The following is a 144,179-nucleotide window of genomic DNA, read 5'->3' on the forward strand; positions in this document are numbered from 1 at the left end:
TTTGTTGAAAATCCATTAACCATTTAGGTATGAGTTTATTTCTGATATTTTATTTTATTCTATTGACCTTTTTAAATGTCTCTTGCCAATACTAAACTCTATTGATTACTAGAGCTCCATAAAAATGTCTTGAAATCAGACAATATAAGTTCTCTATTGTTTTTTCATGCTGTTTTGGATATTCTGAATTTATTTGAAATTCCATATAAATTCAAAATCAGTTTGTTAATTTCTACAATAAAGCCTTCTGGGATTTTGGTTGAAATTAGTCTGAATTTATCTACCGATTTTGTGAGAATCAATGTTGTAACAATATTATAGTTTCCGGTCCAGGGATATACTATAACTCTCCAACAATTTTGGTTTTCTTTATTCCGCCTTAGTAATGTTTTCTGGGCTTCAGTGTATAGGACTTGAATATATTTTGCAGTTTATCTCTAAATATTTCTTTTTTGTTGCTATACAAATGGCATTAAAAATTTTAATTTCTAATTGTTGGTAGTGTATGAAAATACAATAGATATTTGTATATTAACCTTATAACTTGCAACATGACTAAACATACTTATTAGTTCCAGTAATCTGTTGATTCCATAAATTTTCAACATCAATGATTAAATTATCTACTAATAAAGAGATTTTTACATTTTCCATTCTAATGTGAATGCCTTTTATTTCTTATCCTAACTGATCATACTGTTAGAAACTTTAGCACAATATTTAATGCAACTGGTGAAAGACAACATTTTTTCCTATTCCTAAACCCATGGAAAAATCACTTAGTTTTTCACCATTAAGTGTGATATTAGAAATAATCTGGGGTTTTGTTTGTCTTATGTGCTTGTTTTGTTTTTATTTTGCTTTTCTAGCTATAATTTATCAGCTTTAAGAGTTCCCTTCTTTCTTAGTTCTCTGCGACTTTAAAATTAGGAATGTAGATGAATTTTCTCAAATTATGGAATAATTCCTTTTATTTCTAAAAATGTTCTTTGCTTTGTTCTGAGATCTAAGGGGCGCCTGGGTGGCGCAGTCGGTTAAGCGTCCGACTTCAACCAGGTCACGATCTCACGGTCCGTGAGTTTGAGCCCCGCGTCGGGCTCTGGGCTGATGGCTCAGAGCCTGGAGCCTGTTTCCGATTCTGTGTCTCCCTCTCTCTCTCTGCCCCTCGCCTGTTCATGCTCTGTCTCTCTCTGTCCCAAAAATAAATAAACGTTGTTCTGAGATCTAATTTCTCTGATTTTAATATAGCTTTCCTTTACTTAGTGATAATATGCTATATCTTTACTAGTTTCCTTTTTTTAAACCAATTTTATTTTCACATTTAAAATAGGTCGTTCATAGGTAGCATTGAGTTTGGTCTCCCTTATTTATCCAGTCGGACAATATTTACCTTTTAATTCAAGTATTAAGACATATTATATTTTATGTGGTAATTGATATAGCTGATTTTAAAATACTGTCTTACTATTTATTTTCTATTGGTTCTGGGTTTTTTTTTTTTTTCCTTTTTTTGTATTTTATCATCCATATTTTGGATTCATTAAATATTTTTTATGATTTTATTTTCTTCTTTGTTAGGTTACTAGCTGTAACTTTTTGTTGTTACTTTAGGGTTGCTCTGGGTTTTGCATCTTTAACTTCTCATTGTCTACTTTTAAGTTATATTATACTATTTCATGGACAGTATAAGAACCTAAGAATTGTATACTTGTATTTCTTCTCTCCTAAACTTTGTGCTATTGTTACCATATAATTTATTTCTGTATATGTTATAAACTCCAAAATATATTTATATAAATTTCATTTAAATTGCCCATTCTTTTAAAGGCACTTATATAATTAAAAAGAAAAAAAAAGAAAGTCTTTTGTTTACTCACATAACTACCATTGACAGTGCTCTTAAGTCCCTTTTGTAGGCCCAGATTTCCATCTAATACCAATTTTCTACTCCGTGAAGTATTTTCTTTAATATTATCTTGTTATAAAAGCCTGCCAGTAATGAATTATTTAATTCACTGATTAATTAAAAATAAATAAAATATAAGCTTTCATATTTCTGTATGTCTTTATTAATCTTGGTTTTAGAAAGATATTTTCATTGGGTATAGAATTTCAGGTTGACAGTGACTTCTCCCCCACACACGTCTGTTTGAATATTAAACATATTGTTCCACTGTTTCTTGGCTAGTGTTTTCTCCCAAAGGAAATTTGCCTCCATTCTCATCTTTGTCTTCTGTATAGAATGAGTCTTTTTCTCCAGCTCTTTTTAAGACCTTCTTTTGATCACTGATTTTAAACAATTTGAATATGATGTAACTTCATGTCATTCCTTGTCCTTTGAGTTTGTTGAGCTCCTTGGATATGAAAGTTCTTAATTTTTGTTTAATTTGAAACTTTTTATGCAATTTTTAAATATATTTTTCTTTTTTTTAATGTTTGTTTATTTTTGAGAGAGACAGAGACAGAGTGTGAATGGGGGAGGGGCAGAGAGAGGGAGACACAGAAGGTGAATCAGGCTCCAGACTCTGAGCTGTCAGCACAGAGCTCAACATGGGATTTAACTCACCAACTGAAAGATCGTGACCAGAGCTGAAGTCGGATGCTTAACTGACTGAGCCACTCAGGCCCTCTAGAGACTACATTTTTTCTATCTCAACTACCCCTCCAGTTGTGCACTCCAATTACACATACAGTTGGCTGCTTGAACTTATTGCACAGTTCATGGCAGCTTTTATCTTTCTTTCTTGCCTGCTTGCTTTCTTGTTTTCTTGCTTTCTATCTCTTCTATGTCTCTGCTTACCATGCTCAATTTTTCTTCTGATTCTTGAATATATGAAACCCCTTTCTAACAGCTGTTTTAATGTTCTGGTGTACTAATTTTATTACCTCTGTTATTTTCTCATTATAGGTATTATTTTCTTGCTGCTTTACATGCCTTTATATTTATTTATATTTTTCCACATATGTTTTCTTTCCTTCCCTCTCTCTCTTTCTGTCTCTCTCTGTTTCTTTGTCTTACTCTCCCTATACATATAAGTGATATCTTGGCCTGTGGTTTTCTAACCTATTCATTTTTAATAGCACCCAATCCTAACTTAAGCCAAGAATTGCATATACGTTCCCTCAAATGTTTTATTTAAAGCAGAAAAAAAATTCCTTATTGTGTTACTTTTCTGTTTTGTTTGTTTATTTTACTGGTAGATTTTTTTTGAATTACACTTTTTACTGAAAATATAGGGGTTTAAGGATTACAGATATATGTAGGATCTCATTTCTGTTGGCCAAGCCCTTTTCTCCTCTCCCTACATGATGATCAATACTCACAGTCTTAGGTTCCTGGTATTATCATATGTCTATAAGATAGCTGTGGTTTATTTTTTGTATATCACCTTGATTTCAACTTTATTTTCATCTTTGCTTTCTTTGAATCTTACTTTAGCCTATGAGAGCTCTTATACATTTAAAGATATGTTTGTCAAAATTTATTCTGCACTTGTAGATGTTTAATAGTACATACTTTTCTAACATCGAGGATACCATATTGCCAGAACAATTCTAAATAACAGTTTCAAAGTTAACATTTTCAATTATTCCTTCAAATATAATTTGAATTATTTTCTTTCATGAATCTAGAGAATAAAAATTAGCAAGAACTTATCATTCTTATTGTTAGAGACTCTTCTTCCCAAAGCACTGATGAAACCAATGTATCTCAATTTTTGTAATATGAAATAATTGATTTTATTGCTCTTCTTTTCCACTGCTTAAATTGACTATTTCCTCTGAAATTTTGAAAACAAATCCTATGTTGGGTATGCAGATATTTTGTTGTTTTCTTAACATTCAAATACATTACCACATTTTTTAAATGTTTCTTGTGATGTCATGACATTTTTTAGACAAAACAAATGACAAATAATAAATGTTTGAACAACATATTAAAGAAAATGAGTGTTTAAGTGACATTTGATACTAACTGAGAAATAGGGAAGTGAGTTGATCAGAATAATATTGGTAAGCCTAGAAATGAGTTTTTAACAGAAAGCAAATTTAGCAGTGCCAATTCCGAATATGATATGATTTGACATTGTAATTATTCACCTTATGTTCTTTGTACTAATTCTTTATATTTAGTAAGTAAGCTTGTCTTTATGTTTTGGCTTCCTATGCGGCTTCCTGCAAGAAAATAAGTTGGTCAAAGAAACCATAAATCTTGTCTGCTTAGCAGTTACATTTCTTTTTGTAAGTTATTAAATTAGCATTCAGTTTTGCATTAGTTTTTATGAGCTTGGCTAATATGAGATCATCTGGGAAAGATTGAAAAACCTAAAAATGAAACCTGAAATATTGTGAACACATAGACTGGAATGCTATATATATTACCTGTTAGTCAACCATCCCTAAATTACTCCTGTGCCTTAGTTATCTATGTAATAATTTATTTCTCCCATTATCTGTTTAATAATACAACTATCCATTCATCCATGCATCCATCCATCCATGCATCCATCCATCTGCCCCTTTGTCTATTCATTAAATGAACACTTATTAAGTATCCTCCCTATGTGCAGCTCTGTCCTATTTGCTAGTAATAAAGGACAAATAATTATCTCCTACTATCCTTCTTTATGAGAAAGATTTTTAGAACATGTAAGCATAATCATGTGTTATAAGAAAAAATATAGAAAAATTGTTGTATTCAATGGAATTACAAAGTAGAGAATGATCAATTCTACTTAGCGTACCTTGTAGTACAAAAAAAAAAAAAAAAGAGGAAACAAATCTTTGTATTCTTTCAAAATCATTACTTCTTTTCAGTCTCTCTGAAATTATACCTGTGGTTATGAGAAGGTATGAACTGATCCTGTAAATATTTTTAAAAATGGGAAATATTTAAACAAGTAAAAATTAAATGAATAAAAGTAAGTAAAATTTAAAATGTTGCACCACAATAGCAATACATTTTGAAACGGTTCTTCATTTCATAAGTATATGTTGAATACCAATGATGTACAAGACACACTGTTAGTCACTGAATTTTGTGACTAAAAATGAGGCATTCATAGTTTTGAACTGGACTATTTTTTCAATATGTTGTAGGTTATTATTTATAAGGCTTTGAATTTCTCATGTTAAATTTTAAATTATTGGAATAAAAAATTTTAAATTTGATAGGCTTATCCTCTATGAGTCAATTTAGAAACAACTGTAGTTTATCATATAGATCAAGAACTTTAAAACTGTTTCATAGTACTTTCACCAAAAAAGGCACATCTGTGTTTAACAATTGAGTTTTAATATTTAAAACATATATATGTGTGTGTGTACATATATATATATATATATATATATATATCATACAGATCTATTTATCTCTGTATCTATCTACCTATCTATTCATCTATATTTCTCTATCCATCAAAAAATTTACTTTTAAAAATGTGAAGGAAAAATATTTGTTTTTGACCATTTAAGATTACTGAGAAAATATATTATGTCATCCAATTACAGTACAGAAATGTACTTACCACTCTTGCAGTTTTGACTGTAGTGGCTGATACTTAACAGTCAAACAGTAGTTGATTGTTTAAAAGTATTTACTAAGTTGAGTAGCCCAAATCCTATGCACATTCTCAAATAAGTTTATTAAGTTATATAGAACAAAGGTGTATGTTTAAAGTGTGGCCATCCAAAAATCACAAAGTTCAAGGATTTAAAATTCATTTACACTTATTGAAGATTCCTTATGCGTAAGGCATGGTGTTAGGTAATGTATATAAGGACATATTATAAACCTTGTTTCATGGAGAATCAAATATGATAAGCCTGATAAATACAAATGACAGAACCAAGAGGTATGAGACAAAGGGATAGTACAGATGAGGGAGCGATTAACTGTTCTTGAGACCAGACAGTTTTTGCAGAAGAAGACTTGCTTGAAATGGGCTTTTGATTATAAGTAGAAATTTTTCAGGTAAATGGGGATGGTGAAAAACAGGTGTTGACAACAGAAAAATGTAGAATAGCCATTCAGGAAACCATATGTAGTTCAATAACCTGGAGTACAAAATGCAGATTTACAGCAGGAGGGGGTAGATGAGTCTGGAATGTAGACATGATCTGATTCTACAGGATTCTGTGACCCATGCTAATACTTTCTTTCATCCTGTGGATATCGGCAAGCCACTGAGAAATAGTTAAAGCTAGAAATTGAGGTAAAAACAGTCACACAAGTACACACCTCACACACACTACTTGTCACCTTAAAAAATATATTATTTAAGGGGCGCTTGGGTGGCTCAGTTGGTTAAACGTATGACTCTTGATTTCAGCTCAGGTCATGATCTCAGAGTTTGTGAGTTTGAGCCCCGTGATAGTATGGAGCCTGCTTGGGATTCTCTCTCTTTCTCTCTCTCTCTGCCCTTCCCCAACTTGTGCTCGTTCTCTCTCTCTCTCTTTCTCTCTCTCTCTCAAAATAAATAAATAAATAAAAATCTAAAAAATACATTATTTAATTTGTATTTCCAAAAGAAAAAAATAAAACAACTGAATCTTCTCAAAGACATAAATTTTATTTTTAGAAATCACCATCGGAATTTTCTAGACCAATTTCCACATTGTGCAGAGAAAGAAATTGTGCTTCTTCAAAACTAAATGAGATTTTTAAGGTCTTAGCACTGACCAGATAAAGATCTGGACTAGAATACAGGTTTCCCCAATTAATTGTCCAGAGTTATTTTGGAATTCAAAATCATTGTGATTTGGAAAGATTTTTGCAAAATACCAACCCTGGGTACTGATTGGTCCCAACCATCATTGCCCTCCAATAGCTCTTATCTTAGGTTTTATTAATATAGGCTTTTAGGCTTTTTGTCTTTCAGATGAAAACATAGAAAATGTTTTGTTAATAGGAGTAGCATTTGGTTTTTTATATGGCTTTCTAAAGTCTGGATCTGATTGAAAACAAAATGAATGTCTCTGAGTATCTATCCCTCAAACCCAGCACGGAAGTCCACATACAGAATAACTGTTGGCAAAGGCCCAAGATTGGAACAGAAGGAGATGCCAAAGGTCTGATGACAGAGTCAAGGTTTTTGGCTTATCTGTGAAGGAAAATTAACACATGGGCTTTAAATGAAAAATACCTCATCTCCATGCAAAATGCAGCAACATTAATTATAAGAGTAAGGTCTATTCATATCTTATTTCTGAAGAAGGTGGGTTATTTTTCATTCTGGATGCACTGATTGTTATTCAATAACCTTGTTGGATTTTGCCCTTAACTGCATTTATCAACTATGAGAGTTGCTCAGAAAATTAGTTTATAAGGTTAATTATCAACACATTATGCAGAATGCAGAAAATTTGGTGATGGTTTTATATTATGCTGGCATGTAAAAGAATATTTCAAAGGGCTTAGCGCTGATTGTGACATGATATTTCCTTAATTATGAATGGCTGTTCTACATGTATGCTCCCCACACAAGGTATATGCCAAGATTTAATTTGTTTTAAGTCAAAATTTTTCAACTGCAAAAAATCAAGATCAAATTTGTTTATTTGATAGGGGAAAACACTAATATTTAATATTTTAAGTTACCATTTTTAAAGCTTATTTTTATTTATTTTGAGAGAAAGAGAGTGAGCGGGGTTGGGACAGAGAGAGAGAGAGAGAGGGAGAGGGAGATAGAATCCCAAGCAGGCTCTGTGATGGCAATACAGAGCCTGATGCATGACTCAAACTCACAAACCATGAGGTCATGTCCTGAGCTGAAATCAAGAGTCAGACACACAGAGCCCCTGGGTGGCTCAGTCAGTTAAGCATCCAACTCTTGATTTCAGGCTCAGGTCATGATTTCAGGGTGCATAAGTTCGAGCCCCACATCAGGTTCTGTGCTGGTAGTGTGGAGCCTGCTTGAAATTCTCTTTCTCTGCCCCTCCCCACTTGTTTGTTCTCATTCTCTCTCTTAAAATAAATAAATAAACTTTACAAACATAAAAGAAATAGGGGCATCTGAATGACTCAGTCAGTTAAGTTGCTGACTAGGGTTCAGGTCATGTTCTCGCCCTTTCTGAGCCCCACATCAGGCTCTGCGCTGACAGCTCAGAGCCTGGAGCCTAGTTTGGATTCTGTGTCTCCCTCTCAGCTCACACTCTGTCCCTACCCAGCTCCACTCTGTCTTTCTCTCCCTCAAAAATAAATATTTAAAATTTTTTTTTAAATAAAATAAATTTTAGCATACAATTGGGTTCTATTTTTTAATTGTGTATAGTTGTGTCATTATTGCCAAAATCAAGATATGGAGTAATTCTATCACTGTAAAAAGTTCCCTTAAACATATTTGCATTTGTCCCTCTCTTTCAATACAAAGTCCTAGATGACCACTACCCTGTTTTCTGTTGCTATAATTATGCCTTTTAGAGAATTTCATACAAATTTAATAATATGGTATATTGTTTACTATGTTTGACTTTATCCATTTAGCATAATGAGTTTAAAATTTATCCATATTGTATATATCAACATTTTGTTCTTCTTACAGTTGAGCAGTATTGTATATATGGATATAAAACAATTTGCTTATATATTTGCCAGCCTGTGGATATCCGGGTAGTTTACAGTTTGGGGCTATTAAGCATAATGATACTGAGCATTTACCTGCACGTCTTTCAGGAAATAAATCTTTGGGCGAACATACATTATCAATTCTGTTGGGAAAATTCCTGAGAAAGGGGTTGTGAAGTCCTGTAATGGATGTGTGTTTAACTGTGTAAGATCCTGGTATTACTGATTTCTAAAGAGAATGGGCCTCTTTGCATTCACTCCAACAGTACCTAAGAATTTCGGTTACTATACATCCTCAACAACACTTGGTGTTATTAAATTTAGCCAATTATGATAGAGGTGTAATCCTTTTTATTGTGCTTTAATTTGCATTTCTCTAGTGAAAAGTGGTGTTTAACTAGTTATTTTAATTCCATTTGTTATTCATATATCTTCTTTGTGAAATGTCTGCTCATCTTTTGCCTGTTTTTTCCTTTTTTTTTTTAAATTTCACTGGGTTATTTTTTTAACATTACAAAAGTTCTTTATATATTTCGGATTGGATACAGGCCCATCACTTACTTATATGCAGTGTACACATTTTCGATAAGTCTGTCTCTTCTCATTTTTTTTAACTGTGTCTTTTAAAGGGTTTTAATCTGGATAGATACCATGACTATAATTTTATTATTTTTTTTCTTTCATATTTTGTACTTTGTGGGTCCTGCTCAATTTCTTTTTCCTAATTTACCACCACAAGTATTTTCTTCTATGCTTTCTTCTAGGTGTATAATGGTTTTAGCTCTTTTCTTTAAGCTTATGATCAACTTCATGTAATTTTTATGTATGATTTGAGGTATAGGTCAAGGTTCATTATTTTTTGTCTCTCCTTACAGATATTTAGCACTCTTTATTGAAAAGAATATACATTCCCCATTGTATTGCTTTGTCAACTTTGTCAAAATACATTTGATTGTGTTAAGTGTGAGTCTATTTCTGTGGACTCCATTTTGTTCCATTGGTATTGATGTCTATCATTATGTGAATATAGTAATGTATCTTCACAGTAAATTTTGGAATCAGGTAGTAAAGTCCTCCAATCCTGTTCTTCATTTTCAAGAATGACTAGGTTTATATATTATTTAATTTTAATCCTAACAACATACTCTGCTGTAACGTTATTGCTATTCCATTTTACACACAAGGAAACTAAAGCAGAGAAATTATATACTTAGATGTCTGAACCAAATTTGAACATTGACAGGATGACTCCAAAATCCATACTTTTAACCATTATGCAGCTCTGTCTCCCTGCATGTGAACAATATGATATTGGAGCTTATGTATGAACACAAGAGACCAAAAGGCAGTGAAGGCCAAGGTCTGTATCTGTAGAGTGCGCATGTGTGTGTTTACATATGTGTATACACACACACACATATACAAATTCAGAACAAGAACTTTTCCTATTATTGAGAAAGAGAGCATTGCCTCATTAGCCTCCTTGATTAAACTTCACAATCTGTGCTCAATTTCAATGTTCTCATTGTCCTTCTTGATAAAGATGGGCCTAAATCCTTAATTTTATTTCCACATAGGCAGTGTTTTAAACTTTTATTCAGTGCTTATGACCTCTTTAAAGTGCCTGAATAGCTACAAATTTATACCATAATATCGGTTTGCATATTTACTTAATACAATGAGCAAAATTTTATTATGAAACAACTGTGTGCCTGACCCAATATGAGAGTCATAAGGTAACATTCATAGGCTGTGGTGGAGGATAGTAACAAACTTTAATTTTAAAAATTCAGAGGGTTTATCTTTTTATTATAATTATGGTATGAAAAAAAATACCTTATGTGCCTAAAATAAAAGGTAACTAACTCTGCCTGGGCTCTTAGACAATATATCCAAGAGTAGTTTTACCAGGTACATGAGGGGAGGGGATGGTATTGCAGAACATGGTGCCACCCAAGAATGTGGTTTTGTATGTACCTAAAGCAGAGATGCATGTGTTCAATCACTTGATAAGGGTATAGGTATTAGAAATATTTTCTCTAGATCCAGGAATTAGTATATAGTTACATTATTTGAGTACTTACCAAAATCACAACATGGAATAGGAAAAAATCATTTTCTGGGGCCAAATGCTAAAATGGAGTTGGTAATATGTATGCTCCTATAGATAAAATCTTATGAATTTGCTTCCCAATATTCGAGCTGTTTCCTAAAGAATTAATAGAAACATTCCCAACTGGAAAAGGGAAAGTGAACATTTTAGTCATATACAAAATCTGAACCCAGGAAAGAGGTTGTCCCAGGCATGGAGCCCACTTCAGTGACACACCTTGACATCCATGCGCAGAGGCAAAGCGAGGAGGGAAACGGAAGTGCACCTTTGCAGTAATCCATGCAGGAAGTGTTGAGGGTCTGTCTATACTAGCAGTGCAATTGGAAAGACATTTCTGAGGTATAATCAGTGGGATATAGTAATAATTTGAAGAGAACAGATGTTTGAATTTTTCAAATCATAATTCTCCTTGCAGCATAAACATGTTTAAAAAAGAAAAAAAAAACTTCATCAAATGGGCTTTTAAGGACAGCACTTCTTTATTTTTAGCACTTAGTTTAATGTTAGGGAAACGCTCATGAGAACCATAGGATGGGAGAGAGAGTGGATGGTTTTCCCAGTCCTGTGTTTCATGATGAATAAAGGCCCATCTGGTCCCAGCACCCTCATCTCTACCTCCAAAGGAATGTCCAACAATGTATTCATGAGTTCTAACTTTAGTGTGTGAGGAACCTGTCACCTTCAAACTGGCAGGCAGACCACCATGAGATGAGTTGGTCATGTATTTTAAAAAACACAGCATCTTTCAATCTTGAGAAAAAAGTGATAGTGTGAATAAGACCATATGCTTGTTCTCTGAATGCAGTTATTACAGGCTCTAGTTAATATCCCCTAGTCCTAGATATAAACTAATAAAGATCTATAGCCTCAGCATGTGCTGAGAAACTTCCTAAAGGTGTAACTAACTATCTGAATCAGGAAGCAGGAAACAGCCTTAGCCCTCTCTGCTCAGTATGATGAAATTAAACAATTGTCCTATGTGTGAAATGATCTTTTAGGGTGTACATGTGTTTCTGAATGATGAGTTGAAAAATAAAGGAAAGGAAAAACAGTCATTCAACTGGTTAATGTCTCTACATGATACCAGGCTATTATTTTGATGTCACTGGCACTCGATTACCTGGGCTGACTAGTTGTTATGGTATTGCCTAGACATATCTTAAAGATGGTTATTGAGTCTAAAAATAGAAATATACATAATAGAAAAAATCCACCAAAGATTGCATGTCCAAATATTGGGATAAGATGATTTGCATTTTGAAAACGAGCCATTTTCAGCCACATGGTATCAACAGAGAAGTTTAGAATTGTAAAAAAGAAAAAAAATCAGCAACATCTGGCTATTTAGCACTGTTATAGTCATTCAGCTTTCTTGTGATCTTGAAAATGTTCTTAAATTTTCTGTACTTCAATTTCCTCATTTGGTACCTGAATATTATACTTCAAAATGTCTTACTAAGATAAAATACATTTATTTGGATTGTGCTGATCCTTTAGCAAGAAAAAAAAAGTGAATTGATTTTTTTCCCTAGTTCTTCCTTTTGTAACTAATAGAAGTTAGATATATAATTTTCTGGGAAGAGAGGGAAATCCCCGCTTGGTTTATTCAGCACTGATTCTGGCCACAATTGTTCTGACTGATGCTTTTGGGGAGAAGGAAAGATGCACGAAAGTGCTGTTTTGGAAAAAATAGAGCTGTCTGGTATATAAGAAGAGAAAGCTGAAATGTGAATGGTGATTAAAAAGTAGCTTAGCCAGAATGCAGCTCTCAGCTTCACTTGATGACTGAGAAGCCACCATTAGGGATATTCCCACAAATTAGAGGACAGAATCATAAAAGTAGCCTTCATCAAATAAAAAAGGTCACCCAATATAGGTCATCATTGATATCCTTGAACATCAACACAAACTAACTCATAAGAACTAGAACACATTTGGCAGAGAACACAAATTCTTTCCAACCCTCTTACCTTTCTCCGTCCTCAGAAGCTCCTTTCATATACTCAGGGTTTGTTTGTGTTAGAAAAAAAAAAAAAAAAAAGAATCTTTGCTTGCAACCTCTTCATATCTCAAGCTATTGCACTCTCATCCCTCTGCCTTTTTCTACCTTTCTAATCACACCTTCATTTCTTACCAACTTTTATTTTTTTTAATGTTTACTTTTGAGAAAAAGAGAGAGAGAGGAGGGGAGGGGCAGAGAGAGGGGGACAGTGGATCTGAAGTGGGGTCTGTGCTGGCAGCAGAGACCTGGATCTTGCAAACCAGGAGATCATGACCTGAGCTGAAGTCCCACACTTAATGACTGAATCACCCAGGTGCCCCGTTATAACTTTTGTTTGTTTATTTATTTTGAGAGAGAGAGAGAGAGACAGAGAGACAGAGAGTGAGAGAGAGAGAATCCCAAGCAAGCTCCACACTGTCAGTGCAGAGCCTGACCCAGGGCTTGATCTCACAAACCATGAGATCATGCCCTGAGCCAAAATCAAAATCAAGAGTTCGATTAAACCAACTGAGCCACCCAGGTACCCCTTAACAACTTTTAATCTGGTTTCTGATTGTACAAGTCTACTGAAATATAGCCACTAATATCCTCCTTTCTAAGTCTTACATCTTTCATTTATATTTCATTTTCTCTACCAGCTTGGTAGCACTTAGCATTTTAAATATTCCTCTTTACTTGAAATTAATCTCTTTTTGCCTCCATGGCTCTCAACATGGCCATTCTCCTTCTACTTCTCTGGATCATCTTTCTGTCTCTTTGAGTAGTTTTGCCTTCTCCTGACCCCTAAACTAAGCATTTCCCGAATCAGATATCTGTCCGTTTGACATTTGAAGATTAGGGTTAACTTTTACAAGATAGATTCTCTCTACACTGGCGGCTGCAAGTTTCATAGAAACTGGAGACACTGAATACTTAAGGGCAATCAATCCTGGAAGAGGGCTGCGAGGTAAGTTCAGGGCAACGACTCCGCCAAGGTGCATAGTTAGAACCATATACATGCTCACTGGCTTGAACTTCTGTCCCTAGTAATACCAGTGGAGCGGTTAAAATCCCCACAAACACAAATATTGGAGTGATGGAACAGAATTCTACTAGACTTACAACTGTATCCTCAAGACTCAGACCTCTGTTTTGTGATCACCCCAGAGGGAGGGAGCCCAGGTATTTCCTCAGCCAATGAGTGCTCAGATGCTAGATTAGGCTTGGAGCCAAGGTTCCACCATATCACACTGTGTTTGGACCTCAGTCCCTGATCATGCCACAGAAATGCTGGCATCTCCCCAGTCAAGGAGCTTAGAAGCACCCACAAACAACAGCCAGGGTCCCTCTCCAGGAGTCTACTGCCCAGCCTGTTCAGACTTCTGTGTGCTGCCACAGAATGCAAGAAGCCCCAGAGCCCTGCACACCTGTTTCTACTCTCATTTCAGTGAGTTTTCTCCTCTGATGCTGTTCCAGAAGGCTGCTGTGTTTGCTTCCTGATAATTCACATTTGCTTGATCCGTAGTGTTTTTTCCTCAAGGAACTCATCCACTCTCATGGACTTCCTCTACTTACACTGACTTCAAGGGCAGAAAATGATTTATGAAATCTTGTGTCTCCACTCTTTAGCATGACAGCTGATACAGGTAACAGTTTATCCCTAAATGCAATAAGCAGGCAGCAGAAGTCATGGGAATTTTTTGAGTAGATGAGTGAGAAACACTGTTTGAGGAGTTTTATTAGAAATTCATTTTCCCGTCAAAAATACCTCCTTTGTTTACTTCCTCTTTGTAAAGAATGCAATAATTGTCTCTCATCCAAACCCAATACCTTGGGGTCATTTCTGAATCTTCTGTTTCCATGTTGGCAACAGAGGGATTAGGCTATATAATGCTAGCTATAAATTTTGATTGTTTTACATTGTCCTTTCTCACTGGACATCATCCAGACTTTGGTCAAGAGCCCAGCTGCCACACAGCTACCTGACAGTATTATTAAACCTCCTGTTGTTATTATACTTTTCTTTCCTATATGTCTTGTCTCCTCATCTAAACTAACAGCTCTTTAAGGGAAATGACCTTATTTTACCACAGTAACTAGAGCAGTTTTGTGCATAACTGCTGCTTAAATACTGGTTGATTTTGATTAGATGATAGCACGAGGGCAAGCACCCTTCAGTTATGTAAGAGAATAAAAACATGAGGGGGAGGGGAGGGTATGGAGGAGTGAAAAGAAATCAGGAGGTGTTCAAAGATGTGTCATCTATTTCGCAGTTTTTTATTGGAATGAGATCTTCTTAAAGAGCCTACATACCGCTCTGACCAATTGTCCTGAAAGCATATCAATAGCTCTCCCGCAGACAGCTGACACCTTCTAGCCAAATGACAATCTGCTCTCTAACCAAACCTAGGAAACGTTCTGCTTTTTCAGTTGCAGAGAGTTACAGAAGATTTAGACATGGGTATATTTACCACATTCCCTGATACATATAAAATTGCTTTAAAGAACTCTCTGGACAGAATAAAAAAGGAGAGCACCCCAGACAGGATAAAGAGGTGCATGTTTTCCTGGAGGGTTACACCTCTTACAAATGTCTGCCCTTGTTTGCAGAGTTCAGGACAGCATTACTGGATTTCCCCATCTGAAACCAATGCCATCCATCTACATACTGGCAAGTGTCTAGAGAGGCAGAGCCCAAGGAGTCAGCTTGCAGGTTAAATGGGAATTGAATACCCAAGTTACCTGGGTCTTGGGAGCAAGATATTTTCACATGTATTCATCAAGTGGACGCTTGTTCTCTAAGCAATTTTGGTTTGTAAACTTGCTGGGAAATTTATTGGAATTATACAAAAAATTTATCCAAAAAAGGCCTGGAGCCACTTGTGAAGATTGCAGTGTTATCACACGTGTATGAGCCTCTGCTCCCAAATCTGTATGTATGGAAATAAAGTTCAGTACATAGAAATAGCATTGCATCATTTTAGCTTCTTTGGTCTTACCTCAAAATTCCAAGGCGCTGTTTTGTTTGTCTCTCCAGATGTATGTATGGTTGTTTAATGTGAGTTTATAGCTCACACACACACACACACACACATGCTTTTAATGGTGATTTCCAGAACTCTCCTTTCTAAAACCTTTGAGCGGATTTATATCATCTACAGACAAATCTAAGAAGATTAGAACCCCATAAAAGGAACCCATGAACTAAACCTCCTCCCCACCTCTCTGGCTTCATCGGCAACTACACTTTTTTGGTACCATTTATTCTAGAAATCGAATTTTATAGTTTTCTCAAATGCTCGGCCATCACACACAGACATGCCTTTGCACTTACTCTTGCCTCTGCCTGGAATGCTTCATACTTTTTGTGTGAATAATAAAATGGCAAAATCAAAGATACTTAGGAAGATTCCTGGTCTTTATTCTGAAAGGCAGAAAGAGAAAGAGAAAAGGTACAGACTCGGGCTCCCCCTACGTTATGGAGGAAACTTTTACTTCACCACTTTCCTTCGTGCAAGTTCTTAAGCTTCTTGAATCTAGTTTTTCATCTGTAAAAAAACAGATAATAATATATATGTCATATGGTTGTTACAAGGGTAAGATAAGGTCATATGAAATGTTATAAGCAAAGTAACTGCTAGTTTTTGTTTTCATTTCAGACCATCAGTTATATGGCTTTCCAACTTTCTTCCCAGCTAAGGCTTTTATAATTCTGTCAGTGTTATTTTTTTCTTTAAGATTGTCAGAGAGCTGTCCCCAGGAGGCATCAATCTTCTATATATTTACTTTTGGAATTTTTCATGAGGAGGTTTGTCTAAATTAAGATTATTCATCATTAAAATAAAATGTCATCCAGTTTAGCTGAAGAGCTTTAGCAAACATGTAAAGAGTAGGGGTAGAGGTATTTTAAGAATTTAGAGACCTCAGTACAATTCTATTTTGGAGGAAGGAGAAAATCATTGGACAGCCCCTTTCTCCACCTTTTCTTCCAAGATAACAAGATCCCTTCTCCTTACTTTTCTATGGTCTCTTCTTTATTGTTTTCTTGATAGATAAATTTCTTCCACCAAGTTTGTAATTTCTGCTGTACCATGACTTTAGCTCCTCAGCATCTCTACTTGGTGTAACTTACAAATCTGGTTTCTAACGACATAGAATGTGGTCCCTTAGTTCCAATACTTATTAGCTGGATAAAGTATTCTTGTTCCAGCCTATTCTGTTCAGGGATTAAGGTTAACTGGTACGATATGGTCTCCGATGAACACTGCACATCACAGAAGCAGGATTGTAGATGATGATTAAGGGTGAAGCTAATATCCCTCCCTACTAAAGAGGGATGTTCAAACCTTACTAAGATCGAGACTGCCTGAAACCCTAATGAAGCTTCAAGATCTATCGGACTCTGGCTGGCCAAGGGACAGGGTAGAGAATAGATCCCAGGATTGACCTCAGCTTTCAGATTCCAAAAACTTTTCCTATCCTATTTGGCTTCCAGTCCACTATCCAGAAAGCTTCTTTCTATATACAATCATCCCCCTTTATCCCATTTAAGTTTATCTGAGTTGCCTGAAGCTTTTGGTCAGAGCAAGGAGAATAAAGATATAGAGCAAGTGTGGGTGTCCAGTTTGCCCCCCAGATTTTATCTACAGCTCTCAAAGAGGTAAGTGAAACTGTAAGTGACATATTCACCTGGTTGTGAGGAGCACTGTGGTTGTCTTTCCAACACTTCTTTCACCTTCCTCCCACCTCATTATGTATACCCATGTAAGGAAGGTACACTGATCCACTCCAGCAACTGGGTGGATGAGATCAGATTTTTTTTTAAAACCACAAAACCACAGTTAGTGCTTTAGGAAATCTATTTCTAAGCCTACCAGCATTGGTATTCCTTTAGCTACAGGGGTTGTCTGAGAATAAGTATTGCACAAAACTTGGTCAATGGGACTAAAATGTGGAATTTTATTTTTAAAAAATGCTTTTCTGGGGCGCCTGGGTGGCGCAGTCGGTTGAGCGTCCGACTTCAGCCAGGTCACGATCTCGCGGTCCGGGAGTTCGAGCCCCGCGTCAGGCTCTGGGCTGATGGCTCAGAGCGTGGAGCCTGTTTCCGATTCTGTGTCTCCCTCTCTCTCTGCCCCTCCCCCGTTCATGCTCTGTCTCTCTCTGTCCCCAAAATAAATAAACGTTGAAAAAATTTTTTTTAAAAAAATAAAAAATGCTTTTCTGACAGATTTACTAGAAATATAGATCACTTTTGCCTTGGACAAGAAAACATATAAATCAAATTTCACTGTCCATCTTATTATTTTAAGGAAGAGAGTGTTTGTATGAACCTGTTATTATGGAAAAGAGATAAGATACATCAACAGAAAGTGGGTTTTGACACCACTGACCACCAAAATGAAACAAACCTAAAACTCTTCCTACCTTTATACTTTTAAAGTAAATGAGTCAATAGGTTGTATCTATTATTTAAATTATTTGCAGCAATAGTTTTTTTACTCCCATTGAAAAACATCCAAACTGATACCCTGGCTTCAGCATAAAAAACAGTTGTTGGCTTACACAACTGAGATTTTCCAAAGTATTCTATCTTCAAGCATGACGGGACATAGGAACTCAAATGATTACATCAGGATTTATTTTGTCTCCGTTGAGTCTCTCTTTTGCTTAGCTGGGTTCATTTTCTGGTTTCATGAATAGACCCTGGAAACTCTGTAGATTGCTATTGATTTTATAAGTTCTTAGTCTCAAGTCCCATGGAAAAGACAATGTCATGGGACATTGCCCAGAATTCCTAGGCAATGCCTCATTATTTCCTGTTTACTCTGATTGCATCTTGTACCTCTCACTGTACAATCAGAGCAAATAGGAAGATATGCTGCTCAGTCAAATGGCTGCTTCTGAAGCAAAGTGTAGAGTGAACTTCCTCAACCGAACATGGTAAGTGTAAAGTAAGGGGAAGGAGAAGTTCTCCAGAGGAAAACTGGATATGGTGATCAGAAGAAGAGTGGATGAACTCTGGAAAGGAAAAAAAAAATCTACTAAAGCTATTATCACGTCGAATTAAGCTACATTAAAATATAAATAAACCTTGAAGGTTGATAATGGTAGCTTCAACATTGAAAATCAAGGTTCATATTCATATTAGTGAATTACAGCTCAACTTGTACTAGAACTCAGGCCCTTAAATGTAAGAAAGAGGTGATATGTCAGGAAAAAAAGTAGTTTAAGTATTTCAGTCAGTTTCTTATACAGAGTCACTCTGGGACTATTACCTCACTGAAAGGAGGGTAACATTTTGCTCCTTGGATTCTTGAAGGAGAAAAGAAAAACATGTTTATGTTTAACAAACAATAAAAAACCACACACACACACAACATAATAATCTAGGGAGAAAGTCTATTCAAATGCATCTCTGTGTATCTCTGTGAAGGCCCTTTCTCTGTTTCTGGGCATATCTACATTCTAATTAATTTAACTGTTAACATTTTTTTTATATTTATTCAGTTTTGAGAGAGAGATAGAGTACGAGTAGGGGAGGGGCAGAGAGAGAGGGAGACACAGAATCCAAAGCAGTCTCCAGTCTCCGAGCTGTCCCCACAGAGCCCGATGCGGGGCTCAAACCCACAAACTATGAGATCATGACCTGAGCTGAAGTCGTACACTTAACCAACTGAGCCACCCAGGCTCCCCATAATTCATTTAATTGTTAGATTATTATTTGGATTTCTGCTGCTGCCTGATAGTCATCAGAAATGAAGGAAGTTGCCTTGATCCTACAAGAACATTTTCTTCACAGGAAGAGTTAAATAAGTCAACGACTTACACCTGGCTTGTAGAGCATCTGAAATTCTGACTCTCATCTTTATTAAAAAGGCACAAAGAGGAAGAGGAATGTGTATATGGCTTATTCTTTTCCATGGTAAACAGTCACATTTCATTGAAACTCCTTCCAATGAAAAGTAACTGGTCTTTTAATAACAACAGGCAAAGGAAAGAAGGAAAGTAGTTGTACAATGACTGCGGGTTCAATAGCTTAGATTCAGAGAGGAACAAGGAGCAAAAATGAAATATTTCTCAGAGTTCAAAGGCTTCAAGAGCCAGAGAGACAGATTTTGAAACCATGGGGCTTGGCCTTTGGCTTACAGAGACACTACTTAGTGTTTCTTTTCTTCATCTGACACTGTCAGAAAGCATTCTAAGTGTTTTGCAAGCTACTCACACGTTGGAGTCCCACAGAAGTTTGGGAAGTATCATAAAAATGGTGATAATGCACACTTTTTTCTTATAGAATAGGTCAGAGGTTCTATTTTAAATATTCTTTAATATGAAATGAACATAAGAAATTCTCAGATAGGAACTCTAGGCAGAACAGAGAAAATCTAACATATGACATAGGATTTTGTCCCAACAGAGGAGTCATATAGCTTTGATGTATTATTATTTCCAAAGCAGTAATTTTTTGTCACTAATTTTCCATTAGTGGAACTATTCAGAGATCTGTGGTTACAAGCAGAAAGAAAACATTTCTCAGATTATTGACTTTATCTGTAAATTATGTGAAAAAAAAAGAGTCATGCATCAATACAGGTAGATGTGGAAGGTGACAGAGGAAAAAAAATATATAAGATGGTATGAATTTCTGACCAGTCATTGTGAACAAAATCTTTTCTTTCTATATCCATTCATTAATTATTCCTGAAATATTTCTGAATATTTCCTATGAGCCAAATGCAACATTACTCATTTACTTATTTTAGGAGTGTTCTTGTAGGACACTAACTACATTTATTGAAAGAAATAATCAGAAAAGTGTAAGAAAACACCCAAGTAATTATGTGTGTGTGTATATATATATATACATACATGTAATTTGACATAACTTTAACTTTTTATTTTGAAATAATTTTAGGTTTATCCAAAGTGTTGCATAATGTATAGAGAGAATTGCTTCTAGGTATGTATGGCAAAGAAATAATCAGGCACATGTACACAGTTTCATAAATAAGGATGTTCATTTCAGTACTATTTATGAGAATAATTATGAAAATGATTTAAGAGAACATCAGTTGAAGAACAGTTAAATAAATTAATATATACTCATGTTATCAAATATTGATAGCCATAAAATGGTAAAAATATTCATGTCTATATCATAACCTCAATTTTATCATATCCTTTTATAGACACCTATAAAATTTGAAGGAAGTGCATACCTAAATAGTAGTTACTTTCAGGGGATGCCTATGGGTGTTTCCTATGTGGTATTTTCCAAAGTAATTGAGTTTTGCCACACTAAAATCAGGATTTGAGGAATAAATATCAGCTAAACAACAAATCAGAACTGTAGGGCCATGATCCTCTGTTTTTTAATAGTATTGTCTCAACTAATTTTAGGTTTACATATTGGCAGAGACTATGACTCTTTGGGCACTATGATATCTTCAGTGGAGTAGAAAGGTGCTCACCGCATAGAAATCCCATCCACCTTCTTGCAGATGACTTAAAGTCCACAGATGGGGATGGGGTTTAAATATTTACACACTATGAAGAAGGAGCATAATGACTTAAATTCACATTGTGTGTCAATACTAATATCCCTTTTTAAGAGGGGAATTTGGAAAAAGGCAGAGAGAAGTGGATGATGAACCTGCCTCTAAGGGGAGAAAAAGCAGGAAGAGAAGTTGCTGGACACTAAGACAGCTATCGCTGATTTCTGACTTTACAGCTTTCCTGAGGGTTGACTTACATACACTTAGACATGCAAAAGGCCTTGATTTTTGATCTCATGTCTGCTTTTCCTTTTATTCCAAAATACAAGAATATATTTTGAATTTATTCTATTCCTCTTGTTGATTGATTGTTTTTCCTAGTAGGTTGGAAATTCCTTCAGGGTAGAGGTTCCATTTTCTATGCCATTACAATCCCAGTTTCCAGAATCTTTGAAAATAATATATACCTAAAATTATATATTGAGTCAATGTACATCTTTGAAAAAAAAAAAAAAAAAAAAAACAAGAGAAAAAGCTTTGAAAACAGATCTGGTTGGTACACTGGCTCTGCTACCTTCTACTTCTGTCATCCTTCCTTCCTTTTTTCCATGCTTCCTTGCTTCCCTTTGTTTTCCATTCAGAAATATTTACTTCACAGAATAATAACAGTATGTGAGGCCCTGTAATAAGATTCACACAAGCAAATAAAAAATCTCTATTTTTATTGGTGACACAATGAAGATAAAATAGTTCTCATCTTGTAAGGTGGTTGAAAATATTCAATTCCATGAAGAATAATGGATTTCAGGCTTCTTGCCCCATTTTCACAGTTTGTTAGCTTAGTAAATAATAAATGATAGGGGCGCCTGGGTGGTTCAGTCGGTTAAGCGTCCGACTTCAGCTCACGTCACGATCTCGCGGTCCGTGAGTTCGAGCCCCGCGTCGGGCTCTGAGCTGATGGCTCAGAGCCTGGAGCCTGCTTCAAATTCTGTGTCTCCCTCTCTCTCTGCCCCTCCCCCATTCATGCTCTGTCTCTCTCTGTCTCAAAAATAAATAAACTTAAAAAAAAAAAGCTGCTGAGGATTCAACTCAGTTTAAAAAAATAATAATAATAAATGATAAATATTGATGGTATTATAGTAATGTATAATAATGTATTCTTTTTGAATTCATTCATTTATCCATTATTTATATCATAGGCATTTATTAAATACTCACTGTAGTCCAGAAAGTGTTTTATAGTTTGTGACTATAAATGAGTAAGACAGTCTTTGTTCTCTGGGATCTCATTCATCACAGTGAAAAATATTTCATGGGGGAACTAAGTTACCAGTATGTGTCCTTTGTCTGACCATGTTAGATGACCCTCCCCCAAATATTCTATTTTTCCAAAGTACAGTGAAAACTCCTTAAAGCTAACTTTGTCCAAGTCACACAGAGGTTGCAAGATTATCCTGAGTAATTCACTGCTTGGCTGACCTTAATGTGACACAATGAAGACCAAATGAATGAAAGCAAGTGAGGTTTTTTTTCTTCAAGACCTCAACTTTTTAAGGAATGATATTATCTAGTCTTGCTTTCAGTTGACATAACTAGGCTACTGGTCAAATACCATGTGGATTGGTGCTAGGGTGTGTTTCTCAGAGTCTAGAATAAGTATGGCTTCCCCAAGGCTTCTAGGAAGTGAAAACCAGAGGTAAATAGACCTCAATTCCAGCAGGAGTCATGGAAACAAACAATATTCAGGGGATAAGAAGACAAACAAAAATTTGAAATAAAATTAAACTTTACAGTGAACAAAATCAGACTGAACTAGGTAGAATATTAGAGACAGTTTTGGGCGGATCTTTTTCCTCCTTACTGGTCATCTCTCACATAATGTATAGATGGGTCTTTCTAGTTCAAAGATAGAGCATTGAGGCAGACTCTCAATTTCTATAGAGTCTTGAGGTCCCTGGAATAAGAACATAGAGAGTATAGATTGGAGAATGGAACAAGGAAAAGCTGCCTCAAATCTTCAGATGGGGATTCACGGCAACCGCTTCTAGATAAGTCCTGCAAATTTCAGAAAATTCCTGCTAGCTGTAGTGAGGGACATGTCATCTACCATTCTAGTGTGAACCCAACTGACTCGAAATTAAAAATTCAGTCAAAATGTTTGAGGACCTCTATAATACACAAATTGGAAGGAGAAATGTATGAGGGGTTTTACTGGTTATAGAGAAACTTGTTGGGTATAAATAAAGACAATTTGGTCTCAATGACAGGTGCTTCTAATTATGTTTCAAAGAAAATTGGGATTTTAGGAGGCAAATCTATGTATGATTTTAAGTACAGGATTCCTGGATGAAAAGCTTTCCTTTATGCATAAGTAGTTCAGAAAGTGGGAGCCAAAGAGAAGCAGCTATTTGCTTCCCCTGTTTCCTAGCTACAACAGTGAAGTAAGCTTTCACATAGGCAGCCAGAAATGAGTTCTGACTGAGGCAATTATATAAATGTCATTGTAAGCTGTTATCTTATCAGATTTTTTTTTCTTTCAGAGTCCCAGCATCATCTTTCAGGGGTACTGGATTACTTAAGATAAAGAGAGGACTCAGATATATTGCCTCAATAAAAACAAAGATGTCTCAGACACTGGCTTTATAACATTAGCTACAGATGGAGACTGCTCAAAAGGATATGTGAAAATAAAAACAAACTTAGCTCACTCATTGCTCAGGAAATAATGAGAGTCACACTTTCCAAAGCCCCTGGACACTTACTGATTTACCCATTACACTCTTTGCATCTTACTTGAGTCAATTCTTTAAATACATGGCCACTACAATGCATGCCACAATGCATTCTAAAATATATTAAGTGAAGCATCTAGAATTTACCAATAAATCTGGATTCTGTGAAGCCCACTCAACTTTCTGAACAATAATATGCATATCCAAGATGCAATCTCAGGGAATGAGCACATGCCTGCCCCCTTGTCTGACTGAAAGATGGACTAGGAATGGACATTAGCCTCTGATGTGCCCCATAGAAGGGCAAGCAGGTAAGAAAGGTAATTGCAATTTTGTACATCTGTGAAATAAAGGTGGCCTGAGCAAAGTACAAATAGCATGTTGGCTTTTGGCTATCTATTTTCCACTTCAGAATGGGGGCAAAATAATTGTAGGTTAATTCTTAAAGAACCTTAATTTAGAAATTTGTGGTCTGTCTAGATTGCATTTTTGGTCCTGATTGTTCATTTTCTTCTTTGTAGGAGGATCATACTTCACGCTCCATTGACTTGAAGTGTCCCCTTGTGGCAGAAGTGTATGTTCCTGCTCCACATGACTTTCTTTGGCCTGTGCAATGTAGGCAGAAGTGCCCAAAACACCCCTGTTAGTAGAACATGAAGGGCAATTGTATTGAATGGCCTTAACTCTTTGCCTTTCTGCCACCAGACTGCTTCCACAACTTGGGCCCCAGATTTAGAACACAAATAAAGTGAACTGAAATCAAACTGCAATGGATAGATATGAGTGGGAAATAAATACTATTGTAAGTCTAGAGATTTGTCACCGCAGCATGGTTTAGCAAAGCTAATTAATACGTGATCTCAAAATAAAAAGAAATGTATACTGAACCAATGTATGCCTTTAATATATCAAACACTCTTACTGAATTCACCTATCTATTCATTCAACAACCCATAATCAATCGCCACTTATATTTTTTCTTCTCTGTCTTTATCAATTTTTTGGCTGGATTGATCTGTTGGTCTGGCATTATGCTGGCATCACCACAAACAGCTCAAGTGAATTCAACAGATAAGAAACTAAGGATTCAAAATTAGGTAGAAAAATTGAGAAACTTAGATTCCATTGGCAACTCCACAAAGACATGAGCATCAGTTTAGGCAGGTCATATTGGGTCTCTATAATGCAAAAGAAAATGTCTTCTCCTCACTATAGCTCACTGTCTCAAGTGATGATTCTTCTTCTTGAGCCAGTCTAGCTTCTGTACTCTTCTCTAAGTATGATATGCTTGTTACCACTGTCATGTCTTTCCTTCTATGTTTGCCTCCTCCTGAATTGAACAAAGCATTGAGTACCTGATATGTGCCAGGCACAGCACTAGCCTCTTCTGTATGCATCATCTTGTTAAATACTCTCAATTATTTTGTGAGGTAGTTATCTTTTCTTCTTTTGATAAATGAGAACATTGAATATCAAATAGTTTTAAATGACTTTTCTGTATAGCTAGCAAATGGAAGAGTTGTTTTCAAACCAGTGTTTACCTCAATGTCAGTATAGTTTTCATCATCTCACAATGGCCTCTACTCTCACCTCAGAAAATTCTACCAAGAATGAAAAACACAGACTAAGGCCTGTTCTTTCATGAAGTCTTCCCCCATTTATTGAGCTCAGACTTGTCCCTTTTTTACAATTTTACCTTGCAAATAAATTTCCTCGTTATGGAATTTAAGCAAATATTGTATGACAACTTGTACAAATTTCATATGTGCATGCTGTAATGTTTAACTCAATTAAAATTCATTAGAATAAAGTAAGAGCCTCACTCATTTGTGCTTAACCCTTTGTGGCTGAATAAATCACTTCCCTTTTCAGGAAAATTCCTGTGTGGAGAGAGACTGGGCAGGATGGATGCTTATACCTTCTTAGGGTAAAAAGAGGAAACAAGCTGAGAAAAAGATGACACGTCTATGAAGTGGTACAGTCAGCATTCTAGGATTTTAGGCTACGTCTTCAAACTCAAGAGTTTAAGACACTTTCCACTATACCATGCTGCCCATGTGGTTGGGTTCTATAACATGTATTTTATTTTCTAAAGCAGGAAAAGTTCTATGGTTTGTCCTCAGTCCCCAAATTGCCCAACAAAAATATGTATTGAAAAGAAAACTTCTAGATTTGCTATACATCACTTGTGAAAAATCGTTCAAGAAATAATTCCTCAACTCATTCAGTCTCATTAGTTTTTTCCTTTGAGGGATGGAAAAATGGATCTTTCTAGCAAAAATCAAATTTGTGCATGACAGCCAGTTGAGCTCAGAGGTCAAAGGATGAATTTGGACTGCTTCAGTGCATTCCCATCCGTTCAATCTTTTGTCATGCTTGCACAGCAGGTAGGATTTGAAAGAGAATCTGCCCTTGCCTAGAAGAATTTTTTTTTAATGACTGAAAATAATCAGATCTATACTTGAGAGCAGTCACAGCCAATGCCACTTTTCAGGGCTCAAGTAAACCTCTGCTAATACTCAGGAATCGTGAAAATGTTTCAAAAGTCATTTTCATGGTCAAGGATAGGTCTAATATGGTGGAGTTTTGTGTTTATACTTGGGGATGGGATAAGTGAATAGGGGAAGCAGGAGAGAGTTTTTCAAGGAAAAGCCTCAAAAAAGATTGAGCACTTCCAAAAATGAATAAAAGGGAACAGAGACAGATAAGTCCAAAGTCAATGTCACTAAATGCCAATATCCCTTTCAAGCTCTAAGGTCCAAGTGACTTTACTAGTGCAATTTCAATTTTAACTCCCACGCTCATTTTTCCCTAAAGGTAAGTAAAAAGTAAAGAACAAGGGTCAGAAATAGGAATAAGCATTTGAAATAAAAATCAAAAGCAGAAACCTCTAATTGACTCTTGTCCTAACTTCACTTTTAAAAAACTGTTTCAATGTATATATGATGCACCTACCTTTAGGAAGAAACTGCTTGGCAGATTCAGAAAAGAAGGTGGTAGTATCAAATGACTGCACATTTTCCAAGTTCCAGACTTCAAAGTCAGAGCAGTGCTTGCTGCTGAGACTGTGAAGTGCAGATGTTACATAAGCATAGGGAGTATCTCATCTTCCTGAAGCACACACACTTTTATGGTTTGGTACATATTAATAATGTTTGATTTTGAAGAAATAAAAGACATGGTCAGATTTAGTTTTGAGATTGTGGTCTTCCATTTCTGGGTGGGCCACACTGTCTCCCTCTCTTTATGTCAGATAAGATACTGCCCTAAAGGGTTTTCAACTACTACTTCTTTCAAAACAATTCTTTGGGACACCTGACTGGCTCAGTCAAACATCTGACTTGATTTCAGCTCAGGTCATGATCTCAAGTTTCATGAGTTTGGGCCCCTTATTGGGGCAGGCTAATGGTGCGGAGCCTGCTTGGAGTTCCCTCTCTCCCTCTCTCTCTGCCCATCCCCATGCTTGTGTGTTCTCGCTTTCTCTTTCTCTCAAAATAAATAAATAAACTTTAAAAATAAAATAATTCTTTGTTCAGGAAAGCAGTCTTCACAAGACTTAATCTTAGTTTGTATGTCTTATTTCCTTCCTTCACAGAACCCAGGGCTTGGTCTCTCTGCTGAAGGATGTGTCATCTACCCTAAGACTGAAGCCACTAAAACAACTCCAACCATCTCTGCAGCAAGAGTAGGAGACGTCTTAGAGTCTTCAGCACTGGGGAGTGACACAAATGAAAGCAGTTTTTCTACCTGAAGAACTTTAATCCAGTATCTGCTGCCAATGAGGGGAGAGGGTTTTAAGTTGCCAGTAGACTAGAAAAATAATTAAAAATACCAAGACAATGCTTATGTGGTAAGTATTGAGAGAGAGTTGAGAACGGTGGTATTGTCAATAGTCACAAATACTAGAAGGCTATGAAAATATTCTTTAAAGATTACATTAAAAGAAACCTAAATGGAACTGTAAATCTGTAATGAGATTTTTTTTAAAGAGAAAAGTTGAAACATTTCTTTTATATTCCATTAAATGCTTTTTTCCTATTCGAATTATAAACATTTAATTTGGAGAAACAGTCTTACTTTGATGCGAGCCTCTAAATGTTTAATATTTCATATCTCCAAAGAGACAAAACCCAATATCTAATCAGATCATTTGTACATCTCAGTGCTCAGACTCTCTGGACTGTCTCTGGACTAGCTCTGGACTAGATGTCCATTTCTCTTTAGATTTCATGATACTATCTCAAATTTTGTAACCTATTTTCTGGCTACATTGTAGAAATAATCATCAATACACCTGATATAAGACCATGGGAAACAAGGGGAAAAGTGCATTGAAAATAAAATGAAAGTGGGTAGTGGCTGAAGTCATTATTTCCACAACTGATCTTGAGGGTCTGTCCATGTCTTGACTTCACCACATCCTTTTCCATGCATCTGTTCCCTTCTCTTCAGTTAGCATCTCAGTGGGGTGGGGGCTCTTCTTGGTGAGTGACTCAAACTTTAATTGATGAGGGTTGCAGACATTGAACAGTCTTGACTCTGTAGGTGAGTGTGGCACAATAAGGTACACTGAAGATCACTTTGGCTCACATCTTATTTCTCTTCTCTGTCTCACTGTACAATTTTTTGATGATCATAGTCAATCACCTCCACCCGCGGTGATCTCCTTTCTGACTATTCATGCTGTCTCTGGAAGATCCCAAACTGGCCAGAAAGCAGACTGAACTTCCCATTAAGAGGAATCATTGGTGGTCCTCTGGTGGAAGTACTCTCCTTTTGGTAATCAAAAACAAAGAGTCACATATAGACTGCCTAATGGGAAACAGAAGTCTTGTGAATTATAAGACTAGATCAACCTGGGTCACAAAGTCACTTTTGAATTAATGTGTCTGTTGCCTTTTTTGAGAGATACACATTTAGCATTCTTGTATATATACTCTTCAGAGCTGCTTCCACATCCCCTTCCCATCTTCCTCCCTCTCTCTCTTCTTGTATGTGTTAGTCAAGGTCACTTTTGGAACATAGTCAATATGAGTGAAATAAGACAGGGAGAACGTTATGGAGTTAAAGTTCCATAATGGGAGGTAATAAATTCATTACCTGTTTGTAGTAGGTTCACAAACAAATGTCTGTTATCAGAAGACCTAGAAGAAAAGCAGAGGAGAATGAGGACAAACTGGAAATGGCCAAGCAATCTGTGCCTGCCCATCACTGCATATGACCTCAAAAAAGAATTTCAGAGCAGAATGACTGCTGCTTCATTTCTGCTTTCCAAATTTGCTTAAATTCCTCTTTGTCAAATACTAAACTAGAACCACATAGTTCCCAGTTAAGCCAAATTGTCACAGCACAGTCCACCACACTGGGTATCTATATTTGTGGGTATGTGTAAAATTATTATAAAATTAGATTAGTATAGTAATTATAGCTTTGGATATTTTTTTTATTTTAACACTTAAATTATGAGCATGTGCCCATGGCATCAAGTTCTATATGAATCTACAAAAAAAAAAAAAAAAAAATACAAGAAAAGGCACAGTGGAGCCAAGAAGTGGAAGTAACATTTTAATTGTCCCTTGATGGATGAGGGGAAAATGTAAAACAGAAGGTGGCATTCAGGCAGAGGAAATAACATAAACAAAGAATGAGGAGAATGCATAATGTATTTAGGGAACAGCTAATAGCTTGCACTAGACCAAATAGAGGGTAAATATAATATTTAGAGACATAATAGAAAAAGAGATTCAACTAGATTGAGACTGACCTTAGATTTCATGTCAGAGAGTTTAGACTTAATGCTATAGACAATGGGGAACCAATTAATATTTTTAAGCTTGGGGGTGGCGATGAGGTTTATTTTTTAGATAAATCACTCATGAGGAAATGTAGGAACTGGATTAGAGATGTCCTGGGAGTAGAGCAGAGAGAACTGTTAAGAAATAATTGGAAGAGTTTTGGAAAGGCACAAATCAGAATTAACTAGGGCAGGGGCTATGAGAAATGAGATAAAAGGAGAATTTGAAATTCATGATGGTGGCCAAATCAATGGCTTCATGACTAAATATGGAGACTGGGGCATAAAAATGTGTTAAAGTTGTTTTTGAGTAGTCTATCTTGGGTAGATGTATGGAGATCAAAGCTAATTTAAATTCATACTAGAGGCATTTTAGGCTTGAAATAGAGTGAGCATTACACAATATAGCCAGAATTGTTACAGTGATCTTCTAGGGAGTCCCCATAAAGCTGACCATCAGCCGCTTAAAGTAGAGGTTTCCAGACACAGTGGGTCATCAAAATCATGAGATGGGGATGGAGAGATTGAAAGGATAGAGGGAAGGGGGCATGGCTTTAAAATACATCACGTATCAGGTTATATTCCAGATATACCAAATCATATTTTTAAGAGATGGGGTCAAGAGATCTGTAACTTGAAGTTCTCCTGGTGATTCTGATAGTCTGCTAAGTTAGTAAGCTTAAATGTTGATTTGTACAACTTCAAGAGTGCCAATCACAACACAGTCTTTGTGAATGTAAAGTGCACAATGTACACAGCAATAAACAGTGGCCCTGTTTATGAAGAACCAAGAGGCTTCTCTTTTTTTTCTTAATATTTATTTTTGAGAGAGAGAGAGAGAGAGAGAGAGAGAGAGGCAGAACACAAGCAGGGGAGGGGCAGAAAGAGGGAGACACAAAATCCGAAGCAGGCTCCAGTCTCTGAGCTGTCAGCACAGAGTCCAATGCAGCACTCGAACCCACCAACCATGAGATCATCACCTGAGCTGAAGTCAGATGCTTAACCAACTTAGCCACTCAGGAGCCCTGAACCAAAAGGCTTATCAATGAGACAATAACCATAGGAAGATCACAAATGGAGTAGCATGTAAATAAGCAAAACCAATCCTACATTAAAGTAATAAAAACATAAATTTTTCAAGGGGTGATCTAGGGCAGTTTACAAGATACTGAAAGAGAAGCAGTAGCAAAGCTTCTGTTTTGCAAATTTGCAAACTTCCCACTTTATTCTTTAAAAACTGGAGTGTTAATACCCATGAGGGCATGAACTTTGTTTTTCTTTACTGTTGTATCCCTAGAACCTAATACAGAGACTGCCATATAATGAATGCTCAATAAATATTCACATATGACTTGTCATTTATTCAACATAAAACATTAAGCTCTGTGTATTTTTAAGACTTTTTCTAAGTGTCATAATCACATAAACAAACAAGATATTGTCTTTGCCTAAAAAGAGTGAAAAGCTTAAGAGTAGAAAATAGATTCATATGTGAACAAATAAGATGAAGAGTGTTGCAGGTGTGTGGAGTACAGAGGAAGCAATGAAGTCTCACAAGGTCAACCACAAGTACAGAAGCCTAGCTGTGATCAGTCATCTGAAGACCAAAATGACATTACACTAGAGATGTGAAAGTGCACAATAATAAAAAAGTATATAATTCAATTAAGAATGCACACTCAAAGCTAAGTCATTTTTATATTAGCCTTTACTACATGGCTTTTATTAATGTGAATATGCTCAGTTGTTGATACAAATCTGGAAGGGCCACAGAGATGTTCTGTTAGTGTACTCTCTGCACACTGTGTACTTGGCTTTGGTACGCATTAAGGAGAGCTTTTCTGGTACCTAAATGAGTGATTCTCTTGGTAATCAAGACATGCCATGATTCTGCTTTTTCCTACTATAACTGCATGATTTCATGTCATAAACTTAATTCTATAAATATCTTTGGAATGGTGTTTTGTCCTGAAACATGGTGCCACAATAGAGGAAAGTTCATAATACTAGAGAAACATAGAAGATGGAGTTATCCATTCTACTAATCTGAGAGCTCCGTGATTCTTCCACCACTTTTTTTTTTTTGCAACTTATCAGCCCTTTTTTATTTTCTGGAGAAGGTATTAGTTAATCCAAGTCTTAGAATATAATTAGAGGTTGAGTAGGTAGATGGATCTGTGAATGAGAAAAATATCACATGAAGAAGAAGCATGTGACCACAGACATTTTGCAGATCATGTTGCTTTTCAGGGATAGCAGAGATTTCAGCATGGCTGGAGCGAAAAATGCAGGAAAAGGAAGTCTAGAGATGTAAGTAACGGTCAGATTCATGATTTGTTCATTTCTATGTCCCCAGAATCTAGGACAGTGCCTAAACATAGAAAATGTCTGCTTTATTAAAAATAAATTAATAAGCCAAGGCATTATAGAAACAGTTTGAAATTTATCCAATAGAAAACAGGAAATCACTGAAGGATTTAAAATAGATGAATAACATGAGATGGTTTTTATTTAGTAAAGATCAACTTAGCAGCACTGTGGTATCTTCAGCCATTAAGAGCAAGAAGACCAGTTAGGTGAATATTGCAATGGTCCAAACAAAAGTAAATTAGAGTCTCAAAAAAGAATAACATTTGAAATATAGAAGTGCCTAAGGAAATCTATTTTAAGCCTCGGGTATGAGTGAATGTGAAGCCTTAGAGTTGAAAATGACTGTTAGGAGGAATTAACCAAATTAAGAAATGGAGGAGAAATGGAGGTTTGGGGAAAGACCATGAGTAGAGTTTTGTGCATAGTCCTTTTTGAAATGTCTGTGGGATATTCCTGTAAAGATATGTGGAAAATACTAAGGATTTAGATATCAAAAAGCGATCTGGGGTGCCTGGGTGGCTCAGTCGGTTAAGCGTCTGACTTCAGCTCAGTTCATGATCTCACAGTCCGTGAGTTCGAGCCCCATGTCAGGCTCTGTGCTGACAGCTCAGAGCCTGGAGCCTGCTTCAGATTCTGTGTCTCCCTCTCTCTCCCCCTCCCCTGCCCATGCTCTGTCTCTCTCTGTCTCAAAAATAAATTTAAAAAAATTTTTTTAATTTAAAGAAAAGAGATCTAGTCTGGAGATGTAGTTTTGAGAGTGATTAGTGTACATGTTCTGTCATTAACACATATGTGATAAGCAAAACATGTGAGTGGATGAATCTCTCAAGAATACTGAGAGAGAAAAAAGAAACTGGTAAAATATTTAATATTGCAGGGTGATAGAAGAGAAGGAAGAGCCTTCAAAGGAAGTTAAGAATCTCTGAGAATAACAATAAACTCAAAAGAGAAAAATAAAACCTTGAATTGCAAGTAACTTGTTATGCAAGTGTTCCCAAGATGAGCAAACATTTCTAATAAATTTTAACATGATAAACGAGCGATGTCTTGCAATACAAGTAGTTGATGATGCTGAATGTTACATGACCACAATTGAGTCAATGGTTCTTGAAATTCACTGTGGTATATGAGTGCTTTGGATTATTAACATGTTTCCAGAACAAATTATTCTCGCAAACTAAGGTTTTACTCTAATCAGAAAATAGCAGTTCATGCTCTAGGTTAACCAAGTACGTAACTCTGTGAACGCATGACTGAAGAATAGCCAATATTTTGAAAAGCAGAACTGTTAACTGAAGAAAGCAAGCCTGTTTATCAGGTTAGTGTCATCAATTAATATGATTATGAAACAAGTTGTCAGTTAAGCAAGTTTATATGTAATTTTCCTTAAAATTGTTTTATCTTCTCAAATAATTCTTTTTTTACTGGAATTTTCCTAAATTATTGAGTTAAAAAACTTCTTGAAATATTCTAAGCTAAAATTCCCTAAAATTTCTCAGATCCAAATAACTGAAGTTTACAAAATAAGTAATTGCCTCAGGACTGTTATACACCTGGATATCTTTCATAATTATTTGGATAAATAAACATTTTTATATCCCAGGATTACTGTTTATGGTTTGAGTATTACAAGTACAAATTCTATAAACACAGGGACTTACATATAATAGCTACTCTGTAAATATCATGGTAAAGACAGAACTGTACTAGCACAGAATTTCAGATCTTGAGATGCTGAGTTATAATATGAGTAAAAACAAGAGTTCTGACATTAATTATAAAAAGAACTGTAAGATCAGACGATTTAAACAAGCATTTTGAACCCCTCCCCCTCCAATACACATGTACACGGCCTTTAAAGAAAGGTGACTCTTAATGGGTATATCTGCATAATGGCTTTTCTATGTTACTTTCACTTAGAGCTACTTGAATATGGATTGAGAAAGATTAAAAACGGATTATTATGACCTGGGTGCCAGGGAATCTGACCATCATTTTATGGAATATCAAATTTCCCAGGTAATGTTTCCAAAAGCAAGTTACCTACTAAAATATTTTACCACCCACCCACCTTTATGTTGTTCTAATTATCGTGGTGAGATGGAAAAAGCAATGGGACTTTATTATAAACTGGAAATTTATAAAAAAAATTGTAAAGTCAGGAATAGATAAGAATATTACCTATTTCCCAAGACCTAAGGTCTTCGATATCACAGACAAATTTCCCCAGTGTTTGACTAGCCTTAGAACCTGATAATCTTTTAAATTATAGCAGGCTCCTGGGGTAATGAGTTCTGGTAGTTTTAATAAGTAACGTAGAAAATAAATGGGAAATATCAAATAATGTAACTAGAGACACTTAATTCATTGGGAATATATGTGGGACTAGAATTTAAAACTCCAACCTCCACAAATGATGCGTGTCTATTTGTATGTTATTTATTTTAACTAATCTTTACTGTTCTTGATAGCCAACCCAGGTAATCAAAGGTGCCAGAGGACACTGATCCCATGAAATAGTTCTGTTGTACTATGAGCAATGTGGTTGAAAATTGACCTTCCTAAACCAAATCAAAGAGTTTTTTTTATACGAACTCAGATTGTGATAAAATGAAGTTAAAAAGAGACATAATTGGTTGCACACATACTAATACATCACTGAGCTCCCACTAATCTTTTAATCTATTTAATTCAGAAACCTTAAATTAGATGTAGAAGAAACTCATGCTATTAACCACTGCAGTGGAACAACCCATTAGCGATGGACCATGAAGTAACATCTCTTTCCCCTCTTGTAATAAAGAGCAATCAAGTGCTTTGATTGATTGGAACATCTTCTGTGTTTTCTAATTGCACAAAGAAGTTGAATCCCATTTACCTTACTTTATGGAAATCATATTAAAATTATGTGAAGATAAAAGCAAATCATATAGATCACACCAGCTTATGGTATGTTCCATGATTAACATGAATGATTATCTTGAATTGTTTTAAATGACTTAGAGTGGAAATAGAAAAAATATCCCCTTATTTCAAGCCCTTTACTGATCATGGTCTATAACATACACACACACACACACACACACAAACACATATATATATGTATATATATATACACATATATACACACACACGCAAATATTATCCTATCCAAGAGTCCTTCTGTGGCTAACTGAAAAAGTAATCCCAAAGGTTATTACACAAATTTATTTTATTAATTGCACTAAGCCTTTATAAGAAAGCTTTATGTATCCATTTGTTTTTTTTTTTCTTTAATCATTCTGCATAATTAAAATGGAAGCTCTATCAGTCCTGTAGCCTTGACTCTTTGTCACTTCCAAATTCTCTTTGCCAAGAATGTTACCTGCTAAAAGGGAGGAATTTAATAAATATTCACTATACTACCTAGTTGAATAAATGAACAAACTTTTTATTATGATGATATTGCCAAAATGTTCTAAAATTCATGGCTTATAGCCATATCATTACAAAAGTCAGATTTCCAAACACAAAACATTATTTCTAAAATCAATCAAAAGTCTTTTGACAGATGAATAAGCAGAAACTCAAAAACTAAAACTAAATAAACATGAATACATTAACAAGTATGAACATCAACAAAATCAGGAAAATGTGGCAAGTAGTTTACCTTTCACTGAAATGTCCATTCATTGCATCACTGGGCACAAAGACTAAATTGATAGTTAACTGATAAAGGTAAGTACTATCCCTGTCCTCCTTTCCAAGTCTATGCATAGATTCAACTAAACATATAGTCTTTAAATGCCTATCACCTATCATCTAGTTATCTGTCCCTAATTCTTACCTATATCTAACTAAGTAACCTAGGAAAAAAATGTTCTTAGATGGACAAATACTAATAATAATTCCCAAACACATTTCTATTTTTTCAGTTGATTTATTTTGAGAGAGAGAGAGAGAGGAACAGGGGAAGGGCAGAGAGAGAGGGAGAGAGAGAATCCCAAGCAGGCTCTGTGGTCTCGAATTCATGAACCATGAGATCATGACTTGAGTAAAAACTAAGAGTTGGACAATTGACCAGCTGAGCCATCCAGGCGCCCCCCAATCACATTTCTTAAGTTAAGAGCACAAGTAACAAAAACAACACATAAGTCCTTCAGAGAAAGTAACTTAAAGACACTTGAAAGCCATTTGTGGGAATGAAAAAAATCAAGGGTTTTGGGAGGTTTTCTGGTTTCCTCTCAGGGATCTAGAAAGTAAGAAAGAATATCACTTCCACCCATACAAAGAAACAAAAAAAGCTGGACATATGCAAGCCATGAATTTTCTTGAACCCGAGTCTAGGTTATTGGCAGCTAGCTCGTCCAAAATCTAGAGGCAGGAACCCAATGTAGGGGCATATGAGACACATGTTGACTTATTTGGGGTACACACAACAAGATGAAGATAACAAGAGTTAAGCTAGAGAGGTTGGAAAATTTGGTAGAGGCCCTCCATGTACCGGCAAGAGGGTGGGAACCCTGGGGGCCACATAACTTGGGGAATCTGAGCCTTTTTCAGGGTTTTTCTTCACAAACCCCAGTGAGTACTCAGAGAAAGGATTGGAGAAAGTTGTAAGAAAATGTGCTGTTGTGGTACTGTCCTGGGAGAGGGAAATGGCAGCCATGCAGCAGTGAAGGAGGGACACAGGAAGTGCCAAGACCACTTTCTTTTCTTTATTTAAAAAAAAAAAAAGTTTATTTGTTTATTTATTGAGAGAGAGAGAAAGAGAGAGAGAGAGCATGAGCTGGGAGGGGTAGAGAGAGAGGGAGAGAGAGAATCCCAAGCAGGCTCTGCAGTGTCAGTGCAGAGCCCCACACAGGGCTTGATCTCAGGAGCCATGAGATCATGACCTGAGCCAAAATCAAGAGTCTGATGCTTAACCAACTAAGCCACCCAGGTGTCCCAAGACCTTTCTCCTCTGTCTCTTTTATGGGGCAAATTTTACAACTCTGTGGGTGGGGGGAGGAGGACAGGTAACAAACATTCATCCTAAAAACCCACTGCAGCTGGGAAGAGGGAAAAACAGGAGGAGGGAGGAGGAGTTTACCCCCTCTGAGTGGGAAAGAAATAGGTGTGAGCCCAGAGAAATCACATGCAGAGAGGCAGGAGAAGTGACCAGGCCGCACCCATGACCTATGGAGGTGGTGCCTACCTACTCAACCACACACACACCACTTCAGGTTAATAAGCATGAAAGTAACAAATGACTATGGGATAGCACTGAGAAACGGCAAGGAGGACAGGAGCATGGGAAGGGACCCACTCTGAATTATAGTCCCTAAAGCTGAAGGTGAAGCAGATGTTAAGAAAGAACTCTAACAAACTAGCCATCAGTCTAAATACTAGGTAACGTCAGAAAAACTTGAAGTTTCTGGTGAATTGAGGATAAACAAGCAACAATAAATCTCAAACAGAGCACAACTCCTAACTAATTCCACAGGCTATACTTAAGGCTTAGAAGAAAGAAGATCACGCCCATGTTCAGGAATAAAAATTGTTTAGCTCAGTCTTCTGTTCTGCACAAGATGTTTGGCTTTTAGAAATTATATATATATACATTATATAAGTGTGTGTGTGTGTGTGTGTGTATACACACACACACACACACACACACACACACACACACAAACCAAATCCACAAACTACTCCCTAGTGACAAAGTAATCATTAGAACAAGATTTAACAAGATTTAGATATGACATATATATTGGACATTTCTAACATGGAACTTAAAGTAACTATAAATAATGTATTAAAAGCTCTAGTGGAAAATCTATAAGATCAAACAGGTAATTTCAACAGCGAGATGGAAACTATAAGAAAGAATCAGATGAAAATGCTAGAAATTAAGAACAGTGTTATAGGGGCACCTGAGTGGCTCAGTTGGTTATGCATCTGACTTGGTTTTGGCTCAGGTCATGATCTCACGGTTTGTGCTTTTGAGCCTTTGTGAGACTCCACACTCACAGTGTGGAGCCTGCTTGGGATTCCCTCTTTCTGCTCTTTCCTGGCTACTGCTCCCTCTTTCAAAATAAATAAATAAGCTTTAAAAATTAAAAAAAACCAATGTTTGAAGCGAAGAAAGCTTTTGATGCATTCATCAGTAAACTCAATACAATTGAGAATAGAAACAGTATACTTGAATATAGGTCACTAGACATTACCCAAGCTAAATACCAAGAAAAAAGATAAGGCAGGGGGGTGGAGAACAAAGTAAGACCTGTTAAACAATATTCAGAGTTTAATATATGCATATTTAGAATCTGAAAAGAAGAGTAAAAGAAAAGAAAAACTATTTGAAGACACAATGGCCAAGAATTGTCCAAAATTGTATAATTATTTTTTTTTTAATTTTTTTTTCAACGTTTATTTATTTTTGGGACAGAGAGAGACAGAGCATGAACAGGGGAGGGGCAGAGAGAGAGGGAGACACAGAATCGGAAACAGGCTCCAGGCTCTGAGCCATCAGCCCAGAGCCCGACGCGGGGCTCGAACTCACGGACCGCGAGATCGTGACCTGGCTGAAGTCGGACGCTTAACCGACTGCGCCACCCAGGCGCCCCAAAAAATTGTATAATTATTTTTATGCAACATTCTGGAAAAGGTATAACCAGAGGGAAGGAAAAATCATCTGTGATTGTGAGGAATTTGAGTAGAGGTGGGACTAGGATTTGACTAAAAAAGGGAAGCATGCAGGAATGTTAGTGGCAATGGAACGATAACATGAATAAAGTTGCAGTGCAGAAAACAGGCAGATACTACTCTATGTGATCAGGTGAATGTCATCAGTAATAAGACATAATGCAATCATGTACCTCCAGGTACGACACTAAGAAAGCATGGTATTCACCTTGGTGGTATGCATCCCAGAAACACAAAATTTGAATTTCATCATGAGAAGACATCAGACAAACCCATATTGAGGTACATTCTACAAAATGGCCGACCAGTACTCTTCAAAAGTATGAAATAGGAAACACAAGGGGAGATTGAGAAGTTGTCAGATTGATTTAATTATTTCATTATTTTAATGTTAATTTCACAGTTTTGGTAATTATGCTATGCTTATATAAGATTTCAGTTAGGGGATTCTTGATGAAAGTCATATAGGACATCTCTAGAATATTTTGCAAGCCTTTTGTAAGTCTAAAATTACCTTAAAATGTTTTAATGTCTGATATCAATATAGCAAAGATATACAGTATACAGGATGATTTTGCAAAATTGTGGTGAACTGAGAGTAAATTTTGGAAAATTGTGGTGAACTGAAGGTAAACTTTGCAAAATTCTCCTGTATACTGTGTTTAAGAAGCATACATATAATAATACATGTATTATTATATGTAAATATAAAATAAAACATAAATAGAAAAATATGTCCCAAAATAAAGTTAATTTAGCTATATTACTATCAGACAAAAGAGACATTAAAACAGAAGCAATACTAGAGATAATGTGGTCACTACATAGTAATATAAATGTAACTGACCAAGATGATTTAAAAATTTAATAAGATGTCATCCATGTATGGCTATCTGAAAGAAGATATGGGAAAAGTATGAGAACATTTTTTTTAGTTTTCAAAGTCATAGTTAAATACATTTTCTTCTGCTACATTAAGCACCATAAAACTCAATGGGCTACAAATCAGACAGGAGAGATCTAGAACAAAGTTTGGAAAACATAAGACAACTTATATCAGACAATTAGAACCAAAGTGATACATGGATGGAAATCTAATGTACTTTATTTGTGTATGCTAAAATTTAGAAAATAGTGTTACACACACTAACACATACACACACACACACACACACACACACACACACACACAGAGTAATGTGGGAAAATAATATGGGCAAAATTTTCCAACCTTACAAACTGGAGAGGAGAAAAAAAGTTATATGAGAGTTTCAAATATCTATAATCTTATTCTATTAAAAATTAGAGGTCTAAAAAAGTGATCAACTCTTTGAGACATAAGCCTGTGGACTCTGAAGTCAGGCTAAGTCACCTTGGTCTTAGCAGCACCATTTATTTGATTATGACTTTAGGTATATAATTTAAACTTGCTAAGTCTCAGACTGAAAGATAACTAACTGAGGTACACTTCAGAGAGGTAGGGTTTTTGGGGGGGAAGATGTGCAGAAATATATGTTAAATGCTTAAAATATCTATGGCACAAATGAAACATTCCTATAACTATTATTTCTATAACTATTATTATTATTATTAATTATTACCCTTATCTTACAGTATGTTAATGAAGGAATACATTTATATATGGATACTTGACTATTTTTCTTGTTGAAGTATAATTAACATACAGTGTTATATTAGTTTCAAGTATAGTATATGTGCTGCCGAAGCGAGCACTAGTTTCAAGTATAAAGTGTATACGTGGATACTTTGAACAAATGAACTCATTGATACAGTTAAAGTCAAGGGAATGTTGGTTTAAAAAAAAACAATGCCATTTGAGAATTCTTAATATCCAAGGAAGGGAATACTACTCCTATTCAGGGGCAGTATCTGTGAGTTTAGAAAAACAAATGTCGTTTCTTGGAGAAAAAAAAAAAAAAAAGGTGTAATCCCTTAGGTAGAGACTTTATAAGGGACTAAGACTCAGGGGAAATGTATTGCATTCTAAGGAAAAAAAAAAAAAAAAAGCAGGTGATGTAATCACTAGTGATCAGAGTATGAAAAGTTAGAGCTACAGGCATCATTTTACCCATTAAAAGAAGAAGAAGAAGAAAGCTTTCCAGTGAGCTTTGAGTTCAAAAAGAAGGGATATCAAGCAGGTAGTAAAAAATACAAAATCATGTTGTAGAACTGTAACACTAGGCAAAGAGGGTTCCAAATCCAAGAATGGGCTAAGACAAAACACTAAGAAAAATAGAAAGATTTAGGAGGCTGTGTTCAGATTAAAATGAACAAGAAAGGAATAAATCTGGAGATTGAAGTTAAGGTTAATAGCCAATAGATATCAAGCGGAGGGACCGAGCTTCTATTTTGCTTTCATTTTCCTTTGGAAGGAGAATAACCTTTAATCTGAAAGTTCTTACTAACTGCAGAAGTTATGAAGTAGAATGTCTGAAGTCTCTAGAAAGAAACCAGGAAAAGAAACCAGGAAACTACAGATGGAAACTTTTTAGAAGCTCCTTGGTTTCTAAAAAGGTAAACACTAAGGATGGCCAAAATTATGGCACCTAATGTAAACTCCCGAAAATGTCTAGTCCAGATTACAAAACAGATGGTCTGTGAACACTTGCAAAAGGAAGCACATAACATTTGGGCTCAGCGTGATCTCAGTAAATGAAACATGACAAACTAAATTTATTTTCTTTTTTGATACAGCTACCAGACTGCTAGATGAGAAAAATGCCCTAGGCATAATGCATCTGGATTTTAGAAAGCCATTTGACAACTTTCTCAGCTGTCTTTGAGGACGAGCCAGAGCAATGTGGGCCAGCTGATAGTGCACTGGATGGACGTGAGCCTACTTATGTGTCTATACCCAGGGTGGTGATTTATAGATCAGTGTCGGGCAGGTGGAAACCATCTAGTGCCATGTTCCAATGCTCTGTGATTGGCCTTGTTTTGTTCAACCTATTTATCAAGATCTGCTTGAGGTCTCACTGCAGCTGTTTGTAAGCACATTGAAGCAGAAGAAAAATTTACTAACATTTATTCAGCATATGATTGTCATAATAAATATCTTATCTAAATTTATTTTTAGAACAGCTCTATAAGCTATGGGGTATTATCCCCATTTTACTGGAAAGGAAATTAAATTCAGTTAAAGTACTTGCCCTACAGTTTGTGCATAGCAGAATGACAAGATAGGTTTGCATAATTCCAAAGTTTATGGCCTTACCACTGTATTATGCTATCTCAAAATAAAGATCAATTGCAGAATGTGATCATCATAAAAACTATTGCTGGCTTCTGCTACATTAATAGGCATTTAGTGACCAGATTAATGGAGGCAACTATTCTACTGTGCTCTGCAGTGATCTGGCTATACCTCGGGTTATGTGTGAGGTCTATGATACATGTTAAGAGAGACAGATAAAAAATGTAGACTGTTAAAAGAACAATCAAGGTTTGAAAACCAGTTACATATGACTAGTTGTCTAATGAGGGTAAGACATTTAAAATTATGATAGTTGTTAAAAAACAAACAAACAAACAAACAAATAGAGGGACTATGAAACAGAAGAAACATCCCATACTAAGTGGTCAGATGTAGAACCAACAGGGGCTTACAAGGAAGGTCACTACGTAAAAATGTTTTGTAGGGGCACCTGGGTGGCTCTGTCAGTTAAGCATCTGACTCTTGATTTCAGCTCAGGTCATGATCTAGGGGTTGTGAGATTGACCCCCGCATCAGGCTCTGCACTCTGTGGAGGCTGCTTACAATTCTCTTTCCCCCTCTCTCTGCCCCTCCCCCACTTGTTCTTTTTGTTTTTTCTCTCTCTCTTTCTAAAAAACAAAACAAAAACAAAAACAAAAAAAGTGCTTTGTAAATAATGGGACATCGCAAAGACACGAATAGTCTACCTTGTGAGGTAGCAAACCCCCTACTGTCAGACAAAGAATAAGGAGGACCCATTTTCTGGTGCGTTGTGGTGGGGATTTTTTGCACTGAATGTGAAGTTGAACCAAATGACTCCAAGAAACTCCAAATTTCTATGTATTTTTGTGTCTGTTTTCTGTACTATCTTGTCCTCTTAGACAGTTACATTATTTTGGACTACACTACCAAGAGCAGTATTTATTTTTAGAAGTATTTTTATATTATATAATATGCTAAAATAGGATAGGCAGGCCACTCATTTTATTCACTCAGATGAGGCCAGCATTTTCCTATTACTATGCCCAATCTACCTCCTCACCCTGTCCCCAATCTTACTCATCACAACCCACACTGAACTCCCTCCTTCTGTCTTTTTTAGTTTCCCATTCATACTTTTCTATAGAAAGTCCACTCAATGTTTTTCGTTTCTTTTGAAACCACTTCAACCTACAATGACCTCATCAGGCTGAAAACCAACCCTTATATCTGGTTTATATTCTCTATCATATATTCTCTATCACTTAGCTACCATGTTATATGATGTCTTGTACTTTCTTGATGTGTCTTTTTACTTCTTAAGGATCAGGATAGTGACCTAAACTCTTGTATCACACAAAAAGTCTATTCTATCCATTAATCATAGAGGTAGGACCTAAATTCTTCCAAAGGCTTACAAATAATGAGTTGGGAAAAATTGTCTCCAACTTACCAAAAGAAAATTTGCATATTAAAAATTAATAAATGTTTAATGAGTTATTTTAAAGTATATTAGAAAATAAATTTCACTCTATGTAATTATTTAGAAATTTTATTTAACATAATATATGGATGTTTGTGTGTTACATGTTGTGAGTTGAGACAAGTATTTAAAAAGAGAGGGTTAAGTGACCTTATTTTCCATAATACCTCATTCTAGGTTAGCATTCAGCTAACCTTGAGCATTCAGCTGAGTACAGATTAGCCTGTGTTTGAGAAAATTTAATCAAGTTCAGGGAAAGAACCAGAAATAGAGATAATAGTGCTCAGAGCTCAATAAGGGAGCTGGGAATAGTACTTGTTTCCATCACCCAAACTGGCTATCCTCCTGACTTATGGGGCACTAAGGAGAGGAAGCAGGAGAGATTTGCCTCCGGAATAAAGAATAATTGATTCTAGTGGGAACAATGCTCCAGTCCTACCTAACAAACCTTAAAAGCAAAATCTAACAGGATTAAACTGTTTCCAAGTACATTAACTGTGCATCAGAACAAAACTTAAAGTATTTATGGGAATACACAAATACTCAGTACCTCGCAAGGTAAAATCACAACATCAAAGGTTACCAGACATACACAGAGGCAGGAAAATATGACTCATAATGAGGAGAAAAATCAAACAATTGAAACTAACCCATAACTGCCACAGATGGTAGAATTAATAGATGAGAACATTAAAACAATTATCATTGATTCTACGCACTCATAAAATTAAATAACACATAGAAAATATTTTTTTAAAAATCCAACTTCTGCAAATGAAAACCAAAAACTGTGAGATGAAAATAACTTGGATGGGATTAACAGTAGATTCAATATTAAAAAAAGAAAAGATTATTGAACTTGAAGACATAGCAAGAGAAACTGTCTAAAACCAAACACAGTACAAAAGTAAAATTAAGAAAATAATAATAATAATAATAATAATAATAATAAATAGAGCATCAGTGAATAGTGATATAAGTGACCTAACAGACATGTAAGGAATGCCCTCAAAGAATGGAGGGAGACAAAAATTATGTGAAGAAATAGTTTCCTATTTGAAGAAATTTGAATAAAACTATAAGTCCACATACCCATAAACTCAAGAAACTCCAAACACAAGAAATACAAGGAAAATTCCAATAAGGCATATCATAATCAGATTTTTCAAAACCATTGATAAAGAGAAATGGTTTTATTTTTATTTACTTTTAAATGCTTATCCATTTATTTTGAGAGACAGAGAGAGAGAAAAAAAGAGAGAGAGGGAGAGAGAGAGAGAGATAAAGTGCAAGCAAGTCCAGGAGGGATAAAGAGAGAGGGAGAGAGAGAATCCCTAGCAGGCTCCGCTCTGTCAGCAAGGAGCCTGGCATGGGATTCAAACTCACAAACCTGAAAGATCATGAGCTGAGCTGAAATTAAGAGTCATATGCCTAAATGACTGAGCCACCCAGACACCCATAAAGAGAAATGATTTTAGAACAGCCAGATAAAAGATACCCAGAAAATCAAATATGACATCAGATTTCTTGTGGAAAACAATGCAAGTGAGAAAGCAATGAGCAAGATTTTAGCACAAATGAAAACTGTCAACCTATAATTCCTAACCCAGCAAAAATATCTTTAAAAAGAAAAGAAAAATGACATTTCTAGACATAAAAGCTGGAAGGAAGGACTCATTCATCAACAACAGACCCATACAACAAAAACTATTAAAGGAAGTCCTTCAGGCAGAAGAGAAATGTCATTACATGGAACTATGGATATACATAAAGGAAGGAAGAGTGTAAGTTGCTGCTTATGGAATATGCCCAGAGCACGCCAGCCTCTAGGCCTTTGCCCTTGCCATTCCCCCTGCTTGAGACTGTCTTACTCCAGATTTAAGAATGAATTGCAGGTATCCTTTGTTCCATCATCATTTCCTTAGAGAGACTTTCCCTATCTGAATGAAAATAGCACCCCCATCATTGTCAAATCTTTATTCTTTTTTACTGACATCACTTATCACTTCAACAAATTATCTTTTATTTATTTATTTTTATTTTTTTTTATGTTTATTTATTTCTGAGACAGAGAGAGACACAGCATGAGTCGGGGAGGGGCAGAGAGAGGGAGACACAGAATCAGAAGCAGGCTCCAGGCTGTGAGCTGTCAGCACAGAGCCGAACACGGGGCTTGAACTCACAAATCGTGAGATCATGACCTGAGCCAAAGTCGGTCGCTCAACCAACTGAGCCACCCAGGCGCCCCACTTCAACAAATTATCTTATATGTACCCTAACATAATCCACTTTTTTGACCTGGCTGGTCAATGGTTATATTATATGTTCACCTTATGAAAATTAATCCCACTGTGTACTTAACACTTTTACATTTTCAATATGTATGTTATACAGTGATAAAATGTTTTAAAAAATAAAAGAAAAACACAGTGAGATACCACCATATACTCATTAGAAGGGTTAAAATGATAAAAACTGAGTATGCCAAGCATTGATGTAGATATAGAACAATTATAATTCTCATTCAATACTGGAACCAATTTAAAACTGTCAAAAGCTGGGGCGCCTGGGTGGCGCAGTCGGTTAAGCATCCGACTTCAGCCAGGTCACGATCTCGCGGTCCCTGAGTTCGAGCCCTGCGTCAGGCTCTGGGCTGATGGCTCGGAGCCTGGAGCCTGTTTCCGATTCTGTGTCTCCCTCTCTCTCTGCCCCTCCCCTGTTCATGCTCTGTCTCTCTCTGTCCCAAAAACAAAAATAAAACGTTGAAATAAATAAATAAATAAATAAATAAATAAATAAATAAAAGCTGGTTTACTGCTTCTCTGGCACACCGGCTTCGTTTAAAAAAAAAAAAAAAAACTGTCAAAAGCTTTAGAAAATTAACTGGAAGTTTCTTAAAATTGAAATCTATTTAATATGTAGGCATTTCCCCCAATAAATTAAAACATATATTCACGTGAAGATTTGTATATAAATGTTCCTCAAAGCTTTGTTCATATAGCTAAGAAGTAGAAATAATTTATCAAATGGCGAATGTCTATTAAGAGTTAAATGGAAAAATACATAATATCTACATGATTGAATTCTACTCAACAATAAAAAAGCAACAACCCCCCACTGATACAACAATGTGAATAAATTTAGAATTTATTATGCTAAAGGAAAGAGGCCAGACACAAGAGAATGAATACTCCACTTATTTAAAATCATAAAAAACCATAATGTAATCTATACTGACAGAAGCAGATTGACAGGTTGCGTGTGCATGTGTGTGTGTTGTGTGTGTGTGTGTCTGAGAGCAGACAGAAGGATGTAGTGTAAAAGAGTATAAGGAGACTTTTGGGATAATATAAACTATTATATATCTTGACTTTTCTGTGAGTAAATACATGTTTTAGAACTCATTAAACTGTGCACTTTAATTTTTTTATGTCTATTTACTGAGAGAGAGAGAGAGAGAGAGAGAGAGTGGGTGAAGGACAGAGAGAGAGGGAGACACAGAATCCAAAGCAGGCTTCAGGCTCTGAGCTGTCAGCACAGGGTCCACCATTGGGCTGGAACTCACAGACCATGAGATGATGACCTGAGCCTAAGTTGGACACCTAACCAACTGAGCCACCCAGGTGCCCCCAAACTGTGCACTTTATTTTTTTTTAATTTTTTTCAACGTTTTTTATTTATTTTTGGGACAGAGAGAGACAGAGCATGAACGGGGGAGGGGCAGAGAGAGGAGACACAGAATCGGAAACAGGCTCCAGGCTCCGAGCCATCAGCCCAGTGCCTGACGCGGGGCTCGAACTCACGGACCGCGAGATCGTGACCTGGCTGAAGTCGGACGCTTAACCGACTGCGCCACCCAGGCGCCCCCCACACTGTGCACTTTAAATGAATGGAGTACATTGTACAGGAATCATACCTTGTTGAAGTTCACGCAAAATTTAGTTTTTCGTGCTCCTTTTTTATAGAGGGTTTCTATCTCTTGCACTTTTACTTGTCTTTCCATGCTTTTACCCTGTCTTGGCACTAGAAAGACACAATAAATTATGCAAAGAACTTTCTCACATCTGGTCTCGAATTATGTACTAACCCAGGTTAAAAGCTTGAATGTGCAGTAGTCAAGTTATTTTCCCTCCAAACTTCTACTATATTAAGAAATGTATTTCTGTAGCTTCCAATATGTGACACTGCCTAGGTTTAGCTTTCCCACTTTACTGGGGAAATGAAAGCAATATGCTAGTAATGGATATTCATTGACTATGTGCAATTACCATTCAGAGCCACACAGATAGGACTGAATTCCATCACCTTCCCTCTGCTATGTATGTGAAAGCCATAAAATGGTAATTTAAAAAAGGCAGAATTTAGTAAGTTTTGAGGAAGGGCCTGCTGTGGGAGAATTATTATGTAATGAGAGTTTGTTCTCCAAAAGTAAGGCCTTTTAACTAGGAGTTTCATTTGCCAAATATGGACTCCCACTGGAATGCTTGGTTAAGACGTTGCAGTGCAATCATAGTTTTGGGGATGATGAAAGGTGTTGCAGAGGCAGTTCCGTAAGCAGCCAAACAATTTGGTACTTCCTCTTTTAATCTACTGGTAGTTTCCTTGTGACTGAAAGCATCTTTTATTTGTAAAACACAAACAAAAAACATGTAGAGATGTGTTTCATTTTATCGGAGCCTCACCACAGTCTTGTCTATTAAATGAAATGGACATTATTTTTATTTTGGTGGATAAAAAATAAAACCGAGTCACAGAAAGAACTGCATGAAGGGCAGTGAATGCAAGTTTAGAGCATTCAAGCTTGGATTTGGATGCTAGTTCTGCCAGTTTGCAAAGCAATTCTGAGTAAAGCACCATCTATTATGTTACAATTTTTAACCTTGTTAGTTAAAAAAGGTTTATTAAGTTTCCATAGGCAAAAACAGTATCCTACTGAAAAGATCAGGAGATAATCTACTGTTTTGAAAAAAAAAAACCTTTCTAATCCTATGCATACTGCCAAAGGCTGTGTGTGGGCAAAGCCAAACACATGTCAGGTAGGATGATAAAGCACTACATTTTTAAGACAAATGTAAATGTAACACCACCTGAAAAATTCAGATACCTTAGACTCACTTAAAGCACTTGTGAATTGACAGAAACTAATGATTGTAATAATCCTTAAAATTAATGAGTGCTACATAGAGTTCATTCTCTGATTCAACATGAACTCTGAGGAACCTCGTTCTATAAAATGATGAGAGGTAATTCCTAGCTTATTTACATCATGTTACATTTCAGGAGTTATGGGAGTGATCACCTTGATAGAAGATTGAATTCTTTTGAACCTAAGTTACCACATAGGGAAACCTTATTCTGGATTATTTTGCTTTACACCAGTGCTAACCATGTCTCATTTTAACAGCAAAACAATGTATTTTCTAATATACTTTCAGAGTGTCTCCTACAGTCAGGCCAATTATTTCATTGGGTTTAAATGGATACTGCAGGCAAGACTTCCAAAACAAGATGGCATATTTAAGAGCATTCATGGGCTGTGAACTCAGATTGATGCTGGATTGATTCCCAACTCTAATATATTCTTTTTGTACATTCACAGATCAAATGCTTTGCTTTATCCAGAGTGTTTCTTTACCTGTTAAATAGAAAAGCTAATACTTACCTCGTAAGGTTGTTGTAAAATTAATATTTGCCAATTCTTTATAACAATGCTAGTTCTCCTCTTAGGACATGGAAGACAGATAGCTACTTTTCAATGTTCCTTCGTCCAATATTGTTTTGCTGAATATCACATTTATATTTGTGCCTGCTAATTTGTTACAAATATTGATTACTGTTGACAAGATAAATAAGTCCCCTAGGACTCTGTAAAATTTCCACAGGACAGAAAATAACTATTTGTCCTCATGTTTCTAGGGACACAAGACTCCTAGTGTACTTGACATGTTATTTATTGTCCAATGAGGTAATCCAGACTTAGAACCGTCAGTGGTCCCTTCATGGGAGGGGTTATGCTTTGCAGAATCAGCAAAATATCTTGGCAAACTGCTAAGATTACATTATTCCTTCAAGGCTCAGTTTGCTCTAAATGTTTTGGGGAGAAAAGTCTTGAGGCTTTATTAGAACAGTAGATGTATTCTTTCTGCAAAAACACAAGAAATCTTAGAAAGACTATGCTAGAAAGAGATCATGACCTCCAAAGCATGTTTCTCTTCTGAAATCCAAAGACACAGAAAAGGAAATAAAACTTTTTTTTTTAATTTCTTCTTTCCTCTTTCAACCAACATTTTTTGAAAATGTATGTGCTCAATACTGTTCTAGTCAGTGAGGATATAGGAAGACACAAAATAAATGGGTAGTGATATAGACACAAAATAAATGGGGAGTCAGGAAGTAAATAAGTAATTAGAATTTCAAACGGTAATAAATGCAATGGAGAAAATAAAGTAGGATCAGGAGGATAGGGATTCCTGAGATGGGGTTGCTATTTTATTTTATAAAGTGTAGAGGGGAAAGTTTCATTCAGAAGACAGTATGTGAGTAGAAGTGCAAGAGGGCGAACTGTAGAAAAAGCTGGGAAAGAGCGTTCTGGAATTTATAGATAAAGAGACTGTTCTTTTTGAGGTTCATCAGGAAGGCCAGAATGACTGGACTGGGTGAGGAAAGGAGTCTGGCAGATGGGGACTGGAGGTAATGAGAAGCCAGATCAGTAGGGGTCTCCCTGGCCATCGCAATGACAAGAGCTGTTATTTAGAACATGATGGAAGGCTAAGAAGTCTTCCATGCCGTGGCCTGATGTAATCCGGTTTGTTTCTAAACTATTTCCCTGATTTGTCATTTGAGAATAGACTGTAGAGGGAGTCTATGTGAAAGCAAAACCACTCAGGACGATTGCAAAAAATCCACATGAAATTCAGTGATGACTTATACTTTAGAGCGAACAGAAGATTTGATGAAAAGTAGTAAGACTCCACTATTTTGAAGGTATTGAAAGGACTAAGCTTTTCATTTGGTTTTGGAATATGAAATAAAAAGAAAAGTAAATTTTGCTGTTAGTAACTGGTAGGGTGAAGTTCACATTTACAGAGACTGGCGGGGGAATGTTTTTATTTGAGTAGTAGAAACATTTCAGATTTATGATATTAGACATCAAGTGAACCTACAAGTACAACAGTGCATTGAATTTATCCTGAAAAGGTCATATGTCCATTTTAGAAATAAATATTGCTATAGTCTCTAAAAACAGCATGAATGACATTAAATACTGTTTTAAATTTTCAATAAAATAATAAAATATCTTAAGAGAACTGTAATCTCTAAAGGATCTCTTACTAGGGACTCTACAAGTCATCCAATATGTAAATCTATAGGACCAAAATATTAAATTTGTAAAATTACTTCAGGGCTTAACTCCTGAGGCCTTTTACCTTGACCGTATGATCTTCCTTTTTGCATAAAAGAAGAAAGACAACTAATATTGAGCTTCTACTGTGAGGCTAATAGTTTATAAACCCAATTGCTTTTAATTTTCACAAGAACTCTATGAGTAAGAAATTATTATTTCTGTTTGAATAAGGAAACAACGTTTCACTCACTAAGACACTTATGCAAAGATACCCAAATAACAAATAGAGTGCAGGTTCAAACCCAAGGGCCCTTATAATTTTTGAAACCATCCTACTAAAACCTTTCCCATTTGGTTGCCCATAGAGTGAGGACACTAGCCATGCAGAATTAGAAATAAACCAACCACTCATACTGCATTGACAAAGACCGATGGTATTGAATGGGAGCTGAAATGGGACTTTTATTTCCCTTTGATCAGGCTTCCTCATAGATGAGGATTTGTGTATTATAAAACCCTGTGTTATTATGGAACCAGTTTCAGAGGAGTTTCAATCCACTATTCACAGACAATTTAATTTGTATATTCAAGATTTGCGCCACAGATAATCTCTCCCAGTTCTCTCCTTTTCCCACAGGACTCTTTAATTGTTCTAGCACTTCCATGTGGTACTTCTCCAGCCATGACTCAAACACTTTAAATGACTGCATTTATTTTAAGAAAAACTTTAGTGCCTATAAAAACAGCATGTTCTCCCGCAGCACATCTGTTCTCCCTCTGAGTTTTATACTATCACTTTGCCAGAGGTTTTACCCGCTATTTCAAGGGAGCTTGGTTGCTCTGATTCAACTGGATCCTTATCTGCACTAAGTATAATTAGCTTAAATACGTAGGACCAACTGACATATTTATAATTGTATGATCCTTGCCAATGTCTAGAGTCCTCTGTTCCTAAAGGCCGTCTTCTGTGAAAAGGAAATGGTAGTCTCTGCTTTGCACGATTCATGTTTATTTACTTTGCAAAAGCTTTCCCTTCCCTTTGGGTTGTAACCGTGTCCTTTCCTGGTATTCTCCTTTAGTTATACTTCAGATTAATGACACATTATTGTTTTCCTCTATTTACACTGGTACCCAAATCTGTGTACTGTATTGCTTTCTTATATTCCATTTCCTTCATTCAGGACTCTCAATGACGTAGGGTACTGAAAATGAAGAAAAGTGGTTTAATAATTTTGGGTGGGATACTTATATTTGCATCAGATTTTGAGAAATGACTCCATCTTACCTTAATATGTGTTTTTCTAGTCAAATCTCTTGGCAGAGCCTTGATTAAATTTAATGACTGTGTCACTACCTTAATATGTGCCACTTCTAGTAAGTTCATTGCAGGGATCATATTAATTCTAAAGCACGGATGTATTGGGTCAGGTTTGGTCTGCTGTGGAGTCAAATAAACCTCTAAAATTTCATATAGATTGACTTTCCCCATCTTTTAACTTGGCTATCTGAAGTTTGCCGTCTCCACGGTTATGACAGCAGGGACAAAAGAGAGATGTAAGAGGTTCTTAACCACACCTGCCAAGAAGTGACATGTTAGTTCTGCTCACAGTTCATTGGCCAGGAGTAATAACATGGCTCCAATCTAGTTGTTAACGACCTTCAGTGAGTACCAAATTTCTATTTCTCCTCAGTAATTGAGTATCAATTCCTCTATATGCCATCTGGATTCTACTGTTTCAAGGAGGCCAAATCCCAGCCTAGCAATTCTGTAACTTAAGAATTTTACAGCAAACAATAAAACCCTAACAAAGAAATTCATAGCTGGAACATAATATCAGCAGAAGTTAACCTATTTTAGAACCCGAAGAGTACACAAATATAAATGAGCTTATGTTTAATGATAAGAAACATATTATCCTCCTTCTAATAAGTATGCAAAAAGTATCAATGGCTTTTATAATGGTGCATCATGGGATTTGTTTTTATTTTAGTAAATAATAACTCTTAATAATTCATTAACCTCCATTAACTCTCAGCTATCACTAAGTGATAGTATTTCTAAGGATAAGAGTTTTAGTTGCTAGAAAAATACCTTGCTTGTAAGCTCTGTATGGGCACTTAACATTTTTAAAGATAGATTTCTTAAAGTCACAGGAATAGATTTCAGAAATCTCAAAGATTTTGGGACTTCCGCCTTGAACAATGATGTCTAGACACCAAACTGCACTTTCCTTTGCTGCTTTTGTATCTTTGCAATAAAGAGAGCACACAAATTGATGGTCTCTAAACATTTGGAGTCTTCTACAATAAAACAGATTCGACAAAGATTGTCACAAGATAACTGAACAATATTGGAAGGTAAAGAAAAGAAAATAAAGAAAACTGGCAAATGTTTGGTCTCTTTAGTGACAGTTTGGATTGTTTGGATTTTTAATGCAAAGTGAATTCACTACAAAAATGTTTTGCCATTGGCATTACGCAGACAAAGAGGTCACAATGAAAGTGAGAGATGAAGCAATTTCTGCATAATTGCAGAAAATAGTCCAGATAATATACATGTGTCTATAAAAATGTACTCTGTGGTATGAATAAACAAACACTGTGCATTGGTGAAAGCCGAAAAAATTATGAGTGAGATTGTATTTGTGTGTTTTTACTAATGACAAATTTTTTCTCATATTATTTTTAATTCTTTAAATATTTATTTATTTATTTATTTTTGAGAGGGAGAGAGAGAGAGAGAGAGAGAGAGAGAGAGAGAGAGACAGCAAGCAGGGGGAGGGACGGAGAGAGAGAGAGTGAGAGAGAATCCCAAGCAGGTTCCACACTGTCAGCGCAGAGCCTGACACAGGGATCAAACTCATGAACTGTGAGATCATGACCTGAGCGGAAATCAAGAATTGAACGCTTAACTGACTGAGCTGCCCCTTTCCTATTATTTTTAAATTGAAATTGGATTTTCTTTTCGTTATAAAAAAGTACATGTTTACTACAGAATATTTGGAAAATAAAGAAAAACAGGAAAAACAGGAAACTACATCTGCAATGGTATTAAAACAGTTCCTACGTTGCATGTTTGAGCTATCTCTAAATTTTTTACTATTATAATGAACATTTAAATACATGCCTTTATCCATATATCCTGTTTGTTTACTGAGCTGATTGTTGGTCCAAGGTAGTTTTTGATTCTTACTAAGAATTGCCAAGTGGCAGTGGCAATCTATAAAACAAAGTGATGTTTTCGTTCTTTTACATTAATGAAATATACACATTGCTCATAGAAAAATTAAAGCTTGGATTTATAAAGAATACTTTATGAAGGAAGGAGAATCTCACTGAATGGAGAAACTCAAGGTACTTCTTACATCAGAAGTCACTGAAGACACAGCATGGTAAGTAGAGCAGGGACAATGCAAAGGCTTTTAGGCTGGTAATATATTCCTTATGGAAGCAACTGTGAGTAACTTTGATGGTAAGGTGAGAAAAGCAACTCTGATTTATAGGATGTGAAAAACAATTAGCATCTTAAGGAAGGAAATTACTGAAGATTGTTCTTAAGAATAAATGAAGATATTGCAGAAGTGTTTAGAGTTTCTAATATGATTGAAGTAGAAGTTTAAGAAGCATTTTTAAGAAATTGGATTTTTTTCCACAGGATTGGTTAATGAGACCACCCAATCAATACTGGTTGAGGAAAGAGCAGAACATCAGGGAACGTGAAATATTACACCAGAACTGTAAATGTGTTCAATTATTCATTCAGATTCCATATGTCTTGTCAATTTTTTAGTAAGGCACTGTGCTGGGCAATATAGATACAAAGATTAATAAGAGCCAATTCCCATGCTGTAAGGATTCAGAATAAAGGGGGAAGGATAATTAATTACTTACCAGGTTTATATAATAATAATAATATTTAATAATGTAAATAATAGAAAAATAACAATGGAGGTCAGATGGAGCAAATAAAAAAAACATAAAAATCTTTGTGAAGGGACATCAAAGAGTCAATGCAGGTGATAATACAGGGGTCAATTGAAAGGTTTATAGGAGTCTGTCAAGAGGAAACTTTTCTGAGAAGCATTCCACGCAGTTGGGGTAGCAGGGGTGGCGGGGTCGGGGGGGGACATGTGGAATCATGGAGCCATAGAGAATGATGCATCCAGGGAAATACCATTCATTTAGTAGGGCTGTGGTTCTGGAATAACACAGACTCAGATGGAAAGTTATGCAGATTCATTTTTGAAAAATCTATTAGGAGCTTGTGTTTTATCAAGTTGTGTCAGAAAGTCAATGAAAATTTTAAGCAGGGAATTAATGAGCAAATTGTGGATTTGTCCTGTTTCATGTGTCATACAAGTACTACATCACATATATTCATAGATAAGTAGTTCATCTAAGCTTTTAGACTGAATTCATTTGTACAGTCCCCTTGATTTTCTGCCTTAATATATTTATTTCCTGAATTTTGAGAGAGACATTTTAAGCAACAAAGTGGATGAACTGCTCTCTAAATGGCTTGATTTAGATGCTCCCTACCCCTTACTCTATAGTAGATGATTATGATTATGACATAATATGTAATGAAAATCTATGGGACACCTGGGCGACTCAGTTGGTTAAGCATCCCACTCTTGATTTCGTCTCAGGTCATGATCTCTCTGTGGGATAGAGCTCCACATTGGGATCTGCCCTACAAGCATTCTCTCCCTCTCTCTCTGCCCCTCCCCCATTTGCGCTCACTCCCAATCTCTCTCTCTCAAAATAAATTAATAAACATTAAAAAAATATGTAATGAATCCCTATTCAGCTATAAAAACAATAATAGGTGTTTATACACAAAACATATTGTGCAAATTGCTTTTTTTCATCTAAGATCCAACATATATTGAAATATCAACATATGTACATAAAGTATATATATATATATATATATATATATATATATGGCATACATATATAATTATAATAGATATACTATCTTAGGTAAAAAAATATAGAGTCGAGTAATCATTTGTATAAAGTGACCTGTTTTTATAAAAATAAAGGAAGTCAATAAAAACTTACAGTGTGTTATATTAGTTCTTAGCATACAAAATTATACATTTCTGAAAAAATACAGTGGGAACTACTCATATTATTTACCACTGAGAGTGGCAACAAAGAGAATTTGAGAATCAGAAAATATTTACTGCTGACATTTCACTCTTCTGTACATCATTTTCTATTGTAATCATATAAGAAATATTTATACTTAAAAACGGTTTTTCTTCATTATTACTATTAATTAATGTTTACATTGGAAGTATGTGTATATGATACCTCAAATCCATTTGTAAATATTCCAAATGTTCTTAAGAAAAATGTGTATGTCAATATTTCAGTAACAGGATTTTATGTCTATTGGATCAACCTTGTTAATCATGTTACTGAAATTTTTTCTACTCCTACTCATCTTTTTAGACTCTATGACTTATTAGTTTAGGAGGAGTATGTTAAAATATCACCTTATCATGTCAATTTACCAATTCTATTAATTCTGTCAATGTTTACTTCATGTGATTAAGACTGTATTGTTGGGTACTGCATATATAGGATAAATATATATTTTTGACCAGTTGTTCTTTTTATCATTACAGGGCTCTGTGTTGACAGCTCGGAGCCTGGAGCCTGCTTTGGATTCTGTGTCTTCCTCTCTCTCTACCTCGCCTCAGCTCACACTCTGTCTGTCTCTCTCTCTCTCTCAAAAATAAATAAACATTAAAAAAGGTTTTATTTTAACGTACTTAACTCTACAAGTGCAAGTTTTGCTATGGACATGAGCAGTTGGAATTCTCAATTGCTGATGGGAGTGAATATTTTATAACCACCTAAGGAAATTATATATTTGAATGAACCAACTAAAACTGAGTGTATGTATTCCTAAAGATCCAGCAATTCTACTCCCAGACATGCACTCACACACATGACTACCTAGACAATGTATATAAGCATATTCATAGTGGCATTTTTATCATATCCTCAAATTGAAAACGCCCCAAATATCCATCAACAGTAAATGAGGTATATGAACTGTAGTAAATTTATAAAATCAATATTATAGAGCAGTAAAAATGAACTCAACCACATGCATGAATCCTACAAATTTAATGTCAAGAAAAGAAGTAAACCCTAAAAATTACTTATAAGCAATACTAAACCACACAGTTAGAAGTGAGAATAGTATTCAACTTTAGTAATAAAAGAGGGGTAGTGATTGAGAGAGTATGTGAACAGTGCTTTTAAAAGTTGGCAATTATTTTTCCTTTGACCCTGCTGATAGTTATATAGGTTTTGTTTGTGGCAATTCATTTACCAGCACATGTATTTATGTTTTTGTACCTTCTTATATATTTGTAATACTCAATAAGAAAAAAGATAAAATTTTCAAGAAATAGAAGTAGATAAATCCTTCTAAACCTGTAAAACATATTTATCTCACTTGCCAAACCAGAATGTTTAATGAGAAAACAATGGAACATTTCCTAAGAAAAGTAGGATCCTAACACTGTTATTTTATCACTTTTTATCAGTGGTATTATACAATGCATTCAGATAGGAGGATGAAGTTAAAAATTAAAAATAAATGCAGAAAAAAATTAAAACTCTTATTATTTGTATAATAATATAATTATTTCTAATTCTGTAGGTGTGACATCCAAGTGAAGCACCTAAAAATCTAACAAGTTAGACTCAACTATTAAATTAGCATAGACAGGGGCGCCTGGGTGGCGCAGTCGGTTAAGCGTCCGACTTCAGCCAGGTCACGATCTCACCGTCTGTGAGTTCGAGCCCCGCGTTGGGCTCTGGGCTGATGGCTCAGAGCCTGGAGCCTGTTTCTGATTCTGTGTCTCCCTCTCTCTCTGCCCCTCCCCCGTTCATGCTCTGTCTCTCTCTGTCCCAAAAATAAATAAACGTTGAAAAAAAAAAATTTTTTAAAAAATAAAAATAAATTAGCATAGACATCAATAGCTTTTCTGTGTACCATTTAGAAGGAAAAATGAAAGACAATTCACCATTGACCCCAACAACAACAAAAATCAAACTCCTAGAAATACAGTAAATAAGAAAAGTGAAAGATATGGATGGAATGTTTTAAAGCACTACTAAAGGACACAAAAGAATTCTTGAACATATGGAAATAAATATAATATTTTTAGCTAAGAAGATTCACCATCATAAAGGTATCAATTTTCCTTAAGTTATTTTATGAGACCACAAAATGCTATTTTTGTTCTTTTAACTATAGTTCATATGGAAAAATAGACTAATAAGAAAAACTTGGGAAATTCTGAAGTAGAAGCAAAATGAGGGAAAGACTGTATCTTCCCGGGACTGACATGCCTATTAAGGCTCAGTGTACACTTTCATTAGCAAACGGAAAAGCCAATGTAAACACATAGAATTCCAAAAATAGACCAAAATATATACAGGTATTTACTACAATATAAAAGCAGCATCTCAACTTAGGTAAGAAAATGCTGGAATTATCCAATAAAGAGTATTGACAAAACTGGAATTGCATTTGAAACTAATTTTGATCTATGCCTCACTGCACAGAGGAACAAATTCCAACTAGACTAAAAATTTAAATGTAAAAATAATCAACCTTTTTAAATATGAGAATAAAACATGGGGAAATTCCTTTATGATCTCAGAGAGAGAGAGAAGTGTATTTCTATGTCTCAGAATCCAAAAAGCATAATATAATAAATTGATTAATCAACTGAGACCATGATTCATTGTAACAATTAGAAAACTGGTATGTTACCAAAATCACATTTTAAACCCATTTAAAAACACACCTAGGGAAAGGACTAAATAAATTAAAATTCCACTTGATCAGGGCAATGACAATAACCAACCGCTTTCTTCACTGGAGGCATCTGTCAGTTCTGGGCATGGACTAAGGATCAGACATGACCGAAGTAGTGGGCGTCTGCTAGGGAACAGAGAAACAATGGGATCCATGGTTGTGAAAGCTGGCATAACAGACTGCTAACTAGAGGAGCCCCAGATGCACGCCTGGCATTCTCCATGAGAGACTTCTTAAGATTTGGGGTAGAGCAGAATGCTGGAAGGCTAGGTCTGAAACATTTAAAAGGGTAAAGTAAAATCCCTTTCAGCCTTTGGTGCTTAGGAATCAAAGCCCCTTTAGACAAGGGGACCTGCTTCAAGTACAAAATGCCTCCTTAAGATATGCGCCAGACTCAAAGGCCTGTGGGTGGAGGCTAAGGAGCTAAACTCTAAATCCAAAAGGCAGAACCCAATCTGGAAATATTCATGGCTAAGGAGATAAAAACCATTGAACTCAACAATCAAAAACCCAGAAAGGCCATGGATGAGGAATAGGGGAAAAACCTAAGTGAACAGAATCTTACTAAAACTACAACCCAACCTAAGCTCAACTCCTAAGTAGCTAAGGTTACCATCATATCACCTTATTTGCTAGCAGTGGCAAAGAAATCACTTTCCCGTGGAAAATAATATTACTGCAGGTTCTACAATTCTCTTACACACGTATCTGACATATAATTAAAAATTAGATAAAATGTGGTGGAACTTATAAATGAAGATTATAAGTAAACAATAGAAATAATTACCACAGTTCTCCAAGGCTCTTGCAGCCAAACTGGGCCCAGCAGGGTTACACCTCTGGCCCATTACTGCCCAATGAGAGGTTCTACTGAACAAGTTTTGCTTGCTGATTTACCATCACCATGACTGAAACTTTCTCAGAACTTTGCTGCAGCCTGAGGCTCTTCCTACTTAATCATATCACTTTGCTCAGTCTTCTATACAGGGATACCATAGACTAGGGGACTTTAGCAGCAGGAATTTCTATCTTTGCTTCCTTCCTTCTTTCCTTCCTTCCCGCTTTCCCTCCTCCCTCCCTCCCTCTCTCTTTCTTCTTCTTCTTCTTCTTCTTCTTCTTCTTCTTCTTCTTCTTTTTTTTTGAGAGAGAGAGAGAGAGAACACAAGGGTGGAGGGAGGGAGAGAGAGAGATAGAGAATCTTAACCAGGCTCCATGCTGAGCATGGAGCCTGACACAGGGCTTGATTCCACAACCCTGGGATCATGATCTGAGCAGAAATAAAGAGTTGGATGCTCAACTGACTGAACCACCAGGCACCCACAGGAATTTACTTATTATAGTTCTGGAATCTGAGAAGTTGAAGATCAAGGTGCCAGCCAATTTGGTGCCCAGAGGAGGCCCTCTTCCTGTCTTACAGATGGGTGTCTTCTCCATGTACCCTCACATGATGAAGAAAGCTCTGGTGTCTTCTTCTTATAAGGACATTAATCCTATCACAGAGACCACATGCTCATGACCCCTTCTAAACCTAATTACCTCCCAAAGGACCCACCTCCAAATACTACTACATTGAGAGATAGGGCTTCAACATATGAATTTTGCAGCAGTAACCCTTCTTTCCCCATCTCCCTTCAGGAGAGTTAGAGTCTTACTGCCATCTTAAACCATTCCCTGTTTACTTCTGCTTCTTCCACAAGTGTCTCCCCCAACAAATACCTTGCACATCGAATTCCATCCCGGCATCTGTTTCTCAGAGGATCCAAAGGACATAGATAGTGCAATAAATATCTAAATAAACTATCACTATGCTTAATTTGGAGGCCAGTATAAAGGGGCCAGGAATGCAGAGCTAATTTTAATATTAGTTTTAGAAAATGTCAAATCATAAGTAAATCTGTTTTTTTTTTTTAAAGACCGCTAAGCTGCTGGTAGTCCTTATCTATTTCTGATTTTCAAAGCCATTACTTCCCTCCAAGGCTGAGAAATCTGAACTTCTTAAGCAGTAAATGTGAGGACCAAATCTTCACAAATGAGTTGTTGAAGGTGAGTGTAGTGTAAGGCCTTGTTATGCCCAGAATCCATGATCCCCAAAGACCACCAGGGAACCGAGTCTGATGCAAAGGCAGAGAGCCTTTATTCGAGCTAGCTCGAGCTCAATCCCCTACCTGCAATGACTCATCGGTGAGATACCGGAGAGAGAAAGAGCGCGGGTTCCAAGAGCACAAAGGTTTTATAGGGATCATGGCCTTAGCCGATTGGCTGGGGAAGGATAGAACAATGGCTGCCAAGGTGTGGTCCCAGATCAGCAATTATCAGCGTCACCTGGAACTTATTAAAAATGCAAATGTTGGGCCTGGTGGTCACAGACCCACTGAATCAGAAACTCTGGGGGTGGGGCTCAGCAATCTGTGTTTGAACAAGTCTTCCAGGAGATTCTGATGCACCTGAAGTTTAAGAACCACTGTGTCTGAGGGTCTCTAACATGTTTGGCCTCAGTGTATACAGAACGTTTCTCACTGGTCACCTATTAACCATTGGCTGTCAGCCTTGCTGTGCTATATAAATACCTAGCACCAAACACCATCCCCAGAGACTCTGATTTAATTGGTTTGGGGAGGGGTAAAATGCTCCCAGGTCATTCTAAGCCTGGACAGGGTTGAGGGCTCCTGCCTCTGGCCCCTACCTGAGAGAAGCCCTCCCTCTTCTACTCACACTTTCCATGCCTCTCACACTCCCCTTCCTCCCACCTTAGACTTCGGAAGAATGCATCAATCGGTAGTCTGCTTTCTTAGAAAACATAAGTTACTCAAGGGGAGGAGGCGTGGTCTGAGGTTTGAGCGGGAACTTCTTTCTGAGGCCATGTCGGGGACATAGTTACTAGTCGGCTGGCCTAGGTCTGCTCTTTCAGCCTGACAGTTGTTCTTTTTCTTTTAAGAGGCATCTATTTCAAAGAGGTATCCATTTCAAAAACTACTATCTCAAATAAACACTTACCAGCCACACAACTAAAAAAACCCAAAACAACAACAACAATAACAAAAAACACCCAAGTCCTCACTGAGTTTCCTTTGTTTTAGGGATCTTGGTTAATCTTGATAACTGAACATTTGGATCACTTGTTTTGTTTTTTTTTTTTCTCTCTCTCTCTTCTGGAACTTAAATTACCACTCTTACGTTCTAAATTCACCAATGAAGAATGAACTCTTGAAACCCTAGTCCCCCACCCTCCACCCCAATAAAATCACAACCACTGGCACGTTCTCTCCCTCTCTCTACCTGCAACTTCATTGTGTGGCCCCAGGGGTTCTATGTAATTTTCAGGTTCTGTAACTAATATATTTTTATTTTTTTCAAAGTTTTATGATGGTTGGTGCTGAAGGACACCTTGCAATCAAAATAAGAACCATGAAAGCTGGTCCAACCACAGCATTGGTTATTGATAGGCTGAGACTGACCCAAAGCAATGAGCAAAGTAGTGAGCAGTCTACTCACATCATATTTGCCAGAATCCAATTCCCACTACAATAAAATTGAATAGCTCTAAGGTGCCTGACTGAAATCTTCTTGGAGCTTAATTACACAATGATGATTTTCTTCTGCCATCCACTGATAGGGATATGCCACCACTTACTTAGTCTACCAGCCTACAATCCAATGGTTGCTACCGTATAGAATCACATAAATTGAATTTTCAGAGACCCAGCCTTGGTGTTGAGGGATGACATGGAAACGGAGATGCAGACACACCAGTCATCCATAATTATAGAATTTGTACAACTACTCTAGAATTCCCAATCTACTAGTTCTTCCCCATTATACTCTACCAACTATGGGTATATGTAAGTAATAGTCAATTTGGTGAGTAAGATAATACATGGGTTTAGATTATCAACCCAGACACGAATTAGAAATGTATATTAAGTTTTACTTAAAATTTCCAGAATATTTGCTACCAAGAGGCTCACACAAAGCAGAAAGAAATCTTTTAACTTCAAAGGCAGATCCCCACGTAGTTCCTTCCTGTATTGGAAATGTGCTTCAGGCCCAGAAAAGATGAGATTTCTAAGTCAGGTTCATGGAGTTCCTCAGACAGCAGGAGGCATTTAAAGAGAAGTGTAGGCTTATACAACATTCTCTTCAGCGCCATGCCTCATAGTTCCTTCATCCTATTTAATAAAGATAATATATATCCAGAGAGATCCTATTAAGGGCATTTCCCACATAAGTCTCTTCTTCCTAGAGAATATCATTGGTCAATTTACCTGAAGGTCCAGATGACAAGGAGATTAGACTTGGTCACCTGCCTTCTATTTGTACCCCTTACCTATCACCTCTCTAAGACAATGAATAGATCAAGATTAACTGGCCTAACCCCATTCTCCTAGTGAGTAAAAGATGTAAAAATGGGGTCTGGGAAATAAATTCAAAGGAAATGGTTAATAGGAAATGAGGACTAGATCTTGAAGAGATATTAAAGACAGACGACTGGGAATTCAATGCCATTCAGAGGCAGTGTGGTTTATTCACAAGAGATGACATCTAGACTTCACATTTAGGTGGTAATAATGATCGTTCTTGTTCTTTTTTTCCTTCTTTTTCTTCTCCCTTTTCTTCTCCTCTTCCTTCATCTCCTTCCCTTTCTCCTCTTCTTCCTCCTCCTCCCCTCCTCCACCTCACCTATCTTCCCCTTCTCCCTCTTCTCCTACTCCATTGCTGTCTTCTTCTTCTTCTTCTTCTTCTTCTTCTTCTTCTTCTTCTTCTTCCTCTTCCTCCTTCTTCATCTTGTTTTTAATCTCCTCCTTCTCCTATTCCTTCTTCTTCTTCTTCTTCTTCTTCTTCTTCTTCTTCTTCTTCTTCTTCTTCTTTTCTTTAATCTCTCTGGGCTTGAGCTTCCTCAACAGTAAAATAGTGATGATATTTCTCCACAGGAATACTGAGGCTCTAATTGAGGCAAATTATGTGACAGTGCCTAATACTTTGTAGGAGCACATTAAATGTTATAATTTGTCTTATTTTTCTTTAAAAAAAGCAGGAGATAATTTTTGGCTGTAGTTTCTCTTTTTAGTGTACATACTACAGGCATCCAAAATATTTGCCATCTCTTCTTGTATGCTTTACCAGTTCTCTAAGTACATTTTATATTCCTTTGGGGAAAGTGTAGTTGGTCTTACTGACTACAAAAGTTTACAGACTAAAGAGGTCAGATGTCAACTCTACTGCAGACTATTTCTATAAAACTAAGTTAGATTTATATGGTGTTTTTAACTAATGCTGCCTCTCTAAAAACCAGGACAGCATTAGGAAAATCGTAATGTATGAATTAGGGGTCAGAGAAAAGGCCAAATAATTAATCGACTTCTTTTTAGCTCTCAACCCTTTGGTACAGATGATAGCAATATTTGTGAGACTTGATAGCATATATAGAGCCATACCTAAGAAAGCTCTTCTCTCAGGCTATGAAACTTTCCTGCTAAATAACACAGACTCTTCTTGAATGAAATCAAAAAGGAACCTCACTTGCTATCACTGAGGGACATAAGTCAGATAGTAATGACGCTCTGTGCATTATGGCAAGGTCTCCAACCTACAACTGTCCTTATGCCATAGGGAAAAATAAAAGGCAGTGCATGAGGTGCATATCAAATTGCTGCTATTTTCCAGAAACATATATCCTAGGCTGAGTCACTTTGAAAAGCAAGTAGTTGCTCTCTAGGAATGTGCATTTTTATGTGCACACATATCTGCTTTTAATCTTATAACACTGCTCATCTAATTAAATTTTGTATCAGGGTAATAGAGATGTCCTCATGAAGATAAAAAAAAAAAAAAACTAACAATGTATACCATATCTGTCTCACTTGAGGTTTCTAAGAATTCCAGCACAATGTTGTGATTCACTTTATGTCTACAAAAAGTTTTTTTTTTAATGTTTATTTATTTTTGAGAAAGAAAGCATGAGTGGGGGAGATGCAGAGAGATTGGGGGACAGAGGATCCAAAGAAGGCTCCGTGCTGATAGCAGAGAACCCGATATGGGCTTGAGCCCACAAACTGTGAGATCATGACCTGAGCTGAAATTTATATTGGAATCAGTCTTGCCACTAGTAATTTTGCACTGACCTCAAGCTACATTGGACTTGAAGTTATTTCCTTGCCTGGTTATATTTTAAATATTTTAAAAGTTAAAATTATTTCTGGGATGCCTGCGTGGCTCATTTGGTTAAGTGTGTAACTGTTGATCTCAGTTCAGGTCATGATCTCACGATTTGTGGGGTCAAACCCCACATCAGGCTCTCTGCTGATAGCATGGAGACTTCTTGGGATTCTGTCTCTCTCTCTCTCTCTCTCTCTCTCTGACCCTCCCTATCTCTCTCACTGTCTCAAAACAAATGAACTTTAAAAATGAAAATTATTTCATGGTAGGAATCTCACAAAGAATAGAATGTTATAATTTTTTTTGGCAGAGTCCTTGTATATTCTACTCACTTCAAAGTATTGGTCTCCCAGTAAATGATGCTCTTCTGATGAGTGTAGCATTAGAGTATTGATTAACCGTGGTAACTGAGTGTCATGATGAAGAAACCATGTTCTTTTGAAGAAATGAGACTATGATATACTAACAACTTGGGCCTTTGGTTGGACCCCCATGCTTTTGTTTTATTTTATTTTAAATGTTAGCAGTCTTTATTTTTAAAGCAGTTTTTGTATTTACAGAAAATTGAACAAACAGTGCAAAGAATTCCCATATACTCCTTCTCTCCCCTCTCAGGCTTTGCCTTATTAATATCTTGCATTATTGAAGTACATTTGTTACAAATGGTGAACCAATCATGATACACTATTAGCTGAAGTCCAGAATGTCCATAGGATTCATTTTCTTGTGTTGTCCAGTTCTATGGGTTTGACAAATGCATAATATCTACCAGTACAGTAGTATACAAAATAGTTTCACTGATCTAAAAATCCTCTGTGTGCCAACTGTTCATTTCTATTCTCCTTAAAACCTTTTGTAACTACGGATCTCTTTACCATCTCTAGTTTTACCTCTTCCTGAATGTTATATAGTTGGAATGACAAAATATGTATCATTTTTACTATTTGTTATTAAGCAATATGCATTTAAGTTTCTTCCCTGTTTTTTATAGCTTTAATAGATTTATTTTTATTGCTGAATAATATTCTATTATAGGAATGCAACACAGTTTGTTTATCCATTTCCCCTTTTGAAGGACATCTTGGTTTCTTACAGTTTTTGGAAACTGTGAATAAAACTGCTGTAAAGACTCATGGGCAGGTTTTTGTGTGGATAAAATTTTCAACTCATTTAGAGAAAAACCTAGGAGCATAATTGATGGATTATACTGTAAGCCTATCTTTCACTCTATAAGTGACTGCCAAACTATCATCCAAATGCTTTTTCCATTTTGTATCCCCAACATCAGGGGGTGAGAGTTTTTGCTACTCTACATCCTTGTCAGCATTTTGCATTATCAGATTTTATTTTGATTTAGCCATTTAAAATAGTTTATAATGGTATCTCCTTTTTTTTTTTTTTTAATTTGCAATTCCCTAGTGACATATGATGTTGAACATCTTTTAATATTCTTATTTGCCATCTGTATACATTCTTTGGTGACATGCCTGTTCAGATCCTATGCTGATTTTTTAAAAATTGAATTGTTTTCTTATTGCTCAATTTTAAGATTTCTTTGTATATTTCAGATACAAGTTTGTTATCACATATATGTTTTGCAAATATTTTCTCTCACTCTCTGGCTTGTCTTTCACTCTCTAAACCATGTGTTTTTTTTGCAATTTAGAAGTTCTAATTTTATTGAAGTGTAACTTATCAATTATTTTATTCATTGATTATGTTTTAGGTGTTATATCTAAAAGGTCACTGCCAAACCTAAGGTTACCTAGATTTTTTTCCTAAAAATAATGTTTTTTTTTTGTTTTACACTTAGCTCTATGATCCATTTCGAGTTAATTTTTGTGAAGGGTGTAAGGTCTGTATCTAGATTCATTTTCTTTGCATGAGGATGAAAAGTTGTTCCAGCACTGTTTCTTAAACAGACCATACTTCCTCCATTGAATTGTCTTTGCTTCTTTGGCAAAGATTGGTTGACTATATTTGTGGGTTTATTTCTGGGCTCTCTATTCTGTTTCATTGTTCAATTTTTTTCTATTTTTTTTTTTAATTTTTCACATTATCTTGATTACTATAGATTTATAGTAAACCTTAAAATCAGGTAGAGTCAATTCTCTAACTTTGTTCTTCTTCCATGTTACATTAACAATTTCAGGTCTTTTGTCTTTTTCACATGAACTTTAGAATTAGTTTGACAATAGTGACAAATTATTTGGTGGAATTTTGAGTAGAAATGCACTGTATTTATAGATTTGGAAAAAGCTGACAGCTTGAAAATTGTGAGTTTTCTTATCTATGAACATGGAATATCTCTCCATTTATTTAGTTCTTGATTTCTTTCATCAGAGTTTTGTACTTTTCCTTATATAGATCTTGTACATATTTTGTTATATTTATACTTTAGTATTTCAGTTTGAGGCAGGGATGTTAATGTAAGTGGTAAAGTGCTTTTAATTTCAGATCCCATTTGTTTATTGCTGGAATATGGGACATTGATGGACTTTTATACATTAACTTTGTATCCTGCAACATTACTATAATTGCAAAGTAGTTCCTGGAGTTTTTTTGTCTTTTTTTTTTTTTTTTTTTTTTCAGATTTTCTACATAGACAACCATGTTATATGTGAAAGCGGATCATTTTATTTATTCCTTTTCAAATTGTATGCTCTTCTTTTCTCTTTCTTTCTTTCTTTCTTTCTTTTCTCTCTGTCTCTCTCTCTCTCTCTCTCTCTCTCTCTCTCTTTTGTCATATTGCTTTAGCTAGGATATCCAGTACAATGTTGAAAAAGAGTGTGAGAGGGTACATCATTGCCTTATTCCCAATCTAAGGTGAAAGTATCTAGTTTCTCACCACTAGGTATGTTCTTAGTTGTAGATTTTTTTGTAAGTGTGCTTTATAAGTTTAAAGAAGTTCCCCTCAGGGGGTGCCTGGGTGGCTCAGTCGGTTGAGCGTCCGACTTCGGCTCAGGTCATGATCTCGTGGTCCGTGAGTTCGAGCCCCGCGTTGGGCTCTGTGCTGACTGCTCAGAGCCTGGAGCCTGTTTCAGATTCTGTGTCTCCCTCTCTCTCTGACCCTCCCCCGTTCATGCTCTGTCTCTCTCTGTCTCAAAAATAAATAAACGTTAAAAAAAAATTAAAAAAAAAAGTTCCCCTCTATGTCTAGTTTGCTAAGAGTTCTTATTATGAATTGGTTTTGATTTTGTCAAATGTTTTTTCTGCATTTAACAATATAATCCTATGATTTTTTTTCTGTAATCTATTGATATAATGGATTGAATTCATTGATTTCCATATGTTGAACAAGACTTGTATACTTGAGACAAATCTCACTTGGCCATGGTGTATAAGTATTTTTATACATTGTATTTGATATGCTATACTTTCATTAGGTATTTTTGCACCTATATTCATGAGAGATATTAGATTTTCTATCCATAGATTTTAGGGTAATATGGGCCTCATAGAATGGGTTAGGAAATATTCCTTCTGCTTCTACTCTCTGCAGGAGATTATGGAGAATTGGTTGCATTTTTTTTCCTAAATGTTTTAAAGAATTCACCAGTGAACCAATCTGGGCCTAGTACTTTCTGTTTTTGAAGCTCATTAGTTATTGATTAATGTGGTCCTATTCAAATTGTCTATTTCTCTTTGTGTGAGTTTTGATAGATTGTATTTTTCATGAAATTGGTCCATTTTGTCTAGCTTAGCAAATTTAAGGGCATAGTGTTTTTCATAATATCCTCTTATTATCTTATCTAAGATAAGTAATGGTGAATCCTCTTCTGCTATGATAATTTGTCTTATTTTTCTTTCTTGGTTAGATACTCATTTTATCTTCTGGCTTTTTTTTTTTTTAAGCACAGTTATGTACTTTTCTCCATTCTTGAGAGAAAGGACAGTCATACACGTTGTGGAAGAGTATTGATTTTGCCTTTGTTAGTGAACATTGTGAACAATAAATGGGAAGGAACCTTATTATTGTTATCAAACCCAAGTATGCACTGTATAAAAGTGAGAATACTATTAGCTCCCAGGTTATAGATGACTCTACTCTGTACCCAAAACAACAAATGGGTTGTTATGTCCTTTCTTTTAAATTCCAACAACTACCTAAATTGGAGATTAAGCTTATTTTACAGAGAAAACTCATACTCAGATAATATTATCAATGCATAATCAAATGATATTTCCTAAATTATAAAGGAAAAAGAGTAACAAGGCAAGATTCTGAATCCATACCTTTCAGACCTCAAAAGTATCCTCTTTCAACCCTTCTTTGTTTCTTGAGATGATTCAACTTCTACTGTCCTGAGCTCTGAGTACTGAGGAGGAAAAAAAGTAAAATGATCCCTGTCTTTTAGCATAATATAAAACAAATGACATATTTTATATTGTGAAAAATATTGTTACTTACCTACCTATTAAATTGTTTTAATCTTTATGGCTACTCCAAAGGCAAAAAATTTGGTGAAAAAAAATCAGTAAATTGTGAATACATTTACAAAGCTTATTTGAAAGTATAAATCATTATTACTAAAGCTGACATATGTTATAAAGAAATCAATAAACAAATACATTTGATATATTTGATAAAATATATTATTGATATGTCTAGAATCCTTTCTAGATATGTGCTATTTCGTGTCATTAGTGAAGCTAGTGATTATAAATTAGTCACAGAGAGGGGGACCAGGTGTCTCAAGGTCATTGATTTTACTGATATGTTGATTATTATTATTTATTACTATTACTATTATTATTTTGGTTTATGACAGCTACAGAATTAGTGACTATTAGGTACATCTTTTTAAATCACTCCTAGACACACAGTCCATTCAGTAGATATAGGTTTGGGGTGTCTTTTTATCAAAAATCTCTTAGATAAATTTGAAGAAGGGACAAATTAAAGGCCACAGATACATGTTTAGCACAAAGAGTATGGCTTCAAAAAATATTTCTGATAATAAAAAATGATTATGATTATTTTTCATACATGTATATCTTTGCAAAAATTAACAGTGGCTTACCTAAGTTCTTTATTAATTTTATTAATTTTCTTCCTATAGATGTATGGGAAATAGGGGAATCAAAGGCCTTAGGCCTAAGGTCTAAGACAATATCAGATATCGAATAAATATTTTATTCAAAGCTATTCTCCAGGACCATACTTGTCAAAAAAACTCCCAAGAGAAGGTTAACAGAAATTGGCAGTATATGTTGGGAGAAAGGTAGAGAGAACCAGAACAAAGAGAGCAGGAAGAAATGGGAATTAAAAATGAACAAACAAGACAGCCTCAGAAGGTGTGCCTCCTTTCTCGAGGAGTCAAATCTCCCATCTGATTCTTGTTAGGCTTTCCTTGTATGAGATATGAGCAAGTTGGGTGGGGGGGAGGTTCATGAGGGAGCATGAGCAAACTGACGAAATGTTTCAGGGAGGAGACAGATTCTTGAATGAGGTAACGTAGACCTCTACATCATTTACCACTTAGATTTCTTCTCTATTTGAATTTTCAGCCATGATAAAAAGTTTGCAATTTCTGTAGTGTCACAGGAAAATCCCCCATGGCATTTTGTAATTCCCAATTTCCATAGCTGATTTCAACAGTCTGTCAAACTTCTGACAGCTGTAGCTTTTCTCTTCCGGAACACTGGAAAGACACTGTGTTAGAATATTATTTTGATAAATTAATGGGCCTTATAAGAATTCTGAAAGGCAAGAGACCAAATTTCTCTGCAGCTACACATATGGGGCTGATGGTTAAAGCTTAGGATCCCAGGTTTAGGATCTTTGGGAACAAATAAGTCTCAGTGTCAGATTGATGTAAACATTCTTAAGTAGAAAAAACTTACAAATCCCCATACTTGAGGGTCCACCTTAGAATAGTAAAATACGAATCTCTGAGATAAGACCTAGGTATGCAGATGCGTGCACACACACACACACAGATGTATTTATAAAATATTTGATTTCAATATATAAAATCATATATGGTTTTAATATATAAGCAAGGTTTAAAACAATTATTCCAAGACTAAAGAGAAGAAGATATCAGGTTTCTTAATGTTTATTTATTTTTGAAAGAGAGAGAGAGATTGTAAGCAGGGGCGGGGCAGAGAGAGGAAGAGAGAGAGAGAATCAAAGCAGCCTCTGCACTGTCAGCGCAGAGCTGGAAGTGGGTCTCAAACTCACAGGTTGTGAGATCATGACCTGAGCCGGAACCAAGAGTCAGAAGCTCAACTGACTGAGCCACCCAGGCTTCCAAGGGTATCAGTTTGATAGGAAATGAAGGAGTCTGGGAGCTGAGCCCAAGGTTTATCAACTAAAGATTTTTTGTCTACTATCAGGCGCCATTAGGACTCTTAGCAGGGATCCACATATTGTTGCTTGGGATGATCCACTGAGAAATTGGGTTTGGAGGTACAAGGCATCTCCAAAGAAGAAAAGGGTCAGACACTGAAACCAGTTTCCAGACTGAGTAGAATCTGCATTCCCAATGCTGTCCCACCTACACCTGTCATTATTCTACTATACTCTAGGACAGGGATTAACAAACTACCATCTGCAAGCCTAATTTGGCCTACTGCCTTTTTTTGCATGGTCAACAGGCCAAAAACAATCTTTGCTTTTTTAATGTTAAAAGAAAGCTCAAAGAAAGAATATATTTTTTTGACATAGGAAAATTCAATTTCTATAGATGAAGTTTTATTGAATCACAGCCATGGTCATTTGTTTGCATATTGTCTGTGGCTATTTTCACACTATGAGGCAAAGTGCTACAGAGACTGCAAGGCTCATAAAATCTAAAATATGTACAATTTAGACTTTCTACTACGTTCCTAGCACTGCTGTAACAAATTATCACACACTTGGTGGCCTGAACAACAGAAATCTATCTTCTCCCTGTCCTAGAGGCTAAAAGTCCAAACTCAAGGTTTCATCAGAGTTATGCTACTTCCAGAGGCTCTAAGATTCCATTCTCTGCCTCTTTCAACTTCTGGTGGTTCCAGGTATTCCTTGGCTTGTGGATGCATCACTCCATTCTCTGCCTTGGTTTTCACGTGGCCTGTGCCCTGGGTATTCTCCACCTGTAAAACATGCACTTGTCATTGGATTTGGAGAATAACCCAGAATGATCTCATCTTAAGATTCTGACCTTAATGACATCTACAAAGACCTTTTTTTTTTTTTCCAAGAGGACACTTTATATCTTACTAGACTCCCTTATAGAAAAATTTTGTCTTGGTCTAGAATTTTAACTCAGCTATGGGAAAATGAGACTCTGGGAGAAAGGGATGGTAGACTGTAAGAACGTTTACATTTTGCTAGTGTGGGCTTCTGTTTTATTCAAAAGGGACAGGAAAGCCTGTTGGCTACTGGATGACTTTTACAGACAGTGAAGAGAATGCTATTGGTGAAATAAGGGCTAATTTCACCCACACATAATTCCTTATTTTCCAACAACTACTACTTAAAATATGCCATATGTCAGGGAATTGATAACCAGTCCAGAGATTTGCCTTAGGTTTCAAAAACACCAGTAAATGCAAAGAAACAGGACCATGTTAAGCCGAAACTGCATAAGTAACTGACCTAGCTCAATTAAGACAACCCACTGACAGCCATATTCTCTTTTTATTGCTCTTGTTATGACTTTATAAAATTGAATCCTTGCTAGAAATTTGATCAAAGGAAATATTATGAAGTCTCTTCGAACACCCAGGGGGTGTCCTGCTGGCTTCCTAGAAACATGGAGGTTGGGATTCTGTCAGAATCTGATGGCATGCCTTCCTGAGCCATGACTGTTTCTTTAAAGGCCCCTTTAAGGGAGGTAACACACTGAGTGTTCAATTATGATTACAGCACATCAAAGATAGTAAGAGCTCAGCCTGGACTGTGGTGTCACTGTGGGCATCTGGATAGCCATAAGCCAGGAATCCTGCAGATGGAGAAAAACAAAAGACAGCCTTGGGCCAAAGGGAAGGGCTGGACCAGCACCCAGAATTCTAGACAAAAGAATCAGGCAGTTTGGACGTCTGCCTCCTCCATGGATCTGTGATTAAGAGGGTGGGAAGACATTTGGCTTTCTGGCTGATTGTTGGGTAAGGAGAATAGGAGGCAGAAATGCTGTCTCTTTCATGGTGTCACTGTAGAGACCAAAGAAGGTTCAGCCCTAGAATCTGGAGGCAGCATTAGGGAGTAGAGTACCCATCAAAATGGAAATTGTTTATAGTGAACACAAAAGTCATCTAATTTTCCTCAGTAGAAATCATTTTAATAAGAAATGGAATTTAACCTAAGAGGTATTTCTTTGTGAGTGATAAGATGTGAGAGATAATTGAAGCATAACTGAGGACTTTATAATATGTCCTAAAAAAGGTGACACTTTATGGGGCGCCTGGGTGGCGCAGTCGGTTGAGCGTCCGACTTCAGCCAGGTCACGATCTCGCGGTCCATGAGTTCGAGCCCCGCGTCGGGCTCTGGGCTGATGGCTCAGAGCCTGGAGCCTGTTTCCGATTCTGTGTCTCCCTCTCTCTCTGCCCCTCCCCCGTTCATGCTCTGTCTCTCTCTGTCCCAAAAATAAATAAACGTTAAAAAAAAAAAATTTTTAAAAAAAAAAGGTGACACTTTAATGTAACTGTGTAAAAGTAAATATACAAATATGCATAAGTATGTATGAGTATGCATATAAATGTGTATATACATACAAACATGTATATATAAACACATAATACACATTTAAATATGTGTATACATGTATACATACTCATAATAACCATATAAACACAACTGTTCAAATGCATAAGTATATATAATGGAACTGTAAGTGTAAATATATAAATAAAATATAGTTAATACATATAACTATAAAATCAACTAGATAGAAGGAAATCATACCTTGACTGCTATGAGATTGTTTGGGTGAAGGGGTCAATAAAGCACTGATGTCTAATGAAATTCACAGCATCATCTGAATATTCAAGGCATGAGGAATCCTGACCAATTGACATAATCTTGACATTTTTGTTGTTCTTTTAGGGTATCACTTTAACAGGACCTGTAGATGTGAAAATGAAGGCACGTATTTACTGTTTTTTTGTTTGTGTGTTTGTTTTTTGCCTTACAGCAATGAAGACATCTAAAATAAATTGTTTTAATTGTGATATAATATTCTACATAGAAATAGAAAAAATGGACTAATTTTAGTGGAATTTTACTCATGCAAGTTAAATAACTTTTTTTCTAGATCTAGATTTATTCTTTTTCTGCCCAAACGTTATTTTTTCACAAGATATATATCTTTATCTTCTTATGTAGGCATTCGTTGCAAGACGTTCCAGAGCCAGTGATAGTTTATGAAGGTGCAGTCCTGGTTTCTATTTCCAGCTAAAGAAAAGAATGTAAAAAAGTAAATGAAATCTCTGGCTTGTGTTGTTACCTGGGCTATAGTACAAGCATCTCTGTCCAGGTGCTATTTAAAAGTGAATAATCTAGACTTCCTAAGCACACAATTGTCCCCATCACGGGGCCATGACATACTGTTGTGGTGAGGATGAGATTTCATTTGAATGAGAATTCTTTCTGTCATTCTCAAGCAGGAAATTAGGTCTGACTCAGACTAGAAGAGGAAAAGATTTGCTTCTATTCAGCACATGGGTAAAGTTGAACCATATTCTCAGGCTTGTAGATTCTGGGAGAATTTGCCCTGGTTGAAGTGAACTGGCCCTGCCACCTTGAGATTGGGAAGGTGAGGATGAATATAGAGGAAAAAATCAGGAAAGGAAGACCTTTAATGATTCTATTATTAGAAGAACCAGGGGAAGCAAAAGAATAGCCCCAGCTGGGTGTTAGTATAAAATGCTTAGTGAATGGACAGAGCGGATGAGGAAAGAGAAGCAGACTAGCTGTGGATTGTGAGAGCTGGTGATTCGAGAGAGGTGGTAAAGCAGTACTGACTGGCTTTATGTTGGATGTCTCGAACGGTCGTAAAACGTGTCTGTAAAAAGATGAATGATGAACCAGTTCTGTTGCTGGTTGTGCTCCTGTGAACGTACAATTAGAAAGGGACACGCGTCTGTGCTCATATTCAAATAATAGACGACCACTAGTCATGTGAATACATGTGCAACTCAAGGTTTGTGGGTCATCTTGCTTGCTGGAGAAGGTACAACTTTATCTGTGTCTGCCTAGAGGATTATTTGACCTTCTTGGATTATAGTAGAGCAAATTGAGGGATGGCACAGAATTTATTAGACTTTGTAGGAGGCTGTGTATACTTGATGAGAGTTATTGGGGAATGATGGCTTTTGACAAGTAGAAAAAAGAGTGGTTTGGAGCACTGCATGAAGTGTGGGTATGTGAGATGGCTGAGAGACACAGGCATTGCAGTGTGATGCCCCTGCCCAATTAAAGCCGTATCTTTAGTAAATCATGGTCAAGCTGCATTGGATTCTTTCAGAAGCAAAAGAAAGAGGCAGAATTCTGTTTCAGGTTGGCATCATCAGGGAGGTAGGGTGGGTCTGGGAAGAACTGAAATATTCTTCTGTGGTTCAGGAGCAAAAGAGGGGGGAATAATAAAGGACTATGTTCAGGAATTTGAAATAATATAGTAGACATAGGATTTATGCCTGAATTATGTAATCAAAGAATCAAAGCAAGATTATCTAAACTGTGAAAGGGTTAAAATGGGCCTATTACAAAAACAAAAACAAAAACAAAAGGAAAAAAACAAGAAAAAAAGGAACAAAACGAAACAAAAAAGTTAGAATGGAAAAACCCCAGAGAGTAAGGGCACATAGGGAATGAATTACTTCCCGCAAGAAGAACTAAGCATAGGACACAGTTCAAGGAAAATTAAAGCATAGACTTTCTTTTATAGATAAAATAAAGAAAGAAAAATAAAGCAGCAGAACCCCTAGGTGTAATGGAGAATAAATCAGTATCCTGTCAATGACTGCATATATGAGTGGTAAGTAATTACTGTCTAAGAAAGAAAGAAATTGAAAATTCCAAATAAATAGATGGGGAGGTGCCATGGTGCAAAGCAATTTTGTTTTAAAAGTAATAAACTGACACACCAAGATCTAGACACTTTTTTTCTGTCTTTGCAAATATCAGAAGGAGGCTTCTGAATCGATAACAATGTTTGTTTATCTTGAACCTGAGCCAAATAGTAGCAACAGTTGTGAGAGGATTGTGCATGAAAAAGGAGACTGGGGAATGAGGGACAAATGCTTTTTGTGAGAAAAAATGCTGTAACTGGGCTTCCCCCTCCCACCTCCCCTCCTTCCCTGCCCCCCCCACCCCCCACCCCCCACCCCAGGGATCTGGAGACCAGGACAAATGAATCACACAATGGATTCCCTCCCCCATCATTTTTACAGAGCTGAACTGGGATTGAACAGACCAACATTCTCCCTCAAAAGAATACACACACACACACACACACACACACAGAGGACAGAGCCTCAAACAAGCTGTTCATAACTTGAGTAAGTGCGGCAGTATGGTAGAGAAGAATTTATGTACTGATTAAAATAGCAATAAAGCTAACATTTATTGATTATATATGTTAGGCAATGTGCTAAACACTTTACATGCATTGTTTCACTTAATGCTCATAACAAACTTGTAAACAAGTAATAGCAATATCTCTATTTTACAGAAAAAGAAACATGTAAAAGAAACAGAAGTAAACGTACTTTGCCTAAAGTACAAGATTACCATCACTAGTAGTATTAAGTCTATCAAAGAGTTATTAAACACTTATTTTATATCAATAAGTATTCTAAAAATTCTTCCTATATTCACTCATTCAATTCTGCTGGTAATATTATTCTCATTTTACAGACGACAGTATAAATGTCAGTGCCGGTGTCTAAAACTAATAAGCAGATCCTACTGCTTATTTAACTTTTGGACTAAGCTAGTCATATATTTAAACTTTGGACTAGGCTAGACATGTACTATTTTCCCATGGACCTACCAGTGAAAAATACCCTCAAATCTCTGTGTGCCAGTCAATCTACCTGATCATCAATTTAAGGCTGTTTCCATGGCAGTGCTGATTGAAGAAGTTTTGATAAATAAAGAATAATGGTATCAAATCTTGCAGTTAATTAATATCCTTAACATATTACTAACTCTTACAGATATTGTGAAAAGAATGATAGTTAAAGCAAGGGACAATTTATGTGAAATTTATATCTTTAAAAAAAGAAAAAGATACACAGTTCAATATCAGTTTTGAACATTAATATTTTCTAAGGCTATTGTACACAAAAATTTTTAATGCAGTTTTAAAATATATGGAAATTTTTTTAATGTTATTTATTTTTTGAGAAGAAAGAGACAGAGTGCCAGTGGGGGAGGGGCAGAGAGAGAGGGAGACACAGAATCCAAAGCAGGTTCCAGGCTCCAGGTTCCAAGCTGTCAGCACAGAGACCAACGCAGGGCTCGAACTCAGGAACTGTGAGATCATGACCTAAGCCAAAGTCAGACACTTAACCGACTGAGCCATCCGGTGCCTCTATGGAAATTTTCTTAATAGAAAGCCAGAATTTGTGGTACTTATATTTCGGTTTGCATTATTCTTAAACATTTTCATCAATTCCAAGAAGCATAAGAAAAATAAGGAAAATGTGATGAGATTTTACATGAAATCCAAAGTATCAAACTTAAAGCACTAAGCTAGATCCTTCCAAAATTTTTTGGTGTTAAAATGTTTTTTTTCCTTTTAATGTGTAAATAAATACATATACAAACACATACACACAACAATTTCCTTAAAGTTTTTTTTTTATTTACTTGATGAAATCCAAACACCTGAATTCACTGATAGAGTCTATCTCCTTTTCTTTGAGTACAGTGATGTAAACTTTCCACTGCACTTAAGAAATATGACAAATTCTAAATGATGTTTTGGGAAAGAAAATACAAGTATCAAAATGAATTGTTTGTTTAAAATGTATTGTTTTGCAAAATATATACATATTTTTATATAAAACGGTAAAATCTGTGGTCATTCATTAGCTGACATTCATAAACCTTCAGTGAGAACCATGCTACACGCTAGCTATGAAGCAGCAAGAACCCACTCCCAGCCCAACCCCCCCACCAAGAATCATATTGAGCATGTACTGAGTTCTAGGTGTTATGACCAGGGGTTTGAAAGTAAAGTTCATGACCACTTGGGGTTCCAAATCTACTGGAGAGGCAAGCCTTGACACCAATAAGTATAGGAAGGTCATTCTGAATGTATAAACAAAGAATTAGGGCCAGAATAATTGACAATTATATAATTAAACTGATACAGTTGAAAAGTATCCTATTTGATAATAGAAACCTGATGCTATGTCCAATAGGGGTACAAAATAAATAAAGCCTATTGGGGAGTTAGAGGTTGACGCAAGACAATAAATATTTTTAAATGTTGCATTTCCTGATGCTGGTTCTAAGAAAAAAAAGTTCTGTGAACAAAAAAGATTACAAGATGGAGGGCTGGGTGGTTCAGTCGGTTAAACATCCAACTTCGGCTCAGGTCACGATCTCATGGTACCTAGGTTCTAGCCCTGAGCTGGGATCTGTGCTGATAGCTCAGAGCCTGGAGCCTGGTACCTGCTTCAGATTCTGTGTCTCCCTCTCTCTCTGCCCCTCCCATACTCACCTCTGTATCTCTCTCTTTTTCTTAAAAATAAATAAACATTAAAAAAATTCAAAAAAGATTTTTTTAAATGATGGATGACAATTACCCATCTCATTTTTCAACAGATTAATAAGCATCTGACCTTTAATTGGCTCATTTCTCTAAGGATTCCAGTCTTGCTGAAAGAGCCAAATGTTGGTGTAGATCCATCAAATCATTTGCTATCATTCAAGGCTTTTGATCAGTACTTGTAAAATTGTGTCAATAAGGAAAAGTTACTCCAGACATTACCAAAATCCTGGAGATTTCTGCAAAAATACTCCACGGGATTTTTTTCTTCCTTACATCAAAATTGTAAATTCTCCTGATCATAGAGAAGTCATCTAGTGAAAATTCAGATACAAGGTAAAAGCATACCTCACAATTGCTAATTTTCCCTGTTTGTACAATTGATCAATATGTTTATAGTCCCTGATAAAAACACTGTCTCATCCTAGATATGAGTGAGGATTTATCAAATACAATTGGGTCAGATTTATCAGTACACATACTAGTGTCTCTGCTTCATTGTTCATCTAAGAACGAGTTACTATGGGAACAGTGGTAGTTCCGTGACTGGTCCAGTAAAAATATTCCATTTTAACAGGGATTCCTAGCACTTCATTCCTGAGGAAAATTTGCTTAAAAACCTGACATTTTCAAATACCAAACATTTGAAAAGTCATTTAAGAGCTGTGCTTTTAAAAATATTTCTCAACATAAAAAAGAAACCGCTCTGATAAGGAAGTCCACAAAATACTGATTAATAGGTAACACACTCGTATAGATATTCTGGTCCACATTTAATTTGGCAGGAGTGCATAATGAATTTATCTATGGAGAATCTGGAAAAGATAGATGCAAATACAGACAATAATAATCTTTCAGAATTAACAACTAAATAATACACAAAAGATAAGCCGTACAGGACAGCTAGGAGTTTTGTTTGCATGTGGTAACAACTGGCTTGGTCACAAGGGATATTCACCTCAAATATTTGAGGCCTTTATCTACATCTTGGACAAGTATTATCTGCGACCTCTTTCATCTATAACATTCTATTATCTAATAAGTCTTCTTCCTCCCAAAGAGGATATCTGTACCTAGAATAATTAACCTACAGAGCTATTCATAAGAACAATACACCTCGCTATGTATTGTTCCCAAACGGTCAGGAATTAAGTAAAAAGCTGACTCAAGTAATTACATATTTTATTTGAGTTACATCAAATGGATGGTTTTCATTAATATAATGCCAACAATAATTTTGGCATTTTGTGTCAGCATTGATAAATATTACAATTACAAAACAGTTATCAGAGTCCATTAAGGTTCAGTACGTTCAGCTTCTTCTCACAATGTGGATGTCAATTTGGCTAGTAAATACTATGACAAATTCATTTTTTCTAACTGTTGAATCTCAAGTACATAGCCCAATACTTGAAATATAGGCAATATTGATAAATATTAGCGAAATGGATAAATAAGTGTTCACGTTAGGTAGAATATATTGAAGAGAAATAAATATTTAAAAAGTAGTAATTTCTCAGTGCCCACTTATGTGGTGTCCTATGTCATGCTTTACATTGTCCAGCTCACCTATTCTCAGCAAATGTTTAAAAACTAGGACTTAGCGGGGCACGTGGGTGGATCAGTAGGTTAAGCATCTGACTTCAACTCAGGTCATGATCTCAAGGTTTGTGAGTTCAAGCCCCGCATTGGGCTCTGTGCTAACAGCTCAGAGACTGGAACCTGCTTCAGAATCTGTGTCTCATTCTCCCTCTGCCCCTCCCCCATTTGTGCTCTCTCTCAAAAATAAATAAATGTAAAAAAAGAAAAAAGAAAAAAAGAAAAGAACTAGGACTTGGGAAGCATAAAATGAATTGCTTAATTAACAATCAGAATCCAACATCTCGTTTTTAATAAAGCAACAATAGAAAAAAATCATTTTTATTCCAAATTATTTTACCTTTAATTACTGCATTGAAACAATTATCCTCACCTTGCGTAAAATGATTTTCTTTCAATGACTGTTAAAACCTTATTTATAACTACGGTCACCATTTTGCTATTTTGTGTAGCATTTGAGTACCGGAATTAACAATAAATACTTTGTCAGAGAATAAGGAAAATGTTTCATGGATTTGCAGAGGTTGTAATCTTTAAAGGTAAGGATGACATATAAGAGGCATTTGAAAGGTTGATAAAAAGAAAATTGTAATTATAACTATTGATTATCTTATTTTGCTCCTCTAAGAATGAAAAAGGGAGAGGAAATGACAAAAGATTCTTTCTTACCTGTAATCTCAGCTAAACATACATCTTCAAGTGTTGTTTTCCTAGAGTAAGAGCAAAATGAACTAAGGTGCTTTGATTCTTGAGCCCAAAGGGCTCCATTCTGATGTAAATTGACTTCTATTGTTTCTCCTACAGAGAATGTGTGTCTCCAGTGCAGTTACTCTTACATGATTTAATTAATGAGCATGAGTCAAATGTATTCAGACTTTATCCAAGAACAGTGAATTCTAGCAATATTTACAAGCTATTTGAAAGGATTCTTTTGCATTGCTGCTGGTTCTAAAAAGCAAGAACTGCCACCACGTTGGAGACTTGGGCAAAAAAATCACATGCAAACTAGTTTTCCCAGATTTACGGAATAAATGAAACCAAAGTACTAGGGAAATCCATTTTTTAATGACCCACGATTGAACTGTGACTTTTCTCTGAGCCTGTCTCACATGCCCCTCCAATTTGGTTCAATACTTTTACCTCTGGCTTTATAAAAATAATGCCGGGCTCTAGGAAGTCAAATAAGTATAAATAAGTATAAATTTTTTTCTTTAAAGACTCATCTGATATGGGAATTAAAAAAACCCACATTTTATCTATCTTGTTCATCATTATGGTTTCAGTTTACTTCAATTCAGCAAACATCCCCTAAAACCTCTGCTAGGCAGGCAGGATTCAAAGACAAAGCATAGTCCCATTTCATCTTAATGCTACTCATTTTGATGGCTCTCTTAAATTTTATTCACCAGGGAAAGCTACTGATTGGTAGTTTGACAGTATGTACTACGCTATTTTTCATTGAGGTCAACCCATTGTTTTTCATTTTAGTTAAAGTGTAAGCTCCTTGAGGACTGTGTTTTTTCACTATTTTCTCCCCAGTGCCCAGTAAAAACCTGACACATAGTTAAGTTTTAACGCAAACTCGTTCAACAAATGTCCTCTGGGGAATTAAAGATTCTTTCTGCAGGTGTTATCACACCTGAGAAGGATAAACTAAAGTATTCAAAGAATTTAGATATTTGCCTTCTCTTTCAGAATTTTAATATGTTTTGGGGCAACAATCACAGCCATTTTAAAAATTCATTTCTATTTTATTTGTGCAAGTTTCTTTTACTCTATTGTTTAGAATACTTCGTTTGGTTTCTTTCCTTCTCAAATTGTTTGATGTGAATTGATGTGTATCAATCATCCATCCTACAGGGTTCTTCTCACTGCTTAAGCATGTAATAGATAGCAGAAGGGGAAACTGTATCGTCATGTTGGAAGAGCTTTTAAATGTCAATGAAAAGAGTTCAGAAACAGAAATACTCAGCAAGTCTGCCTGGCCGGCATGATAAGCTATGACTTTATACCCGCAAGCATGAATTAAAACGTTAATTCCAACAGCTTTGTTGTAACCCTAGTTTATCACAAATCCTCAGTGTTCAATTTTTCAGCATTTGCCAAATGTGCTGCCTACACACATGGTAATGATTCGGTTTGAATATTCAAATGCTTGGGCTTTCGACTGCATTTTATAATTAAAATAGTAACAAAGAGGGGCGCCTGGGTGGCGCAGTGGGTTAAGCGTCCGGCTTCAGCCAGGTCACGATCTCGTGGTCCGTGAGTTCGAGCCCCGCGTCAGGCTCTGGGCTGGCTCGGAGCCTGGAGCCTGTTTCCGATTCTGTGTCTCCCTCTCTCTCTGCCCCTCCCCCGTTCATGCTCTGTCTCTCTCTGTCCCAAAAATAAATAAAAAAATGTTGAAAAAAAAATTTTAAAATAGTAACAAAGTGATTTTGGTATCTGTTGGCAGTTTCACTACCCCCCTGTGGTATTTCTCAAGGGATCTTTATACTATGAGTAAGGGGGAGGCAATGACCTTCTCTGCGAGCATGTGTCTACTGGTTATGACACAGATACAAAACATGAAACAGCATGTCTTTGGCACTTCTGAACCAAAACAAACAAAAAAAAAACAATAAAACAAAACAAAACATGTGTTAGTTGGGTACACATTTTCTGTTATTTCATTCAGGAGAAAACTTGGCTCTTTATATTGTTCAAGATAGTCTTCATGGGGGTTATATAACTTTTAGTTAAAGTTTACCAACAGCAATAAATTTAGTCAAAACAAAAAAAATGCTTAAAAATAGTCAAACTCATTTAAATAGAGTTTAGTAATTTCAAGCGAAAAAGACTTAAGCTACTTTTTTCTAATGTTATGAGTAGGGTGACAGCTGGCTATCTTTGAAGGGCAACTCTCTTCAACTTTGTTATTTCTCACCGTCATTAACTAATAGGGTTTAGAATTCTAAGAAATTATGTTTAGGATATGAGCAGCAGACAGGTGATCTACCAAAAATCACCTCTACTTCACAACATTTGACTTAACTGAATAACTTAACTGAATTGATAACATATTTCACACATAGATTCAGGAACAATTTTGTTACTTCTGAGTACATGTTATAATGAGAAAATGAAAAAACCTAAAGCCTCATCAGAGTCACTACAGTTAAATAGATGGAATCTTTTGCAAGTAAAAAACATATTAAATCCCACTCTGTTTTATTAACAATCTAAATGTTATTTTCGCTTATGCATTGCCATTCAGACTATCAAATTACAAAATTCTGAACTTTCTTAAATTGTTTGTGTACATCTAGAAAACAAAAGCAAATGAACCAAACCACTGTATTTCCTTCTCTTTAAAAACATCTTACAATAAAAATAAAGGGATATTTTCTACTCTGTAAATAAATCCTTTCTCCTATTTATTGGTTTGTGTGAATTTGGTTTAATGTTGCTTATTGTTTATATCAGCCATGCAGACGGGGCCTCTCCCATCCCACACAATATACATGCACATTGAGGCAAATAGTACGGGAGCTCAAATAAGAAGGAAGCCAGCCAGAAGTCAGCCACAATATTCATCATTAGTGAAGTGCCTGGAAAAGTCATCAAAGTGCAGCTGGTCAGTGAGAGATAAAAAAAAAAAAAAAAAAAAGATGAAGATCCAGATTTCCAGATTCTATGACTCTTTAAATGAATGAGATAATGAGACCAGAGAAATGAGTTTCATACTGACTCAGAGAGCAGTGAGCTTTGCTCTCTTTCAGAAAGAACCTCAGAGAGTAGCTCAACTCAAGTCAACTCTCGCTAACGTATAACAAAAAGGAAAGGAAAATACAGAATAGGTGCATCATTTTGAAATTATTTTTTATAGTAAAAATAATCATCTCAAATAACTGTGTTGATTTGTGGTGAACATGTTTATCTTTTATTCTTTTATCATGAAGAACATTTATGAAAGAAATTGTCCTAATCTTCTGCTTTGAAAAGAAATTGTGTTGGTAAAATGATTTATCAGAAATAAAGGTGAGAAGTACATTTTATTATTACATTTTATTATTAAGTGAACGACATTGACTTTGGGACATGGGTTGGAAAAACTGACAATTATCTCAAAGTCCCCATTTTTACCAATGAATGCATTGAATTAGATGGTCCCAAAGGTCTCTTGTAACTTTAAGATTCCATGGGTTATATAAGTTACTAAAGAAGCATAATTATATAGGTCACAGAAGTTACATAGATATCAATAACCTACAGCTGCATCTGACTTTTCTTCTACATTATATTATGGTATATAATGTAGATGGTAGTAAATATGAAGGTTTGTGGGGAAGATGAAAGAGAGGAAGAGCTGAAAAGCTGGTAGGTCAAGGAATTAAGTGATGGAGAGGTTACCAGTCGCTAAGGTCCTAGGGTTAATTAAACCCATGCATTAAGAAAAAAATCAGTTATATAATTACAGATTGCAATGTATTGCATTGGTTCAAACGTATTGGGCTTGAAACGTAAAAATCACCCAAATGCCACCTGCTTCACCAACCAATTACACAACCAGGAAGAAGCATTGTTATTTTAATTTTTCCATAGTAGTTTTGTGAATGCAGGTGCCATGAACAATCACATACAATTTCGTCTTCATGCCTATGCTAATTGGTGCTACCACTCACAGATATACCTTCCCAGAGAAGGAAGAGGGCTATAGAATCCTTAGGAAAAGTAAAATTATGTAGAAAGATTTGCTTTTAAAAAACGTCCATTGCTCGCTCTCGCTCTCTCTCTCTCTGCCATATTATTTAGTGAATGCCAACTACATGCCAGGATGTGAGCTCTTTGGATGACCTACTTAAAGTCGGCTTGCACTTCGTCAGTTCAAAATCAAAGACTTGCGAGGCAGAGCGAGGACTCCGGAGGTCGTTTATCTCAGACCCCTGCCTGGAGGAGTCACTGTTCTAACCCATCCTAGACTGAGGTTGGATGAGGAGTTGTTTCCAAAGGACCCCAGGGTGCTATAGAAGCTGTGCAGGTGACTCAGTTCTCTGCATTCTCCTTCGCAGTCAGGGCCCAATCAAAGTTCCTGAGAGGTGGAAAGGCCACCGCACGTTTAGATGTTCTGCCTTTCAAATGTACTCGAAATGAGTTTCTCACAATGAGCCGCCATTTAAAACTTCCTAGGCTACCTGAAAACTACAGATTTAACTGTTCCTTTAAAGAACTAAATTTCACTTGACATAGAGTCTTCTTTCTTTGCTTTACAGTGTCAGTCCACTTACCAGTCTTCCGTTTTCTATGTTGGACATTTAGTAGGTGCTTGGGCATCATTCAGTCATTTAGTGCCTCTAGAGGTGAGGCTTGCTGTGCCTATGAATGAGTTGTTTGTGAGTTTGTCAAAACCCTAAGTCACAGGGGCACTAAAGTGTATTTTATTTAAATACTGTAGGGAATAAAAAATAAAAAGTGGGCCAAATATTGATTGGCAAGTGACATCTTCACTTGGTTATCATGCAGATTTGTGTATATAAAATTCACCATATGTGCATATGCCTTTTTCTCATCTTTCTGAAGTATCTCATGAGAAACATTGTTGCACTGAGAAAAATGCTCCCCCCATCACAGACCAACTCTATCTTCAAATCCAGGTATTCAAATCACAATCACCAATAGATGTCATGGATCTCAAGAGGAGCAAAAGGAAGGCTGATTAATATGTCTTTGTCAATCCAAGGGCACATAGATGGTTCGGCCAATTAGGTGGTGGGCTCTTGGTATCAGCTTAGGTCACTATCTCATGGTTCATGAGATCAAGCCCCACATAGGGCTCTATGCTGACAGTATAGAGCCTGTTTGGGATTCTCTCTCTCTCTCTCTCTCTCTCTCTCTCTCTCTGCCTGCCCATGCCACTCACATGAGGTCACACATGCACTCTCTCTCATTCTCTCTCAAAATAAACTTTAAAAATTAAAAAAAAAAAATCTTTGTCAATCCAATCAGGACACTGGCAAAATAATTAGAAGTCTTTGTCAATCCAGTAAGATTACCGACAAAACTTCTTAGAGAACAATGACTCCTCCTTCATTTTTACACACAAGAATAAAATATAATCCTCTCAATTCAAAGCTAATGGCACTAATAATGTGTGTTCAATGAGATGGATACATTATATATGAGATACAATCTTCCATTTGTATCTGTGCTATACATACATTATATATATTAAACACTCCCCTACTGATAAATTATAGAAAGAAGGAAAATAAGACTTCATGACAAACATTTGGGATCTTCCTAATATGAGAAGAAGAATCAATAAAACATGAATTTTATGACATTTTCTTGCTAGTCAGGCCAGAGTTCCTTCCTGGAAGGAAACATACAAAACTCATTCATATAAGAGAATACAAGAGATCCATGTAACCTGACTTTCTAAAATTTAGGTGCCTGTATTTACTGTGTTTGTCTTTCATTTCTAAAGATATTTTACAATTTGGTATATTATAAAAGTAACTCTCAGAGCAGTGGATAAAAGTGACGTAAATAGTGTTTAACTCCCTAGAAAATATATGCAGTATTTTGTGTTACATGACTTAAGAGTCAGAAAATGTTTTGTTGTGGTGGTTTTTATTGTTTTTTTCTGTGAAGGGCCAAATAGTAAATATTTTTGGTTTTGCAGGTTTCTATCACTATTCAATTCTGCTGTTACAGTGCGAAAGCAGCTGTAGACAGCATGAATAATTGATTTGGCTGGATTTGGCTCATTGTGAACCATGTTTGGCTCATGGGGTACAGTTTTCTAACCCCTTCCTTGGACCATAAAAATTTCAAGAAATATCAAAGATTTAAATGTAAAGTAATAAAACCATAAAATTATTGAAAAGTAAACTACACAGAAAAATCTTCTAATCTGGATGTCAAGAGGTATTTTTCAATATTATCCCAAACCCAGAATTTAAAAAAAGTAATAAACTTGACCACATAAAATTAAAGAAAAACAATAAACATGGCAAAACCCGAAAAAAGATGACAAGTAATGGACCATAGAAAAACATATTTGCAACTCATGTCAGACAATAAACTAATATCTTACTATATAAAAATTCTTCCTCTAAAAACAAAAAGGGCAAAAGATGAGGAGACAACACACACAGAATATAAATATAAATGAATCGTAAACGTATACCTCATATGCTCAGTATCATTCATATTAAGAAAGTTTGAAGTTAAAATGGTCAAGAGTTACCATTTTTCAGGTGTATGATTGGCAAAGATCAAGACATTTGATAAAACATTATGTTCAGGGGAATGTGTAGAAATAGGACCACTGAAACATTGCTGGAGTTGATGGATATCAATCTATTTTCTATTGAGGGCAATCAATGTTGTACTTAATTTTACATGACAAGGTTTCAAAATAATGAAAAGTTGACTTTTCCATTGGTATTTTAAAGTTTGTTTTGATTGAAGTTTAACATTTATTGAATAAAAATCTAACGAAGCCTTAAAAGTCTTTACACTGATTAGTGCATCAAGCATCTGCAAGCAATGAAACTATCCTCATTTTAGTTCTTCAAAAGTCATTACCGTTTCATGCAGATAAAGATTTTTAAAGTATCGTAAAACTCATTATTTGGACGTCTTCCAGCCTGGATTGTAAATGACAGCTTTGCAGAACTCTTTGACATCACCTAAAGACATCACCTGTTTCATGTAGTTGTCAGTTAATTCATAAAGAATTTCTAATTTTCAAAGTATGTTTGATTATGAAATGCTCTGGTGACATGTTTCTATATTTGAATTTCATGGCCCTTCAACTTTTTTTCAATAATTCTTAATTTTTGATAATCCTGCTGTGACTCACTACCTATAAAAAGTCCCCTAACCACTTTTACCTCAGAGTGATCATACAGCCTTGGGTGGTGTTCCTCAGGAGTATTGGTACACTTAACCTTTATCTACTACCTTCATATTGTTGGAGGAATCATGAAGTGAAGAAAATTACCTTCAGAATCTTTAGATACTGAAGACTGGAGAAGGCTGGAGCTAAAAATAAGGGTTCTTGATTTTCGTATAAAAAAACGTGGGATCGTATCAGGCAATCAAGCCTCCACAGGAAGTGTTTAGCACTGAAACGATCAGATAAGATACATGACTCAGAAACAACTCAGGTGTGCGGAAGCTGGATTTAATGACAGAAATCACAGGTAGAACATTCAATTGGATGGCTGTTATACTAGCCCATGTAAAAGGAAGGAAGATGATGATTGAAAACAGAAACTGACAATCGGGAAATTGTTAAATTAACTTTTAAGTCCATGTGTGTGTTTTGGAAGGAGTATTTCCTTATGTGGGGTTTCATTTTGCCCACTCACTCTAATACCTGTGATAAAACGGCATACTTACTGCTGTTAGGTAACTGTATTCGCTTTCTGGAGAAGAGATTTAAGAAAAGACACATTCTCCATTCAGTTTGAATAACATAGCTGCCATCTGCTTGGCATCAAGGCCCTTTTCTAGGATTAAGAAAAAGCGTTACTGGCACATGCTTCTCTACAGATAGCACCACCTTCCCATTAATTCATAAGTTACCTCATATTTCAGATAGGTTTTGAAACCTTATCATTTATCCTTTCCCTACGAAAATCAGAGTTTTCACCTAGTCTTTTAACCAAGGTATTGTTTCCCATGGCACAAATACCACTTGAAGCACATGGGAGCATTGTGCAGCCTTGGAGAATAAAGTTTTCAGCAAATAATGAAACAAAACCTTTCATCTGGATGAGAAGTGCTGCATGAATGCAGCCATTTAATTGGATAGCACGTTGCTGGAATTTTTCACTTCATTTAAAAGAACAGACACCAGCTACCAGTCCACTGGTAAAAATTTTTTCCACTTAAAATTTAAGTCCACTTAAAATTTTTTTCCAAGTCTAAAATGTCCAGATTTACAAGACAATGGATATGTCATCTCTGGAGATGCTGTATGCTTAGTGGGATTAATGCAGACATAATTCAAGCACTAGTTAGCATATTGACATTGATGATTTATACATTTCTATGATTCTTCGTCCTGATTATCATATTCAGTCTGATCAAACAGAGCTATCGCCACAGAGAAGTTACAGGTCAGGACTCTGGGCTAGGCTCCCACGCTTGTATCTAACTTCATCACTTAGGATTTCATTAACTGCGGATAAATTATTTAGTCTCTCAATACCTCAGTTTTCCCATATGTAAATCGTAGATGACAATATTAGTTACTTCATATGGTGTTTTGTGAGTATTCAGTAAGTAAATACGTGTAAAGCGCTCAAATATGTCATAGCACATAGTAAGTGTTTAGTAAATGTAGTAATTATTGTTTTTAGTTCTTCCATATGGGGACAGAATTGGCTCAGGCCATTAGACAGATTGCTGACTTTTGAGATGAATCTAAATTGCTTTAAGAAAAATGCCAGTCTCTGAAAATTTCTAATTCAGATTGCCTAAGAAGTTGGTCTTATTAGGACATCTTGGTTAAAACTTCCCTCTAGGAATAGGACAGACAGGTTTATAAGGTAAGGACCACCTTGGGAGAAAAAGCAGCTGCTTCAGGAACAATGACGTCCACACCCTCTAAGGTATTTTTCATTCTACTTGACAAAAGCTTTTTGTTCTTATTTTGTTACGTGAACCCTAAAGAAAGAATTTTCCCTGTGTTATAACTGTACTCAGCTGGTCATGCCACCAGCTCAAACCAAAGGGGGATTCTGACTGCTCAGGAAAGCACAGAAGACATGTCACAAAGACTGAAACTAATAGGATTAAATAGGGAGAGCAGAAACCAAATTATATTTTGGCCCTTTCCCTCACATAATTCACTGTAATAAGAAGCTCATTCGTTTCTTGAAAAACTTCCACAAATCTTGCCCTTCTCATTTGGTCAGAAGGGAAAAGAAACTTCTATTTCAATACCTTTTTTGTAGGTCAAACGGCACCATAAAGAATAGAAGGAAGTTTAGGAAATAATTTAATAACGAACAGAAAAAGTGCTCTCTGCACAGAGCATCTATAGGAATCCCCAGAGGTCACTCAAGGGACCACAGTTGCCTGACATATATTTTTTCTTTAGAAGATTTCTCATTTCCCAATAAGAATATTGGTATTCATTATTCCATGAACTTTGCTACTGTTCTGTCTTTATGTAACTTCAAGTACATTCCTTTTGTGAGTTCATGAGTTTTACAGTTAACTTTGAATAGCCATGCTAGTTGAGAGAGAAGAGAATATGGAAAATGAGTATCTTCAAATCTCATTGCAGATACTGAAGTCTTCTTCCACCATGAGCAAGTGCTGCAGCTAGTTCATTTGATAACTTTTTGGGAATTAAAAATGGAACCTCTCCAGGTATAGCCCTGCACTAAGACAAATGGCAGAGCAAACAGAATTAACACTTGACTCTTGGGTGACCTTGTGCAGTGCACGATCTATGCAACCACATGCGGCATCTTGAACTTTGAAGAAAATAAAATTTCACTTGACAGTTCTATTTTGTAAATTGACAGTAAGGTCAAACATTGTGCTGGTAGGAAACTAATCAGCATTTTAATTTAATCAATTAAATTATTCATATATAAATTAATTGAACATCTAGTATTCATAATCCTAGCTAGCATCTTTTCATAATTATAACTGTTTTATACATTAAATATTTATCATGCTTATTTATACTTTCTACCAAGTACATATATTCGTTTTATTTTCCTTGACATTATCCATAAATATGTGCATACCTCATTTTATTGTGGTTTGCTTTCTTGTAGTTTTCAGATATTATATTTTTTATAAATTGAACTTTTGTGTCAACCCTACCTTAAGCAAGTCTATCAGCACCATTTTTCCAACATTTGCTCACTTCATGTCTATATGTCACATTTTGGTATTTTCTGCAATATTTCAGACTTCTTCATTATTATATTTGTAATGGTAATCTGTGATCAGTGATTATGAGTCACTTAAAGCTCAGAGGATGATTAGCATTTTCAGCATAAAATGTTTTTTTAATTATGTACATATTTTAGACATATGCTATTGAGCACGTAATGGACTACAGGTTAGTGTAAACATAATTTTTATATGCTCTGGAAAACTAAAACATTAATTTGACTCACTTTATTGTGATATTCACTTTATTGCAGTGGTCTGGAACAAAACCTGTAATAACTGCCAGGTATGTCTGTATGTCTATTTCATATAAACTTTTTAATTATCCATTTGATTAATTGATAACATTTCATTTTAGGTAATTTTGGTATTTTTTTATTTTATTCTTTCTTAGTTTTTATCATCTCATTTCTCAACAATCACCTTTTACGCTGTGATAAATTGTTGGTATTTCAGTACAATTATCAAGATTTCTGTCTCTGAAATATTATGTGTTATTTGGTCTGAAAATTTTTTCCTCATTTTGTCCCTTTGATCCCCATATTTTTCTAGCTAATCCTAATCAGCCACCATGGCTTAGCTTATAGGTTATTTCTTATGGTAGATACTGTCAAGTACCCACTCGCCAAATCCTACTTGATCTTAGTTAAGGGTGGACGTTCCCTGGTCTCAGAACGGATATGGCTCCTCCACCAGTACCAGACTATGAATCATTATGAAATTAATTATGGAAATCCCATTCTCTTACATCAGAGCCTCACTTTATGACCTTCTCACTAATGAGGCCTATGACATCATTTTGGCAAATTCTCTAGTCTATACTCCTGATGAAAAGGCAGAACTTCTTGAGGAGGAAACCTATGGGTCTACTCCATTGCTTTTTCCTTGAATGTGATGGCATTGACCTGTAGGAAACATCCTTACCCAGGATTGAAAGGCCAGCATGCTGAAGGTGGCAGAGCAGGAGAAAGAGAATGACATGTGATGATATCACTGGGTCCTTGATGATAAAATTGAGCTTTTGTTCCAAATCTAGTATTGCTTAGCTCTTATTTTGTGATTAAATTATTGTTGATCTAATAACTATTTTTATTTGTAAACCACTACTAATAAGATATGTAGTTATTTATAGTCAACTCTAGTTGGATCTCTTCATTTGTATAAACTACTCTGGACTCAGGTCTGGGCTCAGTGCCACTATTATGTGACTCAATGGCAAAGTGTTCATCCCTTATCAAGGAACTTATCATAGAACATCCCTGATCAAGGAAGTTATCATAAAGCATCTCTTTTTTCAATTTTTTAAAATTTTTATAAGCTTTTTTATTTGTTTTGAGAGACCGAGAGAGTGAGCAGTGGAGGGGCAGAGAGAGTGGGAGAGAGAAAATCCCAAGCAGGCTCTGCACTGTCAGCACAGAGCCTGATTCGGGGCTCAAACTCACAAACTGTGAGATCATGTCCTGAGCCAAAACCAAGAGTCAGACACTTAACCAACAGAGCCACCCAGGTGCCCCATCATAGAACATCTCTTATCAAGGAAGTTATCACAGAATATTAAACTTTTCTATCCATCTAAATGAATAAACTACTATTCCATATATTACTGTTACACAATAGGGTAGCATGTCTATCTTTTTCAATATTTTATCTTTGGTACCTAACCCAGTGTCCAGGCCATAATAAATACCATATAAAATGTTGATGAGAGAAAGAGTTGAGCTATTCAGTTATTTTTGTCATTATTTTATTATTGTATTTTATTTTATAACTATGGTTATATACCACTACCCTAGGACAAATTTTTAACATTAACATTACTGTATAAAAGGTTATGTATATTTTTTGTGCATTTTTATTAGAGGAATGTTATTTTGATAAGATATACTACACAGAGTTAGACCAAACTCAAGATTAAGGGTACAGTCCTCCAGACTGCCAAGTCTACCCAAGAATTTAGACATCATTCACGAGTTTAGGGGTTTCAAGCATGAATTCAGATCAGCTGGCTAAAAACATGGGGGTTCCTATGACCATCCTCACATTTAATAATTTCCCTCACAGTACTCGGGAAAGCACTATCTTACTCTTAGTTTTATTATAGGAAAAAGACATGATGTAGAAACACCCATGAGGCACAGTGTAAGACTGGGAAGAGGGTTTCAAATACAAAGTTTCTGTGTCCCAAGGGTATATTACCCTCCTGGCACTGAAGTGTAACAATATGTGCATGAAATTCTGCCAAACTAGGATGCTCACTCCAGCTTTGCTGTCCCAAGATTTTATGGAGGCTTCATTAGGTTGACAAGAATGATTTACTGCCTGCATGTTGAATTCAGTCTCTAGTCCCAGCCCTGGAAATCTGACTGATTTCACATAGCCTAACTCTGATCACAGGGTTGGTATTTCTGGATCTTGGTCAGCCCCTACAGTGGGGTCATCTCTTTAGCAAAATAATCAGTTGGGGTCTGAGGAGCTTAGCCTACTACCAATTATCTTGTTAGCATAAACTATCAGCTGTGGCCCCAGAGGTCCACTATGAATAACAAAGACATTCCATTCTCTGGGGAATTCCATGGGTTTAGAAATTACCTCCCAGGAGCCAGAACTAAGGCTAAACCTCTCTGGGTAAAGTTCTTTCTTCACTACATATCTGCCTAAAAATTCTTTTCTTTCTCTCTGTCTCTCTCTCTGTCTCTCTCTCTCTCTCTTTTCCTTCCTTCTGTCTGTCTTTTCTTTCTGTCTTCTTTCTTTCTTTCTATTGGATGCTGGACCTGTGTAAGTTAAAATTTCTCATTCTAATAGTGATAGAGAAACACTGAAGACTTGTCAAAAACATCATTCAAAAAAGAGCAGAAACAAAAGAAACAGGGAATTTAGATAACCCACAAGTTGAATCCAAGCTGGTAACCATTTCTTTCTGTCTGATGACATGTTCAATGAATAGACGTCCTGTCCATGCCCAACAACATTACACATACCTGTGGATGAGAAAACAGCTTACTAATGCTGCAAGAAGAAATGTATTCCCTTTGTGACTGAGAGGTCATAATGCAGGAAGTTTCTTGGCTTCACAGCTTGACTTCACAGCTTGACTCAGAGCACAGAGTTTGGGTCCAGAAGTATGAGTGTCTCTTTCCAGCTGGCTTAAAGTTTGTAAGTGCATCAGCTTGCTGTGGGCTGATCCAACCATGCTAATGCCTTGCCATTGGGACAATAAACCAGGACATGAGAATCTGGGTACCCTGAGATGATATTGAGAGAAAGGTCAGCCATCTGGCTGCTACATCAGGTCTTACTAGTTTTAATTGACCCTTTTTTCTGTCCTATCTGTTTTTCTATTCATAAGCCCACAACTGACATTTCAACTGGTATAATGTGAACTAAATGTCTGAGAACTCACTGTCCCAAGAGCTGAAGTGGGGATTGACAAAGGCTTAGTTCTTTCAGAAGCATATTTTGTTTCTCATTAACACATTTATTTTATAGTCAATATTCTTCACATGCCTGAATAATACAGAAAACAGATTTTATTTCATCTAAAAGATTAATAGGGATGGTATGAAAAAAATGGTAAAGATCTTGGGCTTGTCAGAAGAACTAGTTCTAAATATTTCTCTGAATATCTTTTTTTAAATTTTTTATTTATTTTTGAGAGAGAGAGAGAGAGATCACGTGCGAGAGCAAGTGGGGGAGGGGCAGAGAGCTGGAGACACAGAATTCAAAGCAGGCTCCAGGCTCTGAGCTGTCATCACAGAGCCCAACGCGGTGCTCAAATTCACAAACCGTGAGATCATGACCTGAGCTGAATTTGGATACTTAACTGACTGAGCCACCCAGGCACCCCTCTCTGAATATCTTTAATTCCCAGATTTATCAGTTATAAAACAGTAACAAGAAAAGGCTATATCTCAAAAGATCGTTATAAGAATTGTTAGAGAGTACAGATAAATTGTTTAGGTATGCACCTATTTGACTTATAGTAAATGCAGAATAAATAATAGTGCTATTTTATGGGCATCACATTTTTACTGGGTAATGTTCAGATACGGGAAGAACATGATAACCTTTACTCAGTTTTTTTTTTCCTTTTACATATAACAGGAGAACCTCACCGACTGGTAGTCAAATGAAGCCCACAGATCTTTAGTCAACTTCTAAACTGTAAATCCATCTGTGTTGGTGAAAGTAGGGAGGTCATCATATTAAACAAAGAAATCGAGGAGAAAAGTGACTTGTTAACACCACTTTACTTCCCTCATTACCAAACCAAAGAACAGATACACTCTAAAGAGTAATATAGACTACCAGTATCTCAACCATTGCTGTAATCCTTATGTAATAACTGCATTAAAGCACATTATCTCCTTTACAACGTGCAGTGATAAACTCTGTTAATCAATTATCTTGGTTCTTATATACTTAGAGCCTTTGAGGCAATTTGTTTTTACTGGAATGGTTAGCAGTTTGTCTTTTATCCCATACAAGTGTGTGTATGCGGTGCCCAGGTGGCATAGTCAGTTAAGTTTCCAACTCTTGATTTTGGCTGTGGTCATGATCTTATAGTTTCTGAGATCAATAAATAAATAAATAAACATTTAAAAAGAAAACAAACAAGTGTGTGAATTTCCCTACATTTTGCCATAGCAATTTCACAGAGATAGGTATCTAAACTTGCCAACAGTGCCACAACTGATGCATTACACTGATGGCAGGATGAGTGAGCATGGCTGAGAATGGAACGAGTGGAAAGCATAGGCTTTCAGCTTGTGTAATCATGTAAAGGGCTGTAGATGAACTCGTGGACCACTAGCTTAAATAAAATCATTGTTGGGACAATCAACATTGAAGTCCTTAGATATCAGTGAATGGGGTTATTTGGAGTCATTTCCAAGGTCAGAGATAATCTTAGGCCATTCCACCAAGCAATAGGTGTAATAAAAAATGACTACCTCGACTACTTGGAAAGGATCATATTTTGGTATATTCTCACTGGTAGCAATAAAAAATAGAATCTGTCAGAAACTTGATGCAGAGATTATTCAGTGACCAGAAGGTTTAAGAATAGTTAACCTTTCTTCTTGGTCCTTATTCATTAGTTAATAAGGTCCATAGCTAATATGGATTTATTTGGGCACTTCCCAAAGTGGAACCACTCAACATAGTGTTTGTTTTCTGGAATAAAGCACTGCCACAATCTATTCCGCTGTATCTTTTAAAAGGAAAGTAATGACCTCTCCTTGGTCTCTGATAAGGTATGAGAGTCGGACTATATCACTGTAGAAACTTAGACTCAGAGCTCGAAATTGAAGCCAATCACCTATTTGTTCTAACACCCTTTCATGTGCATATTGTTTATGCCTTTGTCTTTTGCCCTACAATTACAAAGTTGAGTATAGTGACCAAGGTCATATGTATCACATAGTCTAAAATATTTACTGTCTTGCTCATCATAGAAATGTTTGCCAAGTCCTTGTCTGAATGAAGCAAACCCCTCATTACAAGTTCTGAGAAGGATCCATAGAGACTATTTTGTCTATCAGAAAGGCTACCAAAATGAGAATACATAGAAGAGATGGAGTTTATGCACAGTTCAGGCACCATGAGAAGCTGTGAAGGAAATACCTTTTTCACCATAGGTTGAAAACCATAGGTTTTCAATTTTTGTTTGTTTGTTTCTTTAATATTTGCTTATTTTGAGACAGAGCAGGAGAGGGATGGAGAGAGAGTGAGAGAGAATCCCAAGCAGGCTCCACACTGCCCACACAGAGCCCAATACAGGGCTTGCAAATTGTGAGATCATGACCTGAGCCAAACTCAAGAGCCAGATGCTTAACTGACCAAACCACCCAGGCACCCTTCAGTTCTTGTTTTGAATGTCCTATGCTACTTGTTTTTTGTTTTTCTTTTTGATGGAACAATGATCTTTCTATAGCCAATGCTCTGTACTTATCAAAATATTTATATTAATTAACATGTGTAAATATTTTAGTAATGGGATTATTGCATATTTATCTTGTAAAATCAATTCATAACACATATGGACTAGGTCTAACTATTACCAAAAAAAGACTTGCATAATTAAGTGAAACTGTAGTTTTAAGAGCTATAGAAGATTTTGCTAAAAATTGAATAATGAAGGGAATTAAAAATAAGAGCCTGGGAAATGCAGAGTTCTTTGTGAAAAAGTAAATTAACACTATAATATATTTAATTACCAAGTATCTCAAGCATTAATAAAAAGATAGAGAATAGTCCAGCAATGCTTATATACACTTGTACATCATTTTCTTTAGGTCTATTTTTTAATAAAATAAAATATTCCAATTACAGATGAATTCCCATGCATGATTTTTTACTTTCACAATACATGAACATACTTGCTAATTATGTACAGTATTGTTTTCAAGTTTTAGTTTTATGTAAATGGTATTATGCTTTATGTATCCTTTAAAAATGTCTTAAATGCAATCTGATGAAATCCATTCACATTGATAGATACAGTTTATTCATTTTATCTGTTGTGCGGTCTATTGTCATATGACTAATATTAATAATAACAGATCAAAATTACTATATGCTATGTCTCTTACTCTACTCTGAAGTCTATTTATATAAAACATCCTACAAAAAATAAGAAGCTGGCACAATTTTTACCTCCATTTTACAAATGAAGAAACTGAAGCATAGAGCTACATTTTGCCCAAAGTTGATAGAGCTGGACTTCACACACTGGCAGGGTGACTCAAAAAAAAAAAAAAAAAAATCATTCTAAATCACTATGCCAAAACTGCCTGGCTTAAGCACAATTTAAATATTTGTTCTGCTTTTAGTGGGAATTTTGGTTGATTATGATATTTGCTATTATAGACAATGCTATAATAAAACATGTTGGAGCTGGTCTTCTTATGCTACTGTGAAAATTTCTCTATGTATATATAAGAAAATATATTTGGTATTTGTAGACTTAAATATTTTTCACCAAATCAGATAAATTTAAAGGGATATCTGGCTTTGCAAATAGTTATTCCTTTAAATACTAGTATGTTTCAGCCATTCTTCTTATGTTTATTGATAATTCATATTTATGCTTCTAAGAATTCTTTGGTCTCTTCATTTACACATGTTCCTATTTCTTTTTCTATTTATTTGTTTTTTTTAGTAATCTGTACATCCAACGTGGGGCTCAAACTCACAACCTCAAGATCAAGAATCATATGCTCTTCTGAGTGGGCCAGCCAGGCACCTCTCCTATTACTTTTTCTTAAACTTTCGAAATTGTGGCGCTTTAAAAATACACTATAAATAGTTTTTAGCTTGTCAAATTTATAAATGGTTTCTCTGTTATTTGCTTTTAGTTTTATTGTATGTTTAGTTCAACAGAAATTTGTAATTTCAGTGTAGTCAAATTTATCTACTTTTTATGGCTATGTTGTTTTTCTCATGTAAAAAAAATAGTTCTTCCTTCCAATCATAAGATATTATTTTGTATTTTCTTCAAAAACTTCAAACTGATATTTTCCTTATTAGATTTTCATCCTCCTGTATTTCATTTTTTCCATTTTATTGAAAAATAACTGACACACATCACTGTATAGGTTTAAGCATTATGGTTTGAATTACATTATTGTGAAATGATTATAACAGTTCAGTTAACATTCATCTCATCTAGTTACAATGAAGAAAGGAAAAAATGCCCTTGTGATCTTAGGTTTTACTCTCTTACAACTTCTCTATGTATCATACAGCAGTGTTATCTATAGTCATCATCTTGTACATTCATCTCTATGCTTATTTGTTATATAACTGGAAGATTGTTGCTTTTGATCACCTTTTTCAAGTTCTCCCTCCCATTACCCCATTGCCTTCTGCTAACCTAGGGTTCAGTTTGTTATTCTTTCTCTAGTTCCTTAAGACATAAAGTGAGGTGGTTTATTTGGGATCTTTCTTGCTTCTTGATGTAGATATTCATTGCTATGAATTTCTCTCTTAAAACTGCTTTCACTGTAGCCCATAAGGTCTGGTATGTTGTGTTTCCATTTTTGTTTGTCTCAATTTTTTCTTAATTTCCCCTGTAATTTCTTCTTTGATCTATTGGTTATTCAAGGAAATGTTTATCTTCCATGTGTTCATGAATTTTTTAGTTTTCTTCTTTTATTGATTTCTAGACTTATGCCATTGTTGTCAGAGAAGATGCTTGGTATAATTTCAATTTTGAATTTGCTATGACACGTCTTATGGCCTAACATATGATCTATCGTAGAAAATGTTCCATGGGCACTTGAGAAGAACACATATTCTGCTGTTGCTGGCTCGAATGCTCTGGATATGTCTGTTAGGTCCTTTGGTCTACAGTGTTGCTCAAATCCACAGTTTCCTTATTGTTTAACTGACTGGTTATGGTCTATCCATTGTTGAGACTGAGGTACTAAAGTTCCCAATTCTCATTGTATTTCTTTATTTCTCCTTTTAACTTTGTTAACTTTGCTTTAAATATTTAGGTGCTCCAGTGTTGGGAACATAGATATTGACAATTATTATAGCTTCTTGTTATTGACCCTCCTATCATTATACCTTGGTTTTGCCTCTTTTTTCCATTTTAGTTTAAAGTATATTTTGTCTGGGGGCGCCTGGGTGGCTCAGTCGGTTAAACATCTGACTTTGGCTCAGGTCATGATCTCACAGTTCATGAGTTCAAGCCTCACATCAGGCTCTGTGTTGACAGCTCAGAGCCTGGAGCCTGCTTCGGATTCTGTGTCTCTCTCACTCTCTGCCCCTCCCTGGCTCACACTCTGTCTCTCTGTCTCTCAAAAATGAATAAATGTTAAAAAAAATTTAGTATATTTTGTCTGATATAAACTTACCACAGATTCCCCCGCAATGTCTGTGGTGCAAGATCCAGTAGAAACTCCCACAAAGTGACCCACATGCTTGGGAAGGCTAGCTGTTCCCCCTGGGTTTTCATTTCCCACCAGAGGAACTAAAGACTCCTTTGAGTTCACTGCATGGTCTGCACAGGCTGGGGAAAGGGCAATGTGGTCAAAGTGTAGCCTCTTCTCCTTCCCTTCTAGTGCAATCCGTCTTGTTTCTGAGGTGTGGGGGATGCTTCAGCCTCACCCCTGTGATTTAGGATTGTTTCGGCAGTGTCTTGTTCCTCAGTAGATATTAACTCTTCTTCTTGTGAGAGAGATCAAAGTCAGGAACAGCCAAGATGTAGCCATCTTGGTGATGTCACTTGTATTTGATTTTTAAGTATGGCATAGAATATGGCTCCATTTCCTTCCTAAAACTATATGCAATGAAATCACTTATCTGGTAACACTAAATGATGAAACCATCCTTTACACATTTATTTATTAAGATATGATATATTGATAGGTTTATTTTTAAGTTCTTCAGTGTATTACTTTCTTTTTTTTTTGATATTAATGTTTTATTGAAAAAGGTACATGAAAACCACCCATGTATACAATCCCAGGTGAACATAATAAGCAAGCCTCCTTACACCTTCTTTTGTCTTCTAAAAGCTTAACTTCTTTGGAGTAATGTTTTGCACATTTCAGCAATAGTATCCCAGTTAACTTGGTTCCTTTTTCTCCAGGTTCAAAATAAAATCAAACTCCTCTAGAGTCAGGGGATGAATTGAGAGTCTCTGGCGAGTAAAGAGAGCCATACATATATTTTTTTAATGTTTCGGGTTTTTATTTAAATTCCAGTTAGTTAACATATAGTGTAATATTAGTTTCAGGAGTATAATTTAGTGATTCATCACATACATACGACATCCAGTGCTCATCACAAGTGCGCTCCTTAATCCCCATCACCCATTTAGCCCATCCCACACCCACCTCCCCTCCAGCAACTCTTAGTTTGTTCTGTGTAGTTAAGAGTCTCTTTTATGGTTTGCCTCTCTAAGAGAGCCATATTTTTTAAGGGCTTGGTGATGAGTTTTGAGCTCAGCCAGGGTAATGAAATGCTTCATCATTGGAACAAACTGTACATCTACCAAGGACCATTTGGGATTGTCTTCTTTGCTGTATGGGTCATAATGGGGATTGTTTTTCTCAAAATGTGTGTGGTCTGGGTAAGCCTCCTTCATGCTTCACAAGTTCTGTGATGCCTGGCTTTTTGCAGTTGCTATGGTAGAAGAAGTCTTCTCCCTCCAGCTTCATGGCTGGAAGGAAGTTCCAGGCCTGTCTTGGTAGTTTCAAACACCATCCCAGCATCCCAGTCTGCTTGGACTGTGCTTTAAGATCCTCAGTACTGAACTTTACATCTAGGCCTCTGTCTGATTGGCTTTCTGACTCTGACTTGCATTAGCCAGGAACTGATTCCTCCCACAATTTTTAAGGGCTGGTCTTCCTAGGGCTAGAGTTACCCACTTTAGCTGATGTCTCTGCTGGAATCTTGTTTTTCCTGCTGGCCTCTTACTGTCTGGCCCAGTAGGCTCAGCAGCCCAGCCAGCCTCTTCCGGGGCCAGCCTCTTCCGGGTCTCCCTGTGGGGATGTTCTCTCGAAGCACTGACCCTACCACCCAGCAGACCTATGACTTTTATCTTTTTTATTTATTACAGCTTTATAATAAGCCTTGATATTTGGTAGGATAAGCCTCCTCATTTTGTTAATCTTTCTCATGAATGTCTTGGATATCTTAAGATCTTATATTTCGTAAATATTTAAAAAAATCTTTCTAAGCTATCAACTAGAATTTCACTGACGTTGTAGAGTAATTATTTATATGGACTATTGTCATCCATAATCATTGTATACTTCTGAATTTAGTTATTCTATTATTATTTCCATAGTTTTATGTTTTTTTCTTAAATTCTTACAGGACTTTATTGTCATTATTACATATAATTTTTGTTGTTATTATGAATGGCATTTTTAAAAATCTGGTATTTACTAATGTGGAATCAATAAATGTGTACCTCTCAGAAATACCTTTAAGAACGAACCTGTTGGGGACGCCTGGGTGGCTCAGTCGGTTGAGTGTCTGACTTCGGCTCAGGTCATCATATCACCACTCGTGGATTTGAGCCCCTACATCAGGCTCTGTGCTGACAGCTTAGAGCCTGAAGCCTGCTTCGGATTCTGTGTCTCCCTCTCTTTCTGCCCCTCCCCCTGCCCACACTCTGTCTCTCTCTCGAAAATAAACATTAAAAATATGTTTTTAAATAAAAAAAGAATGAAGCTGTTGCATAGTGTTCAGTCAGATAACAGCCTAAGTTGTCTACCTCTGGGATCCATTACAGTATTTGAGTCAGATACACACTCTCCCTAGGCAGCCCCCAGCCAATGACTGAGCATGATTAGCATATTAGGGCCTCGTGTTGATTTCTCTACACAATACTTCTCTATAGGCAATTTTTGCCCTACAGCTCTCTGCTGGGCTGCCTACAGCTTTTTTAGAGCTGCATTGGTCTTTTGCAGTTCTTTGTCCTATTTTTTTTTATATTTGTGAAGGAACAGCAAATTTCATAAAAATAGGGCTTAGTTTAAAATATTTCCATAAATTTATAATCTGAAAAGCTCTCATTGTGCTAATTAAATAATCTGTAACCTCTTTGTCATCAGCATTCTATCAACAGAATTCATAATGTGATGGGACTTTCCATGTCCCAAGATTCAATTTATCATGCTGGGTTTTCACCAGAGGGAATGAAGGTTTCATGAACCATGGTCAAAAATCATCTGATTACATCTCAGTCCCAAACCCAACTTGCCTTTCCCAAACCAGAACACATTTTTATTTCCAGTTGGAACAAATGTGATCTGCCAAAGAATTTGAGTTCATATTGTTACTGAAATATAGGAAACTTATAGGAAAGTACATGAGAAATCATTAAAATGCACTCATAAATTTTCATATTGTCAAATTTAGAGAAATATAATACAGGTTAATTAAGCCAGGGGATATGAATACTGCACCAAAAATTCAGTTTACATCCAGGTTACTGATGCAAACATTTGTTACCACATATGGCTTTAAATATTTCAAGACATTGGGTTTGATGTTTATACCCCACAGTGTGTGAATCTTCCATATGGTGGCTTCCTATTATACATATTATTTGAGTTATATGGTTGAGTGATAGAAGTTTTTATTTCAAATGCTAGTGGATGTATTCATGTATACAGACACACACACACACACACACGCCTATGCCCACAAATTTACACAAGCTTTAGAGCTTATCATGAGCCTTTGAGACCAACAAAATAGCCCTAGCTATCAGTCTAAATAGATGTTGGAGATATGTTTTAGCAAAGTATAGAATTCTTTTTGTAGGCTATTTTATTTAAGGGATACAATTCCAACTCAACATTGTCTTCAATGTTAATGGCAGTAAGTAATTTAAACTTTGCCTTGTTGCTTAAAAAACAGCTATATACCCAAGCTATATACCCAACTTCATCATCTTCTTCTTGCTTTCTATATATTGAAGAAGCAAATATAATTAATGACTCATTTAGATTATCCAGTGAGTAAGAAGCTCTAGTTTGAGTGGGAAGTCTACAAAAATGGTAAAACAAAGAAGAGACTTGGGATTGCTTGCTCAGGGCCTATAGATAAATGCTTCACCATACCAACAGAGTAGCATTTTCTGTGTTTCTTTTCTTGTTGACATGCCCTGAGACCAGAAGCCTGACAGTGTTTGACCATGCAGCAGTGGTAAGAAAAGTATGGTGTTATTTTAAAAGGACTTTTCAATTGTAACGAAACTTTTCAATTAAAAGAAACATGACTAAAGGATTAAACAAAAACCAATGTCTTAAAGACTTAATACAAAATTCATCCAATAATCTGAAATGATGTATTTTGAATACTCATCACACAAATAGTCAAAAAATAGATTTTTAATATTTATTTATTTATTTATTCATTATTTTTTTTTTACATAAAGTGCTCAGCCTAGAATGCAAGCATCCATTTCTCTTTGTGCTTAGTAATGGTGGACCTTTGTAATCAGGGATTCTTAAAAATAAAAGATTGGGGAAGTGCCTCCGCAGGGGTATCATATATGTGAGGAGAGATGATAGACAGATAGATAGATAGATAGATCTCTGTTTCTACAATGATAAGTGTAACTTCTACTCACCAAGACCTCTTAGGAAACAAAAATTCTCAGAGTTCAGACATCTCAGTTTACCATAATGTTAACCACTCTTCCTTGCTTACTAGCAGTTGCAGAAACAATTGTACCACATGCAAGACAAAGAATAAATAACCAAGAATTTGGTTACTTAAGGGGCACTTGCTCTTACAGAAACTCACACAAACAAATTGATTGGAGTTGATCTACATAAGGATATGGGTTGACATTGCACGGGTCAAGACCAACTGCAAATTTTATGTCACCTGTAAAGCATTAGCTCCTGTTTCCCTTTCTCAGAGCCCCAGCTTTTCTATGGTGACAGAAGAGGTAGATCTTGGGATGACCAGATTGCTTTGTCTAACAAATGGGGCATTTATGCTGCAACAAATATCCCTTCACTTAATAATGGTAGTCATTCACCTCTGGTGCAAGTGACAGTAACTGAGATTTTTTTTTCCAGCAAACCGATAATGGAGAAAATTTAATCCAAATGAGAAATGGGCAAAGACCATAACTGAAGTAGAATTTTTTTACAGATGAGGGAGAGTTAGAAGAGAAGGGCATGTTTACATGTAGTCTGCCTCTGAATAAATATAAATAATAACATAAATTGAGTTTAAACTTATGTGGATAATAACTATGGAAAAGAAAATTGCCTCTTAGGTTAATTGTTGCCAGATGCTCCTATTTGTAAGTAGTATGATCCAATGCTACCAAATTTGCTACCGTAATCTGACTGATGTTTTAATGGATTACATAAAACTAATTAGTCAAATCAGGATATATGAGAGACACTAACTAATTTTTATAATTTGTTTTCATATTAAATTTCCATTCTTGGGAATATATTATCTTCTAAACAGTCATTTAAGTACTTTTTGTGTGATATATGACACAAAGGTCTAGCTTTAAACATAACATTCTATTGTCCCATTTGTTAATATTACTGAAAAAAATATTAGCAATATTTATTTTTCCTAGGTATATTTTCCAACATTTTCTCCATTAGTATGAGCTTTATAGTGTTTGCCTTATACTAGTATATAGGAAAAGACACACTTTATTCACAGTTACATTTCTAATGACACATACAAGGTTTGGGTTTGTACCTATTACATATTAAGAAGATAGGTTATCATTTAGCTATGTTAAAATTATAATACTGCCAAAAAATTTAAAATATTCCATCTTTAACATTCTTTCACTTTATACTTTAAAAAATCAGATGGCTTATTTGAATATATTGTACATTTTGTATAGCTAACAAAATCATAGAGACTATTTCAGCCTATAACTTGTAAGCACAGCACCAGAAATAACACTTTAATTGTGTACACTGGCTTTATTTCCAACACATGAAAAATATTTACTAGTTTTACTATACTGTTATACTCACACTTGATGTCGCTATCTTCATTTCTATAGTAAACCCTGTCTCTTGCTCAGCCCAAGCTCATTGCTCCAGAAATAATCCCTTCTTTACCTTACATCATCACTTTCCCACTCTGCTGGATCATTCCCATCAACATGTGCGTAGACTGTTATCTCTTTATAAAAAATTGTTTTCAGACTCTACTTTCTCTGTGAAATATTTTCCTATTATTCTGCTCCCCTTTGTAGTAAAACACTGAAAATATGTGTTGTTTCCCCCCTTCTCACATGTTCTCACTTCATTATGTTTTTCCTCATCACCTGTTAAAAATGGTGTCATCAAGATCACTATCAAAGTAACTAAAGTCAATTTACTTGACCCGTAGGTAGCATTTGAAATAGATTACCATACCCTTCTTCTTTATCTACTTTCCCACATTTCTTCCAAGACTTTACTCTCCAGGGATTTACCCTACCTCAGTGGTCATTCCATCTCAGCCCCCCCTTGCTGGCTCTTCTTCTTCTCCCCAGTCTCTAAATTAGAACATTTCCAGTCTCAGTCTTTGGTCTTCTTCTTTTCTTTATGCTCATTCTGACGGATATCTCATCTATTTTCATGGCTTTAAAAATTAGTATATGCAGAAGACTTCTAAAGTTACACCTCTTATCCACAGTGCTCCAACAGACTGCAGACCTATAAATCTAGTTGTCTACTTGACGTCTCTACTGGATGTCTAGTTGACATCTCAAACTGAACATACTTCAGAATGAATCCAGTCTCAATTACCCCTCCCCATATCAGCCCCACATACAGGTCATGCCCACTATTTTCCAGCACTTACACCAACATAAGTGGAAACATCCTTGAATCCCCATTTTCTCTTACAAACTACACCCAATATATCAGAACATTTGTTGTCTTTAACTTCAAAATATATTCAAAATCCAAATATTTCTCATCACCCGTGATCCCAATTGATACCCCGGATTACAACAGTCTCCCAACTAATTTCTGCACTTTTGTCCATTAGAGTCTATTATCAACACAAGCGCCAGAATTTTTTGGGAAACACTCTTAGAATTGGCACCTTTCGGGGCAAGGGATGGTGAGACCATCTTTAGGCAAAGGGAAACGTTGCACTGTGATACAGTCTCAGGAAAGGTCACTCAGTCCCACAAGAACCTCTGAAACTTGAGTGGCCCTTCTGAGTGGTCTCAAGGTGGATGAGAAGTGGCAGAGCCTTTAGTTCCCCATTAACCACTAATGAATGTAGGCTGCCCTCAGAGCAGAGTGAGACTTGGGTGAACGGGCCCCCTCCAGCTGAGGGCAAGCAGAGGAAAGTGTCATAGTTGGAAGCTATCAGGCAGCAGCACAAACAGCAAGTGCAGAATGAGTCCTCCAGTTCTGAAGGGACATGTGGTTGGAGCATCACAGTATCTACCATACGATCCGTTGAAAACCACTGGTCTTAAGAAAACAATTAGGAGAGGAAGCAAGTGGAATTAGGCCAAGTTGAAATTTTAGAAGAGAATATTGCTAGGTTAGCTGACAAAATATAAATTCCATCTGTTCCTATGAACTTCAACTGTACTGTTTACAAAAACTGTGAATTGTAAGGTACTTTCAAATGGGCATATGATTAATGATTCAAGAGAGAGTAAGTCTGAAGGTGTCAACTATGTGATAGGAATTTAATCATTCAGTGGCTTCAGGAAGGTTCCTTTATTACCAGATATCTTTCTACTTGGTTTCTTTCTGCATGAAATCAGTTCCAAAAGTAGTCATTCGTTCCTTCAGCTTATATTTTTCTTTTGTTTAAAAATATATGCACTCTACAAAGGAAAACTCATTAAACCCTTTTGGTCACTACTATTCATTTTTTATCAAAACTGTCCACATTCAATAAGACTATTGACCCTTTATGTACTAGATGCTGTGTGAGGTTGTGAGCTTACGGAGGTGAATGAATTTCTAAATGATTTCAAGGAACTCTGCAACTCAGTAAAGGAAAAAAAGAGAAGGTAAAGGCACATTATTTCAATGCAGCTTGATATGTGCATCGACAGAGATTTGCCCAGGGTCCTGGTCAAAGGTCACCAGAGAGGAATCCTGGAGGACAAGTAGGGTTAATCAGTTGGAGACTAGAGGTGGAAGTAATATTTCAGGCAGAAAAAGCTGTCTCTGTAAAGGTTAGGAGGTCACAGAGGATACACAGCACACTGGAACTTACATGGATCCGTAGCCCTGGGACAGAGAGCCTGAGGAAGGCAAGCTGTGGTGGGAGGGAGGCTGGAGCCACAGACGGGAAGAAATGCAATCATACACAATTGGTTTTCAAACTCAGCATTTCTTTAGCAGAATAGGGAGCATTCTTGGAAGGAAAAATGAGTTGGAACATGACAATCAGAAATTGTAGATTTTTTTCCTTTATTTACAACATATTTAAAGCATACACATCCTCCTTTCCCAAATTCTCAAGAGATTCACAAAAAGTGAGTCTTTTTCTTGCATTTGTGACTGTTGCCTATACAGGGAATCCAGTGCAAGATACAGATATTCTTACCTTATAAAAATGCCACATATGTATGCATATAAAACTATGTATGCTTGGGGCACCTGGATGGCTCAGTGGGTTAAGCGTTGACCTGAGCTGAAGTCGGATGCTTAACCAACTGAGCCACTGAGGTGTCCCTTAATGTCTTTATTTATTTTTGAAAGAGAGAGGGATGGGGAGAGAGGGGAAGACACAGAATCCAAAGCAGGCTCCAGGCTCCCAGCTGTCAGTGGCAGAGCCTGATGCAGGGCCTGAACTCACGAACCATGAGATCATGACCTGAGCTGAAGTCGGATGCTTAACCAACTGAGCCACTGAGGCGTCCCTTAATGTCTTTATTTATTTTTAAAAGAGAGAGGGGTGGGGAGAGAGGGAAGACACAGAATCCGAAGCAGGCTCCAGGCTCTGCTCTGTTAGCATAGAGCCGCACGTGGGGCTCGAACCCATGAGTCCCGAGTTCGTGACCCAAGCCGGAGTCAGATGCTTAATCAACTGAGACCCATCTTTGGCTCCAGTCATGATCTCATGGTTTGTGAGTTGGATCCCTGCATTGAACTTCTAGCAGTCAGCACAGAGCCCACTTCGGATCCTCTGCTAACTTCTCTCTCTGACCTGCTCCCGCTCTCACACACTCTCTCTCTCAAAAATAAATAAGCATTTAAAAAAAATGTTTAGGGGCACCTGGGTGGCTCAGTAGGTTAAGCGTACGACTTCAGCTCAAGTCATGATTTCACATGACCTCAAGTCCCATGATGGGCTCTGTGCTGACAGCTCAGAGCCTGGAGCCTGCTTTGGATTCCTTGTCTCCCTCTCTCTCTGCCTCTCCCCTGATCATGCTCTGTCTTTCTGTCTCTCAAAAATAAATCAACATTTAAAAAATTTTAAAAATAAATAAAAATGTTTAAAAGAAAGCATGATATATAATTGTACAACTTCTAGATAACATAAAAGTGAAGACATCTTTTTATTTACTGTCTATTTATTTATTTTGAGAGAGAGAACATGAGTGGGGAAGGGGGAAGACAGAAGGAGAAAGAGAATCCCAAGCAGGTTCCGTGCTGTCAGCATAGAGCCCTGTGCAAGTTTCCATCTCACAAACTGAGATTGTGACCTGATCCAAAAATCAATGGTTGGATACTTAGTGGATTGAGACACCCAGGCACCCCAAGTCACACTTTTCATATACTAGAGACATTACTTTCAGTTAGAAACAATCTTCAGAAGTCACTAGAGGACTGTAACATGTAAACCTACTTATTAACCACATTGAAATTAATTTATTAGTCTGTTTCATCCAGCACCATTCTGAGGGCATATGACCCAAAGGTCAGGCACACTCTTTTACCTAAACAAATACCCAAGGTGAGTTTCCTGACCTTTCAAAAGGAAAGTAAAACAAGAAGTAAAGGAAAACTTGGCTTATACCATTCATATATTTTTTTCTTATTGGGTCACATTTTTGATATATATATATATATACTTTTGTATTTATTCACCCAATCCTATTTGACACCCAGAAACCTTCTTAGGTGTTAAGGATGCAGTCATTCTCAATACTGTCATGGAGTTTACAATTGGGTGGTAAAGGATGTAATCACACATTATTGTATGTCATAACCAGAATATCACAATTCTGACTCAGTCATTTAAAAGTGTATATTTACATTAAATATCATATGTTAAGTTAACTTTCAAACCCAGAAGTGATACATAAATTGACTAGCAATATCCAGGTATCAAGCCATATATCATCATTGTGTTGTAAAAATTACAAATTAACTCATAAGTTTCAGATATTACACTAAGTGAATGAATTAAATATTAGTAAATCCACAACCCTGGAATACAAAAATAAAATTTTGTTTTTATACAAATTAATAATGTATTAAAAAAACCCAGAATCTTAAACACAGGCAATTTTGGATCTTTTTGCCACCTCCCCCCCCCCACCCCCACCCCACCCCTGCCCCAGGAGCTTGCCTAAATTCTGAATGATGGAATCTTACGTGGTACCAAAACATTGATTAGAAGAGAAGTCAACTGAGGCATAGGATGTTGGCTAAAACACCCCTTCATTTGTTCAACTTCAGCCACTCTTTCATGAGTTATGTGCCATTTATTAGCTTGCATGCCATTCTAGAGCACAGAAGTCTTTGGGGAGGTTATCTTTGGTCCTATCAGCCATATGTCCCTACACTGCTATTTTCTCTTGACTCTAAATGGGAAGAGGAACAAAATTTCCCACTGATTTCCAAATTTTTAAATCTATTTTGAGATTTCTACCTACAACACTTCAGCTCAGGTCATGATCTCATGGTTCGTGAGTTCAGGCCCTGCATCAGGCTCTGCCACTGACAGCTGGGAGCCTGGAGCCTGCTTCGGATTCTGTGTCTCCTTTTCCTTCTGCTCTTCCCCCACTTGAACTCTCTCTCTCTCTCTCTCAAATAAATAAAACACTTAAAATTTTTTTTTTAACATGTAAGCATTTAATCCAATGAGTATGCATCTACTGGTATAAATTAAGCCTACACTGAAAGGTATAAAGAAGTGGCAAAGGAGGGGCGCCTGGGTGGCGCAGTCGGTTAAGCGTCCGACTTCAGCCAGGTCACGATCTCGCGGTCCGGGAGTTCGAGCCCCGCGTCGGGCTCTGGGCTGATGGCTCAGAGCCTGGAGCCTGTTTCCGATTCTGTGTCTCCCTCTCTCTCTGCCCCTCCCCCGTTCATGCTCTGTCTCTCTCTGTCCCAAAAAAAATAAATAAAACGTTGAAAAAAAAAAAAATTTAAAAAAAAAAAAAAAAAAAAAGAAGTGGCAAAGGAGAAATAAATGAAGACAAAGAAAAACCCTTTAACTTTCTCACTATAACAAAAGATTTCCACTGTGATCCAGAACAAAAGGATAGCTTTTTCAAGTGCCAACTAGAGAAAAAGTCAAAAGAGTAAGTGTAATTATTTAATACAGTTCCATCAGTGACATTGATTAAATCTGTCTCCCCAATAAAGTCATTGTGACATCTCATAACTATAAAAGATGGCCCTCCTGTTTTAAGCAGCTATACTTACAACAGGTAAATGACTTTTTAAGCTGTTTTCACATTTGCTTCCAAATCCAGTGAGGACAAAACAGAAGGAAATAGGGCTATAATACCATCTGAGTGATTTACACTAGGCATAAGGAAAGGCACTATTCCCTGAAAGTTTATACACTCACAGAGAAAGGGGTTGCATGACCAGGGTGATATACATCTGGCCCTGCCCAGAAGCTGAGTGGTGTAATAAATCATTATTACGGGTGTCACCAAATGAATGAATTGGCAACTAGAATTAACATCATGTACTCTGGGAAGAGATTTGTGGCAGGAGGGGGAGGAGAAGAACAAATATACTGGCCCTATTCTTACCAAATCGATACATAAATGCTACATCTGGGTTTCTTAACTTAGCATCCTAAAGCAACAATGTATGAGCTTTAGGAAATCTATAAATGCTTTGAAATTGAGTATAAACAATTTTAATGATTTTCTTTTTTTTTTAATCTTTATTTATTTTTGAGAGAGAGACATAGAGAATGAGCCAGGGAGGGCAGAGAGAGAGAGAGAGAGAGAGAGAGAGAGGGAGGGAGAGAGAGAGAATCCTAAGCAGGCTCTGTACTATCAGCACACTGCCCGATGGGGGGCTGAAATTCACAAACAGTGAGATCATGATCTTCCACACCCGCTCCCCCCCCCAGAATCTTCCCTTCTTTTCCACACAGGATGCTGACTTGCTTCTCCAGTATGCGTTAACGTTTATTTATTTTTGAGACAGAGAGAGACAGAGCATGAACAGGGGAGAGTCAGAGAGAGGGAGACACAGAATCTGAAACAGGCTCCAGGCTCTGAGCTGTCAGCACAGAGCCTGACACGGGGCTCGAACTCACGGACCACAAAATCATGACCTGAGCCGAAGTTGGCTGCTTAACTGACTGAGCCACCCAGGTGCCCTGCTTTTCCAGTATGCATTAGAAAAATGAGAGAAAAAAGGGAAATCCCTGTTTTCTAATACTAGACAATGGCAGAAACAGGATGGTGATCCGTACAAGAAGGGAAACAAATAAGGCCAACCCAAATCACTCCAATTTTTCCACTATTATTCATGATTGTAAATGAATTGTTTAGCTCTAATCTTCAGTTTATTTACTTGTAAAATAAGGATAAGATTAGTATCTACTGCATCAGATTGCATAAGACTTTAATGAGATAACTAAAAACCTAAGCTTTGTACCTAGCACATAAAAAACTTAGTTTGGTGCCTAGCACAAAATAACAGTTTAATGGATGCCATGTGTTATATCATTTTCACTATTCTAGTATAAAAATAGAAACCATATTTATATAAATATATAATATTTTGGGGGGCGACTGGGTGGCTCAGTCGGTTGAGTGTCTGACTTCAGCTCGGGTCATGATCACACAGCTCATGAGTTCAAGCCCTGCGTATGGCTCTGTGCTGACAGCTCAGATTCTGTGTCTCCCTCTCTCTCTCTCTGCCCCACCTCCCACTCGCGTTCTCTCTCTCAAAATAAATAAATAAACATTACAAAAAAATGTTTAATATTTTGGAATAAAAATTTCATAATTATTATAATTTTTAATAGATGTTTGTTCAGTGTTGCTGTATCTTAGTGATATCTAGAGATAAGTTTCTTAACAGTAACAGTTCCTTTTCCATCCAGTCTCACTTGGGTCATTCTCACATTTGCATTTTGGAATTGTTTTTTGTGAGCTAAATTAGTAAATCTTCTCAGGGGTAAAACAGAAGGGTTAAAAGATTTAAATTCCAATATCATCTGAATACATTGATCATTAAATTTATAATGATACAATTAAATGATAAAATCATAAAAGTTGGGGGGCATTTGGCTGGCTCAGTCGGTAGAACATGTGATTCTTGATCTCAGGGTTGTGAGTTCGAGCCCCACATTGGGCACAGAGATCAGTTAAAAAAAATCATAAAGCTTAGAAGAACTTTGAATAGTTGTGGGTTTTTTTTCTTTTTTTTTTTTTTTTTTTTTTTTTTTAGTCTATTGCATTATCTTCATGTAGGGCATAATGAAGTGAAAACACTTTGCAGACAAAAGATGATCAAATATTTAAATGCCTTTAGAAAAGGAGATAAAAAGTCTGCCTCATCAAGCCATTCTAGGGTCTAAAAACAAAATGCCTAAACTAAGGAGCCTCTGCTGCTGTTCAAAGGCTGTTTTATGCACCCCCCCCCAAAGGCCAGGGAAAACAGTTCCTACTCTGAATGCAAGAAGATATGAAAACAAAATTGTTGCTTCCATTGTTAAGCACACTTTCTAAATTCTACCTAAACATTTGCAACTAATAGCAGATATTGTAAGACCTATGATTTGAATAATTACCTTTAATAGTAGTAAATGTTAGGTCTCTTCAATTTCTCAGCTGTGAAATTTTGTGAGTCACTGCATGCAACTTCACACATTTATATCCTTTATTTTTATAGATTTTCTGAAACCCAACTTCTTCAATTATCCCCTTTTTTCTGATTTATGTTTAATATAATTAAAGTAGATATTGTTCTTCTCTTCAATGTGACATTTTCCTGCCATTCTTGACTCAAAAATGGACTGCTTTTAACAGAGCTAGCGATATGTTGGAAACAAAATCAACTAGACCATTACAAACACAAATACTTAAATGCTCAGTTTTATTTTCTTCTTGTAAGCCACTAACAAAAAGGATAATTACAGAGACAACCAATCTAAATTAAAAAAGAAGTATTTTGTTGGGAAAAAAAAGACCCAAGATTGAGACATATCCCCATAATTAATGAGCGGTCTGACCTCATTAACATCTTCTAATTTCAATTTATTTATCCTCAAAATAGCATATATGTTTCACTTGTGTTACCCTTTCATAAGATTTTAAGGTGAATTTCAGTTTAGACAATAGGAAACATTCACAACTCTGATCTTTACTATGATTGTTGTTACTACATAAGTACTCTACTTTACCAAATCAAATGTATATGCTATATACAAGTTGTCTTTATTAAAATTCCAACAATAGCCTATTCTAATTTCGAAGATTAAAAATAATACTTTCTCTGACAATTTCATGGAGTAACGAAGAAGATGCTTTCTATGAGTGATGATGCTTCCTCTGCAAATAACATGGCACACAAATCAAAATGGCTTAAGCTATATGAAAAATTCATTATCTCATTTACTGGAAGTCTCAAGGTCATGCAGGAGCATCCTTGCTCTGCCGTGGTATTATTATTCGTGGTATGAAAAGGTTAGTGTCCCAGTTCCATGCAACAATGCTGGGAAAGGCATTGTCTAATGGGGGCAGTAACAATATCATTTGCCAACAACACTCTCTTCCCATCTGTTGGCCAACATTTTGCCAAATGTCTTATGTCAATCCAGTTAGTGGCAATGGCAATGGGATTATCATAATTGGTTATGCTAGGGTGTCCAATGCAATAGCTGGTAGCCACATGTGTCTATTAAAGTGAAATTCACAGTAATTTTTAAAATGAATGAATGGATGAATGAATTGACAGTAATTAAATTAAATTAAATTTAAAGTTTAGTTTTGCGGTCTTACTTGCCACATTGCAAATACTCAATAGCCCCATGAGGCTAACGGCTACTATATTGGGCAGCGTAGAAACAGAATATTTCTCTCATCACAGAAATTCCCATTGGACAGTGTGGGAACTTTAGATAAATCAGGATTCACCTCTGAGCTAGAGCAAGGATCAACTTTGCTGAAAGCTGGATATCTGAACAAATTGTGTTTCTATCTACCAAGGAATAAATAAACATTGTATTTGGGCATATGACATGCTATATCTACTACATAATTTTTTGAGGAACACATTGTCACATCACACAAGCCTTACTATCAGCACTTCATATCCTGTATACCTCTCCCCTGCACTATATTTTGGATGGCACTTGGACAAGTGGCAGGGAGATTTACATAATAATAATATCTGTCAATTAGAGTTGGCTCAATAAATTGGACATCAGACAACTACTTAAAACTAAAAATTAAAAAAAATGTCTGAGAAGGTAGCATAGAAAAATATATGAATGAATTATACCACTCTCCATAGCAAAATAAATGTGTCCATATTTTAATTTCTGCATGGTTTTTCTTTCATTTTGCCAGATATCAAATGAAAACGTATTTTATATTAAGGAAGTATAGCCTATTGTTTAAAACTAATGGTCGGCTTTATCTATAGGGAGAAATTTATAAGAGTCCAATGGAAAATTGATTCCTACATAGTTTACTTCCTGTCTTCAAGGCAAATTAACTATCTAACATGAAGAAATGTGATTCCCAAGGCATTCCAGTTTGCATGTAGCAGTCTCGATAGCTTCTCTTGCTACTTCACTATGCCCCTCTCCATCAAAGGGTAGATACCAACTAGCAATACTGGAATAGTCCCAAAATTCTACTGAACTACTCGTGTTATTACAAAGTCTAAGACGAAGAATAATGGTTTGATAATTATTGAAGACGTTCTAATATAAATGGAACAATAGATGTTGGTTATGTTCGAGTTATAAAAAAAAATTGAATGGGAAAAAAATTGAATGGAGATTCCAGGAGAAAATGTTAGAATGCTTTCTGGTAGCTGAGATAAAGGATGTTCTCTCTTACACAGGAAAGAAAAGCAGGGCAAATATACTTCTCAGGTCACAAAGCACTAAGGCAATTTACTCCTGTCCGTATTTTTATCAACGGTCCTTCATCTATAATCCCTGACCTCCGAAAAATTTGGGGCTTGGCACATTCTCTCCCCAGCCTGAAGGTCATGCTCTGTTCTATTTGCTGTGACTGAAATAGCTGTGTGCTTTCATCCTAAATTCATGCTTTGGTTCCAGGACCATCTAAGCATCTGATTAGCTCCATCTTTTATCTCCCATCTCAGTGGCTTTAGACCTTCAGCCTCCCGTTTCTGATGTTCCCTACGCACTCAGATTGATACAGAGCAGCAAAACTGGCTTTAGAGCCCTGGGTGGGACAAACCTGGCTTCCTCGCAGTCTACTTAATACCTTGCCAAAAGAAGTCTAGTCTCTGGAGCATGATCAACCTTTTTTTAAATAGTGTGTTTAAGCTTTTCACTTATTTTGTGTCTCTCATCCATGCTTTATCACTAACTGAAATTAAAAAAAAAATAACTAAACAAAAAGGCTTGAGAGCATTTTAAAGGTCATAAGAGTGAAGGGGTGCCTGAGTAGCTCCATGGGCTAAAGGACCAACTCTTGATTTCAGCTCAGCTCATGATCTCGTGATGGTTCATGGGATTGATCCCGGTCTCATGCTCTGTGCTGACAGCATGGAGCCTGCTTGGGACTCTCTCTCTGCCAATTCCCCACTCACTCTCCATCAAAATAAATAAATAAACTTAAAAACAGGTCACGAGAGTGAACTAATTTCTTTTTTTGTTTTTAATTTATTTTCCAATGTTTATTTATTTTTGAGAGAGAGACTGAGCACTGGCAGGGGAGGGGCAGAGAGAGAAGAAGATACAGAACATGAAGCAGGTTTCCGGCTCTGAGCTGTCAGCACACAGAGCCCGACGCGGGGCTCAAACCCACGAACCATGAGATCATGACCTGAGCCGAAGTCGGACACTCAACCGACTGAGTCACCCAGGTGCCCCGCCCTTTTTTAAAAATAGGTTTCATGCCCCGTGCAAAGTCCAATGCAGGGCTTGAATTCACGATCCTGAGATTAAGACCTGAGCTGAGATGAAGAGTCGGATGCTTAAGTGACTGAACCACCCAGGCGCCCCAAGAGTGAACTAATTTCTAACATTTCATATTACATACATTGTAGCATAAATTGGTCTCCCCTGTTATTTTATGTTGTCAGATATTTTAAATTGTATTTAGGTTGGGCTCATTAAAATCCATTTATGATTTGCATTTTCTTTGGTAATTATCTCTACCCCAAATGGTCTCAAACTACATATTTTACATATTGGATGGATCTGGATGTTTTATATGCATTCATTTAATTCCTTAATTAAAGCTGAAACATTGTTTTTAAGTCAAAATACATGCTCATAATTTTAAAGTTTTTAAGATAGCCTCAGGTGGTCATCATTATTTTAATATGACAAATGATCCTCCTAATTCCAGTCAGCTATCTTAAAAACCTTTGTTGGTTTTATGATGTGGCACACAGAAGATTATGGCTAAGGACAGCTTGAACACATAGGGGACAGGACACCATTTTTGAGTCCCAGGTACAATAATAACTGGGTGAACTTAGGTCATGTCTTATAGCTTCCCATTGTCTTAGTCTCATCATTTACAAGACTAGGGCTCCCATGGCGGCTGCAGGAGCAAGGCCTGTGTGAAAGGAGCCATGCTCCTTCCTGCCGCCCACTGCTGAAGGCAGAATGTTTTCATCACATACGGATCACACTTCGACTTGAGGGGATTGTGGGAGGAGAGTCAGGATGTGTCAGTCTTCTGTGGTAAAGGGCCTGGACTGGGAAGTACTGCTTTTCCATTTAGTGTGTAAATATCAAGTCTTGGTGTCTTAGTAGCTCCCATTTCTGGACCCCGTGTTCATCTTGTCTTAAAAGCCCAGAGTTTGGAGTGACCTGTTCTTGGCCAGCGTGTGGAGTTTCCACTAAAAACACTGGAGAATTGTCAAGATGACTTCAAATTTACTTTCATTGTTCAAAGTTGTATGGAACAGCAACAAAAATACAAAAAATTCAACTGAAAATACAGGCAAAGGACTTAAACAGACACTTGTCTAAAGGCAATATCCACATGGATAATAAGCACGTTAAAAGATTTTTAGCATCATTAGCTATTAGGATAATGCAAGTCAAAACCACACTGAGATAACACTTCACACCCAGTTAGATGATCATAATAAAAAAAAAATAACAAGTCTTGGTGAAAATATGGAGAAATTAGAACTCTCATGCATTGCAGGTAGGAATGTGGAAAACAGCTTAGTAGTTTCTTAATACACTAAACATAGAGTTATCACATTAGCTAGCAATTCTACTCCTAGCTTTTTATTCAAGAGAATTCAAAACAGGTACTCAAACAAAAACTGGTACACAAATATTCATCATCACTCTATTCACAATAGCCATAAGATGGAAATAATCCAAATGTCTGTCGATGGATGAATGGATAAACAAATGTGTATATCCACACAATGCAATGTTATTCAGCCAAAAAAAGGAATGGAGTACCGATCTATAATACAACACAGGTGAACTTTAAAAACATTATGCTAAGTAAAACTAGATGGGCACAAAGGCACATATTTTGTAAGATTCCATTTATATGAAATATCCTGAAAAGACAAACCCATAAGTACAGAAAGTAGATTAGTAGTTGTCATGGGCTGGAGGCAGGGGACTGGGGAATAATTGCTTACAGGGTGTGAGGTTCCCCTTTGCAACACTGAAAAAGTTCAGAACCAGATAGAGATGATGGTTGTACTACATCGCAAATTTATTTGATGCCATTGAATTGTATACTTTAAAATAATAATTTTTATGTTATGCGTATTTTAACACAATAAAACAAAGTATGACTCAATTTACACAAAGTAGAAATTTACATTTCCACTAAAGCAAGAAGGCCTACCGTATGTGGGAAGAGAAATTCCATTCTTATCAGCTACTTGCAGCAGTGGAAAAGGGAATTTTTTTGTTTATATAGTTTTGTGATTTAAAGAAACAGCATTTCAAGGCATAATAAAAAATAATACTCTGGGGTGTTAATTTTCAAAGTTTTAGGCATGATCTTCAGCCAATCAAATTTTTACTTGTAGTTCCATGCTGCTTTGTTCTAACTGCTAAATTACCCTCTTTCTCTTTTTTTCTTTCTCTTTTCTTTCATTAGCATCATCTCTGTTCTGAGGTATAAGCTGGGCTTTCTTACAGTTTAGTGCAAAACCAATTATCTCTCAGTTATAGTGGGGTTTTTGTTTTCGTTTGTGGCCAGTGTTTCTCACACACTGTTGAGCATCAGAATAAAAAAAAAAAATCTCCAAATTAAAATATTTGGCAGATAGTGATACAATAATGGGTTTTGGCTTCCTCTTGGCATTCTCATGTTTTTGAAAAGTATCACACATACAGTGTTGGCTATAATGAAGTAAGCAGCTGAACTAGAATTTAGGTTTTATTTCATCTACTTTAATGTGCAGTACACATGAACAGATAGATATTTAAGAGTTATAACCCCAGTGGCAAACTGGGGTGTGAAAAAAGAAAGCATTAGTCTTTATTTCTTTTTTTTTAATTTTTTAAAAATGTTTATTTATTTCTGAGACAGAGAGAGACAGAGCATGAACGGGGGAGGGTCAGAGAGAGAGGGAGACACAGAATCTGAAGCAGGCTCCAGGCTCTGAGCTGTCAGCACAGAGCCCGACGCCGGGCTCAAACTCACGGACCTGAGATCGTGACCTGAGCCGAAGTCGGACGCTTAACCGACTGAGCCACCCAGGTGCCCCTTATTCTTTATTTCTTAAAGTCTGATTCAGAACTATCTTCTCACTTACTGTTAAATTGCTAATTTAAACTGGTCCTTTCTGGGTTTAATTTCTATACAATGCAGTGATCAATTTCTCATTTAATTCAGGTCTGTGGTTCAGTCTTATTCTGGTTTAAAATTCTCTGTCCCCCCTATTTCCGTGTTGTTCTGCATTTCTGGTGGTCTCTGCACCCCTTCTCACATGCTGTCACCACCGGTGGGCTTCTCATCTCTGCCTGGCACAGGTGGTACCTTTAGATGGCTTGGATGAGGGCAGGGCGGTGGTCCCTCAGGGAAGCAGCTTTATGTCCCTAAGCCCCTACCTGTGACCCAGCCTACAGTTTTTTACAAAATATTTGCCTTAGTTGAGCCACAATTGAGTAAGTTAAACACCTCAGCATTCCTCAAGGGTGCGGCATTCAGAGAGCCATCTCCCACTCTGCCAGGGACTCTGGGGTCCCTCACACTGTCTTTGGGGCTTCTGCACATGTGTCCCACTTGGGAATCCCAGACAAGAACACAGGCAGAGTGTCTCTGATTTCTCCTCACACTTCGGAGGGAACTCTGGTGTGGTTGCAAGTTTTTATTGTGCTCAGATGAAGAGGATGGTGCAGATTACTCAGTTTGAAGGAGCAGGAGACACTTGCAAAGGCTCACAAACAAATGGATGATCCCTGCCCCCCCCATCCAGCCCCAGCTAAATAAAAGCACCAAGTGCTTTCTTTCCTTCTCTCCCTTCCCTTCTTTCCTTTCTTCCTTTGTTTGCAAGAAAAACTCAAAGTTTAGGGCACCAGAGAATAACAATAGATTCGTAGTAGGATTGCATATGTATTTCAGTACATTCAACTACATGAAGAAACACAGATTAATTTCCCTAGCTATCTGATTTTTATCACATGTATCCACCCAAATAAGCCTGGACAGAAAGAATAGCAACAAAGAACAAAACAAAAACCTCTCATCCAGTAAAATTAGTTCGAATCATATTTAAATATTTTTAAGTGATCGGTCAGACAATATTGGATAAAATTTCAGAAATCAACTCCACTCGCCTGCTCTCTCTTGGATGGTATCTGGGTGCATGCAGGAGGGTTAACGCTTCAAGAGCTTGGTCTTTGGGAAAGAAAAGAATGTCTCTGAGCCGTGCAGTATCCTACCTACCTTCATCCCACCCCTCCATCCCTGGCTTTCCCTCTGAAGTATCAGCTGCTGTCATGTGCGTGGTCTTAGCCTCTCCCCTCCAAGCCACCCGCTGCTAACTTCTGCTGAATTTGTGACTAGAAAATGGCCCTTTCTCATCTTAGTCAGGGTGCTGACAGCTGTCCTTGAAAATCTTGTCTCTCAAGATTTGTTTGTGGAGCCTGCTGGGATCTGAGTTTGAGTCCCAGGCCCAGGTACAGTTACAGAAATTCCTTACCTGCATGCGAGAACTTCCACATCCTACTACTGGCCACAACAATTGTAAGGCAGCACTGAATGAGAAGAATACAGACCCTCTCTGTGCCTGTGTATACAGTACAGCCGAGTTCTTTTCTATATGGCCACCCTTGGGGACGTCTGAGATACCCTACCATGCTGACTCCATCAGGACATCTGAAGAGAAATTAGCAGGAACTTCTGGGGTCTTGGTATTCCTCTCAATGAAAGCAATTCATCCCCCATTCCATACACCTGGCTATCTGCCTCTTCTGCTCTGTCTCCTGTCACCCCATTAATCTACCAGGGCTGTCGGTTGTGGTGGATATTACTCCATTTCTCTTTGTTGGAATGTTCCTTGGGCGACATTCAACAATCACATTCTGCAGACCTCTCCTTGATAAGTTAAGTGGATAGATAAAAGAATTTCTCTGGAAACAGCCTTGCTTTTAAACTGTTTGCCATGTTACCATCTCAAAAATACTATATTAGGTGTCAAAACTTGAATATTAACTCTTTCTGTCTTTTGGTGGAATATTCCTGATGCTGCCTTGCCTTCAACTGCCCCAACCTGTATGCTCACACAAGCATAGACACTTTTAAGAAAAATTATCCAAGACATGGACATACGATGCAGAGATTGATGGACATCCTACCAGTGTAATGCTGAGTACTGAATAGGACACATAACGTGACTGAGGATTAGCTAATTTTCTAGGAGTGGTTGTCTTCATTAAACTATCTTTTCACTATTGATTAGCATACTTTACAGCTCTGTAAGGATATAGGTTAAATTGTAGAAAACTGATATTTGTGAAATCATTTCTTGACTGGGATCACTACAGTGGATTCTTGTTCAACAGTAATGTAAAAATTATATCTATCTAAAAGAAAAAGTAACTGCAAATATTAGGGTTTATTGCCATACATGACATTAATCAGTTTTATATCTAGTTGCAAATGATTTTCAGCGTTACTGTGACTGACAGACTACATAAATCTTCATTTCTTGAAGTCTGCTTTGAACTAGGTTTAACATCTTACTGGTTCCCTTATTAATGAACTGAGTAAAATTTTTGACACTTCTTTGTTTATAACCTTTTGAAAAGTAGAAGTAGTGAAAGAGGCTTTTAAAGATGTGTCTTCACAGTTTTGGGGGGTGCATGTTTATCTTTCACTCAAATTACCCTTGGAAATATGTTACAGAACAGAAAAAAAAAACATCTTTAGGGCAACATACAGGCTAAACACTAGACTTCTTTGAAGTATGTGGAAATCGGTCGTATTCACCATGGTACTAAAGAATCCTAAAAAATATTGACTTTTCCATCACTCTTGTTTGGCATAAAATTCAAAGCAAAACCTTTTTTGTTCATCCAAACATAAGGTACAAGTTCTGTTTTATCCTTTATGATACTTTCTAGCTAGAAGTCGTGTTGAAGAAATTGGTGAGTGCGTCTCTGCTTGAAACCAACATCTCAATATATGATTTCCTTTAGAATATCTGTGTACTATGTTGGAGGAGGGGGTGTAAAAAATGTTTTATTCTTCAACCAAAAAAAGTCCTTTTCTCAAAAGTTGTATAGATTTTTAAAAATTATTCTGGCAAAAAAAAAAAAAAGATAATTGAACAGTCATGTGAGATAGGTTTATGTATGGAAATCAAGTTAAGAGTAAATATATAGATATAGCTATAGATAGATGTAGTGCAGAAACAGATGTAGATATAGAGGTAGATATAATATTGACCTTGTAACAAAATCAAACATTCATTTATCTACCTATCTTTTATTTATTTATTTATTTATTCATTTATTTATTTATTTATACATACATACATACATACATACATACATACATACATACAAGCTGGATATTTTGGTTTTGAAAATTTCCAATAATCTTTTTGGGTTATTTTTGCCCAGTGCAGTAAATAGGTTACTTTCAAGCTAATTGGAACTAATTGAGTAAAAATAAGGCAGAGTCTTATAGAGAATACATAGCTTCTTCCCCTACAATTCAGCCCTCCCAAATTCTTTGTATTTACACTTACTTAGATGCCATTGTAAAATCAAAACAACTTTAAAGGAGAAGGGAAACATGCGGGGTAAAATGCTTGGGTAGGCCGCCAACTACAGAGAGTGTTTAGGATGTTAATTTCAACCATGGTTGATCAGCGAGCAAGAGGACCTTTTGGGGTTTATACTTGACATTACTTACGAATGTGTTCATTATGTATAAAATATTTTATCTTAAGCCTGTTTAACTGATATCTTTATCTCCTCATTTGAGTGACATGGTTTAGGGTGTTGTGAGGTGGATGGTGAGTGTGCCATACCCATCACATACTCATATGCTCATCTGTCCCACAGCACCCCTTTTCCTGTCATTGCTGTGCTCCAAGTCACTTGCCTTAACTCAAGATTTCTGTTTATTAACTACAGAGAATTTCTCTGCATACTTATTTGCTCCTCAGCTTGCCATTTTGACTTTATATCTACCTATTTGATTACCATGGTTGCAAGATGATGGATTGAACACATTTCAGCTTGCCTCTCTTATGTTCCTGGTCCCTAAAAATGGCTTAAGAAATGGCAATAAATCCAAAATTACAGCAAAAAAGATAAGGGTGTCTTTTTTGGGCTCATTGGCCCACACACTGTGAGAATCCTTTGAAGCCCAAAATAGTTGAAGGAGAATTTAAGTGGCTACTGAGAATGCCTGAGGATTATTGCTGCAAAATGGGAATGGGCCACATCTGGAAGTGTTTGTGGTTACCAGGAGCCTGGAGGGCTCAAAGGCCAGCTCTGGACTACTTTGTTGGTTGTGCTATTGCAGGAGCATCTGTCTCTCTCCTTGCTCATTAACTCCTACCTCATGATTGTCCAGGCTGAGAGGGGCTCTAGACACAGAAAGTGCCAGATTTTGAGTTAGATATACACACATGCAACTCCTTTTTAAAAATTAGTTTATCATACATTATATGTGCAGAGTTTAGATCTATATGACCTAGTGAATTTATATTAGATAGCATAGGAAGCTCAATTCTATTCAAACCTTTCCCTCCTAACATAGGGCAAAGACAGATGAAGTGTAAAAAAGAAAAAAATAAAACATGGCCCAGAAGTGTTGAACAGTGAGTAGCAATAAAGTTCTCCCCTTTTTACTGCTCCTGGTTTGAGGCTTGGCTGTAGTAAAATAAAGAGGATCTAAAGTTTAATTCTGCTTCTGTTTTGAAATTTGTATTTCATTATGTTTACTATTACCATTTATAGTGATGTAGAAGGTAAGTGTCCTTTACCTTAAAATTTTACAAGAGCATTTTATATCAATGCAATGTCATTTTCATCTGAGCCATACCTGAGTCAGAATAATATTCGGAGTTAATCAACTCTTCCCCTCGATCCCCAATTATTACCACTTTTGAAAATAAGTATCTTTCTGTAATAGATTATGTTCACTGAGTTGGAGCTAAGAGAGAGAGTAACTAATCTGAAGAGTTAATCAACCGTCCCTCCCTGGTTCCTAAATAATCGTCATGATTTCAACAAATTCTTCAGTTTGTTCTTGGCAAATGAGTCTTCCTATGTTGTCTAGAGTGTTTTAAAAACTCATGCTATAAAATGCTTATTGTAGACACTTTAAGCAGGTGTACAGAAATAACTATGATAAACCAGCAATGTGTGATGAATGACCTTTCAGACTTAGCACAGATGACTGGCAAATGCATGTGAGAAAACAGACTTTTCTAAGCAGTTCACATGGGAGATGCTGTACAACTTAGAATCATCTATCAGAGAAGACTGAGCTGGCATTAATTGTAAAAACCCGTTAGTATAATTCTTCAACTGATGGATAAGTAAACTGAAAATTAGGGTAATTAAGTGATATATGGAGTCCTGCAGTCCATTAGTGCCAGAATCAAGACTAACACCAAGGTTTTCTCACTATCAATTCAGTACTTTCTCACAACATTACACTAAACAATAATAGAAAAGTGATTGATGAACTATGATTATTTAATCTAATCTACCTTGGTTTGAAAACACCAATTCAATATTTTATTTAAGCCAACTGAAACCGAAAGGAGCAAATCCAAACTTAAAGATATTGAAGGCAATTACTATTCAATCCGTTATGCAGTTAATAAATACATCTAGAAAGTATGCTACATATTACCGAGTAATTCATCTTCCCCAAAGACATGAATTCCGCATGTCATACTTTCCGTTTAATAGCACAAACTGTAGCAAGTAGATAGGTATGTGCATATTTTTCTGACATGTTTATTAAAGCTGTACAACAGCTACTAAATAGATATTCTGAGAGCAAGGAGTTCTAATTTCAAAGGAGGCTTATTGACTTCTATTCAGTTTCTTATAGGAAAGCCTTGGGGAAGGGGTCTTTAAGAATTTGGTGGATGAGGAAAATGGTATAACTGAAACAGAGGTGAAAATTCAAGAAGTTGAGGACAACATAAGACTACAAAGTTACTTCAAGAAGTGGTAGAACTTTATACTTTCTTGAAAAGTTTGCCCAGGGCTGGCCATGTTAATCACAGTTGACAATCACTTTTAAACTGTCTATTGCTCTTACTGGATCATAAGAGGCAAATCTAACTCTTTTGACGTTACTTTTGTGAGTCTAGTGAGGACTCAGATAACCTGCAGCCCCAAAACCTAACTCTTAGGACTAAATATGAAGGCTGCCTCCATCAACATTCCAGTATTATTTATTCTGGAAAATTATTTCCCAGAAAGATAAAGATATAAAACAGTAAATAACTTCATTGTTTGCTTCAGGATCTTCTCCAAAATGCAATAATCTAAAAGGAATGTGCTCAATCAGACTTTTCCTAGAACAACAGTTTTATTTAGGTAGGCAGCCTTCTGAGGACAATAGATGGTTCAAATAGGCAAAGAGATCACTCATCCCAATATTAGTAACTCAGGAACACTTATCTAAGATCCTTACCTTCATTTGTCCATAGAACCTAAACCATGATATCAAAAACTGTACCCAGTCCAAATCAGATTCAAGCCCTAAACACCTAACTTCAACCACCGAAGCCTTAAACCCTAGAAATAACTATTTCCCATCTTCCCCTTTTAAGAAACTGAATGTCTCTTAAGGTGATGCTCTCCCTTACTCTAACAAGTTAATTAACTGAGCTTTCTTTGATCAACATTTTAATTTGGTGGTCTGTTTGGGGAGTTGTCAGCTGACATTACTAATAGCAAAGAGGGTTTTTGGCCAAAAGAGTTGCAACTACTGTATTATTCAGAAGATGTATCTTAAAGTTTTTGCTAGGACGTTGATCTATTTATTTTTCCATTATCACTTCTTTGTTAGATAAGAGGTTATGGGAAGTATTTGTGTCAGAAATTATTGTAGTCAGCATTTTATGTCCTTTTTCCTGACGGTCACTCCACAAGCACCTGTAAAATACAGCTGCTAGATTCTTCCCACTACTGACCTGCTGGGAGACAGGGCAGCTTTGCCTGGCTTTCTCTTCCTTCACTCTCTCCTTTGCACAGGAGTATGCAGATATAGCTGATGCCTTGGCCACCATGCTGACTCTCAACTCAGCTAATTTCTTTGCTCCCCGTGGAGGCATGAAGAGGTCCTGTTAACACCAAAAGAAAAGTTAGGAGTTTTCCTAAAGGCTACTCTGTCTGACTGAGCTGTGAGCTGAGTTTCCCTTCATGTGACCTCCCTTCATTTTGTTGAGGAGCCAGGTGAGGAACATTTCTATCTCTAATTCCAAATGTGAATGTATGTGGGGGAAGATAATCCCCTGAGACTAGGAATTTCCCTGAACCTACAAAACAAGCACTGTACTTTGAGGCAGAGAGAAGAGATGGTGGCACACCTGTGACCAACTGCCTCTGTGTATTTAATGTTCCTTCTGTCTGCAATCCAACAAGGTCAGAAAAGGCAGAATCAAGGCTGGCTTCATGGGCATGTGACCTGTGCAGTTGTACAGGGTCACATACTTGGTTTAATACCCGGTTGTCACTGTCTTGATATTGTCATGATATTTGATCAAGGGACCTGCTTTTTCATTATGAAAATTACATAGGTGGCCCTGGGCAGGCTTTGTTTTTAGCTTTCTTTCTAGACACCATGGTCCTTTATGTAGAGCCTTAAAGTCCAGTGTCAAATAGAAGATGATAAATTCTCTAAAATTCTCTCTTGACAATCTTGCCTTTCTTGCTGCAAAATATTGCTGCCTATCTTGAAGAATCAAAAATCCAAGTTTAGGTAATGAAATTTGAACTCTCCCTTTTGAAGCTACTTTTTAATAATTTTAACCTCTAGCTGGCCCAAGGCAGAAGAAATCTGGAGAATGCCATGTAAACAGAATTTTATATATAATTAATAAAAACATAAAAGCAAAATACAAGCAGCACTAAAAAATAAATAATTGGGTTAAATATTGGTAATAAATATGAAAAAGTTTCCTCTTTTGTAACAAATACAGATTAATAAAAATAAGATAAATGCCACAGTGGAAAAATATGAAAACATACACAAATACCCCATTAATATGTAAAATAGTAGTCATGCTTGGTTTAAAAAAAAAAAAGAAATGCAAATACAAGGAAGTATTTTATCTCCCAATCAATTGTAAAATAATTTTAAGGGTTAAAAATTCCTTCAAGATTGCCAATATCCATTCTTATCTGTTGCTGACAGTAGAACAGACTACACTATGCATAACCCAAATTTTCATGTTATTTATTCATTTCATCCAGTAATTTTACCTGAAGTAATTTACCATAAAGAAAGGCGCTGTCAAACAGTTATGTATAAAAAATTCACAGCAATGTTATCCATAATGTAGACAGTATGACACTAGACATGTAGAAATAATCAGAGATGCAGTCCAGAATTTATATGTAAAGATGTTCACTGTAGTGTTATTCATAATAGAGACAGTTCCCACCTTTGTATACAACGTTTTCTTGAAAATATGTATGTATTCAGAATGCCAGTAGGATGAAAAACAGACTTACATAAAATAAAGATGTTTCTATTCCATGAGAACCAGAAATATCATAAATCTCTAATAAAACCTTGCCAAAATTACAATTTCAGTGAAATACTCCCAGATATCCTACTTTATATTCTACTTTGTTTCAGTTTTATCTTGCGAATGATACTTTTTCTTATTAGTATCTGTGGTTGTTTCATTCATATATTATCACATCATAAAAAAAAAAAGAATTCTGAAAAAAACAAGTCCTCAATTAATTGCACAAACTTGAAGAACCAAAATCAAATAGGCTAATGTTTTTGTTCATTATCTGATTTACTCATATTAAGGATTCTATTCAGCATGTGAGATTTGTTTTAGGGAGAGTAGCACATATTTCATGAGAATTTGGATTTTGAAAATGAAATACATAAGTCAAAACCACTATGGTTAAAAAAATTAAAAGTACCCAAAGTACTCAACATAAGTCTTCAAATAGGAGAATTATAAATACTTTACAGGAAAGCCTTTCAATTCCTTGGAATACTGGAGGAGCTATTCCAGGTGGAGAAAATTTTAGTTCATGGGCTTTCTGGACAACATACACAAACTTAGCTGTTTTAGGAGTAATTCGACTGTGGGTAAGGAAAAAGTTTTCCTCAACCCTCTTAGGATTCCTCATTGGGTCTGAAAATTAAACTGACAAAAACAGATTCACAAGTGAAGAGAATATACATTCACTTAATACAGCTTAATGTGACACAAGAGACTTCATAAGGCAATTAAAACCCGGAGAAACAGACCTGAGTTTTTTTATGAGCAGTGAGATGAAAAGTGGGCTATCCTATAGAAATATGATAGGTAAGACAGTGTGAGGTTAGTGGAGTAAACTGGGAAACTTAGCAAGACTTGTTTGTTCAGATTCTTGATATCTCTTTGTCTTCACAAATAAGGATTGTCCTTTCCTTGGGGTATCCTGAGGGAACATCTCACATGAGGGTTTTATAACTTGTTTCAGGAAATAAGGGGGAGGAGAAAAGGTCAGAATGAGCTTTCTGCTTCTGCTATTTTCTAAAACTTCTTCAGCTTAAAATATTTAATATTTCCAGTTGCCATATTTTGGGATAGTGTGCCCTGAAGTGCATCAGAACATCATCCCAATGATGAATGGGCCTGGCAGGTCATGATCATGGAGGAGACAACATTCCTGCAGACATCACATTCTACACTTTTCCTTCTTTACTCCTTTGAATAGAGTTGCAGGTTAGGTTTGTGATAGAGCTGGCCTTCCCATGATTCAAGGTATTGGGCCAGAGTTAAGGGAAATTCTTTCTCCAGGATCTGGTATAAAGAATATATCACTTTGTATTAATATCACACACTAATAAGTCTTAGATACATATAAGAAGACAAATAATAAATATGTTGTAAATTACTGTAAGTTTTTCTTGACATCTCTATTTCCAGGATGTTAACATAAATGTCAAGCTCTTATATATTCCCTTAACACCTCCTGTTGTAAACAATACTAGCAACTTTCTATAAATGTTTATAGCTCTCCTGATTTACTGTAATCTCCCTAAGGACAGAGAATTTGTCTGTGATACTTTGTTTTATTCTTAGCACCTAAAAGAGTGAGAGGCACATACAATGTGCTTAATAAATATATACTAAATACACAGAAGCAAGTAAACATTTGTTGAGCAAATGAATGATTAAGCTCCAGTTGAGAACTTCTGGAAATCTGCTTAAGACCAAACGCTATCATCTCAGGTTTTCCATGATTCATCTCATGGATTTGCCATAATTAGCCCTGATATTCCATGTACTGTATTTCAGTCAGGCCGAATTAGCCTTGACAGTTACATCATTCTCAAAATGAACCATCTATGTTCAGATTTTTTCTTTTATGTACTCCTACAGCTGATAAAACAATATAATAGAAAATTATTGCTTAATAAATGTTGAGCTGCATGTAAATGTAGAGCAGGAAAAGCGTTTCCTCTACCCTGTTATGTTTACTTGTTTGTTTGTTTTTTACCAATGGTGTGTGTGAATGAATTAAAAAAAAAAAAAGCAGGTTAACAAATTATATCTGATGTTAGTATTTTTAAAAATTTTTTTAACGTTTTATTTATTTTTAAGACAGGGAGAGACAGAGCATGAACAGGGGAGGGTCAGAGAGAGGGAGACACAGAATCCGAAACAGGCTCCAGGCTCTGAGCTGTCAGCACAGAACCCGACGCGGGGCTCGAACTCACGGACCGCGAGATCATGACCTGAGCCGAAGTCGGCCGCTTAACCGACTGAGCCACCCAGACGCCCCATGATGTTAGTATTTTTTTTTAAATTAATTAATTTATTTTTTTTTGATGTTAGTATTTTTTATAAAGAGAGGGGATTTACAGAAAAGAAGTGAAAAGCTCAAAGAAGTGGTTAGACTAGAACACTTGTATACCACCTTAACAAAGATATAAATTGTGGTAAGGTAACTAGGAAATAAGGGCTTCTTAGTAAGGTTTGTTATGAAGACACATCTCTAGGCCATCTTCAGTCTTATCGGCATGGAAAAGGCATGATCTTGACACAAGAGAAATGTATGCTCTACTTTTAGGCTGAAATGAATAAGGCAGAGGGTTCTTTTTATGCATACTATTTCTCAGTTGCCTTCCATGCAAAATAATTCTTATGCCACAGTAGCAACATTTTGGAGTGGCTTATTCTGACTTCCATTTAAAATCTCCCTTTTTTTGAACATTCTAGCATTTGACCTTGCGCTAGTGTTGTATTTGCACTAGATTGGTGTATGTTCCACATCTTTCAAAAGAAATTACAACTACAGGGACCCGTTATATTTTAGATTCCAAAACCTTTCTTTTGTCTCTTTAGTACACTTGTTTATACTTTCTCTCCATAATCCAAGAGAAAATAGTAGATATTAACTCTTCCCAAAGCCTATTCTAGAAAAGTTCTGTGGATCAATAAATATGCTTTGTATTGGGAAAAAATGTGTAAATCACTTTCGTGGATATATGAAGTGAGAAATGACTCAAAAAGAGGAAAATAAAATTCTACCTCTAAGCTATACTGGTTTATTTTTCTCTAAGCCTTACTATCTCAGTGTGCTGCATTTATTTCTTTAAAATTAAATTTCTTGAAGGAGAATGTCATTCCAGCCCTTCTTTAGTTGGCCTCGGATATTTGCATATAACTGCCATTCCAGTGAATATGGGTTTTGCTTAGCAATTAATCAGTGTCGGATGCCTGCCATTGTAGAAAGTAATTCACATGCAGATAGTTTTCTTAACTTTCCTCATTGAATTCCAAAAAAAAAAAAAAAAATGTATGAAGCATCTGGATTTTTGACATACCTCTGTCTCAAAAGCTGAAGTGATAATGTTTTCATTGAAGAGATGTAAAACACCTGGGGTGTTAACATTTAATTGAAGCTTGTTTTTTTTTGAAAGAACAGAAATGAATTTGTACTTTGTCATAATTTATTTCCCAGAAGATGCAGTTGCTCCACAGAAATCAGACAATAGAACTGTTACCTCATTTGATTTTTAGCCAGATAATCAGATTGAACAATATCTAACCAATATTAATGATATTGTAATGAAAGCACTGAAAATACAAATAAATACTATCTTGTGATAAATGTATATTTCATTCAACAAAAGCAAATACTGTAAATATAATTTTTACTTTTACTTTTTTCAATCTGTAATACCACCTGGCAATATTCAAAGACAAGTGTGCCCAGAATAATCTTGTCTCATTGAATTTGGAAGAATGTGAATTGTGCTATTTAACTGTTACATATAAACGAAACTTATAATAGAAAAGAAGATTTTAATAGGTTAAATGTAAAAAACTTCAGGACAGTAGTCTTGGTAAATCATACCATTTTAGAGAGGGAATCTTTCACATTTTAAATTGAAAAAAAAAAAACCCTGAAATTGTCAATCTTCTTTTCTATCTTCCTTGTCCATGACACTAAATAGAAGCCACAAAATTGAAGGATCTTTATACACAAAAATTTAAAATCACATGTTCATGAAATAATATAATTTTTTTCATCTTTATTTCTGATGAGGACTTAGAAAATTAGTGAAGAATTCTTTAAAGGTAAAATCATTGTTGCAAGATTTTTCTTTTTTTTTACCTCAATTCCCAGGATTTGTTGTCTCGCCTTCGAAGGATAAAGAGGTAGACACAAAATAAAATGAGCAGCAGGCAAAATATTAGAGTATAAGATTAGAAAGTAAGAGTAGTATCAAAGCTCTCTTTATAGAGAGAGGGCACTGGAAAGTGAATGTTCCGGACTGTAAGCAAGGGTCTTTGTTTTATAAGGTTCTAGTCAGCACGCCCTACTTTTCCCCCTTGTTCCTTCTCAGGTTCTACCTTTATTGGCTAGGTAATCCTAAATGCCTACTCATTCCTTTTTGACCGGCTCATTTCCATTGTATGAGGGGTGGTCTATGGCCACACCGTTCCTTTATGGTCTACTACTTATTTTTAGTTAGGTCTTTTGTTAAATTCCTGAGGAGAACCTGAAGGGGAGTTGGTGCTGTCTGTTACATTCTTAAGAGGAACCTTATGCCCAGAGAGGGTTTGCTGTGGTCAGATGCTCCCAGCTCTGTTTATCCCCATCCAGGATCCTCAGGTCTTAATCTTTCTCTCTCTGCCTATTTTATCCTATCTTTCCCTATCGAATTATGACATAGAAATATAAAATGAATACATTTCACAGGTTTTATTTAGCACAATAATTAATGAGGGAACCAACAATGTATTAAAAACTAGTTCAAAGAATTTGAGGAACACACATGTAAAGACAAATAGAAATACTGAAGTGAATGTGCAAATACATACAAATTTGGTCACTATCCATTGGGCAATGAACAATTACATCTCCACTGGACAAAATTCATTTGCATTTCTAACAAAAATATTTATTTACATTACTATCAGTTTTCTACAACTTACAGAATTATAAAATACATTTAAGACCATGAAAAGCTAAAATAATCTGAGTGTTCTGGACAAGCCACCAGTAATCAACTTTGCTCATTTGAAAGTCTTTTACATTTTTTCTTGATTTACAAAATTTGAATACTTGCTATCTGTTTATATGTTAGGGAGCAAGAATTCCTATCCTCTCAAAGTCCTTCTAGCTGGACTAAGAATCAAATTGACATGAGACAGATTAACAGGAGAGAATCAAATTTAATAGAGTACATACAGGGAATCCACACAGACATGGAAATTCCAAAGGCAGTCAGGCAAAATGAGGTACACATATCATCCTGAATTAAGGAGAAAGGGGTAGGGATATGGGACTCTCGGGGCTGGGGGGGGGGGGGCGGGAAAAGGACCTCACAGGACAATAAGAAGAAGAACAAATGTTTGGTAATTAGATATTTGTCCTGCCATACAGATGGGTCACTCGTATAAAATTTATCTTTGCTAATAGAAAGATCCCAAAATTAGACTCTTCTATATATTTAAGGGAGGGGCAAAAGTGTCTCTTGAGCCTGTAAGGTCTTGATTGCCTTCAGCTCAGAACAATCTTCACATCAAAGTAGACCATCTTGGGATGGCCTGACATCAGCCCCTACAATACAAGTAACTGCAATTAATCTTTACCAAGGATAAGTTTAACCTTATATCCCATTTCACATGAGCATTTATGTAGATGTTTCGTCTTCTTTTGTAATAATTTTTAATGCAATATGAGAGAATACAATGAGTTATTTTAGGGATAAATTAAATTAAGGGTTTCTTAACATGATAAAGCATGGGACTCTATAAGTATAAGAACAAATTTGTCTTGTAATTTATGGTGTCATTCTATACATAGTTGAGTTTATATGTAAACTATCATGTGAATGTGGTAGACTTGGTATATTTGTCTAAATGCATATTTCAGGGATAATATCTAAATCTTTCATCAGATTCTTAATGGGACCCCCCAGTTTCTAAAAAGGTTAAGAACTTCTTCTCCAGAACAAAATTATTCTGACCTACTTGTCTGCCCGCTATTATTTCATTCAATCGTTTGGACTATTTATAGCAGGAAAGTCAGCTGGACTATCACAGACACTCAAACATGCTGGCACGACAAGCAGATTTATCTAAAAATCACCCTGGGAGCTCACACTGGGTTGTCTGGACAGTGAGCTATTTGGGGGAACCTTGATCTTCCCACTCACTTACACCTTATTTCATCAAAACTGAGTGCAACACAATTGAGTTTCTCATAAGACTGATGGCTTCCTTCTCCCAGTAGGAGGCACCAAATTGACCCTTACTAGACAACTCCTGAGAAGTCTTGGTACCTTGACCCCATCTTCCCTTCATGCTAGTAGTCTGATTACTTGCCAATTACCACATAAGGGAAGAGAGCAATGGGCAGATGAAGTGCCTTTCTTAGAATGCAGACACATGCTACCCAAGCCATAGAGAGCCCTGGCATGATGCCAGTCTATGTGATGCTAAAGAGGATCAGAGGACCTGTGCCTTCTATTCTTGATGAACTTTGGTTGCCAAGTTCCTCAATAAAATCTATTCCTATTTCTCAACCCATGCCATAAGATGCTCTGGAATGTATGCCCAGGGTTAGGGAATACAGTTGGTGATGCAAAAGGGACATAATTTTATAACAGGTGTTGACTGTAAAGAGATCAAAAATATGCCTCAATCACCATCATAATATGTATGTATTCTTTGGTTTTCAGAGTATTTATGAGCTTGCTGGAAAAAAATGTATGCGTTCTAGGGGTTCAGAGAGACATAAACAAATTTGGTGAACTTGCGGGGAGGGCAGTGGAAACTAAGTGGTAGGCAAGACTCCAGGGCCCTTCAGGCATGATCCACTATTAGGAAAGGAGACAAGTATGGACATCAGGATTCAGCAACAGGGGTGAATTTAGAGAGGAGGATATTATGGCAACATCATTTGGATACATTCCTGACTCAGTCAATTTGGCAGCATGTGCACATCACAGGCAAGAAAAACTTACAAAACAAACATACAAAAAAATAGTAGTTTTCCTTAAGCTTTGGGACCCTAGTAACTGTTGGGGAGCTAAAATGTCCTGTCTCCTTCAAGGTCCTTTTAGCCAGACTAAGAATCAAATTGACATGAGAGAGATTAACGGGAGAGAATAAAAGTTAATAGCAAACATATGGGGAATCCAAACAAACATGGAAGTTCCCAAGATAAACGTATTATTTTGAGGCAAAATAAGGTATACATGTCATTCTGAACTAAGGAGAAAAGGGTAAGGAAGAATTGCAATTTAAAGACAGATGAAAAATATTAAATGTTTGGTAAATAAATATTTGCTAGACCACTCAAAAACAATGACACATAGAGGACTTTGATCAAATAGGACTTGTTAGGTTCCTCCCTGTCTATCATACCTAGCTTATACCAAAATGTAGTTCTCATGGTGATGGCCTCTTTCTGGAGCAGGCCCAATATCTATTTTTTTAAAGTGTTTGATGAGGAGGTAAAGAGATTTTCCTGCATCTACTGGGTTTTGATTGCTTTTTAACTCAAAATAATCTTAATGCCAAAGAAGCTCATCTGGGGGCAGCCCGCCCTTCGTACCCAACATAATTCTGATGCAGTGACCCTATAAAAAATGGATCATAAAGTGATAAGAGAAATTTTTCTTCCAATGCTAGAAAAATATGCACAGGTTGTCCAGAACATTAGAAAGCATTTGTCAAATGCCTGAAATGAGAGACATTTGTGAGAACAGCAGACTGAGGGAGATTAGTCACAAGATGAAAAGACTAGAAGTGAGCTCTGAGCCATCACCTGGAGCAGCCCAGGAGCAGTGAGGGGAGCAAGTATCTGAGCTGCATTCAATAACAAAATAATAGCAGTTCAAGCTGGTGATGTCAAGAATTTCAACAGCAATAACATAATTTGAACTGCCTATCCAGAAATGTTTGCATGCATTGCCATATAAACATAGGTATAGATTTTGACATAAAATTACTTATTACAACACAAATGGCATAATCTGTATTGTGTACAACTAGCTCTTTCACTTCTTGGATGTATCTTAGATACCTTTACAAATAAGACTCTAGACTCACAGAGTTTTAGTTTAAAGCATGGGTTCTCAACATACTGAGAACACCCCCACTTTGTTTGGGCTTTACACTTGTGGCTTCCTTGGCCTTTCTCCATCTACATAATTTGTATCATTCTTTGATACATATATCTTCTCAAATATCACCAAGCCCCCTTTTAATGCAGTTCCCTGTTCTTCTCTGCCACACTTTTTTTCCCATCACTCTGTAGCAACTGGCCCTACTTCATTTTTCTTGATAGCACTTACCACGACTCACCTTGACATTTTGTATTTATCTGTTTATTGTCTACCTTTCTTATTGAAATGTGAGCTCCAGGGGGATAAGGACTTTGTAGGTTTTATTACCACCATATTCTCCAAGGCCTAATATAAAGTAGGTTCTTGATAATATTGTTAAAAGGATGAATGCCTCAATTATTTATCATTCACCAATAACTGGTGATTATCAGTGGTATGAGTTCATGATAACCAACTTGTCCTTCATATATAAAAATGTGGATAATAATGTTACCTAGTACATATGGTAGATGTAAAGATGAAAGATTATTTTACTAATTATAATAATAGTTAATACTTACTGTGTATGCACTGAGCTAACCTCTCTTTTACTTGCTCTCCAACCTATACTATAGAGACTACAGTTAAACCCACTGATGAGTAACCTAAGGCCAACAGAGTTCAGAAATGACGGTATATGATTTTTATCCCAAGCAGCCATATTCCAGAATGCTATCCTCAAAACTACATTCATGCCACTTCCTTGACACATATAGCATGGGCCCAACTAATGATGACTAATGTTGTTGGTAACATTATTATTGTTGTCATTGTCTTGTGCTTTTCATAACCATATATGTTCTATCACATGGATATACTATATTTTATTTAACAAATTCCCTGTTGCTATATTCTTAAGCTGCTTCCAGGGCACTGGGTGGCTCAGTTGGTGAAGCGTCCAACTCTTGATTTTGGCTCAGGTCATGATCTCAAGGTTTGTGATTTAGAGCCCTGTATCAGGCTCTGCACTGACAGTGCGGAACCTGCTTGGGTGTCTCTCTCTCTCTCTCTCTCTCTCTCTCTCTTTCTCACTCTTTCTCTGTCTGCTCCTCCCCCACTCTTGCACACATACTCTCTCTCTCACACAAAAAAGCTACACCCATTTTTATAAATCACTACAAGCAATGTCTCAGTGCAATACATGTACATCTGTGTACATATATACAATAAATTTTCATAATTGTAATAGGCATGTCATTTTGATATATCTTACCAATTTATACTTTTAAGACATTATACTTTTATGCTTTGAGGCCCATAAAGCATCTCACATATTTGTTGGTCCCTTAAGCTTTTGTTTTCGTCATCCCTACTACATTTTACATGAATTCAGTAGTTACTGTTAAAAATTCACAGACTCATAATCTCCTTTGCAAAACCAAAACAAATTTGTCCAATTTATGTCAATACCCAAACCATTTTGTTTGGCTTTGCTGTTTTCCTTAAGAATCTGTTTTATCTTTGTTTGAACCATTTGATTCTAAAAGAAAGTTTCCAAATTTATGTATATTTTAATGAAGATGGCGCTAACATTTTGTTTATTTGATCTTCAAATTTCTAAGTGATCATAAGAACTTCTAAAAAATTATGAGCTACTCATATCTGTAAATATTTTGGGGAGCTTAGCCTGAAGTGTCCTGAGCAAAGGGACCTCTGAGTACTTACTAAACTGCCATAAAGGTGCTCTCTGACTTAACATTATTTCAGAAAATATTTAGGCAAAATTAGAAAAAGAATTTAAATAGTATACATCATCTTAAAGACCAAAGATCACCCAAGAAATAAGCATATTTTAAAGTCAAGATATACAAATCATGTTTATGGTCTCTAGCTCGTTAAAGAGGGCAGCACAAGTCGCTGTAATCCTTTCTTGAAAACATGCCTTAACAATGCCACTACAGAGATTTCTGAATGCTTATATAAATACTGAAAACATCCGAAGTAGTTATGGCTCAAGATTACAATTAGCATTTCTTAATGGAATAGAGTACCTGTAAGATGCTAACTTGTATAAACAAAGTGTGAAATGTGGCTACAATAATTTTAATTGCTATCACTTTTCCAGTGAACCTTTTCAAAAGATACTTTGAAGAGGTTTGCCAACTTAAATCGTCCAATTATTTGGAAAGCGTTGCAAAGTACTACTTACAAAAAGCATGTAAAATAAGGGAAGTACAGATTGCATATATTTGATTGCTTCCCCCACTTTTGTACAGGCAAGCTAGGAGTGTATGTGTGTGCGTGTGTGTGTGTGTGTGTGTGTGTGTGTGTGTGTGTGTTCCTCTGTGGGATATTGTTTAAAATTCAGAATGGACTCTTATAGTAGTCCTCCTATTCATTATCAATGAGATCTATTTTATTTCAAATAAACATAAGATACTGTTTTCTTGCTGAAGGTTTAAAAATAATATTTAATAAAATTGAGTGCATAGAAAAAGCCATGACAATTGCAGGCAAATTCCCATCTGAATACATTTGTCAATTTTTTTTCCTGTGTATGTAAGACAAGCTTACCTCAATATGGAGCCAAGAACAAGGAAGAAAACAACTTACTTCATCCTTTTCCTTTTTACCCTCAGTGCCATCCTCTTAGTTCAAGGCCTGATTATTTGTGCTAAGCTGGTTGTAGCAGCCTCTTCTCTCTACAGAGAACTACAAATTGGTTGGATTTAGCAGTAAGTCAGCTTTACCTCCAGTAAAAGGTAAGCCAGTTCAGTAAGCAAAAAAAATTTTATCTGAGTCACAATCCAAAAGGAACAACTATCATATTTTTTAGGTACCCTCATTATATCTAAAGCATTATCAAGAATGATTTTAGGCATTCGTTTCCTGAGAACTTCATTTGATAAATTTATATACTTTTCACTTTTCTGATATATATTACTTTGATGTTTCTGACTCATATCACTTTGTTGTTGTTTTTTTAACTGTGTGATTTAAGAAGCCTAAGGGAATACATCCTAAAAATTTAGAGAAAAATGAAATGAATTTTCATTTGTAAACCTACACATTTATCATCATATTCAATTAACTCAGAAACCTGTAGCTAGTAGGAAACACCTACTATGTGAAAGATATTGTAGGGTGTTTCAAAGAAGGTGTAATGATTTAGGAGTTGTGATCTCTGATCTCTGTAACAGAGAGCTCACAATTTCTTTAAAGGAATACTATAGAGTCACATAAAGATAAAATTCAAGGGAGTGTGTAATTTGGCAGGATATGAGAGATGTAGACAATGAGTACTATGTAAATTAACAGGATGAAGAGAATATTCAGTACTTTGCTGGTGAAAAGCCCTTTGATTTACTCATCTTCAACAGAATCACTCTGCTTTTATCTGTTTTATTTGTTATGCTCCTGGCTAAGATTTCATCTAAAGAGAGGGTTCTGTGTGGGAAAAAGTTAGTTTGAAAATCACCATTCCCATAATGAAGTGGAGCAGAGGCAAAGATTTTTTTAAAACAATATTGGGTAATCTAACTTACATACATATGCTTGTTTTTGTGATGCATCGTGTGGTGCTTTGGGAGCATGTTGATTTACTTCCTAACCTGCCAACCTGCCATGAATTTCAAAGTAAATATGGATGCCAGTGTCTTTTCAAATCTTTCAGTCACCTGCTATTGCCTAAAGAACAAAACCCAAACTTTTTAGCAGAGCACATTCCCTATTGTGTTTCCAACTTCCTTTTCTCTTTATTTTTTAAAATTACAACCTTATACCTGATAGCACAACCATACCACCCTTGAGATGTCTATTTACAATGTTCATTATTCAAATGAGAAAACTGAGGTTCAGTATGGTCATGCCCCAGTGGATGAGAGGCTGTTCCATAAATTTAGGTTTATATGCTTCTAACTGTGTGCTCTTTCTTTAACATGCTATTTCCCATGAGACATTCACCTCTACAGTGCCAGTGTTAAATCCATAATACCTACTCAATATATGTTTGTTAGATGAATAAAAATCAGGAAATTGGATATAAAAGAGAAATGTAAGATAAAATTCCACCCTCAAGCTTACCTCCCCATGACTGGGAACACGGCATAAAATTATCAAAGCATTTCCCAGTCTCTCTGTATAGTTTCTTCTTTAGAGGAGGATGGTTTTCCAGTCCCTGATGGTGTCCAAAAACTAATTGTCCATTAATCTCAGAGGCAGACTATTAAACTGTGAGAGCAACATTTTGAGAATTTCTGATACCTCTTCTAAAAAGTGAAATTGCTACAGTGTCACAGCTTTCTAGAATATTCCATGGATGCTGTGGGCAGATGACGATGGGAGAAGTAAAGTACAGGGTACATAAATTATCATCTCATCAAAAGGGTTAGAGTGATTTCTACTTCTTTTGTAGCTAAGTATATTTCTTTACTTTGAGAATAGGTTTTTTAAATTTTTTTTTTTTTTAACGTTTATTTCCTTTTGAGACAGAGAGAGACAGAGCATGAACGGGGGAGGGTCAGAGAGAGGGCGATACAGAATCTGAAACGGGCTCCAGGCTCCGAGCTGTCAGCACAGAGCCCGACGCGGGGCTCGAACTCACGGACCGTGAGATCATGACCTGAGCCGAAGTCGGCCGCTCAACCGACTGAGCCACCCAGGCGCCCCGAGAATAGGTTTTTTAAACAAAAATAACAGATGAAGTGTCAGGTTTATACAGTTCACATATTTGAAAATACTTCCAAAGAGATACACTTTTATCCAGTCAAGTTAATATCACACACGCGTGTGCGCGCGCGCACACACACACACACACACACACACACACACACACACACCTTCCTGCCGTTGATTTATTGGATTTTTAGATAGTGTTTGACAAGCTCATTTAATATCTCCCAACTTCCCAGGTAGGGTTTAAGAAATGATGCTTGTTTCATCTGCCAACTCAGGAAAACACAAGTCTTTGTAGAGAACTTACTGCTCATAGTAACAAAATTTAGAGAAAATGTACATATCATTTAAAAATACATAAGGCAGAATCGAAAAGAGTTTCACCTTTTCCATTATAGTACTTAATAAAATGACAGCAAAAATGAAAATAAAAAAATATAATAAAATGATAGCAATCTATTTCTAGTACCAAGAGAAAATGAATTAGATCCATGTAAAACTTTTCTCCTGAAGAATGAGTGTGTATCCATGTGTGTGTGTGTGTGTGTGTGTGCATGTGTGTGTGTGTGTGTGTGTGTATGTGATTCCCATAGAATTAGTGGCTTTTGAGGAAATGAAGGAGAATATTATTAAACTGTATAAGTCAGCACAATAAAATGTAATAGAAAGTAATATTAAATAAATTCTCTTATTCATTTGACTTTAGAAAAAAAATGACATACACCTTAATTTGTCCCAGATTAATAAAATGTTCTCAAATCTTCCCTGGTATCTTCTATTAAGTACAATATGTCTATGCATTTTATCTTTAATAAGCAACTTGGGGTAGGAAAGGTTTTGCTTTGTTATGAGAACTAAAGAGTTATTTTATCCCTGGTGCAAACCTTTGCTTCTGGATGGGGGGCTGTTGCACCTTAGTAAAAACTGGCAATCCTTCAAAAGGGTTCTGAAAGCAACTATGATATTTGAAGATAAAAGCATGGAGACATTGCCTGCATTCTGTCCTATAAACCTTAGGGGTAAATCCTTTGATGTTCAAATGAGAGGACCTTAAATTCTTTTATCTTTCTACTTTTAAAATACTGTCCGTGGATTTTTTTTAATAAACACTACATTCAATTTTCTATACAGAATGACTGCTATTTTGTATGCAGCCTAGATAAGTACATTCTATTTTAATGTCAATGTCTCATTACATTTATTTTTCATATCTTCACTAAGACAGACTACTTCAAAGTAAGTGGAAATCTTGGGTATCATTAATTATATTATAAAATTAAAATAATCTAGAAAATTCAATACCAAAGAAATATTTACTGTCCCATTCATTAACCTGTTATCAATCAGCATTTTGTTATATTTAAAAATTAGCAAAACTTAAAATTCTAGTTTCATGCTTCTCCATGGCTATTAAGCATCTCAAAATGAATCTGAAAGAAATTATATGTAACCTGAATTGCCCTTTGTTGCAAACCTATTTACTCATAGAGAATGTCCAGTCTTCTGCAAATCCCCACATGTACATTACAACTATTTTGGGGATTTTCTAGGAAAGTCTCATACATACTCCAAAACTTTAGCCTGTTCCCTGAGGACACAGATCTGTGGCACACAGGGCTGCTGTGACTCATTAATGAGGTGCAGCCTTCCTGCGCTGCCTTCCGCAGCTTCTCTGTCTCTCTAAGGGCTCTCCCTGGGCAAAGCCCTTAGTATGTAACATTGCTAGACAGCACTCTGAAGCACCTATTTTGATTGACCTTTTGAAATTAGAGAAATTTTATTTTAATATGATCAAATATGCAAAACGGTAGAAAAGACATTATAATCTCTGTATATCACCCAGTCAGGTAAAGAACATATTACTAAATACATTTGAAGACCCCTGTATAACCTACCCCTATAACATCCCACTGTTTCTCCGTATCATTTAAATGTATTCATTTATATTTTCATATGTGTATATATCATTAATATATAATTTTATATGATGTAAATATATAAATGGTATCACAATATATATACTTCTGTCTTTGCCTTTGCCTTTTCAACATTATGATTATTTTGTTCAATATTTATTTTTCAGTGTTAATTTCCTTACCTTTTTCTCTAGTTTAAGCATTTTCGTTACCATATAGTTTTTTCTTTGTATATCTTACCAGATTATTAAAATCCAGAGTAATTAGACATTGTGCCATTGACACAGAGGAAGAGAATTGGAAGAAATAAACCCAAAGAATGAATCATATATATATATATATATATATATATATATATATATATATATATAGGAGCTCATGTGAGGGAAAAATTCTGATAAAGGAGTTTGGAAAAACTGATTATACTCATGGGAAAAATAGGATTTTTACCTCATAATGTGTATGTATATACACACACACACAAATCAATTTTTTTTTGAGAGAGAGAGATGGCACAAGTGACTGAGGGCAGAGAGAGGGAGAGAGGGAGAGGGAGTAGAAGAGAGAGAGAGAATCCCATGAGGGGCAGAGAGAGAGAGAGAGAGAGAGAGAGGGAGAGAGAGAGAAGCAGGGATCACCCGGACTGGGGGCTCAATCTCACCTGATGCAGGACTCAAACTTGTGAACCATGAGATCATGATATGAGCCGAAGTCAGTCAGATGCTTAACAGACTGACCCACCCAGGAGCCCCCCCCCCCCCCCGCCCAAATCAATTTCAAGTGAAGTAAATCCATGGTACTCTTCATATAACTTTGGGATCATGTGATGGCTTTGTAATGTGTCAGCTTGCCAGGCTGAGCTTCATTTCCCCAAAGTCTGTTCCTTGTATGCTTCCTGTTAGAAAAGGCTGCTGGAGAGATTCTCTGCTCATTCACAGGGAGGAGCAGCCAAACCTACAGTTGCTTTGTCTTCCCTGGATTTTTTTTTCTTCAGTTTTTATGACTACTGGGCTAAGTGTGTGCTTACTACCATGACTAAGAATCCTAGCCTCTGTTGGATAGCCAATAGATGCCTGGTCACTGATGACAGAGGCAATAGAAAAGATACGAGTTTTAGCCCATCTTTGTGGGATTCCAGCCCATGTTCCTGACATGCTGGACTATGTTATCTTCCTTTCCTGACTGCCTACCCAGCAGACTTCAAGTTCTAGCATCAGACGCAGAGACAGTCTTCCCGGAGACTGCTTAGGCCACACGTGTCAACCCCAACTACAATCATAGTTGCATTATTCTCTGGAAGGTTCCTCGGCTCCAAATAAAACAGATTTTGTTGGATCTTGTGCCAACATTTCACTGGGTGTGTGTAAACTCACTAAGGTTTTACAACTGCCATAGGAATACTCTACACAAATATATGAATACATTTTCTCCATTCTTGAGGCATAATCTTAATTCTATGTTAAGTTGCAAATATATATATTTTTAATGTTTATTCGTGAGGGAGAGAGAGACAGAACATGAGTGGGGGAGGGAGAGAGAGAGGGAGACACAGAATCCGAAGCA

At 36.3% G+C, this 144,179-nt stretch overlaps 1 protein-coding gene and 1 long non-coding RNA gene across 2 annotated transcripts; both read right to left on the reverse strand.

Moving 5' to 3' along the window:
- Nucleotides 1-16,066: 16,066 nt before the first annotated feature.
- On the reverse strand, nt 16,067-69,038 carry LOC147578444 (uncharacterized). The gene is made up of 4 exons (XR_015254275.1): nt 68,980-69,038; nt 28,985-29,028; nt 26,840-26,949; nt 16,067-16,208 (listed from the first exon to the last, which is right to left on the reverse strand). It is a non-coding gene; the product is annotated as an uncharacterized LOC147578444 (long non-coding RNA).
- A 31,495-nt stretch (nt 69,039-100,533) lies between these two features.
- LOC112865816 (thymocyte nuclear protein 1-like) lies at nt 100,534-128,597 on the reverse strand. The gene is given in 5 exon segments (XM_025928870.1): nt 100,534-100,630; nt 100,862-101,056; nt 101,058-101,266; nt 126,413-126,562; nt 128,430-128,597. Coding segments are annotated over 5 exon segments (819 nt in total).
- Nucleotides 128,598-144,179: the final 15,582 nt, after the last annotated feature.

The sequence above is a fragment of the Puma concolor genome, chromosome C1 (assembly GCF_028749965.1).
Source record: "Puma concolor isolate L17-30 chromosome C1, mPumCon1.1.hap2, whole genome shotgun sequence".
Classification (NCBI taxonomy): Eukaryota; Metazoa; Chordata; class Mammalia; order Carnivora; family Felidae; genus Puma; species Puma concolor.